Below are 130,528 nucleotides of genomic sequence, written 5' to 3' on the forward strand. Positions count from 1 at the left end.
TAAGATAAACATAAAACCGGAAACAAATTAGACACAGAAAGCAAACCCCAAGTCTACAGTTGCTCCCAAAGTACACCACCTCAATTTTGGGAACATTCATTGTCTATTCAGGTGTTCTTCAGATGCAGGGTTTATCAAGTTGACGGTGGGGATTTAATCTGCTGCTCCTGAGGCTGCTGGGAGAAATCTCCCTTTCTCTTCTTTGTTCACACAGCTCCTGGGTTCAGCTTTGGTTTGGGCCCTGCCTCTGCATGTAGGCCACCCTCAAGAGTCTGTTCCCTGCCCAGAGAGGAGGGGGTTAATTCAGCAACGATTAGGGCTCTCTTGCTCACTCAGGCCAGGGTGAGGGAGGGGATCGGTAGTCAGAATTGGAATATGGGGAGAGCCTGAGGCGGCAGAGGCCGGTGTGATGTTGCAACAGCCTGAGGCATGCCGTGTGTTTTCCCAGGGAACATGTCCCTGTATCACAGGACCCTGGCAGTGGCGTGTTGCACAGGCTCCCAGTGGGGTGTGGATAGTGACCTGCACTTGCACACAGAATTCTTGGTGGCAGCAGCAGCAGTGTTAGCAGTTCATGCCTGTCTCTGGGGTCTGAGCTGATAGCTACAGCTCGCACCCATCTCTGGAGCTCACTTAGGCAGTGCTCTGTCTTCTGTGGGCACACTGGGAAGGATTCCCCTCTCCTCACGCACCCTGAAACAAAGGTCTCTTGCCTCTCCAGCAGGTCCAGACTTTTTCCTGGACTCCTTCCCAGCCAGCTGTGGCACACTAGCCCCCTTCAGGCTGTCTTCATGCAGCCAACCCCTTTCCTCTCCCTGGGGACTGACCTCCGAAGCCTGAGCCTCAGCTCCCAGCCCCCACCTGCCCCAACCAGTGAGCAGACAAGCCTCTCAGGCTGGTGAGTGCTGGTTGGCACCCATCCTTTGTGTGGGAATCTCTCCACTTTGCCCTCTGCACTTCTGTTGCTGCGCTCTCCTTCACGTCTCCAAAGCTCCCCCCACCACCCAACCCCCATACCCCCCAGTGAGGGGGCTCCCTAGTGTGTGGAAACTTTTCCTCCTTCACAGCTCCCTCCCAGAGGTGCAGGTTCCATCCCTATTCTTTTGTCTCTGTTTTTTCTTTTTTCTTTTGCCCTACCCAGGTACGTGGGGATTTTCTTGCCTTTTGGGAAGGCTGAGGTCTTTTGCCAGTGTTCAGTATATGTGTAGGAGTTGTTCCACATGTAGATGTATTTTTGATGTATTTATCAGGAGGAAGGTGATCTCCACGTCTTACTCCTCCACCATCTTGAAGGTCTCTTCTTAGAAAAACGTTGTCTTCATTTCCTTTCATTCTTTTTTCTGTTCCGTGGCAGTGAATTCCACCATTCTGTCTTCCAGGTCACTTATGCATTCTTCTGCCTCAGTTATTCTGCTATTGATTCTTTCTAGTGTATTTTTCATTTCAGTTATTATATTGTTCATCTCTGTTTGTTTGTTCTTTAATTCTTCTAGGCCTTTTTTAAGCATTTCTTGCATCTTCTCGATCTTTGCCTCCATTCTTTTTCCGAGGTCCTGGATCATCTTCACTATCATTATTCTGAATTCTTTTTCTGGAAGGTTGCCTATCTCCACTTCATTTAGTTGTTTTTCTGGGGTTTTATCTTGTTCCTTCATCGGGTACATAGTCCTCTGCCTTTTCATTTTGTCTATCTTTCTGTGAATGTGGTTTTCATTCCACAGCCTGCAGGATTGGAGTTCTTCTTGCTTCTGCTGTCTGCCCTCTGGTGCATGAGGCTATAAGAGGCTTTTGCAAGTTTCCTGATGGGAGGGACTGGTGGTGGGTAGAGCTGGGTGTTGCTCTGGTGGGCAGAGCTCAGTAAAACTTTAATCAGCTTGTTTGGTGATGGGTGGGGCTGGGTTCCCTCCCTGTTGGTTGTTTGGCCTGAGGCAACCCAGCACTGGAGCCTACAGGCTCTTTGGTGGGGCTAATGGTGGACTCTAGGAGGGCTCATGCCAAGGAGTACTTCCCAGAACTTCTGCTGCCAGTGTCCTTGTCCCCACAGTGAGACAGAGCCACCCCCCGCCTCTGCAGGAGAGCCTCCAACACTAGCAGGTAGGTCTGGTTCAGTCTCACCCGGGGTCACTGCTCCTTCCCCTGGGTCCCAATGCGCACACTACTTTGTGTGTGCCCTCCAAGACTGGAGTCTCTGTTCCCCCCCATTCCTGTCGAAGTCCTGCAATCAAATCCTGCTAGCCTTCAAAGTCTGATTCTCTGGGAATTCCCCCTCCCATTGCCAGACCCCCAGATTGGGAAGCCTGACGTGGGACTCAGAACCTTCACTCACTTCAGTGGGTGGACTTCTGTGGTATAATTGTTCTCCAGTCTGTGAGTCACCCACCCAGCAGTTATGGGATTTGATTTTATTGTGATTGCGACCCTCCTACTGCCTCATTGTGGCTTCTCCTTTGTCTTTGGATGTGGGGTATCGTTTTTGGTGAACTCCAGTGTCTTCCTCTCGATGAATGTTCAGCAGTTAGTTGTGATTCTGGTGCTCTCGCAAGAGGGAGTAAACGTACATACTTCTACTCTGCCATCTTGAACCACTCTCTTGATATGCCTGTATTTTAAATTTAGACAACAGTTGGAAGTTCTCTTTACCTCTCCCTACGTTGAGCATAAGAACACCAAGAGTAGCATTTCAGACATATCACTGACATAAGAGAATTTGAATTCCAGAGGGATATTTAACATGCAATTTCTTTACACAAAGATCATTTTCAGCTCGTTGTTTTTGGCATTGACCAAATGATTTTTGCTTACTTTGAGTACTGCTTCACTTTCTGCCACTTAATTTTTGCAGGAACTGGGTTACTTTCTCTAAATAATGGCAAGCAAAAGACTGACTGACAACTTCTTTCCTCCTCCCACCATGATCCTCTCCTGCTGTCCTCATAAAGAAGGAAAAGAAGGGAGGATAGAAGATCCTCCAAAAATGTCAGGAGGATACACAGTGATCTCTGCTGAGATGAAAACAGATCTGAAAAATCCACAAGCACTGTCCAAATTGTGACTTCTGGAGAGACTATCCATGACTTTGCACTCTGACCAAGTAATACATCTTTTAAGATTTCTGAAATTTCAAAATAAATTCTCCCCTCTTTCCTACTAAATTTGGTAAAGAGTAATATCGTTTCAAACTGTTTGAATCACGGGTATGACTCATTCAAATCCAAATTATCTGACAGGTGAAAATGACAGGAAGAAACCAGTTCCATGTTAAAATAAAACCAGTGCAGTGCTCACTGGGTTTTCCTCTGGTTCTATAAAGTTACATCCTTAAGCTTTCTCTCTCTCAGCTTCTCAAGTGAGTTTCATAAAGTTTTTCCTTTGGTACATTCAAATAGTCCTCTCTTATTTTAATTATTTGGGCAGATGTTACTTGATTTTTGTGTGTGAGTTGACTTTTTTAGGTGCTTGAAAAACATGAGGAAGTGTCAGCAAGTATAGAACAAGAAGAACTTTGCTTTGTCTGTTATTTTACCTCATTTTTCCAAGGCAAGAATAAGAAATGAGGAGGTGACTGAGATGGTTTGAGGAGAGAAAAACTACTGCACATCTTATTCATCCATTCGCTAATTCAAAAATAATTATCAAGCACCTCTCCTATGGTAATCATGGCAATTCAGAGCTAAAGGAGATAGTAATGGTCTCTGTCCTCATGAAACTTAGAGTTTGGCTAAGAAGACATTTATTAAATATATATTCACAGCACACTGAGCCTTATAATGAAGTATAAAGTATACTGGGTGTGTGTGAAGAGCTAATCATGAAAACAAAAACCACTGAGTATTTAAAACAGCAGAAATTTATTGCAAAGGAATGGTGACCCAGGTGATGAAAAACTGAGAAGCCCGGGCTTCCCTCGTGGCTCAGTGGTTGAGAATCTGCCTGTCAATGCACAGGACACGGGTTCGAGCCCTGGTCTGGGAAGATCCCTCATGCCGCAGAGCAACTAGGCCCGTGAGCCACAACTACTGAGCCTGCGCATCTGGAGCCTGTGCTCCGCAACAAGAGAGGCCGTGACAGTGAGAGACCCACGCACCGCGATGAAGAGTGGCCCCCGCTTGCCACAACTAGAGAAAGCCCTCACACAGAAACGAAGACCCAACACAGCCCCAAATAAATAAATAAATAATAATTAAAAGGTGCTAATAAAAATTCTCAGGCTCCCCTGGTGGCACAGAAAAACAAAAAAACAAAAAAAAAAAACTGAGAAGCCCAACAGAGGACCCTGAGGACCCTGAGGCTATCTAGAGGCTGGTAACAATAGGAATCCATTATCTCCTCACTTCAGTCTGAAGGGACAAAAGGCAGAGGTGGCATTATGAGAGCACAGGGGCCAGGGTCACCTGGTGGGAACTGGAGCCATGTTAGGAAACACAACTGCCATCAGTTATGACACCACGGGCCAGGAGATGTGGAAACACCGTGGCTTTCCTCTTCTTCCCACCCTTCAGTTTCTCTACAGTAGTCATCATTGGCAGTAAACAAACTGGCATGGGAGTTTATCTTTTTGCTAAATAGAGCAGACCAAGAAGGAGATTTGAGGACAAATTGACCCAGGACCTGCACAGAGAATATAGAGAATTAGAAATATCTAACGTAGTACTGGGGATATCAGCTCTGAACCCTCTACTCACTTCCTACCTCTACATCAGCCTAGCTGTGTAGCCACACGGTCAGAAATGTTCACTGCCAGTCTTAAAATACTCTTCCTTCTTCTTACTCAGACACAGATCTGAGGAAAGGAGAAAAATGAGGCAGAGGAAGCTCTGAAAATGGTGTAAGAGACCAAATGGAGGGGGAGTTTTATATATATGCAGCTCAGTATAGATACAAAGGAGAAACGTAGTCATTATCGAAGCACTATAAAGAAAAACCCCCGCAAGATTTGGGTTCAAATTATATCTTTTGCAATTACAAGCCATGAGCTCTTTGGCAGTTTATTTAACCAATTTGACCTCAGTTTCTTCATCTATAAAACGAAGTTAATAATATCAATACTTACCTTGAGTGGTACTGCAAGGATTTCCATATATCAGACGTAGGGGTGGCAAGCTGGTTGGGGGTGGGAGAATGAGAGCTAAACTCATGTTTGCACAGAAAACAGCAATTGCCCACTTTGGTACTGCCACCAATTAGTTAATGCCATGTTAATCGCTTGGATACATAGTAGGTGCTCAATAAAAAGTTACTTTTATTATGTTTATAAATCATTAAGAAAAACTTTGTGTGTAGTTCATTCATTTGGAATTCAGGTAGGTGTTGAAAGGAAAAGTATTTGTTTTGTCATCTCAGTGTTCGTGTTCATCTTTTTACAGCCATTTGGAATAACCGATGTAGAAACTTATGTAGAAAGAAACCCCTATTTCTTCTTTCAATGTCATCTCCTCCTCCTCCTCCTATACACCTGCAACCATGTCTATCTTGTTCGCTATTTGATCTTCAGTGCCTAGAACAAGGCCTCTTAGGACGAGAAAGGTCCTGAAATCATGTTGCTATGCAGGCTTCACTTTAGTAATTGATTGCTTAACTGGTAATTCTGAAATAATTAGGTTGTTGAAAGTGACCATTGAAATTTAAAGATCACTGCCCGACATGCCTTCATAGTTTGAAGACTGAACCTACTGTTTCCATATCGGAGCAAATGCTTTATGGGAGCCAACTATAAAATTCAAAAAGTTATTATTCCAATTAGTAAATCTTAAAATAATCGTTGAAATTAAAGAATTTATTCTTGGTTGAATTTCTTCTGTGTGAATCAGAAAGACTAATGTTGTGGGTAATACTAAATAAGACAGATTATGTCTCTGCGTCAAATGTCAAAATAATTTTGATATGTGATGCATCATTTTCTGAATCTTTTTGCAACATCTCCTGGTTATGAAACATCCCAACATCCCACATCATCTCCTTTCACACCTTTAATACTAGGCTGAGAATTTTCTTTTTCCTTTCATCTCCTGCTGTTATATATGTATATAAATGACTCATCAGAAAGTCTAGCCTCATAATTTCTCAAGCTCCATATTTCCAAAACCTTTTATCTCCACTTCATTTCAGTCAGTCTTACAGCTCTGAATTGCTCCACTTCGAAGATCAAATCTCAAGACTCCACTTCTATCTAATCCTTTCCTCCTGCTCTGTTTCCTCTCCTATTTGTTGCATTTACTCTTCAGGAAGACCTCTGGTGTCCTTTCCCCTTCTGTATCTTTTCAGTACATTAGAGCCCCTTTTGGCTTCTCTTACTTTTCTATCTGGCCTAATTCCATGCTTGCACATTTCAACTCTGCCCTTTTTTCCCAGCACTTTTGAGTCCCTAGACCCTAACCTTCCACCGACTTACAAAATCAGGTCATAAACCTTGATAACTGCTACACTCATCCCCTTCTTTTCCTTAGAACGCCTAATGTTCCTGTATGTCAAAGATGATGCTGAATCATATGAATTCTTGCAATTTTTACCTCAATTCCAGGAATCTTTTGCTGTTCTTTTTTTTTTTTTTTGGCCGTGTGGTGTGGCATGCAGGATCTTAGTGTGTGGGATCTTAGTTGCCTGAATTCACTTTGCTGGAGATCACAGCAGGCCACAAGTGCCAGGAAAATGACTCGCTGGTGTAGGAATACATATACTCCAGCTCTCAACAGTCCCTGGATGGGACAATTTTGCACACATGTTTTACACTGTCTTCTAGAGCTTCCCTGGGGATTAGGCTCCGTTTCCCCCACTGTGGTATCATGCTTAATTACACCTCCTTCACTTCTCTGTATCACCTCACCTGTGTTCCTGGCTACTTTCAATAAACTGCTTGCATGTGAATCCTTGGGTTAAGGTATGCTTCTGGTGGAGGCAAATAAAGACACTAGGAAATTCTAAAGTGCATACACTTTTGGGAATCAGTGCCTTAGCGAGCAGATCAAAGCCAGCTCTCATTAATTTATTTTATCTTTCCTGTTTTTCATCTCAAGACACATTGCCACACCACTCCCCTCATCAGAAAATATTCAGTAACGTCCCCAATTAACTTTTCCACTCTTGTTGACTTGGGAGAAAAGCTGTCGTTTCTCCTTGTCAAGCCATGTTACTTCTTATCTACTTTCAACACTAAAATCCATAGACTATTAAGAGAGTGCCTTTATTTAAAAAAAACAACAACAAAAAGAAACCTGTCCACCCTTGTACTTCTTGTCTACGATTTTATAGCTACCCTACCTTGCATCAAAACATCTAAAAGAGTAGTCGCTAGCCAGCCTTTGCCTTCACTTCATTACCATCCTTTGAGTTTTTAATCATTTGCACTGCTTCTTCCCACCTTAATTAAAGCTGCTCTCTCAACGGTGACCAATTTCAGGAGTCCCACCTCTGGAATGGCAGCATGAGGAGTTCCACGGACCCAGTCCCCAACCAAATAAGCATAAATAGTAAAACTTATTTTAAAAAAAACATGATGTTTTAATGTATATGGAAATTGGCATAAGGACATACAACAAATAAACATTTATTCACGAAAATCTACGAAAACTCAGTAAGAACAGTGAGAATCTGGGCCGTTTGAGTCACAACCTGTTCCCTCTGTCCCTTGCTCCACATCAGCATGAAATAAAGTTCATTCCAGACAAGTGCAACCAAGAACATAGGGTTCCCTCTCCTCTTATGTGCTATGCAAGGGACAGGCTGTCAGTGTTTATCAAATACCCCAGGTACATTTTGCAGAGGCTAAATTCCAGGTGACTGCAATAGAGGTCAGAGGCTCTCTTCTTTCACCCAGCCTCAATTCATAGGCCAGAGGCTCTACCACAGTGTGGTAGGCTGAGAAGACTGGGGCCTTGACGTCTCTCATGCTAGCTGATTTCGAGGTGGAGGTTTCATTATTGGAGAGGCAAGCCAAGAGGACCAGAGGCTACTGCCTACACTTAGCGCCTTCCTCCTGAGGGAAAGATACCATACATAGAAGTCAGAGATTTTTTTTTCCTCAGGAGGACAGATAGGCCTTTAGAACAGAAATTTCTGAAGCTCTACCAGATGAACTAACTTTACATGAAACAGAGTGTGGGAAAGGTCAAACCTAAGGGTGCTCTTAGAAACAATGGAGCTGTTTGTTGGGAGTGAGAATGACAAGCTAAAAGGCTGGCCAGCAAGTTTGCTAGAGGGAAACAGGGAAAGAGATGCCTAAGAAAATCACTCCTGGCGTCAGAGCAATCTTCATACACTGGCTTCAGACACTACCCCTAAAATGAGGCCCAAATTTAATTGCATCAAACTGTGGAGCAATTTATGCCCAAGGGCACTATAAAACAATACAGCAGATGAGCCAGCAATTGAAGGAGTCTAACATCTGGGTGTGATCAGGGAAAGAGACAGTCAAAGAAAGCCCCGCTAAAACCCCTATCATCCCAGGAGCGTTTGCAGTACTCTCTCAGGAGCAACATCAGAGCCTTCAAACTAAGACAGCAGCACCAGTAGCTAAAGAAATAAACAAGTAAACAATGATAAGCACCAAATGGGTGGGGGAGAATCATATGCAGAGTTACTACAATATATTATCTAAAATGTAAAGTTAAAAAAAAGGAGACATGCAAGAAATTGGAAAGGGTGACACATACACAGTTTTATTTTTGTTTGTTTTTTTTTAAAGCAGGCAATAGAAACTTTATTTGAGGGGGCCCAGATGTTGACCATAGCAGACTTCAAAGCAGCTATCACAAATATCTTCAAAGAATCAAAGGAAATCATGCTTAAAGAATTAAAGGAAGGTACAATGATAATGCCTCACCAAAGAGAGAATATCAAAAAGGAGAAAGAAATTACAAAAAAGAAACAAATAGAAATTCTAAAATTGAAAATACAATAACCAAGTAAAGAAAAATCACTACAGGGCTCAACCGTAGAATTGAACTGGCAGAAGAAAAAATTAGCAAATATAAAGAAAGGTTGATAGAGAGTATACAATCCAAAAAAACAGAGAGGACAAAAAGAATGAAGGAAAAATGAACAGAGCCTAAGAGAAACACATAACATCACTAAGCTCACCAACATACATGTAATAGGATTACCAGAGCAGAGAAAGGAGAGAGAAAGAAGCAAGCAAACAAACAAAACTGCAAAAACTTATTCAAAGAAATCATGAAAATTTCTCATATTTGATAAAAAACATTAATCTACTCATCCAAGAGGCTCAGCAAATTACAAGTAGGAAAAACACAAAGAGAGCTACCCAGAAACATGATAGTTAAATGTTCAAAGACATTATTGTCTAAAGACATTGTTGTCTAAAGAGAAAAATTTGAAAGCAGCACAATGGAGCTGTAATAAAGACAATGTCAGATAAACAAAAACTGAAAAAAATTCATTGTAAGTGAACCCAACTAACAAGAAATACTATGAGAACCTCTTCAAGCTGAAAGCAAGTGACCTCAGACAGTAGTTGGAAACCATATGAAAAAAAGAAAAAAGATACTGATAAAATAATTATGTAATGATAAAACATTGAATGTGTATTGCTTCTCCTTCTCTTAGTTGATTTAAAAAGCAATTATGTAAAACAGCATGTATATAAGTAGGTCTATAACATATAGAAATGTAATATATTTGCCAATAATAGCACAGAGGAGATTGGTGGGAGCAAAGCTGTATTGGAATAAGGCTATGACACTAGATGGTAACTCAAATCTTAAAGAGAACCATAAATGATAAATAAGGTTAATATAATAAATGCTATGAATATACATTTGCTCTTTTCTTCTCTCAGTTTTTTTTAGAAGATATACAACTATATAAATGAACACTTATAACAATGTACTGTGTGGTTTGTAACATTTAGAAATGCAGTATGTATAATAATAATGGAACCGAAAGGCAGAAAAAAGAACTATATAGGAGTAACATTTCTATATGTTACTAGAATTAAGTTAGTATAAATCTGAAGTAGACTCTGATAAGGTAAGATGTATATGGCAAACCCCAGAACTACCACTAAGAATATAACCCCCAAATAATGAAAAAACTGTAAAAGGAAAAAAAATGTAACAAGAGAAAACAATCATTAATGCAAAACTAAGAAGTGAAGGAAAAATAAAGGAAAGAAAGAAATGAGACAGAAAACAAAAGGTAAAATGGCAGGTGTAAATCAACTATATTAATAACAACATTAAATGTGACTGAATTAAACAATCCAATAAAAAGGCAGAGATTGTGATGCTGGTTAAAAAAACAGACAAGAACCAAGTATATGTTGCGAGAGTAGACAAATTTAGATTTATAGATACAAATAGGTTGAAGGTAATAAGATGGAAAAATATATATCATGTAAATAGTAACAATAAGAAAGCTGGAATGTGTATGCTGATGTAAAGCAAATTGGACTTTTAAAAAATGTTACAAGAGACAAAGAGGGACTTTAAAAATGATAACAGTGTCAACCTTAGGAAGATAAAACATTCATAACCACATGTTTACCTAAAGTTAGAGCCACAAAATACAGGAAAAATTTACAAAATTGAAGGGAGAAACAGACAAACACAATTCAACAGTAATAGTTGAAGGTGTCATTATTCCACTTCCTTCCCCCCCCCCCCAGCTTCATGGAAGTATAATTGACAAATAAAATTGTATATACTTAATGTATACAATGTGATGCTTTAATATATGTATACATTGTGATATGATTACCACAATCAAGCTAATTAACATATCCATCACTTCACAGTTACCGTGTGTGTGTGTGTGTGTGAGTGTGTGTGTGGTGAGAACAGTTAAGATCTACTCTCTTAGCAAATTTCAAGTATACAATACAGCATTACCAGCCATACTCATCATGCTATACACTAGATCTCCAGGATTTATTCATCCTATGTAATTTAAATTTTGTACCTTTTGACCAGTATCTCCTCATTTTCCCCATCCCCCAGCCCCTTGTAACCACCTTTCTAGTCTCAGTTTCTATGACTTTGGCTTTTTTTCTATGACTTTGGCTTTTTTAGATTTCAAAAATAAGTGATATCATACAGTATCTTTCTCTAACTTATTTCACTTACTGTAATGCCCTCAAGATCCATTCATATTGTAGCAAATGGCAGGACTTCCCTTCTTTCTTATGGCTTAATAATATTCCTTTATATATACATATATATACATATGGCCATCAGATATAGATATTGCTATAGATGGAATATATCAATTTATATTTTTAGAATATGCTCAAATATTAGCAGTTATCTCTGTGGATGGGACTAGGGAAGGTTTTTGTTGTTTTTTAAAATTTTCATATGTGCACAGTAACATTATATTCCTAAACAGAAAAAACTTATTTTTTTCTAATGCCAACAGAGAATTACACTCTTTTAAAAATAGATGGGGGGCTTCCCTGGTGGTGCAGTGGTTGGGAGTCTGCCTGCTAATGCAGGGGACACGGGTTCGAGCCCTGGTCTGGGAGGATCCCATATGCCGCGGAGTGGCTGGGCCCGTGAGCCACAGCTGCTGAGCCTGCGCGTCTGGAGCCTGTGCTCCGCAACGGGAGAGGCCGCGGTGGTGAGAGGCCCACGCACCGCGATGAGGAGTGGCCCCCGCTTGCCACAACTGGAGAGGGCCCTAGCACAGAAACGAAGACCCAACATAGCAATCAATAAATCTTTAAAAAAAAATAATAAATCTTAAAAAAAAAAAATAGATGGGAGGGAATATCTCTTACTATCTAGGAAGTGAGGAAGTGTCGGAAAGAGAGAGAGGGAGAGGGGAAAGGCATAGAAGAGACAGAGGAGAGAAGAAACTCGCAAAGTAACAGAAGTTATAGTCACTTGATGCTTTTCATATTTGATAAAAATATCTACTTTTATCTCTCAATTGGGTTTTTCTTGGACATCCAAACTCTTTAGAAAGGGATGAATGGTGACCTATCCAGATATAAAGTTGGGTCATGATACTTTTTAAGGTCCCAAAAGTCTTTTAGAATTGTTATAAAAATGCAGAAAAAAAGTAATTAAGTGTGACATAGAAAATTTTATGTGCCTCAAGACTGAAAGCTATTTTGAGCCAATCTCGCAGAAGAGAAGTCTTGAAAAGTCTTGAAAAGTCTTGACTGTAGAATATGAGATGGAGTAAAAGGAAGAAACGCAGTTTAACAGTAAGTCAAGTGAAGGAGGGGAAGAATAACTGTATATATATTTTATGAAAACTCAAATGATTAAAGAAATGGCCATCCAATATTTGCAGATTGAGCCAGCAGTTAAAGGTAGACTACGCACTGACATGCTAATATTACAGCACATTAACTTTTTAGTTTGTGGTTCGGCACAACGGTTATTGTAGTAAACGGCATTTTTACACTAAGTTGTATGTAAATGTACACTGAAATGCTATTCATACAGATGGGCAACCAGAACACTACTGGGAAACAAAAAAAATGTGAAAGACTAGGTCTTGGAATAGAAAACTTTTTCTACAGGATATGCGAAGCAAGTATCAGATATCCTGGTCTCAGCCCTCCCAGCTCCCACCTTCCTGTCCTCCCAGGACACTTAAATAAATAAATACTTTTTGTGGTTTAGCCCCAAAGTAGATTCCAATTTATCAAAGCTAATCACAAATGTACACGTGTGTGTGTGTGTAGGGGGTGTGAGGGAATTTCAACATGAAATTCAAGTAAATATCAATAGAATTCGTTATTTAGGCCCACTGCCTACCACCACTGACACGTCATTGCAGATTCCCATTTACTCTAACTATATGCCCATAGCTGTGGGTGAAGAGGCACTTCTGTGGGTGAAGTGCGATTACAGAAAATAAATACTGGTCTATCAGCGTATTAGTCACAGTACTGAAATGCGTAACTGTCATCTTCTGTGCTACCTTCCATGAATCTTCACTAGTTGCCAAACTTGTTCCCCTTCCTCCAAACTCCTGAGCACCTTTTCAGCTACCTTCCAAAGCACTTCGGATTGGCAAATAATTTTAAGCTTGTTGAGCGTTACAATGACGCTATTACACGCGGTGCATATGCTTTTTGGCAAAAACAAAAAACACAAAAATGCCTCTCTCCACTCAATAACACAGCTGACATGTGTAAGAAGGCACAGCCTAGATAACTTCCTCTACCCTCCCCTTTCGAAATTCTCCTAAACTGGCTTCCTTCTTCTTCACTCTTTCCACGTCTACACAGGAGCCTAAAACAGCGCAGGATTTCGGGGCTTCCGGGCACCAGCCCCGGCCCTGCGTCGCGAAGCTCGGCGGATAGGAACCCGCTTTCAGGGCTCGCTCACGACACGAGGGCGGGAACCCGGGCAACAACGGGGTGCTACGCGGCGCCGGCGGCGGGGCTTCTGGGTCTGGGGTTTCCGCCCTGGCACAGGGGCGTCGGGAGAAAGAGCCGACGCGAAAGACAAGTAACGGGCCGCAGAGGAGCGGAGTGCAGCGGCAGCGGGGTCGAGGGCGGGGTCGAGGGCGGGGTCGGGGGCGGGGAAACGGAAGAGGATCCGGGCGGAGCGGAAGGGGGGCGCGGCGGGGCGGAAGGGGAAGTTGGCGTCCCTGGGAGCTGCAGGACTTTGTGGCCGTAGGGGCTTCACTTTAAGTACCGTCTAGGAGAGGACCCTAGCTGTCGCTGCGTAACGGACTTTAGTGCTTCTCCACAGGGATTCCAGACGGCGACCCGCGGGGGTTCGGCGGTGCGGTCCGTGTGAAGCCGCCCCGCAGACCCTCTGCCCTCTGCTGGGCGTGGGAACGCAGCGCACAGCGACGCAGAGCCCTTTGCCAGGTGAGGGGAGGGTGATGGGAAAAGATGAGTCGAACTTTCCTGGGAGAGTGGAGAAACAGCTGACATAAACGTTTTCAAAAGAATAGGGAGGCATGATTTCAGTGCACTAATTTAAATGCTGAATACTTTCCAGGCCCTCTTCTCAGCAGTGTTAAAAAAAAACGACTAAAGAAAATAATTTAGGTGATCCAGTTTAAGTTCACACTGACATGAAGTGGGCAGTCTCCTTTTGGAGACATGCAAAATAAGGTGGAAGGCATGAAGCTTTTAAGATAAAAAGAAAACAGCCAGTTATTTTACCAGCAAAGTGGGCTTATTTGGGAATAGCAGAGGAATTGCAATTCGAGACAAGCGAACTATAGGAAAAGCCATAGATAGGTTCAGCAAACAAAGGAGAGGCCCATTCTGTTACAGAGAAAAAGGAGGAAGTTGGGAGGGGTTGTTTTGAAGAAAGTCCCCTGGTAGAAAGTGAGAGTTTAGGTGGTGATGGTTCCTCCTAGGCTGAGTTGCTGGGTGAACAGGAAATCTTCCCTCCTAGTAGGTCTGTGAATGATGCTTTCCTGTTGGAGTATGTAATTAACTGGAGTAGTTGATGCTTCCTGTGGTAGTGTGTGAGGGTTCCCCCTTCTGGACTCCCAGCTATTTTAAATGAGGTTTCCTCTATTCAGTTTGACATTTTCTGCTTTTCTCTGAAAGCATCGCTGATCAAAAGTCAGGTTTTCCATCTTCAGTGGCCTTTGTCCCTTGGTGCCAGGAAGGACTTTTCCTGGGTGTTGTGTCCCACCTTGAAGGGGAAGCGCACAGATTGGAAACCGACTGAGGTCATGTTCAAGTAACAGGGAGGAGTAGGAGGGAGAAATCTCAGGCACTTACCATATAAAGTCTGTATCTTCTTAAGGTCATAAGCGTTGGAGACCATTCTGATCATCTTGAAATGTTGAGCCAGCATTACCTGTTGGACACATAAGTTTTACAAAGGTGTGACAGGCAACAAAATACAGAAATTAAAACAGTTACGCAGGGGCTTCCCCGGTGGCGCAGTGGTTGAGAATCTGCCTGCCAATGCAGGGGACATGGGTTCGAGCCCTGGTCTGGGAAGATCCCACATGCCGCGGAGCAACTGGGCCCGTGAGCCACAATTACTGAGCCTGCGCGTCTGGAGCCTGTGCTCCGCAACAAGAGAGGCCGCGATAGTGAGAGGCCCGCGCACCGCGATGAAGAGTGGCCCCCACTTGCCACAACTAGAGAAAGCCCTCACACAGAAACGAAGACCCAACACAGCCATAAATAAATAAATAAATAATTAAAAAAAAAAAAAAACAGTTACGCAAACCGGAATTAAAAGTAACATAACTCCGAATTTTATGATGGTCTAAACTAGGACCTTAGGCCTGAGGGTAGCCAACTGAACAAATCACGGAGGGTCAGGTGAGACTTGTTGCAGTCAGTGCTCTTCCTCCTCGATTCTTCCATGCAGTTGAGTTTCTGCTGCTCTAATCATGTTTTCTTGGGCACGTACTTGGACCTGAGGGAAAAAAGGCCCCTCCTCCAGAGGCAGACGTGGAGTCATGTATGTCTCCTGGAAGTTCCCACTCAAGGTGGCCATGAAGGTTTAGTAAAATGGATCAATGGGAGGCTTCTGTTTTGTACTGAAGAGAAAACAGCACAGTGAATACAGCAAGAGCACAAACGGAAAGAATTAACTGAGCATGTTGGGAAGACAGGGCAGGAATAAGTATGGCGCAGTAGCTGACGAGCTCTTTGCAAAAACAGCAGAACTTCAAAGACATATTAAAATAGTATTGTTATCCCCAAAAGAGCTGTTTAGAACCAAATGTGTTATCCAGTAAGACAGCCTGTAAGGTTGCAAATTCAAAGACCATGAATCTAGGTAAAAAAATCCCAAAACAGTTAATAGTCCGGATGAAAGAAAGACTTCAGTGAATTCTGAACCTTCTAACTCTTAAAAAAAAAAACAAAAAGCAGGTGAAAAGGCTAATTTGTTATGGGGTCATGATGAGGTAGTTTCTGAAAGGCCATAATCAAAAGAAGAGGATTTGGGAAATACAAACAAGGGCATTGTCTTTCTGTGAAAGAGAGAGAGAGTAAAAAAAAAAAAGCAACAGTGAGAAAAAGGGTATACAGGCCTGGTCAGGTCATCTTTGGAAAGCTGTATGCCTCAGTTGTCAGCTGCTTCTCTTCCTAGTCATTTCAATTTGGAGGTTTCCAGTGTTTGTATAGGACCACATGTCAGGTGCGATCTTCTCTACCTGTGAGATGTGTACTCAGGGTTCGAGTCCCTGAAGTTTGGCTGCCTTCTAGGTAGTGAGGAGGCCCTGGTATAGTCCCTTCCAAGAGGATTCAAGGCAGTCTTTGTTCTTACTGATTTCAAATCAGAAAAGTGGAAGAAAATTGAAAACATTAGTCTGGAGAGGAGTAGCCAGACGTTATTGGAGACTAGAAGAATTGAGGATCCACTCCAGTGTGCAGGTATATGACAAAACCTTGAAGATAATTGATAGGACTAGAACTTAATAGCTACGTAAGTGCAAACATGATTTTTCTCTCTATGATTGTCCTCACTTTTGTCAAAGATAATCATAGTAAAACTAATTTGTTGGTATTAAACTTGATTTGATTGTTCACCTAAATGCAGCAAGAATAATGATTGACCATATAAACTCTTTTTCAAAATTGTTTTGCTGGAATCTTGTAAGCAAGGTACCAGGCTGATTTATTTATTATTTTTGAGAAGTTCCTTAAAGCTGTCTGGTCATATCTGTCTATGTACATCTTTCTTGAATATGATAATCCAGCCAAAGCCTTGGTAATAGAGCCAATATTTCCAGTTGTGTCTTGTTATGAGGAGAACAGATTCTCATTGAATTTATGCAAGTACACATATTGTCATGAAAAACATACTTAAGTTTTTGAATTCTGGAGGGATCAGGACGGGAGAAAAAAAATAAATGTTTTAACTTTTGTTACAAAGATACATTTTCTTAAAGGAGAGGAAGAAAAGGGTCCTTTAAATCTAGTTCTGTGTAATATCTTACAGTTATCTAACACCTGCGTTCTAGAGTATTTGTCAGGATCTTTTCTACGATTAAAGGTACTAGAAGTGATATTTGCAAAAGCACCAGAGTAAAACAACTGTCTATAAATGACAAAAGACTTAAAAATAGTAATGATTAAAGATCTGATGAAGGTTCATTATAATGTAGTTGACAGGTCAATTTGGTTATTTCTGTGACTACATCTTTGAAATCATGGCTGATAACATTATGCCAGGACACATCAGAATCATAGGAATTTTCATAGGAATCTCTAGAACATTTAATAACATTCACGTATACAACATAACCTAAGAAAGTTTATCATCATTTATTTGACAAAGCTTCCCATATAATTTGACATATCAGATAAACCTGATTAACATCTCCCTTTTTATAAGAAGAGAGAACAAGTCCTTTGAGAAGTCCCAGGGGCCGTCTGGAGATTCCCAAAGTTATTTTCAGGTCAAAACGACTTAATTTAGAGTTTGATTTTTGGGAAGTGTTTCAAAAATATCAAAAGGTTTTGGACATTTGACTAAATAAGATTACCCCGAAGATTACAAAACACTAAGTATCTATTTAATCAAAGTGACAAAAAGATTTCAAAAGACAAATAGAGAAGGTTACATAGCTGCAAAACAGAAACAAAAAACCAAACCAAACCCTTAGCTCTTCTTTATAAAAAAGACAGCTTTTTTATAAAAGCACAGGAAATAATTTTGATAAAATACAAAAGAGTAAGGAAAAACCTTTCACATTCTCTTATCAGGAGCAGACCAATAGCCCAAGCAAACTTTGTCCTTTTAGCAGCTGAAAGAAAATTAAGTTCCAGTTTTACATAAGTACACTATTGATATTAAAGCTTACTTTAAAAACCCTTACAGCAAGTATATTTAATCTTATCCTACTTTATTGCATATAAAATTTCTTTCAAAAGATTCTTGTTTCACAAACCCTTCTACAGTTTTCTTTTTACATTCAGATTTTGTCTTATCCTTTCCTTTTTATTCTGGCAACTATTTTACTTTAGGACAAAACTACTTCCTTTGCATACAGCGATGTTTTCCTTATCATTTCTAGTAGCTTTAATCATATTTATTAATCAGAATACATAACCCTTAGAATCTTTGAGTTCTAGTGGAAACTAAGAAATAAGCAATTTTAGACTAGTAAATTTATAAATGTATTTTCTAGTTTCCAAAGGCATATGCCATTTTAACTAGTACAGTCTTTCAGTGTGACACAAGACATGGTTACTAAAAGACAAAAATTTATCTTTGGTTTCTCTAAAATAGAAAGCCAAAAGTCAATAGATCTGTGTTCAGTAATTAATGTTTTAGTGATTTATCATGTTTGGAGAATGATCCAGGCATTCAATAAAGATTTGAGTATGCTATTTTTTTCTTAAGGACACATATCATAAAACATAATTGTTGCACCTAAAAACTCTTACCCCATTTTCATCTATCTGAATTATTTGTTCCCAACATTTCTGTTTAAATTACTCACAAAAACTTCATGAGACATTAGACAAAGTCAGCCATCAACTCAAGCAAATTTTTATTCTAACACACTTGCAACAGAGATAACATGAACTTATTTGACTAGTAAACCCAAGTAGAATAAAAGTATTATATTTTATACTGATAACTCTAAAGACATGCCTGTTTCAATTAGAGTAACAAATTTAAACTAGCTTTAATGCCAGATATTTTCCCAGATCACATGAACCACAAAAGCATCTGTTTGAGTTTCTCTTATATTTCTGATAATTTAATTTATATAAGTACTTAATTTTTTTAGGCCAGTTAAATAGAACTGTTTTTATAAATTAATTTTGGCAATACCATCTGGAGGTATAAAAAGAACACATATCTATAACATACATACATGGATGCACATAACATACAGACAGACACAGAGATCTTATAGCCTGGTACAAAGCTCAAAGAGAATATTTGGATCCAAATTGTATTTTTGGCAGATGGACTAAGTTAACCTGTTTAGTTGCATACTGTAAGGATCCTCTTAGAGCTGTCTTTTCGGAGTCCTCTTGTCTTTTTAGAAATTTCTGCATACCTATTAAAGAATGCATTCCATTGTCCTTGAGATCAGATGTCCTAAATATTGAACCTGGGTTTGAGCAAACTGCAATTTTTCTTTGGAGACATTACATCCCCTTAAGGCCAAACATTTTAACAGGTGGATGCTGTCTTTCTGTGAAGAAATTTGAGAAGGAGGGGGGCAGAGAAACAGATTATCTACATAGTATAACAAAGTAGAGAATAGAAGAGTTTATTGAAAAATTTGATCGCAGTAGGAATGGATGTCAGTAGCTTGTAGGGGTTAGGAACAATAGGGTACTGAGAGATAACAGTGTTATTTATTGTTCAGAGGTTCTGGACAAAGCTCCATCCCTGGCCTCGGGTTTTCTCACAGGTAAAATAGGGGTATTACAAGGAATGAGTTTATTGCTTTGAATGCTTATTTATCTACTGTGAAACTCTAGAATTATTATTTCCTTTTTGGAGAGAAAGAAATCCCAGCATGACACTTTTCTAAAAAGTCTTGGCCTAATAAATGAATAGGGGGCAGAGGAAGTTAAGGAGGGAAGAGTGGGTATCTCTCAAAAAAGGCCTAAAAAAAGGCCTGTTGCAGAGACTCCCACTATCTGAACCGTGTTAGTACCCGTCTTGGAGAAGGGAAGGAGGAAGCTGGCACTGGAGGCAGGGCCTGAGACAAAGAAAATTGGAGGAGGGGAAAGAGAGACCTCAAAAGACACGTCTTTCTTTCTTCGTTTGAAATGTGCATGAGGTAGGACTGCAATTTTTAAATATAATACTGTCCAGAGTCCCTGAAAGGGGAGGGGGGGAACTCTAACATGTAAATTACTGGGATCCCATTTCTCAGGTTTTTTTCCTAGAGCAAAAGAAAAATTCCTAAACAGTCTGCAGGTCAAATACCAGCACAGTTCCAATAGGAACAGCCCGATTCCAAAGGAGTTGGGCCAAATGCTAAGTGAGTGCTCACAGGAAGGATAAAGCCTTTATACAGAAAGTTATCTAATGGAGGTTGTCTAAGTTTTGGTTTGCTGATGTGGCACCCTTGGCAAGAACAGCTCCATTTTGGGCCTAGAAATTGATTTCAACAGTAGGTAATGTTCCCTAGGAACTCTGTAATTGTCCTTCTCACTACCTGTATTAAATTATCTTGCTTAAGTAAAATTTGCATCCTTTGTTTCATGCAGCCAACTTTTCAACAACAACAAAAATGACTAACTCATTTTTGGTAAATGTTCTTTCATTCTAGAATTCTTTTGAGACTCATTAATCCTTTTAATGCTACACACACATATAATTGCAAAATCTGCTGGGGGAGGGAGGAGCATGGTAATAAAACAGAGGATCTTTTCTTGATATTTTATTGGTCTAATCTGAAAGATGAGCAGATCTCAGTTAGCTGGGGCCCAGGCAGTGATCAGCATTCCAAGAAGAGAGACCAGCTTGCAAGGAAGAATGGAACTGAATCAGGGTGAGTGGTGGGAATAATAAACAGGGTAGGTAGAGTTGGTTTGTGGACAGATTCTTAAGCCTTGTATGGCATTATGGATTCTCAAGCATTGTGTGCCAAATTATTACTGGTGAATATTATTTGTCAAGTACTGTACTAGGCACTGCAAATGCCCTCTTGCAGCTAAATCTAGTGGGAAGATTTGGTGAAAGAAGTAATTACAGGAAAGCGTGAGTGAGGGTTAATAAAGGATACAAATATTGTGAGAACAGATAGTAAGAGTATTTTGTATAGTTTAGAGTATTAAAGGAGATGACTTGGAGTTACTCTGAGGAAGAAAAAGTATAATGGGTGGGGGAAGCACATATTCAGAGGCTTGGAATGAAGAGAACACCTGAAGGATTTGAAAAACTGAAAGAGGTTCATTTCGGCTGAGAGGAAGAAAGGTATGTGTGGCACGTAATGACACTTGAAAGGTAGGTTAATAAATGACAGCTTAAAACCAAACTAAAATACGAAAAACAGGTCATATACTGACAGTCTAAAGTAGAATAGTTCTGATTTTTTGTTGTTTACTCCCTGCGTTAAGCTAATTGTTTTGTTTTTTTTTTTTAAACATCTTTATTGAAGTATAATTGCCTTACAATGGTGTGTTAGCTTCTGCTTTATAACAAAGTGAATCAGTTATACATATACATATGTCCCCATATCTCTTCCCTCTTGCATCTCCCTCCCTCCCACCCTCCCCATCCCACCCCTCTAGGTGGTCACAAAGCACCGAGCTGATGTGCTATGCGGCTGCTTCCCACTAGCTATCTAGTTTACATTTGGTAGTGTATATATGTCCATGACACTCTCTCACCCTGTCACATCTCACCCCTCCCCCTCCCCATATCCTCAAGTCCATTCTCTAGTAGGTCTGTGTCTTTATTCCCGTCTTGCCACTAGGTTCTTCATGGCCTTTTTTTTTTTTCCTTAGATTCCGTATATATGTGTTAGCATACTGTATTTGTTTTTCTCTTTCTGACTTACTTCACTCTGTATGACAGACTCTAACTCCATCCACCTCATTACAAATACCTCCATTTCATTTCTTTTTATGGCTGAGTAATATTCCATTGTATATATGTGCCACATCTTCTTTATCCATTCATCTGTCGATGGACATTTAGGTTGCTTCCATGTCCTGGCTATTGTAAATAGAGCTGCAATGAACATTTTGGTACATGACTCTTTTTGAACTATGGTTTTCTCAGGGTATATGCCCAGTAGTGGGATTGCTGGGTCATATGGTAGTTCTATTTGTAGTTTTTTAAGGAACCTCCATACTGTTCTCCATAGTGGCTGTATCAATTTACATTCCCACCAACAGTGCAAGAGTGTTCCCTTTCCTCCACACCCTCTCCAGCATTTATTGTTTCTAGATTTTTTGATGATGGCCATTCTGACCGGTGTGAGATGATATCTCATTGTAGTTCTGATTTGCATTTCTCTAATGATTAATGATGTTGAGCATTCTTTCATGTGTCTGTTGGCAATCTGTATATCTTCTTTGGAGAAATGTCTATTTAGGTCTTCTGCCCATTTTTGGATTGGGTTGTTTGTTTTTTTGTTATTGAGCTGCATGAGCTGCTTGTAAATCTTGGAGATTAATCCTTTGTCAGTTGCTTCATTTGCAAATATTTTCTCCCATTCTGAGGGCTGTCTTTTGGTCTTGTTTATGGTTTCCTTTGCTGTGCAAAAGCTTTTAAGTTTCATTAGGTCCCATTTGTTTATTTGTGTTCTTATTTCCATTTCTCTGGGAGCTGGGTCAAAAAGAATCTTGCTGTGATGTATGTCATAGAGTGTTCTGCCTATGCTTTCCTCTAAGAGTTTGGTAGTGTCTGGCCTTACACTTAGGTCTTTAATCCATTTTGAGTTTATTTTTGTGCATGGTGTCAGGGAGTGTTCTAATTTCATACTTTTACATGTATCTGTCCAATTTTCCCAGCACCACTTATTGAAGAGGCTGTCTTTTCTCCACTGTATATGCTTGCCTCCTTTATCAAAGATAAGGTGACCATATGTGCGTGGGTTTATCTCTGGGCTTTCCATCCTGTTCCATTGATCTATATTTCTGTTTTTGTGCCAGTACCAAACTGTCTTGATTACTGTAGCTTTGTAATATAGTCTGAAGTCAGGGAGCCTGATTCCCCCAGCTCCATTTTTTGTTCTCAAGATTGCTTTGGCTATTCGGGGTCTTTTGTGTTTCCATACAAATTGTGCAATTTTTTGTTCTAGTTCTGTGAAAAATGCCAGTGGTAGTTTGATAGGGATTGCATTGAATCTGTAGATTGCTTTGGGTAGTAGAGTCATTTTCACAATGTTGATTCTTCCAATCCAGGAACATGGTATATCTCTCCATCTATTTGTATCATCTTTAATTTCTTTCATCAGTGTCTTATAATTTTCTGCATACAGGTCTTTTGTCTCCTTAGGTAGGTTTATTCCTAGATATTTTATTCTTTTTGTTGCAATGGTAAACGGGAGTGTTTTCTTAATTTCACTTTCAGATTTTTTGTCATTAGTGTATAGAAATGCAAGAGATTTCTGTGCATTAATTTTGTATACTGCTACTTTACCAAATTCGTTGATTAGCTCTAGGAGTTTTCTGGTAGCATCTTTAGGATTCTCTATGTATAGTATCATGTCATCTGCAAATAGTGACAGCTTTACTTCTTCTTTTCCGATTTGGATTCCTTTTATTTCTTTTTCTTCTCTGATTGCTGCGGCTAACACTTCCAAAACTATGTTGAATAATAGTGGTGAGAGTGGGCAACCTTGTCTTGTTCCTGATCTTAGTGGAAATGGTATCAGTTTTTCACCATTGAGGACAATGTTGGCTGTGGGTTTGTCATATATGGCCTTTATTATGTTGAGGAAAGTTCCCTCTATGCCTACTTTCTGCAGGGCTTTTATCATAAATGGGTGTTGAATTTTGTCGAAAGCTTTCTCTGCATCTATTGAGATGATCATATGGTTTTTCTCCTTCAATTTGTTAATATGATGTATCACATTGATTGATTTATGTATATTGAAGAATTCTTGCATTCCTGGGATAAACCCCACTTGATCATGGTGTATGATCCTTTTAATGTGCTGTTGGATTCTGTTTGCTAGTATTTTGTTGAGGATTTTTGCATCTATGTTCATCAGTGATATTGGCCTGTAGTTTTCTTTCTGTGTGACATCTTTGTCTGGTTTTGGTATCAGGGTGATGGTGGCCTCGTAGAATGAGTTTGGGAGTGTTCCTCCCTCTGCAATATTTTGGAAGAGTTTGAGAAGGATAGGTGTTAGCTCTTTTCTAAATGTTTGATAGAATTCACCTGTGAAGCCATCTGGTCCTGGGCTTTTGTTTGTTGGAAGGTTTTTAATCACAGTTTCAATTTCAGTGCTTGTGATTGGTCTGTTCATATTTTCTGTTTCTTCCTGGTTCAGTCTCGGCAGTTTGTGCATTTCTAAGAATCTGTCCATTTCTTCCGGGTTGTCCATTTTATTGGCATAGAGTTGCTTGTAGTAATCTCTCATGATCTTTTGTATTTCTGCAGTGTCAGTGGTTACTTCTCTGTTTTTTATTAAGTATGCGTTTGTGTTTATTGTCTAGATTTAGCAGTTTCAGCACTTGGTAAAACGTTATGGCTTCTAAGAGAACAGCTAGCTTAGATCCTGTGCAGGGAGGGGAGCTATTTGATCACCTTTGAAGAACTTTAAAACAAAAATGGAGAAAGTGAAACCTTTGATCTCAGATGTACACAAGGATCTCCTCTTTCCCTTTTCCCATGGTATGGTTGTGAGCTTGTTCAGATGGGCTGAATCTGCTTGTGGTAGGACAGCAAAGCATCCTGCAGGATGAGTTTTAAACATACTTTTTGTCCTGAAGAAAATTTATAAAATCAAAAATGCCTCCGAACCTTTTCATTGCCTCTGATCCTGGAACAAATCCAAAATGCCGATTGCTTAATAACTACATGCTTACAAAAGACCAGAACCTCAGCCCTTGTTTGTTCACTTATACTTTCAGATAATGTGGTGTTTAATAGTGGTTTACACTTTGTCGTCTTCTAAGTACTGAACTATTGTCTAATTTAATCTCTGAGTTTAGAATTGGGATGAAAGTATCCATAATAGGCTATTTCAAATGTCAAGAATTGGATCCCTAAACTTGAGGTCAGCAAATCTAATAGGCTTAAGCAGTGCCCTTGAGTTTCTCTGGTACTAGTGTGTGGCACAGACAAGGGGATATGAGGGGAGGAGAGAAAAGAAGGGAGAGTTAGTGGAAGGGGGACAAGAGTGAGGGGGGAAAAGAAAAAAAAATGGAATCAATAGAGAAAAAGGATAATGAGGTTTTTATTATAAGGTTTCCATGGAAAAATCAGCATGTCAAAGTTGTCCAGTGAGGCAAAAATATTAGTAACATGAATATTTAAATTTGTAATGATTTAAGTATGAGGAGATACAGATCTGATGATGTCTATACTAATTGCCCTTGTTTTGGTTATTGGAGGTGGGGAAGTGTATGAAGACAGAACAGACAGACTCCTTACAATGAGAGAAGATAATGTTGTTTATTGATTCTATTATCCCTTCATAATAATTAAAAATGCTAATGATTTTATAAGCCTTACTCCTTCTTATTTTCTAGTTTAACTCCTTATTCTTTTCCCTAAACAGAATACTATGGAAAACATAGGCAAATTTATTTATTTTTTTAAATAGCCATTTAAGTTCTCATCAAGTTTCTTTGGCACAATTCTTTTATACTGAAGTCATGGTCAATGTGGAAAAGACCTCTGCCCCAACTGAATTTTCCATTGAGTGGTCTCTTCTATATATGACTTATCCCCAGGGGCAAAACATGCATAGAGCATATTCTAGGCAAAAGCAAGCTTGGTCATATTGTGTTTGGCTCTGACTCTCTATGTAGACCTCTCAGTTTTGTGAACTGATCTGGCAGGTGACCTTGAGAGCTTAGTTTTCTTAGACTAGAAGCAGGCCTAAGGAACCCTGAGCCCTACTGCCTTTAACCTTCTTCAAATGCCTTCCGAAGATAAAGGCAGCCCCTGCTTCCATGTACCACACAAGCTGAAAAAGAGAGGACAGAGAGAGAGAGAGAACCCAGTAGAGAGGAAAAGGAGGAAAGGAGGGAGATCAGAACAAAGAAATCCAAAGTGGCAGCAGTGCCAATGGAAACAGTTTCACTCTGTTGCCTTCTGCAGAAAGCTATAGTACTTTGAATGTCGTTGGCTCAAAACCGATAGTATCTTCCTTTGAAGGAGGAGTGGGGAAGGTAGGGCAAAATAGGTCAAGTCATGGGTACCCCATTTAAATTTGCCACGAACAGTTACTAGGTCTTTTTTTTTTTTTTTCACATTCAACAAAGTGGTTTAATCAAATCATGGAGAAAAATCTATGAATGCACTAATTTGTGCAAGACTCTGAAAATGGCAAAATGTAGAGTCATAGCCAACTAATTCTAATTTAATGTAGGGATAGAAAAATATTTCAAATAATGATTCATCTGACAATGTTCACTAAAGCAAGCTTAAAATCCAGAAGTTAAAGTACATTAGGAACTCTAGACATTTGAAAAAATATTGACAAACTCTTGTAAAAATTTTATTTATGATATTTATAATATCTACCTGCAGAATTATTATGCTAAGAATAACTTAATTACAGTACTATCAAATCTATAGGTGAAATCTAGAATCCAGGACAAATTTCCCTCATTTTTAACATGATGGAACAACAAGTTCAACATAACACAATTTCTAGAGTATCTGAAGTAGGCAGAATAATGGCCTCCAAAAGATGTCCCATAGCCTAATCCCTGGAATCTGTGAATATGTCACCTTATAAAAGAAACAGGAATGAATCTTGGAGACAGAACTAAGGTTGCAGATCAGCTGACCCTAAAATAAGGAGATTATCTACTAGGTCTTTTTTAAAATTAATTAATTAATTATTATTTATTTTGGTTGCTCCGGGTCTTAGTTGTGGCATGGTCTTAACCTCAGTACTCACTGGGTAAATTGCCTCTTGTTCCTAGAAAGTTAGAGAATGTAACAGGCTAGTCCTAACCCTGTGACGGAAATCTGGTTATATAGTTAAAGTATGAAGAATACTACCAACCAGACCCTTGTAAAATATGTATTACCAACTACAGACATTATAAATAGGTAGAGCGATGTCTTGTTATCTATTACTTACCATCATTTCTTAAAAAGTGTTAGTATTTTCATTAATGATCCAATAGAGATTGTATTGTATGCAAACCCAATTTGTAAACATGAAAAGAAAAAAAAAATCAGACCCAAAGCTCTTGTCTTTTTTGTGAAAAGGAGCAGGGGCTCCTAAGCTAGGACTGACGGCGGAGTGGTGGTCCTGGATCAGACTGACCAGGGGCCGGTGAAAAGGAGATCTCCTCCTCTGGCTGACTGTAATACCCTTGAGCACTTGGAGCTACATATCCTGGACTTGCATTTCCTAGAATCCCAACAATGAAATAAACGTTTTCTATCTGGCAAACAGAGATCTTTTATTTAGTTTGGGAAATGATGGTTAGGTACAGTAATCCCTGTATGGTAATAACCACATTAGGTATCATTTAGTACCGCTAATATTAAATGTAAAGCTCTGTATGCTAAAGCCATGAATAAGATGTGGTCCCTACCCATAAGAGTTTTTGAATTTACTGGAGGCAGGAGCTTCATCTCTAATTCTTTCTTACCTGGTTTCTGGTTGTACATCAATTTTTAAGAAATATCATTACCTTTAATAAGGACACTTGCTTAGTTGTCAGACCTGCCAGAACCTTCAGACACCTATGTGACCACCAATGGCAAAATTTGTGTTCTGTATTAAATATCTTCTATGCAAAAAACAGAATACTTAGAAAACTAGTTTTGAAATTGGCAGTTTAGAAGGTTGGGAGAGATTACTGACAAAGGTAGAGACCATCCCCCCCAAATTTGGAATGATATCCTTCAGTTAAAAAAATGTTTAGTGAGAAATGTAGCATACATGCATATAGTGAAAAGAGCATAAGAAGAGTTTAAAGAACAGCAACAACAAAAATAAATACCTGTGTATCCATTACTTAGGTTAAGAACTACAACACATTCATTCTGAAACCTAACTTTTTCAAAAGTATGTTAGGTTAGCTTTCTTCATTCCTCATGTCTACATTTATTTTCATTCTGGCTAACTGTAATACAACCTGATTTCAAAGTAAGTAAATGAAAGCAATCTTTTATAGAAGTAATACATGAATAGTAGTGTCGCACAGTTTCATAACCTCATAAATGTTTTGATTTCATCAGATAGCCTTTATGTAAAGTATGTTCTTGTCTATTCAAAAGACTTGTGATTCTAGGCAGCTATTTAGTTACCTAAAATAGTGTCTCAAGTTTTAAAGTTTAAAGGTTTTTATAAATTAATAATTTGTTTTTAAAAATTACATGTATTTATTTGGAGAAAAAGCAGAGTGAGAACTTCGAGAGCTTTCCTGTTGTTTCAGAATTTGACAGTAAGCAGGTCAGTCTCTAGAGGAAAGCTTCACATAAAGGTAAGCTTTCATTACTTGTAAAATGGAAATGTGGGCCCTATTTTCTGTTTGTTTGTTTGTTTTCTAGATTTGTTTTGGGAGGGTAGTGGGACTATATAATTTTCATTCTAATAGATTAGTGCTAACGTAATCAGGTGACGAAGTGATACTCTGGAAATACGTAAGATGAGAGTATTTTGAAAGTAGTGCCCTCTGCCAATATTTTGGCCACAAGACACTGCAAAAAAAGAGCTGATCTGAGTTTACTTCTTTCTTTGGTTACTCCCCAGCAGAACTAGGATGTTGCTTGATTTTTGTTCTACTTCTGCTTAGAATGTTAAAACTTGGAAAGAATGAAGGGAAATAAAGTATAATCCTATGCACTGATTTAATGTCTTTGGATCCATTTCTGCCTATAGAAAATTCTTAGACTTCATGATAAAAGTTTATGGTGAAGAGAAAAAAATCCTTTTATGAAGTTAAGGCTATATTTTAAATTTGATGCAGGTCTCTAATAGAGCTTAATAAAAGGAGGAATTTTGTTCTATTTTCAACTAGAGAGTTGAATATTATTGCTGAGTGTGTATGTATTTTGTTTCTTTGATAAAACTAAAAATACTTTTTTTTTCTCTCTGAAATAGCTAGTTAGCAAAGGGGAGATCACTAAATAGGAATTCAATAAATACCAATTGAATTGTTACCAATTATATCTTACCAAATGCTCTTATCATATGCATGTATGTTTATATACTGGGATCCCAGTCCTTTGAACTTCTTGGCTATAAAAACCTATATACACATGGTGTAATTTACTTAATGGCTTTTATGCAAAGAAACTATTCAACCATTTTTTTTTTTTTTTTTTTAAAGAAAGCTGCGTTTTATAGCTACTTTATTTATTTATTTATTTATTTTTGGCTGTGTTGGGTCTTCGGTTCGTGCGAGGGCTTTCTCCAGTTGCGGCAAGCGGGGGCCACTCTTCATCGCGGTGCGGGGACCGCTCTTCATCGCGGTGCGCGGGCCTTTCACTATCGCGGCCCCTCCCGTTGCGGGGCACAGGCTCCAGACGCGCAGGCTCAATAGTTGTGGCGCACGGGCCCAGCCACTCCGTGGCATGTGGGATCTTCCCAGACCAGGGCTCGAACCCGTGTCCCCTGCATTAGCAGGCAGATTCTCAACCACTGCGCCACCAGGGAAGCCCTATTCAACCATTTTTTATTCTTAGAATGAAGCTATTATCTACTTTAAATAATCCAAGAAAGAATACTGTCCTGTTTTAAAAGATTTATCTTAATTGCTAATCTAGTTATTATGTATGTTTCTTGCCATTTGTCTTTTAAAAAGCAAGGAAGGCCTCCAGACTCATTTTGAATGATATATTTTGACGTATTTCCTTATTTTTCCCACAGACTTTGATCACTGAACTTGAATCTAGGGATAGTGAAAGGGGAGATGACAAAGAAAGAACAGTGGTTGGGGATGAGAGGGCTTTTTTGCACATTGCTGGAGTTGTGAGCATACGTATAAATATACATATATATCTTGTCATGAGAATATAAGTTTTGCTAATTTAATTTATTTCTAGCCCCATTGCTTGTCATTTCTCAATAACTCCTGAAATTTTTAGTGTAGATTTCCTCTGCTAGCTAAGAGAATCTTGAGAGAACTTGATACTTATATTTAGTTGATAATTTAGGAAGCCTCCAAAATCCTTGTGTTTTTTCATAACTATTTCATACTTTTTAATTAGTAAAAGCATTGTATTTCCCCCCCCCATCCTTTTCATTTCCCATAGACCTAAATTTTCCCACCTTTATCACTTTATTTCCCCTTCAGGTTCATTTTTTAGGTTCATGCTCAAGTCCTGAGGAGGACTAATTTTAAACCTTTTCAGTTTCTTTGAAAATGTATATGAAGATTTGTACTTCTAGGGGCATACAGTAGAAAGATAGCTCTGATTTTAAGGTGTAGTATACAACTAATTGGTGACCACTGTATTCATCCAGGTACATAGGTTTGAACTATGTTAGTCATAGAAGAAGTAAAGGATGGGAAAAATAAAAAAGGTTGCATATGAGAAATGAAGGTGGGGAAGGAGATTGGGTTTTCTCCTGTGACTTTCTGGGTTGAGGATACTATGGATAGTTAAGGGAAGGAATAAAGTAGTTACAGGTTTTAAAAGTGTGAGTTCAGGTTTAAACAGTGATTTTGAGAAACCTGTGGTACATCTAGAGGTGAGGAGTAAGGAAGTAGATTTTTGTTTGATTTAGGAGTACTTGGGCATAAGGTCTCAACTAGAGATGGAAATGTAGAATTTGTTATCTTATGAGTTTTAATAAAAACTGTAGGCAAATGAATAAAAGAATTCCAACAAATTAGTACTAAAAAGGCAAAAAAATGAGCAAGAAAACTTGAAGAGGCACTTTACAAAAGATGATATGCAAATAAGCATATGAAAATGGAGCTTGACTTCACTAGACATCATAGAAATGCAAAGTGATACCACAACGATATACCACACTCTAGAATGCCTAAAATGGAAAGAAAGGGGAAAAAAAGACATTGACAAGTGATAACAAGGTTGTGGAACAACTGGAATGTTCACTAGCTGTGGATGTGAAAACTCTTAGGCAGTATCTTTTAAAGTGAAATAAATGAACAGATGTGATCATTATGACCAGTGGTGTACCCGGAAAATGGCTGTGTGTGTGGGTGGGGGGAGAGATTGATATGTAGAGTTTGCTAATACTCTCACCATGGTTAATTTCAAGCTACCCATGGTTTAAAAAGAAACTTGCAAAATTCTTCAGTGTTTAACAAGCAGTTTTAGCCAGCTGCTGCCTGACCCACTAATTCCATTTCTAGATATAGCCAGCAGAAATGCATACTTGTGGACCCAAAAGACAGATACTAAAATGTTCACAGCAGCTCTACTTGTAATGCCAAAAACCAGAACCAACCCAAATGACTATTTACATTAGAATAGATGAATTGTGGTATATTCATATAATAAAATACAACAATGAAAAAATGGACTATTTAGAATCTAATTACACATAATAATAGTAATGGGTGTCACAAACGTAGCTGAAACCAGACACAAAAGAATATTTTCTATATTTTTCAATTTATATAAAGTTCAGTAGCAGGCAAGCTAACCTTGGGTATTAGAAATCAAGATAGTTGTTGTTTTTATTTGGAGTCATGTTCTGTTTCTTGATCTGAGTGCTATTTACTTGAATGTATTTACCTTGTGAAAATTCATTGAACTGTAACTTATGATTTGTATAGTTTTCTGAATGTATTTTTTATGTGAACAAAAGTACTTACATAGGGCAAAAAAGCATTTGGGCAGATAGGAGATTACCCAGAGATGAGATATATAAAGTGAGAAGAGTGACAGAACTTTGGGGAACACAGAAACCACACACATACGTTCCTATTTCTTTGCCCACTTTCCTCAGGACCCCTTCCAGCTTTTTCTATAAAGCATTACATAAGGTAAGGATAATGCTAAGAATAAATTTTCTGTTAGAGACTGGAACTGCTCTGTAGCATTTCTGCATAGAGATTGTTTCCAAGGGGACTTCTGGACTGAATTTATTCTTAGATTTAGAGTTCGAGGAAGAAGAACTGCTGTCATGAGGAAGACTCCCTGACGGCAGGAGATGGTGCTAACTACAGAGCAGCAACATTTTTCTAAATCCTCCTAGTGTGTTGGATCTCAGAAAATGCCCTATAGCTAGTCATCATCTCCTGATGATATACTGAAATAATGTAACTTGTATCCTTTGGTTTGAGAAGCGGGGGGAAGGGAAGCAATCCTATACACTTCTCAGAGAGTGTTTTGAGAAGTAGGCAAGTCCTCCCGATAAAGAGAAAGGTCTCTCACTAAAGCCTATTAATGTATGATATTCTAAAAGTGTCTGTTTATCCGGACAACTGCATACTTATCTCTCTTTTCCAGAAATGGCAAGACGTGTTTTGACAACATCACCTATCCCTATGAAGACAAAATTGCTACATCAAATAGGATTGTCACTTTATAATACCTCTCATGGCTTCCATGAGGAAGAAGTGAAAAGAAAACTTGAGCAGTTTCCCGGTGGATCCGTTGACCTTCAGAAGGAAGACAGTGGCATTGGCATTCTTACTCTGAACAATCCAAGTAAAATGAATGCCTTCTCAGGTATAGAGAGCTTTCTTTTGTTAGTTAAAACACGACACTAAATCTAACCTGCTATCCCATGCTTTTATCCTTAAATCTGTTGAACTTTCAAGAATTCTTGAAAGTCATGGTACTCTTTGTAGAACATGAGAAAACAAAACTATCACCTGAACCAGGAACATATTTTACTAACTGTGAATATTTTAATGTTTTTTAAAAATCCGTGAATATGGATGTTGGTAAAAAGGAAACCATCAAATTAATCTTGATTATTTTTTCCATTGAAATTTTAACTGCTTAATAACTTCATTTGTTTGTGTTCCGCTAATGTCACTGGGAGACAAAGGGAGGGATGTTTCAAAGATTTTAAAACCTAAAGAGAAAAGCCTAAAATGAAAAAAAAATTATTTAGCTTAAATTTTTTTTTCTATGAACTAAAATAAGACTGTCATTTTAACCATGTAGTTCCAATAATCACTGAAAACACTGCACTTGCCTACTTGTTGCCCCTTTTCTAACTCTGAGATACAGGTAAATACCTTCTATTTACTAGGCAGCACTCTTGGCATATAAGAATTTTATATTTAAGAGACCTCAAGGTCCAGGACCTGTGATAATTTGTAAATTTTTGCCAAAGCTCAAATTCGAATTATTCTACCATGATGTTATACAAGAGCTCATGAGTTACCTTACTGACTACCCAGCACTCGTGTTTCCAGGTGATTTTGGCAGTCTCTATTTGTTAGTTATATACTTCTTATAGGGGGAGCGAATTATATTTTATAGTAGCATTTGAAATATTGGGTTCAAAACTATCCCAATAAAGTTTCTTGTGTGTATATATAATCATACTTATAGACATACTTCAGTAGTCTGTAAACTTTGTAAATTATCAGTGGTGGGTCTTTAAACACAAGATGACTTTTCTTTACATTCAGCAGAATTCAGAGATGTCTCTATTAATGTTAACCAATAGAAGTATAATGCAGGACACAAGTGTCAGCTACATATGTAATTTAAAATTTTCTAGTAGCCATATTTTTAAAAAGGAAAAAGAAAGGTAAAATTAATTTCAATAACATTTTATTTAACCCAGTGTACTCAAAATATTTCAACAAATGACTGATACAAAAATTATTAATGAGGCATTTTCCTCTTTTTTTTTTTTCATACCAATTCTCTGAAATCTGGTATGTATTTTACATAACTGTTACCAAATCAGGTCCGGTTGCTTGCCACTCAAAAGTCAATACTCAAGAGACAAATGTTGGTAGAAAAAGGAAAGTAACTTTTAATCAGAATGCTGGCAATCTGGGGAGATGTTGAACTCAGTGTCCCCCAAAAACCAGCTCTGAAGATTCTGCTCAGCCATGAAAGTTTTAAAGGGAAAAGGGGAAGTAATCTCAGTTCAGTTGTTGAGATAAGGGGTCAGAATTGTCGCCATCCCCGACTGTGTGCAGGCTTGTTGACTTTTTATGATTTTTCTTCAGATGCTATCTTGTTCACACAGATTTGTTCTCGAGATTTCTGAAGGGGAAGCTAGGGAAGAGATCTGGTCATCTCTTAATTACTTATTCTTCATTTCTACTTCTTTGATCTACGGAAAGAGCCAACAGGTTAGGCAATGTATTGTGTGATCAAAAGATCTGAAAGTTGTGCTAGGGCCAGAGATGAGTAGAGGATGGGGGTGCCTGGCTTAAGGTTAGTGACAAGACAAAAGGGGCCTCCTGTAGAGAGCTCTTTCCTGCAAAGAGGCCTTTCCTGCCGAAAGCTGTTTACACTACTGCACATCTCAGTTTAGACTAGCCATGTTTCAAGTGCTCAGTGACTACGTGTGGGTGGCTACTTTACTGGACAGTGCAGCTGCATACCTTCAACTGGTTCCGAGAATGAAAGCCAATTTTTATATTAGCCTAGGAAAAATAAAATTAGAAAGGTAAGACTGCTCTAGGGATTTAGACTAGATAAATACTTGTTTTAACTTACTACTGAATAGCTACAATTTATAATTTATATTAGTAAATTTTTATTCAAACGGAAACAAATATTAATTTGATGCCTAATATTTAAAACTAATACAAGCAGAACTGCTTTGATTTGGATGATGGTGGTTGGGTTGGGTTGGGTTGTGAGATGATGAATGAGCCCAACACCACACAACTCTCAAGGCCCTTGTTTGAAAATGAGCCAACCAGATACTCTTTAAGGTCTGTTTCAACTCTTATGTTTATTTTACAAAGTCAAAAAGATTATTTTAACTACTGGTACAGATTTCTCATACTTAGGGCCAGCATTATTTTTTCTACCTAACCACATATTTATGTGACTTCTTAATTAAGGGAGGGAAAGAGGTCACTATCGAATTGTAAACTTTTAAAGCAGAGACTGTCATGCTTGCCTCTTTTGTATATACTCCTTAGTACCAACATGATAGGCATTTGATAGACATTCAGTAAATATTTGTAAAATTTGTGACCTAGGAGTCTTGTTTGACACCTTACAGTTTCTAAATTATTTCTATTTGTCCAATATTGTATGTGTTTTTGATTCCCCCTCCCCTCTGGCAGGTGTTATGATGCTACAACTTCTGGAAAAAGTGATTGAGTTGGAAAATTGGACAGAGGGGAAAGGTCTCATTGTCCGCGGAGCAAAAAATACTTTCTCCTCAGGATCTGATCTGAATGCTGTGAAAGAACTCGGAACTCCAGAGGCAAGTATTGTATGAATTATGCAATAGGTTCTACATGTTTGTCAGACATCTGGGCTAAGATATTTATATTCTACTTATATGGTTATTATCATGACAGCTTTTCTTTAATAGCTTTCCAAGGATCAGAGTTTTTGTTTTGCTTCTTAAATTAAAGATTAGCTTGTAATAGTGTGAAGTAATGGGGAATAAAATGAAGGACAGGAAGACTAGCAATAAAAAGTTCATTATTAAAGCCAGCAAGGATTTTAATTTTTTAAGTGGAAGTCCCTTAGCATCTCATGGTAAGGAGTTTTCCATGAGGTACCTAGCATAGCTTTGGCACATGGTAGACTTCAACAAATGCTAACAGTTAAAAAACTTGCTTTTGAATTATGATTACAGAAAAGGAATCCGAATCATCTCTCATTATCTGTCCTCCAAGCAACCTGTTTTTCTTGAATTCAGCTGTCCACTAACATCCCCTAGGCAGAAAAAAAAAAAAAGAGAGTGAGAGAGAGAGAGAGAGAGAGAGGAGAGAAAAAAAGGTATCTGTTGCTATTTAATTAAAGATGTGAGCTGTATGTAGGTAATAATGTTTTAATGTTATTGCACAACTCTCATACCACTCTATGTAGTATAATGATCTCTATTTGCATAATATATGAGGAAGGATCTCTCTTTTGGAAACTTTGATAGATTTGTATTTGAATGCTGGTTTTTTCTGGCTAAGTGATTGGGTAAATCACTTATTCTAAGTCTTATTTTCCTAATCTATAAATAAGAATTGTATATTTCACAGAGCTATTGTGAGGATTCAAGATAATATATATAAAGTGCCTACTAGCATGGTGTCTGAAAAAGGTAGCTATTATTTTTATTTCAGAGATCATCATTCATGATGATGCATAATTTGTAGCAGCACTAGCCGTAAATCTGTAATGCCTCTGAACGGTTAGAGTGAAACTGCAGACATGCATCTCGGGGCGGGGGGCCTCCGAGGAGCTCTGGTTCTTTATGTCTCAGATCAGAAAGAATTCAGCAAGAGGCAAAGTGATAGATAAGAAATGATTTATTAGAATAGGATGCTTATAGGTTTACAAGGAGGCAGGCAGGAGGGTGCTGCCCTGAGAACTTAGTGGGCTACAGTTTTATAATCAAAGGAAAAGTGGGGAGGGGGAGAAGACCACCATCTTCCTCATTCTTGAGTAGACATCACACTTCCAACATTGGTTCCTCCTCCATGTCGGGTGGGGATTTTTCTTGTCCCTACGTGGTCAAACTGGGGCTGTCATGGTGTAATGGAAATGAGCAAAAAGGCGGTAACATATACTAAAATATGGTAAATCATCTCAGCTTTCAGTATAATGTCACCTTTTCCTTATATTTTTATTTTCAGTGTGTGCAGAGAAGCATGTCCTAGAAATCATTAACTTACTGACCTCACTGGGCAGGATGTGGGTCTCATTCCACCATTATTTTATTGTTTTGGGGCATGTCTCATGCTTCTGTTGCATGATTTTGCTGCTAAGCAAGCCTGCTTGGTTTTGTGGTGAAGCAAACCTGCTTTCTTGAGTGATCATTAACTTACAGGGTCTCCCATACTTTGTCTTTACTTACAATCCCCTAGTGGGATTAACTATTTAATCACCTACTTTGTCCCTTTAATCTGTCCCTGTCAAGAGCACTAAGCTGGGGATCTGAATATATGGGTTCTTGCCCCAGCTTTACTGATAATTAACTATGTGACCTGCAAGTCATTTGATTATAATTTTTCATTGCTAGAATAATTGTATTGCTAAGCACTTTACTTTGTTCACAAAAGATACTATAAAGATATTGTAGAATGAGATAATAGATTACTGTGGGTCTGGTGTGTTGTCAGCGTTGGGCTGCACCCTGCAGGCCTGCAAGGCCTGTTATTTGCCCAGCTTCAAGACCTAAGAAAGAGCCCGGAGTCAGTGACAGAGACATCAGTGGTTCAGTGGATAGGGGGAGCGTCTGAAGCAAGGTCCTGGAGCAACACCCCACCATCTGCAGCAGAGGGCGGGTGGGACAGGGCAGGACAGTCTTCACCCCAAGGGCAAGGGGAGATTGGAGATTGCCAGTTTTACGGGGAATTAACCTCAGGTTGGCTCATTGGTTACCAGGGAAACTAGCAGAAGGGCACGCCCCTCACCACCCCTTTGTTAAGAACAGTCACTAGCTGGGGCCTGGGGCAGGTATGTAGGAAGGTCAGTCATGTGAGTAGGGTGTAGGTAAAGCAGGCACTGGTGGAGCAGGGAATGTAGGGAGCCAGAGAACAGCCATCTTGAGTGGCCTGATCTTACCGTCAGATAGGAAAACACCCCTAAAAATGTGAAAGGTTATTTTGCTTTCTTCTAGTTAGAAGGTTGTTTCTGTCTAACTAGATCATGTGGCCAGGATTTTTTTCCCTATAAATGTAAAAACTAAAAGTGGAGACATGCTAATTGTTTCACATATATATAGTCAGTCTGATGTAAATCATGTGGGAAAATATGTATCATTTTTATTCAGACTTCAGGTAAGGGATCACTAAATAAAGTTTATTCTTTCCAGTAAGGACATTCTCCAAGTAATCTGTCCTGAATGCCTGCAGTAGAGTAAGATTGACTTTTGATCAACAGCTGAGAACTCGGGTGGTGTGACCCCAATGCTTAAATAACACTGCCGGTGTTCATCCCTTGTAGTTATGCACATCTGCCAGTCTCATTAGAAAAAAAAATCTGGAATTGTGTTTCTGCTTTACAGTGTGTATGCTTCAAGCCCAGACTGGTATTTAAAATACCTTATTTTATTTAAAGCATTTTTTTGTGTAGATGGATCCTTTATTGTATTTTTATGAAACCTTCTTAGTCATAGTTATAGGAAATATATAGCATAGAAATAAACAATTTGAGTAAATTCTCTTTATGGATAATATTAAGAAAGACAGTAATGTTTATAAAGTGTGGTGTATTTGTCACATGATTTTTAAAATTAATAAGAACTGGAAACAGTTTACATAAAGTTCCTGTTAACTATTTCCATTTCTCATATAGAACATATTCCTATATGCCTGAGAAGTAACTATAAATATGTGTAAAACTGAAATTTTTAATGGCCTTGGGACTTTTGAGGCTCATACATGTTTATGAATTGCAGCTGCACATATAAACGCATCTGTCCCTCACAGCTGAGAGATTCTGAGATGCTTAACATGACTTTAAGTATAAACAGCCTTCTCTCAACAAAGCTCTTCTTTATCTAATATACTTACTCTTTGTTGTTGCAAATGCGTCATTGCATCTGCTTATTTGGTGATTATTTGGTGAATTTGCTCTTCTGAGGATGATGAGATAAGTAGAATAGATGATTTTAGTAATTGGGTTACTTTCCCTTCTCATTATAAGATACGTGAAAGTGATTATTAAATAGCTTTTTTAAAAAAGATAATTATGCTGATGTTTTTGCCACTGTATGTTTTCAGTTTTGAAAAATATTTTATTAATAAAAATTACCAAATATAAACAAAAGTAGACGTGTCGACTGAAAAAAAGTGCACGACCTAAAAGTTGAGAGTTATGTTTTTTTCGGCGGACATTCTTAGGACTTCAAGCCTGGAGACAGCATCTCAGATAACCCTGAGAAACTGCTCCGAGGAGGTGAGGGGGAACCAGTATATATAGGAGTATTTGCAACAAAGGGCAGGTAGTCGGAATGTCAAAAGATTATTGTTAATTAAAGAAAACCAGATATCTCAAGTTAAGGAATTTACTGCTTTTCTATGTATAGGGAGGTGCAAGAGTCTGGGCTCACTGAAGTCATTCCTTTGATGTGCACTTCAGCTATCTGGGGCCAGTGTCCTGTGTTTTCTCATCCTGAGTTTCCTTAATCTGCACTGTTGGGGTGGCTGCAGTCTGATGACTGCTAGATGGGGGGCATTCCTTGTTTCCATCCCGAGTTCCCTCAGGGCTCACTATCGGCGGTGGCTGCTGTGACTGATGGCTGTGACATCCTTTGTTTACTGATATGACAGGCAATATTTTTTTTCTCAGACTAATACGTTGAAACCCTCATGTACTCATAATAGTATCAACAGTCATCAACATTATATTTGCTTATCTATCATTCCAGTTTTTTTTTTCTTTATGTACCTGGTCTCCTAAGAAGTTGGTTTCATATTTGTACCCTTTGTTTAATGAGCAGGAAAAGAGCTCTAATTGTTCCTGTTAGGCAGTTAATCCTTGGTTGAGAAGGTCCAGGCAGGGAGATGAATTAGCATAACACAAGCATTAGCCCTGAAAAGTTATGGGACAGAAAAAAAGAATAAAATAGGAAAAAATCTAGTGTAAGTATTAACCCATTTATAAGATTTGAATTGATGCTACCAATGTTCTGCAGACTAAAAGAAGTCTTTTTTCAGAGGGCAGAAGTAATCAAAATCCAATTAGAAGCTTCAAGATTTGGGGTAATAAAAACCTGCTTACTCTGCAGTGAATGGGTTTAATGCCTCAAGGAAAAGTCTGGCATTTTAGAAACCTTTATACTCTTATTAATCTAGCTCGAAGATAATATCCTCCTTTGTCCGCTGACCTCCCTTGTTACTTTTCTACCAGTCTGTTGCCCCCTGTTTCTCTGTTGCCTAAATTTCCACAGCGACCTCAAAGTTCTTGTCTAACTTCTTTGCTTTCGCTATGACTATTGTACAGTTCCATTGTAGTCTTATTAATTTGTAGACAAACTATTATAATTTTCTTGAAACTCTTCCATGTATTTTGAGGAAATTAATAAATTCATACAACAAGCACTTAGGGAAAAAAAAAGAGGCTCATTTATGGTTATGTTACTGTAAGGGGGACCCCTTCCAGGGCCCAAGAGTGGACTCTTGTCTAACACTCGGAATTGAATTGTCCAAGGAGACACCTGTACTGACAAAGCAAAAGATTTTACTAGGAAGGGGTGCCTGGGCGGAGAACAGCCGGGTATAAGGAACTCAGGAGAACTGCTCTGCCACGTGGCTTGCAGTCTCAGGTTTTATGGTAATGGAGTTAGCTTTCCAGGTTGTCTCTGGCTAATCATCTTGCTTGTGCCCATATTTGGTCCAATTCCTGGCAGCGCATACATCTCTCAGTCAAGATGGTTTCCAGCGTGAGGATTTCTGGGAGGTTGGCAGGACATATTATGGGCTGGCGTCTCCCTCATTTTGGCCCCTCTTCCGGCTGGTGGTAGCTCGTCAGTTCTGTGTTCCTTATCGGGACCTCCTGTTGTGAGATAATTCATTCAAGCAGTTATTATTCTGCCTGGCCAGGGCAGATGGTTTCTGTCAGTGGTTCCCTAACAGTTCTAGGATAAGATATGTTTACAGGCTGGGCATTTTTCCACTCAGGATACATGTGGCTTAGAGTAAATATGATGTTGATAGTTCCCTTTGGAACTTAGGCTGGGCGTCGTGCGTCTCATCTTTGTTATTCTAGGAGGAGTGGAGGAGGAGGGTTGGGTCTCAGGGTATCATCCAGATAGGATGGAAGTATCCCCTTCTGCAGCAGCTCTCAAAACCTTTATTAAGTTTAAGTTCCGAGCTCCCAACTTTCATTCATCAGAGTAGGTCTAGATTTTCATTGGTTCCTTTCTTTGAGTTTATTCTATCACAAGTCAGGGTTTCTCTGTCACTGGCTTATTTTCATCCTGTAGCCTAGGAAGAGGCCTGAACATTTAGTCATTGTTGGCTCACTAGCTTTGGGGAATAAATTTAATAAATTAAATATTTCTTCTCCCTAGGTCATGTTGGCTAGTGCAGTGTCATCTCTACTTTATGATACATTTAAAGCCAAAGCATACCTTATTATCTGATTGCTGTTACTGATATTAGTTATAACGATGATAGATAACATTCTTGTTCTAGTACTGTATGTCAGGCACTGTTCTAAGCTCTTCCGTGTTATAACTTATTTATTACTAATTCCCCTAATGAGATATAGGTACTATTACTAGCACCATTTTACAGGTGAGGAGACTGAGGCACAGAGACGTTAAGTATCTTGCCAAAATTCAAACTAGCTATTAAGTGGTAGAGCCCAGATTCAAACCTAGGCAGTTTAGCTCTTGAGTCTGTGTTGTTATCCATTATTCCATATTGCTTTTAAACATCTTTAGTGTGACTTTTATCTTTTGAATGAGAAGTATGATAGTACATAGGTTAATACCCACTTCACTTTCATTTCTACCAATTCTAAATAATTCCATCAGTATTTTAAGTACTCTAAAATCTAGTAATAGAAAATAAGCCTATTAAAATTACTCTGTTGAGATAATTTAACAGGCTTTATAGGACAAATTTTTAATAGAATATAAACTATTCTAGTTTTAAACCTTCTAGCTCTTTGTGCTTGTGTTAATTTTCTCATCACTTTATTGTATAGACTGACCTTCCTGATAAAGGCTTTCAGTTAGGAAATTTGTATCGTACTGGGTTTTACCATTCATTGACTGCCTTTGTTTTATGAATCAACATAGTTCTCCATCTCAAATTCGTCTGAGTCAGTTAACTTCAGCAAGCACATACTATATGCAGAACATTGTACTACGAGCTTCTGAGGATAAAGAAGGCATTTTGTTAGTCTCAAAGACTTTATTATCTAGGCCTAGCAAATGCCATCTCCCCTTCTCCTCTATAAAGCCTTCTCAACTACCCCAACGCAGTTGAAATGAATTGTTTCTTAATTGCCACTGTTCTCAGCTTGTTCAAGCATTTCTTGAAATACTTAATATACTATACCTTGATGCATGTTGCATTTCTTTATTTCTCACAAGATCTTTGAGGACTGGGAACTGGGACCACATTCTACTGATTATGTTCCCTATCCTTCCTTTGTATAGATGATGTGACTGATAATAAATGCAAACACAGTGTATACAATCTGTAAATTCTGTAGTGTAGTTAGAAAAATAAAAATACTGCAGAAACACAAAGGAGAAAACTATTACTGTGGGATTTAGAAACTCTTGATGGAAAAATATTTGATCTGGGCATTCCTTGAAATAGGTAGAGAAAAGGACAGGCTGTTCCAAATAATGGGAATGATGTGAGCAAAGACACAGGAACAACAGTAACTGTAAGGTGTTAAAAGAATGACAAATAGTTTGTTGTTGCAGAAGTTAAGATGCTTGGATGAGGGGTGCGGTAGTCAATAAAGTTGGTAAAATAGTTTGGGATCAATCCTTCCCAAGGAATTTAGACTTCATTTTATTGGTGATATGAAATTATCATCCTATAGGGAGGTTTTTCAGGCAGGATGCAAGATATATCACAGAGGAAAAAGAAATTAAATATAGAGAGACCAGTTAGGAAGCAAGGCTGTTGTCATAATCTAAGCATGAGTAACACAAGTCTGAACTAGTGTTGCGGCAGAGAAAATAGAAAAAGAAGGGATTTGCATTGGAAATATTTCAAAGGAAGGATTGAGGGGACGTGCTTGTTAACTCACCGAGCATGGGAGAACTATGAAATGGAAGAGTTAAAGATGATACCAAAATTCTGAGCCTTTTGGACCAGAAAGCCTTTCCTGTTAACTCAGAACTCACTCTTTGATCTTTTACAGAGTATCTAGGTACATTTTCATCTTTCCAACCATTCTTTAAGTCAAATAGAACAGGTTTTTAAAATTTTCATTCCTTCCTTATGGATGAGAAAACTGAAGTTCATAGTTATGACTTGCTCAAGTTAATGTTGTTATTATGTGGCAACACTAGGATTAAAACCCAGCTTTTTCACAGCCCATTGGTTTTGCCATGCTGAATTTGAAGTATTAGCAGAATGTGAAATTTCTAGCAGGTTTTGGGACTCTACATGAAAACAGTAGTTGAAACAATGGGAATGGTTGAGACTTCCAAGTGAGAAATTGTAGATAAAGGAGAGAAAGAGAATCATGGATTGGATTTTTGGTAATAGCATTTAGCTGAATAAAAAGAGATAAAGAAGAAAACTGGAAAATAACAATCAAAGAAATAGGAAGAGGATCAGGAGTGGAAGATGTTGCTAGAAACTGAGAATATCAAAGTGAAGAAACTGGTCAAAGCAAGATGCTATATATATTATGGAGACACAGAGGAAGATGAGGATAAGGAAAAGCCATTTAATTTAACAAATAGGAGATCGTTAGAAACCTTTGAGGAGAGTCTTTTGAGAGAAGGCTGAAGACCACATTATACTAGGTTGAAGAAAGTATATGAGGGAAAAAAGAAGAGGCAATGAGTTTACACTATTAGGAAACTTGTTTTTTATGTTTACGTTCTTAGGGGATCAGAGTTTGGGATAATAGGTGGGTTTGTCTTATGCCTCTTCCCTCCAAATTACCCTGAGCAGAACTCTCCTCTTTTCTGGGGTATATGACTTAGGTGTGAGAGTTACTCTGTCTCTCACACCTAAGTCTTTACTGATAGCTCATGCAAAGCTGAGCTCAAGGAACCCCAGAAGATCAACACAATTAAATACTGCATCATTTGCATTTCAGACAGCTTCGAAGAGTTTTAAATGAAAACCTCATTTTAAAAAGTTTGGTATATTTTTGGCTTTATTACTTTCTAAATCCTGAAAGTGTTTTTTAATAATTTCTTATATAATACATTTGCATTGTATCTTTGTGTTTATTCTTATTTAAAGGATGGAATGGCCGTATGCATGTTCATGCAAAACACCTTAACAAGATTTATGAGGTAATGTATCTTTGTTTTTAAAATATAATTTCTAAAAAACCAAAAATAGCTCTTCATTCTATGCTTTGCAGTAGTTAAAAAATAGTCACTGATTTTCTAATCATATTTATTCTAATGATGAACTATTTGTGCCATCAAGGATTGTCATATAATTAAATGTTACTGAAGGACATACAAGTATGTCTCTTAAAAAATATAAGAGACGAGAGATAAAGAGAACTAAAGACATAGCACTTTTCCCTAAAGAGCTAATATTTAGGTATAATCTGGCTATATTTAGGTATAGACACGGGAAAGTTAAATACTGATACTAGAGCAGAATAGACACTGGTCAAGAGATGACACATAAAGATTACCTAATATTCAAAATTAGTAGAATGTATAGTGAAGTGGTCTGTATCTGCAAGGAGATAGAAAAAGAGTTACCAATTGGAGAAGGCTTTTACAGATTTCTGAGGAAGATGGATTCACTTTGCACCTAGATGAGGAAGAAAAAGGAGAAAATTTTGGGCCTGTCATTTTGCTTTTGGGGTTACAAACTATGAAATGATTGGGCTGATTAGCTTTCTACTTCTATATTCTGAATGTAAACAATTTAAATATAATTAAAACTAAGGAAATTCATATTTATTTAGCATACTTGTTAATTGGACGTCACTGTATTTTTGGTACTCTTTGTATGTGAGCCTAGAAAGAAAAGTGGAATCAACATTACTATTTAAAATACCTTCTTCATTGTCTTAGCTCCTATTCACCTACTTCTCCCTATTACATTTGACTTTTTCTTAAATAAATCTTAAAACTTTTGTTTTTTTTAAAAAAAATAATCCTTTTTAGGGACTTCCCTGGTCCCTAAAATGCAGAGGACATGGGTTCGATCCCTGGTCAGGGAACTAAGATCCCATATGCTGCGGGGTAACTAAGCCCATGCGCCACAACTACTGAGCTCGCGCACCTCAACTAGAGAGCCTGCGTGCCACAAACTACAGAGCCCACGTGCTCTGGAGCCCGTGTGCCACAACTAGAGAGAGAAAAAAACCCACATGCCACAACTAGAGAGAAGCCCGTGCCCCGCCAGGAAGAGCCCGCACGCTGCAACGAAAGATCCTGCATGCCTCAGCGAAGATCCTGCGTGCCGCAACTAAGACCTGATGCAGCCAAAAAACAAAAATCCTTTTATTTGGAAGCAGTGTGTGTTAAGAAATTTGCAATTACTTTAGACCTGCACCTTTTCATTTTGGTTAGACCTACAAAAAATTCTATACTTTCAGAACATTTTAAATTCACCTTTCAAATACACACTTTGCAAAGTGGGTCTTTGCAAACACAAAAGGTTAAGACTTATTTTTACTTCAGAACCATTCTTTTATATAGGATCAGTCTCTGGATCATTTCAGTGAGTAATGAAAACATTTTTGATAGGAACCTTCAATAACAGTTCTGGAACTCAGTCTTCTGTACCACAATTCTTCCTTTTGGATACAGCCTTAATTTTCCCATCCGTAATTTGATATCAATAAAAATGAACTAAGACAATATCACATTGAATTATTACCGATTGCCAGCTGCTGAAAAGTTCCAGGAGCTGTATACAGGCCCACCTCAGAGATATTGCAGGTTAGGTTCCAGACCACTGCAATAAAGCGATATTGAAATAAAGCAAGTCACAAGAATTTTTTGGTTTCCCAGTGCATATAAAAGTTATGTTTACACTCTACCATAGTCTATTAAGTATGCGATAGCATTATGTCTAAAAAAAATGTACATACCTTAATTTAAAAATACTTTATTGCTAAAAAATGCTAACCATCATCTGAGCCTTCAGTGAATCGTAATCTTTTTGCTGGTGGACAGTCTTGTCTCAGTGTTGATGGCGGCTGACTGATCAGGGTGGTGGCTGCTGAGGGCTGGGATGGCTGCGGCGGTTTCTTAAAATAAGACACCAGTGAGGTTTCCTGCATCAGTTGACTCTTCCTTTCATGAATGATTTCTCTGTAACATACAGTGCTGTTTGATAGCATTTTACCCACAGAGGAACTTCTTTCAAAACTGGAGTCAGTCCTCTCAAACCCTGCCGCTGCTTTATCAAATAAGTTTATTTAATATTTTAAATCCTTTGTTGTCATTTCAACAGTCTTTACAACATCTTCACCAGGGTAGATTCCATCTCAAGAAACCACCTTCTTTGCTCATCCATGAGAAGTAACTCCTCATCTGTTAAAGTTTATCATGAGATTGCAGCAACTCAGTCACATTTTCGGGCTTCAGTTCTAGTTCTCTTGCTGTTTCCACCACATCTGCAGTTACTTCCTCCACAGATGTCTTAAATCCCTCAAAGTCTTCCAAGAGATTTGGTAACAACTTCTTCAAACTCACGTTAGTGTTGATATTTTGACCTCTTCCCATAAATCGCAAATGTTCTTAATGGCATCTAGAATGGTGAATCCTTTCCAGAAGGTTTTCAAGTGGCTTTGCCCAGATCCATCAGAGGAATCACTATCTATGGCAGCTATAGCCTTATGAAATGTATTTCTTAAATAATGAGACTTGAAAGTCAAAATTACTACTTGATCCACAGGCTGCAGAATGGATGTTGTGTTAGCAGGCATGAAAACAGCATTAATTTCATTGTACACTTTCATCAGAGCTCCTGGGTGACCAGGTGCATTGTCAGTGGGCAGTGATAGTTTGTTTTTTTGGTTTTTATAAATTTATTTATTTTATTTATTTATTTTTGGCTGCATTGGGACTTCGTTGTTGTGTGCGGGCTTTCTCTAGTTGCAGTGAGCAGGGGCTACTCTTTGTTGTGGTGCGCTGTCTTCTCATTGCAGTGGCTTCTCTTGTTGCGGAGCACGGGCTCTAGGTGCGCGGGCTTCAGTAGTTGTGGCACGCGGGCTCAGTAGTTGTGGCTTGCGGGCTCTAGAGCGCAGGCTCAGTAGTTGTGGCGCACGGGCTTAGTTGCTCTGCGGCATGTGGGATCTTCCCGAATCAGGGCTTGAACCCATGTCCCCTGCATTGGCAGGTGGGTTCTTAACCACTGCACCACCAGGGAAGCCCTGGGCAGTAATAGTTTGAAAGAAATCTTTTTTTTCTGAGCAGTAAATCAGCAGTGGGCTTAAAATATTCAGTAAAACATGTTGTAAACAGATGTGCTGTCACCCAGGCTTTGTTGTTCCATTTATAGAGCACAGAGTAGATTGAGCATAATTCTTAAAAGCCCTAAGATTTTCAGAATGGTAAATAAGCATTAGCTTCAACTAGTAGTAACCAGCTGCATTAGCCCCTGATGAGAGAGTCAGCCTGTCCTTTGAAACTTTGAAGCCAGGCATTGACTTCTCTCTAGCCATAAATGTCCTAGATGGCATCTTCTTCTAATATAAGGTTGTTTTGTCTACATTGAAAATCTGTTGTTTGGTGTAGCCACCTTCATGAATTATCTTAGTTAGATCTTCTGGATAACTTGCTGCAGCTTCTGTATCAGCACTTGCTGTTTTATCTGGCACATTTATGTTACGGAAATGGCTTCTTTCCTGAATTCTCATGAACCAACCTCTGCTAGCATCACACTTTTCTTCTGTATCTGCCTCACCTCTCTCAGTCTTCATAGAATTGAACAGAGTGAGGACCTTGCTCTGGATTAGGCTTTGGCTTAAGGAAATGTGGCTGATTTGGTCTTCTATCTAGACCAATAAAACTTTCTTCCTATCAGCAGTAAGGTTGTTTTGCTTTCTTATCATTTATATATTCACTGGAGTAGCCCTTTTAATCTCCTTTAAGAACTTTTCCTTTGTATTCACAACTTGGCTAACTGTTAGCCAAAGCCTAATCCAGCGCAATAAAGCAAAGCACAATGAAATGAGGTGTGCCTGCATTATACAAAAACATCCATTTATTTGGAAGAAAGTTGATATGTCTATAGTTTAAAAATATATAATGATTTGGGGAGGTATTTTGATAAGCTTACATAGCATTTAGTATGAATTATTATATCTTCATTATTATACTGTTTTGCTCATGATACATTGGCTAATACTTCTATACTCTGAGGTGTGATTATTTTTATAAACATAGTTCAGTAATTTTGTTTCTGTTGCATCTTAAGTTTTAAAAGTGTTTGTAAATTAATATCAAAATTAAAAATATTCACATCCATTTTTCCTTTTTCCTTCAATATACAGACTTCCTTTAATAAGTGTTGCACTAGTTCAAGGTCGGGCACTGGGTGGAGGAGCGGAAGTTACTACAGCCTGTGATTTCAGGTAGGGTAAAAACTGTGTTACTCCTTGCACAGGCATAATTAACATATGCTCAAATTCATTGTTTGCCTGAATATCAATATTTTATTTATTCTTAAACAGGATAATCAGTTAGTGAATATTTTCTTTTTGCCAATCATTAAAGTAGATAATTTTAGTCAGTCTAGTATAACTCCATAATTACTTCATTACTATGCATTTCAAAAAGTTAACAAAAGGATCTGAATAAATCAAATCCATATTAGCAAAGTCCCTGGGGAAGGAAACCAAGAAAATATATGAAACTTTAAGATTCCCAAGAATTAGAGAAAAGTAAAGAACTAAAAAAACCCAGAGAAATAAAGAAAAGAGAAGGGAGAAAGAGACTGCTTAAGTCTTCCTCTTACGAATAACAAGAGGTTTTCTGAGAACTATTTCCTGTCTTTACTGTGATTTGTAGTAACTTTGTGGAGCTTTGGGGCTGATTAGGGAATTTAATTAGAGAAAGTTACTTGGGACCAATTAACCATTCAGTCCCTAGAATTCGTTTTAGTAGTGGCTAGCTGTGCTTCATAGGAATGACACAATTTTGATAAGGCCTTCTATAGTTTGGTTTTGTGTGTATAAAACAAAAATGTTCAGTTTAATACTTGCTACAAAATAGGAACCTATGTAACCATATTATAGGTCAAGAATTGAAACATTACCGGCATTCCTGAACCCCCATACATGCACCTTCTAAGTCATAGACCCTTCATTTCCATCTATAGGAAACTATTACCCTGTATTTTATGATAAGTACTTTCTTACTTTCCTGTATAGTTTTTTAAGTTAACTATTCTATAACCAATATATTCTATTTTTTTTTCTGTTTGAACTTCATATAAATGGCATCATATACTAATGGAAATACTATGAGGAAAGATTCAGTAAGCTAATTCATACAAAGTAGTAACATTTTATTGATATATTAATTTTTCTTTTTTAAATTTATGACAGGTTTCAATTTATAAGTTGAAATATATCACTTTGTATTCACATAAATAGGGATTTTAAAATAGTTTTGGTGTATAAGACAATTTACAAAGATCCCAGTCTCTTTGAACACTAGTACTTACTAACTGGGGAGGATTCTTGTGTACACAACGAAAAATGGCCATTTCACATGACAGTGACCTCTGCTGTCATCAGTGCAGATTGCATTAGGAAGCTACATTTCATTCTTTGAGGAGGAAGCAGTTATTGGCTTCATGGACAATATGAGACTAAATACAAATGCTCTGTGTGTGAAAGGATTAAATGCTTTCTCACTTTACCCTGAAACACAGGTACTTGTGGAATATATAATTTAAATATATAATTATATAATATATATAAGATATAAAGTATATATTTAAGTATAATTTTATATATTTAAAGAATCCTAAGGTATATGTGAGTATACGTTATTACACTTAAAAATTCTCTACATAAAAAAAAAAAACATTCTCTGCATAAAAGTAAGTGCAAGTTAAAACTTTATAGATGTACTCTGGAGAAAGTGTGCCCTCTAACACAGAGTCCGGTGTTCATCTTTTAAGCATTTATTAGACTTTTGCATCATCCTTTATATTCATTCCTGACCTGTGTTTGGGTGCAGTTAGGGTTTAGGCCAAAAGGCAAAATCACAGAAAAAAATAGAAATTATTTAGTCCTTTAATACTGCTAATTTACCTTGCTATGTTATTCTCTAAATGAAGTGGCATGTGTTCCTAGAGCCTCATAAAATATTTAGTTGTTTTGATTATGAGTTGTCTGAGGGTACTGCCCTCATCAGATATATTCAGTAACATAACCAGATACAGTCACTTTTCCAATGAAGACATACTCATTTGTGGACCAACTACTTGGCATATACAGACCCTCATATTAAATTGCATTCAGTAGAGTCATTCATTAAACATAGTTTAGCACCATGGCTAGCTAGGCACTGCCATTTAAGAAACTTGTATGTCTTGGGGTTTTGTTTAGTTTTTCTAGTAATACAGTTTTATTACACTTTATAAAATTTCTGATTCACAACTGATAAGAAATTTAAAAAAAATAGAAACTGATCCTTCACAAGAGAAGTGTGAAAAGCACTGTCCTAGACTATTCAGCCCTTTTAAATCTTTATACTAAATGCAAGAGTTCTTAAAAGATAAAGGCTAATAGAGAGGGTTGTATACTGAAGTACATTACTAGCCACAGTTACAAGGTAGTGATAAATCAGTACAAATTACTCTAGGTGATTTTCCCCCCAACTTGATCAGTACCCTGTCAGTTATCTTCTATGACAAATTATGTTCTAAAAATACTTGCTTGTTATAAAAAAACCACCAAAAGCTCTCATAGCATTCTGCTAAAAAGATAAGTTCCTTCCTTAGGTTGGCTCTTTTTAGCTTAACTTTCTTACCTTGGAGAATTGCCTGGAATTCACTCAACTGACATTTTCATTCCTGCTGCTCTTCTATTACCAATGGAAACTATTTCAGAAGATGAGAAATAATCTTAATATGAATATTCCAAAGAATTGAGCTCATGCACCATTCTAGCATTACCCTGCTCCCTGCCCCAAAACCCTTTAAGCACCAGCTGATAATACATGTAATGAATTAATATGTCAGAAACAGGTCTACATGGCATATATAGACCCTCATACTAAATTGCCTTCAGTTGAGTCATAATTTTCATTTAAACTTTCTTAGAGAAAATGGCTTTTTAAAAACATTTTCTAAAGCAAAACATTAACTTATGAATTAAAAATTGGCATTCTACAGTGCTCACAATCTTGTCACTCTAACATTATCTTTCCCTTTAGTGACAAAATTGATGAGGAAATAAAAAGCTAGAACTGTATTAAAATCATTTGCTTCAAATTTTTAAATGTCTTGATTAATTAAAATATCTAGAATGAAATATAAATTAAGAAAATATTTATTTGAGTATTAGTTTTCTATTGCAGCCATAACAAATGACCACAAATTTAGTGGCTGATAACAACATCAGTTTATCTCACACATATATAGGTTGGAAGTCTGGCTGGGCTCAGCTGGGTTCTCTAAACCTGTTCACACAAGGCCCAAATCAATATGTTGGCTGGACTGGGCTCTGAGGGCTCTGAGGGAGCATCTACTTCCAGGTTCATCCTGGTTACAGCGGGCAGAATTCAGCCCCATGCACTTGTAAGACTGAGGTCCCTGTTTTTCTGTCAGCCTGTGAGCCAGGGGCCAGGCTTAGCTCTTAGAGGATGCCTGCATTCCTTCTCATGTTTTCCATGTGGCCCCGCTTCAGCAGTGGTGGGTTAAGTTCCTTTCATACTTTGAATCTTTCTCACTTTCCCCTCTGCTGCATCTCTCTGACTCCAGCTGGACAAAGTTTTCTGCTTTTAAGAGCTCATGTGGTTAGATTAGGCCCACTCAGGTAATCCAGGATAATGCCCCTATTTTGATGTATGTAACCTTAATTACATTTGCACAGTCCCTTTTACTATGTTTACTGTGCACAGCTTCCAGGGATTAGGGCCCAGACATCTTTGTGGGACCATTCTACCTACATCATATAGGCTTGGCATAGAGAATATAGTTGCCAGATTTTTTGCTTTTATATTCCTATTTGATCACCAATTAAAATTGGTAACTTTGTTACTCTAAGCTACCTTTGTAAACTCTTTTAAAACTCTTATTTAGGTACTTTTTAGAAAACATTAATAATAGTTCCTATATACACCAAATTTATAAATGTTCATTGATATAAACATTATTTTAAGTGTAATTATAGTATGGTTTCTTAGATTGGTTTCAAGCTCAAGTTTCCAGAATGCGTTTTAGGAGGTACTTAGAACACTCATTCCTTGATTCTGCTGTCTTATTCCATATCATTCAAAAAAAGGGGGTCGGGGTGGGACAAAGGGGAGAGAAAAGAAAATCTCTCAGAACTACCCTAGAAAATAGAAAATGGCAAACTCAGACTGCTTGGCTTTTCAGCATCAACTTTTGGCGGTCAAAAGCATGTAAACAGTTTAATTTCATGTCTAATATTTAGTTTTTGCTACTTAATTTGGTATAAGAGAGAAACTGGAATTGCATTTTTTGTTTGGAAATACAGTCAGCCCTCTGTATCTGCGGGTTCCAAATTCAAGGATTCAACCAAGGATTGAAAATATTCTGGAAAAAAAATTCCAGAAAGTTTCAAAAAGCAAAACTTGAATTTGCCACGTGCTTGCAGCTGTTGACATAGCATTTACATTGTATTAGGTATAAATAATCTAGAGATGATTTAAAGTATATGGGAGGATGTGCGTAGGTTACATAAAAGTACTACACTCTTTTATATGAAGAAATTGAGCATCTGAGGATTTGATATATGTGGGGGGTCCCGGAACCAATCGTGGAATGGACAGAGAATTTTCCTATACCATATTATCACTTAAATTCACCGATTTTTAACACTTTGCTGTTTTGTTTTTCACCTCGTGTGTGTGTGTGTATACGTATGTTTTATATATATATATAATAATTTTTTTTCGGAGAAATTTGAGTAGGTTGCAAACGTCTTGCCCTTTTGCTCCTTTAAACACTCACATAAATATATATTCTTTTTTAAGAACTAGAGTATTTCCTTATTTAACCACAGCACAGTTGTCAAATGCAGGAAATTTAACATCAATGCCATACTTTTATCTAACATGCTATCCATATTCCAGTTGTGTCGATTCAGCAGTAATATCCAGTATAGCACTCCTGGACTTTTCCTCCACTGCGAGGTCATGTACCGCACTTAGTTGTCAGAGTTCTTCACATTCAGAACTGAGATAATTGTTTCTTAAGCCAATAAGTTTGTGTTATAACATCAATAGTAAATAATACAGGTGATGATATTTTTAAAATGTTTATTGTGCTTTCTGATTGTAAAAGGATATGTGTGCATTCCGGTGAGTATGAATCACCTGTGGATTTTATTAATACGCAGTTCTGATTTCATCTCAGGGGTGAAGCCTGAGGTGATGCTGATGTTGCTGGTCCACAGACCACACACTGAATAACAAGGTTCTAGATTATTTTGAAAATACTTATTTCAAACATATTTTACATATTGTAAAATATACTTTACTGTACATTAAAAAAAATTTTTTAAATGTACAGTTAGAGACTAAAAGTTGTTGCCATTCAAAGATAATTAGCATTAGCACTGTGGTGTGCTTTCTTCACATCTTTTTAAAACAGACGTATAACTTTCTATTTTTTAAAAATTAGGATCATATGACATATAGTTTATATTTAATGTACTTGGAAAACATGAATTTAATAAATTTAAAATGTTCCATCAGTTTGGATTACTAAAATATCTTTGTTTCTAATTTTTCTCTATTATGATTAATGCTGTGATAACTGCCTTATAATATAAATAAGGCTTTGTCCTTTTGGATTATTTCCTTAGAATAAATCCTAGTACTTATTAAATAGTTCAAGTACTTAGTCAAGGGATGTGAAAATGTTTAAGGTGTTTGATATATGGTGCCAAGTTATCCTCCAGGAAAGTTTCTGCCAATTTATACAACCACCAGCAGTATACGAGTGTCTGAGAGCATCCTTTCTTACAATGAGTATCACTTTTTTAAAAGATCTTTTCTAATTTTGATAATCAAAAATTAAATTTTATTTTAATTTGCATTTTTAAAGGTTTCAGTGAGGCATAAATTTTCACATGTTCATTGATGTGTGTGTGTGTGTGTGTGTGAATTGTCTGCATTTTCTTTTTGCTCTTCTTTGAAGTATCCAAGATTTAGCCGTTTATATACACTGGATGAAAAACACATTTTTATTCCTCCATCTCCCTAGAGAAATAAAATTCTCAATTATGCAATTTAGAGCCTGCCTATCTAATTTGTTTTCAATCTCTAACATTGCTTTCATGAATATAAATAACCCTCAGCCAAAGGTATTAGCATTTCCAGCTGCTACCCATTAGTTCAAAGTATATTACAAAGGGAGCTATAAACAGCTTTGTCCCAAGGGAGCTACTGTAGGTAGGGTAGCTCTTTTCTTAAAATACTAACTTAATAAGTAAAACACAAAATACACATAATATACACACTTGCACAAATGTGCGCGTGCACACACACACCAACCAGCACATCCCAGAGTCATTAGAAAACAAATTCCATTTTTGCTGCGGCAGTGCCTGTTCTCTAAATATGAGATGTCCACCTTAGGAAGCAGTCACGCTACGCTGCCCACGCATGTTGCTTTGTTTTGTAGTTATCACCGTATTATGCGGAAAGACTTATTTTAGAGCCTGTGATATCAAGAAAATGCACCTCTGAGCATGCTAGGATTACTGACTATTAAAATCAGACTTTATATTCCCAAAACATTTTACTGTCTGTTTCTGTCTCACTGTAGTACCACCACACACACACACACACACAATATCCATCATTCAACCACATACTCTCTTACTCAAGCAGTCGCTTTGCATAAAATACTCGGAGCCTCATGAGAACAATCAGCTGAGAGCAGGAAATCAGAACAGTGAGCTATGGGGAGAATCTTTGGGGTCTTTCCTTCTATTTTCCTTAATTTGTCTTATGTTGTGACGGCAGGTAGAAGACAGGAGGAAGGAGGTGCCAGGAAAGTACATGCACAAACAAATAAGTGTCTGTGTTCAAGGCATGATTTTAAAGTATTGTTTGTGGTCAGATATGTTGTTGCTATTAATTTTATGTGCCATATTTCCCCGTATCACCAGTTTGCTTTGTTGTATTTGGTTTGTTCTTAATACCATGTAAAAGGACCAGCAATTTCTGGCCCTAAAGTTTATTTAAATCAATGATTTCAGACTTTAAATTTATGATATCATGTGATTTAATTTTGTAACAGGACTGCTTTCTTTAAAATTTTTAAATATTTCAGCTTTTACTTATATTGCACGGTATTCCTTAAGTTAGTCTTAGAGAGATATATGTCTATTTTTCTTTTTTTAAATCAACTTGGAATCTTCTGCTTCAGCCATATCTATAACAGAACACAGTTTTATTTCTACCTTTATTTGGAAATGAAAAATTGTATATATTTTGTATTCTCCATTAACAGATACTGAGGAAAGGTAGTATATCATTATTAGCTGGGCTTCCAGTGCGAGTATAGCTCTTTTACAGTCAATACTTTAGGGACTGAGTGAGTTTAGTCCAGGAAACAACTTTATAATGTCTTTCTAGCAGAAACACTGCTGTATTTGTAGTGACTTATTTATTAATGTAACCAACTTGATAATAATAAAAGCTAGTACAATTTTTATATTCCAAATAAAAGTATAAATAATACTGTGTTCTATAGATGTGGCTCAGAAAATTTCACACTGATTTTTTTTTAAACATATATAAACACAATTCCTCTAAGATTCTGTTTAAAAGAATTGTGGTGTATATATGTTCTAAGTAACTTTCATATATTAACCATTTAATACTCATGGTAATTCTATGGCATAAGTACTATTGTTATATCTATTTTATAAACAAGCATACTGAGGCCCAGGGATGTTAAGTAATCTCCTCTTCCTCATCCTCTTTATACCATGTGTCTTTTTTCTTTGCTGTATTTTTCAAGGTGTAAAATGCAGCCGGTCTAGTGGCCAAGCCAGGCAGTCTGGTTTACATCTATGCACTTCACATCAAGGCTGTGCTCTCTCCTAATGCAGTTATTTATGTGTTTCTCACTCTTTGCCACAGAGATCAGTAAAAGTACCTTTCTTTAATAATAAACATTTTTTAAAAACTTTTTTATAGCTTTTACTAAAAAGCTTCCTGTTTTAGTAAAATTTGGTAATTGTTTTAAAATTGTTTTTCTTGAATACATTTGTTCAAAGTCCTGCAACTTATAGCTAACTCATCAGAAAGTAGTAGCACAATGAACAGTCCTTTCAGGTATCAACATTGACTTTGCAACACCTGTCAAAGGTGATACTCTTCCTCAAGTTATGGGTAGTTTTTCCTATAACACTGATGCATCCATACTGTAACACCAGGTATATCCACATTTGATTAATTTCCTCATCTCCCCTCTCCCAAGGTGTCACAGGAAATTTTCAGCTTTGCCAATAATAATGACACTAATAAACAGATGATACGTACAATTCTTTTACTTTTCAAAATAAGAGAGTTTAATATGGTTTTATAAATGAGTCGGCTGTAAGGCTTCAGAATCTTAAGATTCAGGTCTTCCAGTTTTCTATGTAGATTAATAGATTATCCCTTGCAATAAATTACATTACAGGTGGTACCAGGTAACTGCATCTAAACTCTAGCAGTAATTGGTGTATAATCCTATAAGGCCTATCAGGAAGCAGTTTCTGTTTTTGGATGTATCTTGTTGATATGACGTTTTCTTCATAAATTCTGGTTATCACCATTGAAGATTTTATATTTAAACTAACTTTTAGGTTAATAAAGAGTATTGTGAAAGGTTGTCATCTGAATGTTCCATATTTCTCTCATTGTTAGACTAAACTACTTTGTGTTCTTTTGTCACTAATACATTTTTTGGTCATATTTTCTAATGTATTGATAATATGTACATCAGTACACAAGTACACCCTAGGCATGACATATAAAGAATGGATGTCAGAGTTTGATCACAATAGGTATTTTTATAAAGATCACCTCAGGATTTGTTAGAGTTATAAAATATGATTCAAAAAATCACACCTCACCTTGTAAAATAAGGCAAAAGGGAAAAGCCACACATGGTATAAAGATGGTAATAAACATTCTTCTTTAGAAGCAAATAATTCCAAATATAAATATGCTTACATATATAACTTTTGTTGTCATAAGTTCATCTACGTTATCCCAACATCTAGAACTTTAACCAACTTTTATGTTCAGCTGATTTTAAATGAATTTTTCCCTGACATAATCCTTTTCTGTATTGTAGGCATAGATCTGAGCCATCAGTGTCAATTCCAGTATATAATTAGGAACCGTGACACATTTATTCTGTGAAAAGCCTTATAGGATTTTCAATATTAACAATATTCCTATTTCCAAGTCTATTAGACATTATTGTAATTTCTATTCTACTTTGTTAATTTTTGACCTTGATTTCTGTTTACTGTAAGACAGTACTCCTCTCACAACTTGGGGCTAGATTCAGATTAAGACACTTGTTCTTTCTTCCCTCACATTTAAAAATTATTTATTGAAAACTACTATTTTCATGGCTATTTGCTTCTAATAGCAGTTGTCCATAATTGAGGCAGATTTTCTCTTATAGGAATTCACAGCTGTGAAGAGAAAGTTCTCTTTCCCAGTGGGTTAGTAAATAGGCTTTTGTGAGAATTCTCTACTGGAATATTTCTCTTGATTAAAGGGTCAGAGACTGAAAGTCTATTGTTCTTGGTGCTAAAAGAACCAAACCACCTGCAGCTAAGCATTGAACTCTTTGGAGAAAACCAGAACTATCTTAAAGTCTTCGTTTTTGTAATGAGTAGTTTGAAAGCAATAATTTTTCTTAAAAAATTAAAATTCAGACATGACCTCTGGTCCAAATTAGAGATTTTAACATAGTGAATGCATTGAAGCATGCAGTCCAAATAAAACTCATAGCTGCATTCTCTAAACAGTATAGCTTTATGCAGCCTATTAATACTATACACATATTTAACTGGCAAATGTGATTGCTGTGCCCACTAATCTCTTTGTGTTTATTCCCTTTTATTGTTCCACTTGATTATTAATCCCCCTATTCATAAAAGTCCCAAGATTTGGGGGAAATGAATCCCTGCTATAGGAAATCACTCAAGTCCAACCCAAGCCACTATAAACTTTAATGGTATCCCTGCTTCCACTCTCATCTAGTTAACTATTTTATGTACTGTGAGGTTAAGAGCACACATAATGAAGCTAACTTACTTGGATTTAAAATTCTGGTCCTGCTATAGCTGCATGGCCTTGGGTGCGCTATTTATTCAATCGCTGTTGCCTCTGTTTCCCTCTGTAAAATGAGCACATTACTGTACCTCACATGGTTGTTCTGAGGATTAGTTAACATAAAGTTCCTTAAATAGTTGGTGTGCTATTAAATGCTAAATAGGCTACTCTTACAAAACATCAGATACTACTCCTTTGGTCAGCCTCCTCCTAAAGAGCTTCACACTTTAAAAATAAAACCTGACCACCTGTCTGAGTGCCTATAAGCTTACCTGTCTGATTTCATCCCCCATTACTCTCTGTTGGCTCTATTCAAGCTACATTAGCCTGTTCCCCAGAGATACTAAGCAGTTCTACTTCAAGGCCTTTGCACTTGCAATTCCCTCTTCCTGGAACTCCCTCCCAGAATTTTGCATCGCTCACTCACTTGGGTAGCTGCTCAAATATTCAGAGGGCTTCTCCATCTCAAATAGCACACACCCAACACACATAGCCTCATTCTCTAGTTCCTTGCCTCATTTTCTTTATAGCATTTATCACCACTGACATTATATTGTTCAGTGTCTTTCCTAACAGGAATGTAAACTCAGCATAGGGATTTTATTTTGGTCATTCCTGTAGTCCCGCATCTAGCATTGGGAGTGCTTAGGAAATATTTGTTGGAAGAGCGGATCAATCAATTCTGAGTTAAAAAAAAAACATTTTTTTTTCCCCTGAGGACTATTGAGTTTAACTTACTATGCATTTTTTTTTCATGGTATGCACCTAACATTCCTTACTCCCATAATTTCACTTTAATCCAGGTTTTCTCAGTAGGCCACCACTCACTTGAGAAAGATACACTTCGGGCTCTTAGAAGTAAACATAAAGATTAGATTCTTATATGCAAAGTAAAAGATAAGCGAGCACAAGAATGTTGACCTTGTTTTCAAAGGGAAGTGCTAAATACTATGCAATAAATTGAATTCTATACTTAGCCAGATTTTTTGAACATTGTTTTTAATACAACACATCTACCTGTAAAGATCTATGGAGATTTCAGATCAGATTATGAATAGGTAGTACTTTGTGACTAAAGCATATATAGTTTCAATTAAGTTTTTTCTTTTCTCTTCTGCAGATTAATGACTACCGAGAGTGAGATCAGATTTGTCCACAAGGAGATGGGTATAATACCAAGCTGGGGAGGTACTGCCCGGCTAGTTGAAATAATTGGCAGTAGACAAGCCCTCAAAGTGTTAAGTGGGGCCCTTAAGCTGGATTCAAAAAAAGCTTTACAAATAGGAGTGGTTGAGGAGGTCTTGCAGTCTTCAGATGAAACCGAATGTCTCAGAGAGGCACAAGAGTGGCTACAGCAGTTTATCAAAGGGCCACCAGAAGTAATTAGAGCTTTGAAAAAATCTGTTTCTTCAGGCAAAGAGCTTTGTTTAGAGGAGGCATTACAGACTGAAAGAGATCTTTTAGGAACAGTTTGGGGTGGACCCGCAAATTTAGAGGCTATTGCTAGGAAAGGAAAGTTTAATAAATAGTTTTTAAAAATATGTACTGCAAGTAAAACTCCAATGATTAATATGTATAAAAGTCAAATGATATTACATATGAATGTCAAAACTACTTTGAAGGCTACTATTAGTATTTGGGTTTTTAACAACTGTTTGAATACCTGAGCTCATCGGCCTAGTTTTCAGTCTATTTGGGTACTTAGCAAGTAATTTTGAACATCTGACTAAAATATGCAACACTTTCAGCTTAAAAATTATTAGCAATTCCCAAATTCCCATATTAGTTCTTAGGCTATAACCAAAGACCAGTTTTTAAAAGAAAAAACTACACAAAATCTATTTCTGGTGTTATTTTTCATAAAGTCTTTGTCTTGCCTTACCTGGAAATAATTTACAAAAATAGCTTAATGAAACTTAGAGAGCAAAAGTGGAGAGGGGTCAGGGGACAGGAAAATATGCAAAGGTTATGATTAGTCCTTTTCTTCTGCTCCAAGCAGCTGGAGTAAAGAAGTCATGGGTAACAGCCCTTCTTTTAAATAAAGATGCTCCTCACCTCAACCCTCTACAAATTTGGACCTTATTTATTTGATCTTTTAAATAATTATTAGATTTCTATTTTAAATTATCTATGAAACAATGATAGTCACCATATAGAAAGTCTACTAACTACAAAATTGGCCAGTTCATTTGTGTGCTCCAGAATTTCCAAACCAGTAGTTAAGAAGTACTATAGTTTACATAGTAATCAAATTTAACTTTGATCAAAACTGCCAAGGACTGCAGAGACTCAGGAAGCATCCTGTAACATACATTTGCATTTTACATCAGATTTCTATTTTTTTCTGAAAAGTAGCTAGCGTTTCTTCTTTTATAACTAGCTATCTTTTAAAAGTAAAGTTAATAACAATGTGCAACTCAGACTTTTATGATCATCTCAGTAATACAGACTTTAAAAAACATAAGTCAAAGAATTAAGTCCTAATTCTAACCTATCAATCACAACAAGAGGTAAAAAGATGGACCTAGAGTCTGTCATACAGAGTGAAGTAAGTCAGAAAGAGAAAAACAAATACCGTATGCTAACGCATACATATGGAATCTCAAAAAATGGTACTGATGAACCTAGTGGCAGGGCAGGTATAAAGACGCAGATGTAGAGAATGGACTTGAGGATGCAGTGAGGGAAGGGGAAGCTGGGACAAAGTGAGAGAGTAGCACTGACATATATACACTACCAAATGTAAAATAGCTAGTGGGAAGCTGCTGCATAGCACAGGGAGATCAGCTCAATGCTTTGTGACCACCTAGAGGGGTGGGATAGGGAGGGTGGGAGGGAGGCTTAAGAGGGAGGGGATATGGGGATATATGTATACATATAGCTGATTCACTTTGTTGTACAGCAGAAACTAACACAACATTGAAAGCAATTATACTCCAATAAATATGTAAAAAAATAAAAAATAAATAAAAGTAGTGACAGTTTATATTTGCTATTGTAACATTCAATTCACCTTTGAAAAATCATATTAAAGACAACTTGCGTATGCTTCGTGATCCTACTGTTTTACTCAGGAAAATATAGAAGAGAAACTCAGCGTTACTTTTCTTCAGAATCAAATTCTGGATTACCAAGTTAACCCAATGCTTCCTACCTTGCTATATAGATTGTACCACATTTTGTGTTGAATCACTTTGTGTCTACTAATGCTGTTTAAAAATAAGCCTACCATTTAATTCAGATTAGGGTTAGCCATTAATGAATACTGGCAAAGAAAATCTAATATATATACACGGTCTCTACTATCAGTTATTTAAGGCCTTTAAGTCTCACAGGCTTTAGGTTTATTTCCATACATATTTATTCCATGAACATTCCCTGTAGACTCTGTTTAAATATTCTCTATGAAGAAATCAGACTTTTCTGAGCAGGTGGACTATGTAAGCTGAATACACCACCGATTCAAATCACCCCCTTTTTAGTGACCTTTTGGCCACAGATGTCAAAATGTTTCCATCCCCTTCCAGACTCAAGAGACAGATTATTTTTGATAAACTCTAGTATTTATTAAATTATAAAGTCTGTAATCAAAAAGAAAAATGTGGATCAAGACACCTCAAACTACAAGGACTAGACAGCAAAGCCTATGGGAACGCCATGAAGTGTGTTAGAAAAGATTCTGAAACATAAGTTATAAGCTGTTTTCTTTACATTTCCATTTCAGTAACTTTACTATTAAAGAGTTGTTATTCATCTATTTTAAAACCCCAAATTCACATCTATGCTCACATTAATTAAGCTTCTTGTTCATACTGATCCCAGACATCTCATAGGTGCCAAATTTTAGTAATGGTTTTTATGTCATTCCATGCAGAAAAATATGACAATGCAAGAATCAGATGAGGATCGTTAATGCACAAATAATACACGCTGGCCAAAAGAACTGAAGATATTTTAAAAAACTATAAACAGACCTCAAGAAAACTGGGTTATTACTAAACAGCTCTCAACTATTAACACCCAAGTTCCTTATATTAAATAAATTTCTCAACAGAGACATGATAGACATTTTAATTACAGGTCTATCCTTACCATACCCCTTCCCACCCCAACTCCCAAAATGCACTACTAGGGATGAGTATAATGTTATGTGGGCAGAAATGTACAGGTAACCATTTTTACCTTGAGCATGGATCTGAAAACTTTATTACTTAAACTTCAGTTACTGTGCACTGTCCATCAGGCCTTCTGGATCTGACACTGACACCCACTGTTGCACCCCCTGCCACGGATCGATCAGTTCCTGATAGATCAGATCGATCAGATACTGTCTGGTTGGGATTAGGAACCGAAAGTCTCTGTTGGGTCAAGGAGTGTTGCGCAACAAGCGCAGATCCATCCTCACTATCACTACTGGCATCTGATTCGGTTTCTTCAATGGAAGTGTCTGGTGCTGGTACCCTTCCTGAAGATGGTGACTCATGATCTTCTTCTCCTTCCCCCCTATGACTCCTTTCAGCTATGCTGTCTCCACCGAGTTGTAAATGTGCAAAAGAGTCTTCCAGAGAAGTGCTTGCATCAGGGGATGGTGTTGCAGGGCTTGTTAACTGCCCATCTACTGACGTCAGGGGCCTTACAGTAGACGACACCAGAGGCTGAACAGAAGCTCCACTCTGTGCTGGTACACTGTCCGCTCCATCAGCAGAGCTCTCTCTTGCTAGGTTTACGGTATTAGCATCACAGTCCAGCCTAAGTCCGGCTACTCCCTTCTTTGGTATATCTATTATATCCCGCTTAATCTTCCTGCGACGTCCATGTTCATTTCTCCTATATTGAACCATATTTTCAAGATCGGCAACATACAGAAACCCGGCAATTAACATTTCGGTGCTCTTTTTACCTTTGGAAAAAGCATCTTCCAGCTCTCTACTAGTACGCTCATCATACTGCCACCACCCATTTCTTCCTTCATAATACCATGCATATTCACCATTTCCTCTACTTGCTGCCTTGAGTTCTTCTGGTGACAATAAGGTTGGCTTATCAAGGAAATCCTCGGGAATTTCTTGTCGACAGAGGGCACATCGCTTTCCAAGCCATGACGCTCCCTTCACACACAGATAGCAGAAAACATGCTTGCAAGGCAGACTGACTGGGTGAACACATGTTTGCAGACAAATGGCACATTCAGGGACAGTTAGAGAAGGTGCAGTATTAGAACAGGACTCATTCGCTTTCCTGTTCGTAGGAAGCATGTTTATTGAGTGATCAATTTCACCACAGCCAGCCATCCTAAGAAAATGAGAGAAAATACATATAATATTAAAATCTTGTTTTAACTCTTCCAATATCTTAATTCAACAATTCAGAAAACATTAAGTACCTGTTACATGCAAGCCACATCCTAGACAATGGGGATACAAAAATGAAAGTAGAGAAAAAACTCTAACTTGTACAGGAAAATCTTTTTGATTTGTATTAATTTTTACTTGGCGGGGGGGGGCAATGAGGCACACAAATGTTAAGCCAAGAATAAAAACATACAACCAAAGTATAGATTTCAAATAAATACACCATTTCTATTCATTCACAGAACTTGCAAGATAGAACTAAATGCAAAGCTTTTAAAATGTATCAATACAACCCATCTAGACTTTTACAATCAGTCTGGAAAGTAGAGAAACAGAAAATCGCTAAAAGTAATTCAGGTTACAGTTGCAGAAAGTAACAAATTTTGTAGCCTTTTAGGATACTAGTAGGTGCAGTTTTGCAAATATTGCCATGTATTAATGTACTTTTGGTACTTGACAAGGAGACCATATGAAATCAATACCAGAGTTTAAATTCTAGAAATTCCCTTTCTCTGCTGTATAATCTAAAAACACTGGTTCAACCAGTCATTTCATTCCCCCTCTGTGAAACACTCTCTTCTTATGGCCTTTTCTGTTGTTGCTGCCTCTTTCTAAACCATATATATGCTCTTCTTGCTATACTCTTTCAAGATGATCTCATCTATATTCATGGCTTCAACTGTTACCAACTCATAAGTTGACAGTCACCAGCCCAGGTCTCTCCTTTTAGCCCTATACCTATACTTTTAATTGCCTATTTTAGATCTCTTCTTGGATGTCTTGAAGGCACAAAACTGAATTTATGATCTGCTTCCTCCTTATTTACTCACCCCCTAAATGCCCCTCTGGAGACACCTCTATTCATCTGCTTTTCAAGCCAGAAATCCATCATTGAAGCTGTCCTTCTCCTAACCCCTCCCCAACCAAAACATCAGCAAGTTTTATATTTTACCTCCTAAATATCCCCTAAATCCATCTACTATCCATCTCTACCCTTCCCTAGTCACCAAGCAAACACTACTTATTAAATTACTGCATATGCCTTTTAATGGGTCCAGCCTTACCCCTTTTTAAAAAGTTGATTTTAGGTTAAAGACCAGGATCTATATGCCCTGCATGGTCTGGATGCCAGCTCCCACGCCAGCCTCATCTCACATCAAACTTCCCCTTGATCAGGCTTCCAGCCACAGTGGCTACTCCCTCCAATAATAGGTTTTCTCTATATGGAACATTTCTTCACTTCTTGCCTCTCATGCCCCGCCATGGACAAACTACTACGCATCTTATATCTCTCTTGAGAAAGCCTCCATGAATTCATAAAAGTTAGACGGGAAGCAACCCCACCAAAAAAAAAAAAAAAAAAAAAAGCTCAACAAATGTTACAATCATGTAAGACCACGGGGGAAAATAACATGAATACCGAAGTTGCCCTGAAGAGGAAGGAGAGAGGAAAAAAACCCCAAAGATTTGTCAAACTATCTACAAACAATAAATGTTGGAAAGGGTGTGGAGAAAAGGGAACCCTCCTACACTGTTGGTGGGAATGTAAACTGGTGCAGCCACTATGGAGAACAGTATGGAGGTTCCTTAAAAAAACTAAAAATAGAACTACCACATGACCCAGCAATCCCACTCCTAGGCACATACCCAGAGAAAACCATAATTCAAAAAGATACATGCACCCTAATGTTCACTGCAGCACTATTTACAATAGCCAGGACATGGAAGCAACCTAAATGTCCATCAACAGAGGAATGGATAAAGAAGATGTGGTACATACACACAATAGAATATTACTCAGCCATAAAAAAGAACAAAATAATGCCATCTGTGGCAAAATGGATGGACCTAGAGATTGTCATACTAAGTGAAGTCAGACAGAGAAAGACAAATATCATATGATACCACTTATATGTGGAATCCAAAAAAAAAGGGGTACAAATGAACTTATTTACAAAACAGAAGTAGAGTCACAGATGTAGAAAACAAACTTATAACAAACCAGGGGATAAGGTACCATAAGTCTGAGGGATAAACTGGGAGATTGGGACTGACATATACATACTACTATATATAAAATAGGTAACTAATAAGAATCTGCTGTATAGCACAGGGAACTCTACTCAATGCTCTGTAATGGCCTATATGAGAAAAAAATCTAAAAAAAAAAATAGTGGATATATGTGTATGTATAACTGATTTACTTTGCTATGCACCTGAATCTAACACAACACTGTAAATCAACTATACTCCAATAAAAATTTTAAAAATTAAATTAAAAAATAAAGATTTGTCAAATGATGTATAGAGCTTAAACACTGGCATAAAATTTGGAACTTCCACCTTACTGATTCAGATAAACATTTATTATACTACTACTATGGTCCATATACAATTCTGAGTATTGATGGATCTAAAGATGACTAAGACACATACCTACTCTGTTAAATAAGGAAACGTACATGCAAACAAGCAGATATTCACAACGTGACCTGATTGCTACAATAACTGAAATGTGTTAGGATACTTATTAAAAGTAACAATGATAAGAGAGATGAGAGGATAAACATAGGTTAGAAAATTTGGGGTACAGGAGGCTGGGGAGTGGAGGAGATTCAAGGCAGAGACATGTGCAAAGCACTGAGTTATAAGCAATGGAGCAGCAGGAAATAAAGCTGAAAAGGTAACCAGATGCCCAACCTGAAAACCTTATTGTGCCCTGCTAAAGAAAATCCCATAGTAACAGGAAACCACAGATATTTTAAAGGGGGAGAAAATGGTAAGAGGGAGTATATGAGTGATAAGTGAAAGACTGAGAAATGGAGGTGAAGACCTCACAGAGACTAGCAGCCCTTAATTAACTGCTGCTTAAAGTCAGTGGCAATCTCTCTCTACTAGTTGGTTCTACCATTTTAAATACGGAATATTTAGTATTTAATCACCATAAGGATATCTGCTTTTTTCCCCAAGATCAAGCTCTCGAAAACGGGTTCAATGGTTACAAAAAGTATATAGTCAGTAAAAATGTTCACACTTATCTCTTAGGCTTTCATCACAGTACATCTAATCAAACAAAAATCCATTCTCTTACTGCTTTTTCTGTGTCCTTGGTTCCTCAACAGGCAAGGTTCAAAATGATAGTAAGTTTTTGAAAAGACTGCACTTATCTAGAAAAGGAAGCAACACACAGTCTCAAGGGAAAGAACTGATCTCCATGAAATGCTTAATTTCCAATCTTTTTTTTTTCAACCTTTAATTTCATTTCCAATCAACTCCTTTACCAGAAACTCTACGTTACAGAACCTAGTAAAATACAACTTTTTCCTAACCTATGGTAAATTCTAAGTCAACCAAATATGACCTTTTAATATGTGTTAGGCACTACAGGAGCTTCAGAGTATTTTGAGATACACTCGTGCCTTCAAAGATTTTGTAATTTAACAATCTGAGTTATAAGTGAAAGCACATGCTTCTCAACCGGTCAATTAATATCCCCCACCTATTTCCCCTAAAATGAACTGGCTGTACACAGAATATTTTGTTAGGCTCTCAAAAACACATATGTATTTCTTGAATACAAAATCTAAGTACTTTCCAAAATGGCAAGAGACAGAATACCATATATTTCATTTGTCATTTAGCAAAAGATTCAGAATACTTTTGTCTGCCCCAGGTAACCTTACACGGTGGTAACAGTTTATGTACACTACTTTCAATTTGGCCAAATACCATACTCAGTGCCCAAAGTACCTTTAAGAGATTTAAAAGAAAAAATATCTCACACACCATGCTTCTGGGACTTCAGTTTTCTCATCAGTAAAACAGGAAAAATTCATGTTTTGACTCAAAATTCCCTTTTCTAAGATATCTAATACATGCTCATCACACAGTACATAATAAATACTTGCTAACTGAACTTAGCTTCTCACTTTTCTGTTTATTGGCAAAAGCTATATATAGGCCGTGCTCAGGAAAAGAACAACTGAAAACAGTTGTAAGGCACTGGCTACCTAGTTTTAATTCATCAGGTCCTATCGCTACATTTAAATCTCAGGATAACTTAACATTTTCGTAACAAAAAGAACTAAAATCAGCTGTAGAAAGGGTGAACGATTAGTACATATATTCTTTCATCCCTTTCAATTTAAGTTAAAGAAATCAGTTGTCAATGAAATTCTTGAAAATCTTTTTTTAAATCTCCAAATTTATTTGAAGCCCAAGTAAGAAAAAGAAAATAAGGAAGCCCTCCATCCACAAGTAATAATTTAACTGAGTAGGCGAGATGTTTGATTCTATTTGGAAGACAAAATGTTGAAATGGGCTAATGCTCATCAGTACTCTGAAAAAACAATAGCAACATCTCATATACAATAAGTCCATATCCTAAACTATCTAGGTACCTTCTGGGCAAAGGACAGGCCAATAAGTTTAAAATTTTAAAAAGAAAATGTCTAGTAAAATGTAAATAAAATATCCAACAGTGCAACTTGGATGAACGCCATACTTTTAAAAGATACATAATCCCAAACCCTGCTGTATTTAAGTAAAACTAACCCCAAAAGTCAATCTTCCATTAGATGCAGTTATCTACAAAAAAGAAAGTTTTCAACCTAAAAACATTACTCTCCATCCTGTTTAATATCATCAATATTTTATATGACTCTTACTCTTGCATGCACAAATAAACGTAAACATATAATTAACAAACTAAAAAAAGCAATTACAACCATCTCAGGGGAAGACATGAACTGTGAAAGCAACAAGCTTAGAAAGGCAAAACAATTCTTTTGGGGCAGGTATTTTGGTTCCCTCATTAGAATGAAGTAAAATTGGATAAACTTCATCAGAAAACAGACACAAGATAGTTAAAGTTTCATTCACCTAAAGCACTTTCAACTATCAATTTGCCATAGCAAACATCAAATTCTGATTCTTTTTAGCCCACCAAATACACTCCTAGTCTATCACCAACTAAGAAACGGAGAGAACTTATAAATACTTTTTACATAACTCTGGATGAGGCACATACAGTGGACAAGATACCATTAAGATATTTAACAAGATAAAGACAAAGCAACCCAAACCACTAGCCTGCCTATCTATAGACACACTTCAAGGTAATTTTCATTACCATTTTAATCTACTCTACAAAACAGACTTTTTTTCTTTGCATAGTTTCAATGATCTTCAAATGGGTTGGAGACTGAATATGTTCAGAGGATCATACTGGTGTGTAAGAAATGCTTTTTTTTCCTTTCCTTTTTGTAGAGCAAGGATTTGATAAAGAGAATGCTAATCAAAGAGAGGTATTCCCTAATAAATGTCTCAGGAAACTTCAGAGATCATTTTGGAAAAGGGAATTTATTTCCTGGTTACTAAATTAAGAATAATATGTAGAAATTTGGAATGACGTTAGTCCAACTCTGCTGAAAAACACAGTAAATGTTTCACTTTTTCCAAGACTTTTTTACTAACTGAACTCTTAATGTGATATTATGACTTTTAAGCATAAATCCCATTCTTCTTCTGAACTATGTAAAATATTTCTGGAAGACAAATAAACGTCTATTAATGCTAGTAAGCCTTCTCTTCAACAAGACCAAATATAGAGGGATATGGGCAGATTTAGTGGAAATTTCCAAGTATTCAGATTTTGTTTAATCTTCCTAAAGACATTTCATTAGTCAAAAGAAAGGTAAAATTACTATAAATGAAAAAGACCTTTAGCTTACATAGTATTGAAGAAATTTCTGCCAGCAATAAAAACTACAAATATTAAAAATCAGATTTTTAAGTCTGGGCTCAGAATCCAATTAAAAACATAAAAAAGGGAATAAAGAATAAGGTACTGCAACATCTTTTGTGCATACCTACCAAAAAAGAATGGCATCTTCCTTCCCAAAACTTTGACTATTTTTTAAAAGAAAAAAATTCCTCAAATCTTTAGTTCTGCTGGAATATAAAGAGTTTGAGATTTAATACAAGTTAAAAATATAACATTAAAATTTTAATTTTAACAATGACCATTCCTAAGTCCTTAAGGCAAAATTCTTAACTTTTCCTATTGTACAGTGTGTTGTAATTGGTGGGTGTTTAATTTCTGTTGGATGTCTGTTGATGCATATCTTATTACATTAAAATATAACAACTATTTACTGATTGCATAATATGTGGCAGATACTTTGCGAAGCACTTTATATCTAATCCTCTTATCACCCTACGAAATGGGTCCACTATTTTCCTTATTTTACAGATGAGGAAACTGAGGTACAGAAAGTTCAGGTGAAGAAATACCCAAAGCCACAGTTCATTAAGTGACGGAGCCAGCCTCAAATCTAGGTTTCATAATCCAGGTGATCTGACTTCATAGTCTTTACCCTTAACTGTTACAGAATGCCTCTAAAATAATCATGACTATCCAAATGTAAGAACCGCCATCAATAATTTTAGGAAAGATAAGACTTCAGGAAGTTACTAAGAAATGTCATAGACTGATAAAGGAATGACATTTTTATCACCTGCTGCAAGAGCTGTCACGTATTTCTCCTTAAGCCTTTTCAGTTTTGAACAGAGAAAGTGTCTGAGCATCTACCATGCCCATGGTGCTAGCAGAGAAATGGATAATAAAACCTGCCATCAAAGTTAAGTTGAAGAACACTACATTACCTAATGGTTTCTGATAAGTGTAGGATACCATTTCTTCCTTTGTACTCCCCAGTAACTAGCAGGGAGGGGGACAGATACATTTTGAATGGATGAAATGTACTATGCAAGAAGTATTGCAAAGATCTTGTACATTACGCTATCTTAGTAAGCTTAAACACTTATTTTAAATACAAATGGTTCTTAAACATTGTTAGGTTCACAGTCTTATTAAGGAAATCTTACATATAACGTCAAGGAGTTCAAGGATCTCTATGAAGCTGGTCCATATATGAACCCCTAAGGAGGCAACAGGAATTCACTGAAAGGTTTTATGTTAGGAAGTGACAGTTTAGTAGTTTATCAAGACCATTTGGACAGGAGTTTGGAGGAAGACTTGGTAGCATGGGGCTAAAAGGAAACTAAAATTTATAGTAATCCAGGTATAAGATAATTGGCGGGGGGCGGGAGGGAACAGATGTAAGGCTCCAACAATAGAATATAAGAAATACTAAGCAAACAGAAATGAAAGCATTTAGTTACTGATGGATGATGGCATCATTCATCAAGATTCAGAACTTGAGGCGAGTTCTGACATAATGACTTTGAGATATTTATAAAGTCTTCAGATGAAGACAGGTAGGTGACAGTTGAGTTTACTAGATAGGTGCTCTGAAGAAATCTAAGCAGAAAGAAGTCTCATGAGTCACCAACACATACATGGTTCTTGGGACATAAAAACGTACGAATGCCCAAATTAAACCTGTAGAGAGAGCACACAAAAGGGCCAACCATAGAACCTTGGATTACTCCAACATTTATAAGTGAGGCAAAGGATGGGAGGAATGGTCAGAGAGGAATGGGGAATAAAGTAAGACTGCCACCTCAAAAGCCACAAGGGGAGACATTTGCAAAAAAGAAGGGTCAAGCAAGGAGAGAACTTATAAAAGTTACTCTTCAACTTATGAAAATTTCCATATTTGTAGTGAAATGTATGCTGCAAAAATTGTGAGCACCATATACTGATTAGCTATTTTGATTCCCAGAATCCATCAAGCCTGCTATCAATTACTTTTTACTCAGCTAAGACATCTTTCTTTCCCTATTCCCACAAAGACTATTACAAAACTTCTCCAACCTCTTAGTAACAAGATATTCTGGACTCCCTTATTAAGAAATAAGGTATGAATGACTCCTCAAAATTTATTTTTATCTTCACTCTACCTTATCATCATTCCTCTTGGCTCAGGATGGGGTACTGCTAGTTTTCAAAGCTAAACCATCCCAATTCCTCCAAGACTTCGATTAATATTCTCCATCCCTAAATTTCAAAATCAACTAACATGCTAAGTCTAATGACCTCTTTCAGTCTAATCTATTCGATCCCATTGCACTAAATGATATTATTAACCATCGACTCTTTTTCTAAAAATTTATATTATTCATTTCCATGATGGTGCTCTCTCCCAATTCTCCTTTCTGTATCATTTTTTTCTACCTTCTTTAGCTTCCCTTAAATATCAGTATTCCTCACAGGGGCTCTTGGGTGACCAAGTTTTCATACTACATTCTATGCCTAGACAATCTACTGAATATTCCAAACTTATATAGATGTATTAGTTTGGAATACTCAGTAGATATATAGTATATATATATAAACCCCCATGAGTCCCCAAATCTAATATCCAGAACTGTTCTGGATACCTAAAATCTGTATTTCCAATTCTGTATTCAAAAAGTCTACCTCAATATTCTCCAGCCACCTGAAATCAAACATTAATAAAACCAGAATTATCTGCTCCCCTAAACGTACACCCTCTTCCTTTGGTCTCTATCTTGGATAAAACTTGGGAGTCATCCTCAGTGCCCCCCTATTCCTTGGCCACTTTGCTTTTCTGCAACAGAAACTTCTTTAGAATGTGTTCCCTTCATTCCTAAAGCTGTGACCTTAATTCTGGCCTCTTGGACACACTCTTGTACAAAATACTGACCTCCCAAGTGGCCTTCCTGACCTCAGTCCTTTCTTCTTCATCTTTCCTCAGTTCAATTATGTCTAATTAGTCTCCCCTCCACTCAATCTTCAATAGTTTTCTATTGCCTACATAATCTCATAGAAATTCCTAAGCACTGGCTTTCAATTATACTGACATAGCCTTCAGAGTAAAACAGACTTAGTTAAAATCTATCATTTATTCTTACTGTTGACCTCGAACAGTGTTTCCCAAACTTCTCGGAAGATGAGAATTAGCTGGTGTGCTCTCTCCTGGAAATCTGGACACATCTGGGTTAGAGTCTAAAACTCAGTTTTCAAGAAGTGCCCTAGTAGATTATTCTCAGAGAAATTTGGTAAACACTGACCCAGGGAAAATGACTTCATCTCTGTTTCTTCATCAGTAAATAAGGCTACTACTATCTTCTGACTGAATTCAATAATCCAAGTAAAATACCCAGTAAGCACCTGGCAATAAGTAGGCACTAAATAAACACTCATTCCCTGTGAAGTCTCTATTTCCCACTCCATCTTCACACATAGGACTGCTCCCTGACTCCCCTAAGATACCTTGATATTTAGGCAGCTGTGCCCTTCCCCATTCCCTTGGCTTAAAAAATAATTCCTAGTTTTCTCAGATTGTTAAAATTCTATTCATTCTTTAAGACCAAACCAAAAGTTCCCTGTTCACTCTGAACCCTTCAGATGGAATAAATCCTCTCAGTTCTGAAAGCATTTTATTGTTGCCTCAATATAGTATTTCTTCTACTGTGTAATTATTAATTACATATGTGTCTTACTTACTAGACCACAGTCTAGTTCCTTGATGGCCATGATAGTCTGATGGTCAGACTATCTGACCTACAGGATTAAAAAATATACATATGTATATAGATAGATAATACATGAACAGGGTTAAAGAAAAAATATATTTGTCCCAATTTTCAAGAAAAATGCTTACTGGTTTCAATTGTCTTTTATCAAATTCTCAACACTGACTAAGAATGATATGGTCATACTTTTAATGGGAATATATAATCAAAGCACCATATTGAAAAGTTGATAACAATAGTTACATGTCAAACTGGGAGAACATGTGAAATAGTATCTACAAGGGTCACACTCTGGTCAAGTATATTAAACACTGTTATCACCAAAACTGTAAAAGTAAAGTGTTCACTGCATTTTTCATGAGTGACTCAAGTTGGATATTTTTCACATCAACTTGGAAGACGGAAATATGATGTTCATTGTGTGAAAAAGTTTCATCAATAACAGAACGAAGTTCAATATGGGCAAGATCAAGGTAGTATTAACATTTTAAAGCATATTTCACAAAGAGAAACTGATAGGAAAACAGAACTAGTAAAACTGGGGATTACAGTGACTCCAATAGGAATTAAAATGCATGTACTAACTTGTTAAAAAAACCAATTAATTAAAAAACCAATTTAATTTAGTGAAACATGTTTTTAATAACTAGTGTTCTATAACCCATAAGTCTTTCTTATTTATAAAGGCTGATATTATCTCCTTAGCTTAGTTATTTAAGTAAATTACTATGTAAAGGAAAAGTAGAACCTAGAAGACCTGGAGATCTTTCCAGTTTTTTTTTAGCCTTCTATGAGCAAATTTCTCTGTCTTCAGTTCCACTTTTTAATAGAGATTTTTCCCTATGAAGAGATTTTTTTTGGAAATCTACACTAATAATAATTTAATGTGAATAAAATTGTCAACTCAAAGATCTAAAAGTCTATATAAAATGCTCATTTTGTATAATTAAAACTAACTATGACAGATACTTGATTTGTTACATTTTATACCAGTCCACTTAATTTACTGCAGCTTTGGAACAAACATGATGCCATACTTACATTTCTATCACAGATCCCACAGATGCCTGTCACAAAAATAAAACATCATCTTCACGAGCAATCAGCCAGTTTGCAGTACTTTCTCCTCCACTGCTGGATCATCCTGTGCTGCAAAAGAAAAATTTCAACATCAACTTCTCTACAGACTAAGATCAACAAAATTAAAAATTAATTTCAGTCAATTATGTATGATTCTTCATTTAACAAAATTCACTGGCAAATTTTATCTCAAAAGTGGAAAAATTTCAAGACAAGGATGCCTGCTTTCACCACTGCTATTCAACACTTTACTGGAAGTTCTAGCCAGAGCAATTAGACCAGAAAAAGATATGAAAAGCATACAAATTGGTAAGGAATAAGTAAAACCATTAACTATTTGCAGAGACAGTAAAATTTCCTCTATTCTCTATATAGAAAATTCTGGAGAATCCCCAAGAAAGCTACTAAAGCTAATAAACAAATTCAGCAAAGTTGCAGTTTGTTATAAGTTCAATGCACAAAAAAGTCAGTTCTGTTTCTGTATCTAGCAGTCAACAATTCAAACAGGAAATCAAGAAAGCAATTCCATTTATAATAGCATCTAAAAGAATGAAATACCTAGAAATCAACTTAACCAAGGAGGTGAAAGACTCGTACATTGAAAACTACAAAGCACTGCTGAAAGAAATTAAAGAAGAGTTAAATAATGGAAAGACAGCTGGTGTTCATGGATTGGAAGACTATGAAGATGACAGAACTATCCAAAGTGATCTACAGATTAAACATAATTCTTATCAAAATTCCAAGAGCCTTTTTTCCAGAAATGAAGAAACAAATCCTCAAATTCATATGGAATTGTGAGGGGCCCCAAATAGCCAAAATAATTTTGAAAAAGAACAAAGTTGGTGAGTTCAAGCTTCTCAATTTCCAAACTTACTACAAAGCTATAGTAATCAAGACAGGGTGGTACTGGCATAAGGATAGACAAAGATACCAACAGAAGAGAGAGTCCAGAAATAAACCCATCTATGGCCAACTGATATATTTTACCACAAGAAAAAAAATTTAAGTGAAACAAGTTCTATATGGACAAAGTAGCCCACATGGAATGTATCCCATAGCCACTGCCTTCCTACAAGAAGGTAATGTATGGGAAGGCAAGGTCCTCATCACATTAACTAGGACCTCCTGGTATTTATATGTATGTCCAAGTTTAAGCCAGCCTTCGCTCAAGATGCCTGCTGTCCAGGAAGTCCAGAGTCACCAACTAAAGCATCATCTCAGCCATTAATCCTCTTTCTTCTCATTTAGTATTTCCTCCTTCCACTTCATCATGCCCACTGTAGGAGGCTCATTTTACCACACAGAAATTAGAATCAAGCATACATGATGACTAAAGAGATGACGGGCTTCACAGTAACCACAAGACAGGAGAGACAAATACTCTTTCAGTTCCATGTGCCGCTCACAGTGTGGGAATCCATCTCCCTAAAAAACTTGTAATTTTAGTATTTAAAGATTTTTAAGACGATATATGGCCTTTAAATACAAGCCAGCCTATCTCACCAAATGTTTAACAGACCAAACAGTGTGCAATCTGTTTCAAAACTGGAGAACTTTCAAAAGTAACTGACTAGAAAGGGTTTCTAAACAACTTGACTTTTTGTTTTACTCTGACTTTAGAACTTAGTCTTTACATGGTAAGACTCCACTGTCCTGACTTTCCCCCACAGCACTTTCACTTTACCCTCCAAGAGCCTACAACTTCAATGGCACCAAAGAATACTCCATCATTCACTTTCCTCCTGTAGCCTACTCAAAATAGAAACTGTCCAGTTTCACACACAAGACAGTAGGAAACACTCTACTATTCTAACATCATTGCTCTTAAAAACAAACAAAAAACCCCCACTTATTCTTTGAAGTCTCTAACCATTGGCTATAATCCCCTATAGCTATTCTCTCTTAACCCTTAAGGTACTGACTTAATCTGCTCACTACTGGTCATCCTATTCATCTTATCTCCTGACATCTCACCATGAACCTATTTAAATATCCTTGAGAATAAACCATTCAACACCTAACTCAGAGGTTCTTGAACTTGCCCCCCAGAGGTGGCTTGTTAGAAATACACATTCTCAGGCTCTAACCCGAGGTACTGCAGGCCAGTAGAGATGGGTTTCAGCCCAGGAATCTCACCTCAAGTGATGCTGATGCAGGTAGTCCATCGAATACAATTTGAGAAACACTGTCCTTGTTTTTCCAATTCCTAAAATCCTAAATTCAATGAACTTCATCACCCCCCTCCCCCCAACAAAATATGATGGCCACATTTGGAACTAGATGCCTCCTAAAACTACTGCCTCTCTAAAATCTTAATGTCACTCTCAGATCACAAGCTCCGGTCCTTTCAGCTCACTTATTCATTCCCACACCCACTCTTTAATTTCAAGGGGCCCTCCAGTCTCTTGACCACCTCCTTTCCTTTCTCCTATACCTGATCTCATTTCCTTTCCTGCCCAATCTGGAGCCCAACCATTTTAACTTCTTAAGAGAATGCTTGGTTCTCTCATATCTCTGTCTCTCATCTACACATACTCTACACACCCCCATCTCTGCATATATCTTACAATGTGACATCTCAGCTTCCATGCCTTAACCAATGAGTGCTGACAGAGAAAAACAAAATTCTTTTTCTCATTCCCCTCCCAACACATCACACCAAATTCTGTCAACTTTCATCCCTAACACCTTTGGAATCTATCTTCCATTCTCTTGCCATTGCTAGTCCCCTAGTTTAGACTTTTATCCTCTCTCTCCCGGACTACTGTTCCGCCTGATTATCTTGCTTCAGTATCACCCCTTAAATTTATTCACCAAGTCTCTGAGTGTGATACTCTTAAAAAGAAAAATGAAGCCTTCCATACGCGAAGCCCTATATGGGCTCTCCAGCCTATACAACAAGGGTAAAGCTCCTTAGGACAATATTCAAAAGCCTTAAAGACCTGAAACCTAAATAACTCTCTAGTCTTATTTATCTCTCACAAATTAATGCTCTACTTACACCTAATTACTCAGTTCTCCAAACTTCCCTCTGTAGTTCTGTATTTCCTCCTGCCTGGTATAGTCTCCCTCTTTTAAGGCTAAAAAGAATGCTACTACCTTTCTCTGACTACCTCCAAAAAACTGTTCCCTCCCCTCTATTTTGTAATTCTTCTGTTACTGAATTTATCATATGCACTGCAATCATCTGTTCGCTTCTGACTCTTCTAGTAAACCACGAGCCCCCTGAAGACAAGGACTATTATATCTCTAAGCAGCCAGTAAAATGCCAATCAGTTGTTGACGACTTGAACTGGTATTTCTTGGATGAATGAAAAACTAAATTTACTAACATAACACAACATTTGCATTCTAATTGTGAATAGGCACCCAGCCACAAAAGACATAAAGATATCTAAGCTCTAATCCTTTCTTTAAACAACTTAAAATCTAACAGAGGGAGTTACTACATTTACAAATATAAAATTCATGCCATCTTTATATCTTTTGACAAGTACATCATTTATCCAGCTTTATTCCCTGGCAATGAATTCTCCAGAATGCAGATAAAAATCTAGGAATAAAACCAATTTTAGTAAATCTTGTAAGCTACGGGGACTTTTCCAATTCCTGTATCCCATGGCTAAATTTCAAACCTGACTCTAAATGGATAATGGTTGAGGGAAGGAAAATAAACTAAAACCTATGTAGTAATCTAGATCCTAGCTATGACAACTGTGGTCCTCAACTAGCAACATCAGCATTACCTGGGAGTTCCTTACAAACAAAATATCTGAAGCCCCACTCCCTACCAAGAGAATCAGATCTCCAGGTATTTCATATGCATATTGAAGTTCAGGAAGCACTAGTAGACCCATTATATCATTGAATCCTCAAAATGACTCTGTGAGAAATTTTATAAATGAGGCATCCCAAGCCCACAAGGATTTAACCCCAAATCACAAAACTATCAATACTGGGAGATGAGATTCAAGCTCAAGTGTATCTTTAAAAAAATATTTTCCTCAATGTGCTGTATCTCAAAGAAAAGGTCTAGAATACCATTATCTAATAGAAAGATGATGCAAGCCACATATGTAATTTCACATTTTCTATTAGCCACATTAACAATAATAAGAAAACAGGTAGATTTAAAGAATATATTTTATTTAACCCAATATATTCTAAACATTACCATTTCCACAGGTATTTAATATAAATAAATAATTAATGTGATATTTTACACTCGTGTGTGTGTACACTCTTTGAAATCTAGTGTGTATTTTACCTATAGCACAACTCAATTCAGACTAGCCACATAGTTTGCTCGATAGCTCCATGTGGCTAGTGGCTACCAGACTGGCAATGCAGGTTTAGAATGTCTTGCATACCAACAGGTGTTTTCCAACACAAAACTGGCAATTTACTACAAGAGTTGCTGAATAAAGAAAATGAACTCCATGTTACTTTACTCACACCTTTGCTGGCACAGATAAAAAAGAAAATTGCATATTTTGCTGTGATCAAAACTGACTGGTTTAGCTAGTCCCAATTCTACCAAATAGATCCATCAACTCTAGCCTCTGAGAATTACAATGCCAACTGGGCACAACATAGGGTATGGCATGTATCAGTAATATTCAGAACAGTCATGTAAAGTAGCCCTCAGAAAACTTCTACGTTTGAAACCAAATATTTTTTCTTTAATGGAGGGAGGGGGAGGCTTTTACTTTCAACCAAAGATAAAAGAATAGTATAATTCTAACTACAGGCCAGAATTAATTTGGCAAACATACATAATTCCTTCTGCAACGAATGATTTATAAATTATGACCAAAGTCAACACAATTTATGAATTATTACAGTAAAATTTACCACAATATTTTGACATGCAAATACCAATTAGCTAATGGGTTAAGGTTCCTTCTTAAGGTGCAAACTTATACAGAAATGAACTATTAGGAAGGTAACATAGGAAGAGAAAACATATGAAACTAAATGAGATATTTCTGCCCCTTAACAATTCTAAAGAAAAAAAGTGGCAGACTGAATTTAAAAATATATAAAAGAGATTAGAGAGTATCAGTTAATTTAAATCATTTACCCATTCAACCAATTAAGTATAAATGAAAATGAATATTGTATTATTTATAATTTGTGACCACTCAACAAATTCATGCTCCTATTATTTGCACCTACTGTTTTTTTCTCTGAAAATAGTTAGGCTTAATTACAACTCCACTTTTCAAGTCAGTCATGGAGTCAAAAAAAAAGTTTTTTTTTAAATTATAGATTCAAATAAATGATTACCTTTTTTAAAAGAACTCATCAAAGAAAAAGATAAGCATGTAACAGTTAAAATATCAAATTACAAAGATCTGAAGATTTCCTGTATTTTTCCAATTATACTAACAGATGTTTAATAAAATAGTTCTCTTTATTTATTCAAAATACACAAAACAGGAAATGTCTATATAAAAGATACCAGTGACAGAAAAGAAAAATACTACAAATCTTACAACTTTTGGTATACAAAGTCAAAAAAGAAAAAAGAAAAAAAAGCAAGGACCAGTAAAAGAAGGAACACAGAGAGAGAGATCGGGTGTAATTTAGCAGATACATCTTAATATTTCTTAAGAAAGAGTCCCAAATTGAGAGATGTAACTAAATGCCCTAATGTTTCCATTTTTAGCTTTCCTTCTCATCTCCTGCTAAAACTCAGCTTACAGAAAGCACAGGTCATACTGGGAAACAAAAGTCTTTGGTCAAAACTCATTTCAACTAAATGGTGTTCAATATTTTACAGTACTCTGTGTTAAAGAATTATTTCCACCACTGCATTTAACACTTCCCATAAAAAACATTACTGTATGACAATCTCCGGGCTTCACAATCTTCATACCCAAGAATTAAATCTTTGTATTTTCCACCCAAAAATGTGGGCTTTGCATTTTATTTTAACAAAACATTAAATGTGAATGTGAACAAATACTGTCTTTTAATCACATAAAACAGAAGTTGCATAGCCTGCAACCATTCTGTAAATAAGAAAAGCTCTGCTGCTAATTATCTGTGTGACCTTGGTCAAGTCACAACTCCCATGTCTTAGTTATTTCACCCTAATCTACACTTCCATAATTCTAAATACTTTAATTAATACGATTTAACAACGGGTTTTGTTTTAACTAACTCAAAGGGTAATAAGCCATGAACACTCAACAGTCCATAAACAGCACAGGTGATTGTAGCAGAATGTAAATAAGATGGATTCCATACCCACAAAGACAGTTTCTAATCCAGCTGGTCGCACAAAATCAGGTTCCTTGGGCACAATCAAAAACCAGGCAAGAGGATGGAAAAGGTTCACCTTCTGTTACTAACACTGGGGGAAAAAAGCATTCAAATACCCAACTGACAGTGTGTCAGGTGTTTTATGCTAGTAAATTGCTAATACATGAGATAATATTCTCTATGCAGATCAATACTGTGAAAAGAAAAAATTTAATACTATCTTTTTCTTCTACTAAGTCAAGAAATCATTTTTAGATCCTTTCAAAAAAAAAAAAAAATCTGCCCCATCCTTGCACAACTCAAAAACAAAATACTTTACCAGTTGATACATGTCTCCTAAAAAAAAAAAAAAAAAAAAATTCTTTTTTTCTTCCTCTTGTCTAATGATCAGCTATTTGGAAAAACAGTTTTCCTGATGATTATAATTCTACCAAGTTTTTAACAACGAGTGAATAACAAAATCCTACAAATGTTTACCATTATTTTCATTTGCCCACAATTTACACTGGCCCACTTGAAACATAAATTCTAAATCAAAGATTCGGCTTAACAAAATGCTCCAATTTAAGATGTACAAGCTAAAACAAACACATCCAAAATCTATTTCTAGAGTGGTTTTTCACTTTTCCGGTTTGCTCTTTAAAATTGGATTACTTGATGTATTTTCCTGATTTTTAGAGCACTCCCAGATATTCAACACAAACAGTATTTGCTGGTCACAAAAACAGCAAAGCCAACATCATAAATCCTGTTATTTGTGCAGGTCATTTTCCTCCTGTGTCCTACATGCCACGTCTTTTAAAAGTCTAAATATAGATTCACTTATTAAAAAAACAAAAACAGTTTTAAGTCTTCCACTTTCCATAAGTATATACTGCTTTTAACGCCAATTTCATACTTTCAAATTCTATTTTAAAAGTACACACATTGGAGGGGTACCTGAAATGTCAATCATCCAAAGACAACGCGTTTTTCTATCATTTCTTGGCTTTCTTCTCTCAATTCCACAGTTTTAATATTACTTAATAAACAAAATATTACTTAAACAAAATGTACGTACTTTAGAAACATGCTCACTAAAATGGCACTTAGGGAAAAGAAAAACATATTAAAAGCGATATCAAGGGGAAAAGATCTAGTTGCCAGAAGTGTGTGTAAACTCAAAACAATTTTTCAGCCTTTCTCTAGATGCCCACGGAAAATAAAGCAGCGGCAACAATATAAGGCCCGTACTCTTTCAGTCGGGATGGGGGGTAGGGAGAGAATTCCGCACCCAGCAACCAAAAGAACAAAGCAACAGCCTCCGCTGTTAAGATGCACCGAGGTTTTTGGAGGCTCAGCGGGTACTGAGAGATCTCTTAATGATTCTGATGCTTTAATAACAGCGCTGGGCTTAACCAGGGCAAGGCGAGGGACTGCTCGTCATATTAGGCAATACCCAGAAACTGAACAGGAGGAGGAAGGAAAGAGGGAAGAGAAAGAAGCCAAGGACACTCCGGAAAAAGACAAAATGCAGGAACTCTACGCCCTGACCCAAGGCCCGGGTAGAGGCCTCCGCACGGGAAATTGGGAGTAGGATACCCCTCAAACCATTGCCGCCCCTAAATCTTGAAGCCAAAAGTCCCCGTGTAGAGGCCTGACACAACCGACGAGGGGAGAGGAGAGGAGAGAGACCTGGCTGCCACCAAAGGCAGCGACGAGGACCCCGGCGGAACAGGCTGCGCAGTAATGGCCGCTGCTCCGCCTCTCGCACCCGGACCGTGACCAGCTCCGGGCTGTCGCCCAGGGCAGGGGCTGCGGTGGCCCCAGGCAACGCAGAGCCCGTCACCGTCTTCTTGCCTGTGACAGCAGCCAAGCTGGGAGCGACGGAAAAGGCTGAGCTGTCCCACCCCGGCTCGGCGCAACAGCCGCGGTCGCCCCGGCCCAAGGGCGTCCACCTACGTACCGGCCCCTGACCCCGCCGCCGCCGCCCCTCTCAGGCCCGGAGCGCAGGGCCGACCCAGAGCGCGTCGCCGTTGGAGGTGACACTGCGGGCCATCACTCCTCTCCCCGAGTTAGGATCCCGGAACGGCTGACTTTCACCCTGCCCCTCGAGTGGGCTTCGCCCCGACTCCCACCTCTGTGACCACAGCCGCAGTCGCCTCGCAGTCTTTTCTCTTCGGCCTCGGAGCCCGCAGCAGCCGGGGACGCGCGCGCGGCCGTCACGTGACCGCCGGTAGCGTCGCGGGGGGCGGGGCCGCGCGATGCGGAAGCAGCGCCGCGCACCCGTGAGCTCGCGCAAGCCCAGCTCCGCCCTAGTTCCCCACGCCGCGTTCCTGACGCGCGCCGCAGGGTGCCTACCTTCGCCTATCTTTGGGGAGCTGCAGTTTCGCCGCTTCTAACTGCTTTATATTTTGCTTTACTTGTAATTAGGTGCCGAAGAATTCTGAAAGAATGCAAGTCCACCAGAGAGAGATTTGGGGCCGAGGAAGTAAGACACGTGTAGGACCAGCAGGTGGTGCTGCTCAGAAACCCAGCTTCGAGATCCAGGGGAAGCCCTTTGGGCGCCTAGCTGGATTTGGGGGTGAAGAGTCCTTGGCAAAACTACTTGTTCTCTTTCAAAAAAAAAAAAGAAGGAAGTTCCAATTTATTCATCTTTTGAACCACTGAGCAACTTAATAGGAAAAAAAATCTTACTTTCCTTTGGGCTCATTTTTCTTAGACTAGGACACAGGAAGCTGGAGGAAGAGATTAATCAGCATAAAAATCTAAAACTAAAGAAATGGGGCTTCCCTGGTGGCGCAGTAGTTGAGAATCTGCCTGCCAATGCAGGGGACACAGGTTCGAGCCCTGGTCTGGGAAGATCCCACATGCCGCGGAGCAACTGGGCCCGTGAGCCACAACTACTGAGCCTGCGCGTCTGGAGCCTGTGCTCCGCAGCAAGAGAGGCCGCGAATAGTGAGAGGCCTGCGCACCGCGATGAAGAGTGGCCCCCGCTTGTCACAACTAGAGAAAGCCCTCGCACAGAAACGAAGACCCACCCAACACAGCCATAAATAAATAAATAAAAACTAAAGAACTGGATTTATTTTATTGCACGTGTTTGGTTTCAAACATCAGAATCCTGGCAGTACCCTCCATTTCATTTTAGCATATACATCATCTTTTTTTGGAACTGATTGTATTTTCTTAATTTGTAGTAAAATGAAAAAGGTGGAAGAGCATGCTTTTTTATTTTTAAAAGAATATATGTTTCAACATTCCTTGCCAGCGTCTTCTTAACTTGCAATGCTGTTGCATTTTGAACTCTCATTAACTGTTTATGGTTAATTTTCAAGGTTGGAAATTGTTCAGTGTTTATATATATGTGCATTTTCTTTTATTCTGTCTGTCTACCTGTTTATCTGCTGATCTGTCTATCCATCTGCGTACAAGAAAGGAATTAATCAACAGGAATCCCACTAAAACGCCGTTACAGGCTTCAAACTCTCTCTCAGCCACAGCTATAGTCTTAGTCATTTCAGTGAATAGCTCTTGCTCACATCATCTTTCCTTGCTCACACCTATCTGTGATTTCTCCCTTTCTCTTATGCCCCATATCCACTTTGCAAATAATCTGCTGGCTCTTCGTTCGAAACACGTTTTGAATTGGACTACTGACCACCTCTACTACAACCTACATTATCTCTTAGCCCAGGGACTGGTTTTCTTGCTTCTGTCCTTGCTTTCCTTTGAGTCTGTTCTCCACCCAGAGGCCACAGTAAACTTAGTAAAAAGGAAGTCAGTCATACCACATCTTTGTTGGAAGTCTCCCCTAGCTTCCCAAAACAAAGTAAAAACCAAAGTCCTTAACAGTGGTGCTAAGACTCTCCCCTCATTACCTCCCTGACCTCACAAACTGCTTGCTTAGCTTTGTGTTCCAAGAAGACTCTACAAAGTCTCTCAACCTCGGTCTCTGCAGTTGCTCTTTCCTCTGCTTGGAAAACTCTTCACCACAGTGGCTTTCTCCCTCTGTCTGGGCTCAAATGCCATCTTTTCAGTCAGGCCTCTACTTGCCAAACTATTTTAAATCGTGACATTCCCCCATTCCCAATATTTCTTATTCCTCTCACCTTTTTCTCTCTAATACTTAGCACAATGTAAAGGATGACTTAGTTTACCTATTTATCTCTATTGTGTGTCTCTGCACACTAGAACATAAGTCTCTCGGGGTCAAGAATTTGTGTTCTATTTTGTATTCCAACTGCCAAGAATAGTACCTAACACATTTAGAGAGGCTCTCTGGAAATATATGTTGAATGATTGAATGAATATGTGCACACACATTTATATACTAAATAATATATAAATGAATAAAAACTTCTTATTTGTCAGCAATTGTATATAGAGAGGAAAATTGAGTGTATGGAATGTTATGCACCCCACCTTCACCACACCAGACAGATAGTATGAGTTTCTGTCTATGAGTAATACAGGAGGGCACCTCTCAACATGGACAGAATTGTTTGAAACGTAATTGGTTTCCAGTAATTGTCAAGATGCCCAAACTTTCAAATGTTTTACATAAAGAAATAAATCAGAGCCCAACAGATTCAAGGTATCTCTGTAATAATGTTATTATCATTTTCATTCTATTTTGCTTCATTGAATCAAGGAGTTGCAAAAGACTGCTAGGAATTGCTCATTATTCATAACTGACTGTCTATTTCCCACAAGCATATAAAATGTGTTCATGAATACCACACATCTCAGGTACCCCCTCCTCCCTATACTATCCCCCCAACATATAAAAATGTTTGATGTTGTTAGTTTAATGATCAAAATATTCTGTTTAGTTAACATCTGAAGACATCCATGAAAACATGCATGAGAAAATTGTATGTGTTACAGTGGAAAATGTTTTGAAAACAATTGATGTAGCTAGTCTAGGGCAGTGGTTTTCAGAGTGTTTTCTAGTGTTTCCTGGGGGTCCTTGAGATCCTTTCAGAGGATCCTAGAGGTAAAAATAATTTGGATAATAATATATACAAAGACTCTAGCTGCCTTGTTTCTCCCCCACCCCCTTTCACTTTAGTACAGTGGAGATTTCCGGAGGCCACATGATATGTGATGTAACAACAGATTGAATGTAGAAGCAGATTCTAGAATTTGGCTATATTAATTAGGCCAGGCATTAAATAAATTTGCAAAACATAAAATAATACTGCTCTTCTCACTAAGTTAACTTTGGTTTTAAAAATAGTTATTTATCAGGAAATATTTATGGGGTTATTAACATTAACATCAATGGGGTTATTTTTAATGAATTAATTTTAATTGATGAATTAATTTTAATGAATTTAATGAATTAATAAATATTTTAAACAGTTCTCAGTTTTAGTTTGGTAAATATTGATAAATTAACATATATAAACAATACTTCTTTTGAGCCTTCTATAGGTTTTAAGAGTATAAAGGGGTCCCAAGACCAAGAACTTTGAGAACACTAGTTCTAGGGTAATGTAAAATAGTCTGGGACTATTTTGTGCACCAACCCTAAGCTAGATTTCTTCCCACATGCCAGCAGTCATCTGATAACTGTGGACACAACTTTCTCATGTGTCTGGAAACAGAACAAACCAGATTCAGGAATGCACCAGTCATTACAGCTAGCAGATGAATAGAAATAAAGCCAAGAGGAAGTTTTAGAAAGCAAACTTTTCCATTTCAGTTGAAGATTTTGCTCCAAGAGCTGATATATAGCTTGGTCTCTGTCCTACCATTTGACATGTTCTTCAGTAATCAAAAATATGTACTTTTCTACTAGAATTCCTTTGTAAATAGTAGTAGACTAGACAGTTTTTCTGGTGCTCTTCCTTTACCTAATGTGATAATCAGTTCTCTCTCTTTGGCTCATTCTTAGTGCTTCTACAGCAGCCGTGGAAGTTACAACTGAGTTATGACAGTTGTATGCCTGGGAAAAAGCCCAGGACAAAACAGTCATTGAGTCAGATTTTATAGTTTGTAACGGCAAGCACGCCTTTCCTAACCCTGATTGTATCTGTACATGATGTATGTATTGATTTTTAGATGTCTTATATTGACAATATTAGCTATTATATTATTTCCAAAGTCCATGCTTATTTCGTTGGACATGACCTCATTGAGCATTGTATTGAATAAATGCTTTATTTTATTTATTGGCAGAATCATTTATTATTTTAAAGCTAGATTATTATTTTAATAAAACTGACACTTAAACAGCGCTCCCTATTACATTAAGGAAATAGCTTACAGTCATACAGGCAGCAAATATGTTTTGCAATACCACATTTGCCTCCAAATGGTTAGGTTAGGAAATCAATGTTAAATGGTTTTATAATCGTGCATATTTGAATTTTTATTTATTTATTTATGGAATTATATGCCTATCAATGATCAGTTTAATACAACTATAACCTAGAAACTTGAAATACTTTTCACAGTGGTGTGTCAGGGTCCTGTTTGGAAAACAGACACCACCCTAAGTATTTCAAACAAAGGGAATTTAATGCAGTGAACTGCATTAAAAGTATTATGAAACTGGAGGACCAAAAGAGGGAAGATGAGGATACCCTGAAATCAGTAACTGCAGAAACTCACTAACTCTCCTAAGGTTGGAGGAGCAAAGGCTTTATTGATGTTCCCAGGAGCCTAGTCTTATACCCCCATAGGCTGCCATAGAGCACTTCTGTATGAATTGCTGCAGTAGGAAGCCAGGACCCATATGCTCGCTGAGCCTACAGGAATGCAGGAACTCACGGCAACCAGCAGTCGCCAACCCCACCACTGCCAGAGCCAGGAACAAGAAAAGAATCACATTCTCCCTCCCCCTCCTATTTTCATATCAGTACCTTCCATCGAAAGAACCACGCAGGAAACCAGTGGTCAGTGGATTCTGGAAAATAACTTTCCCAGCTCCTTTAGATATAAAGCAGAATACACAAGTGCTAATGTGAGGTTGGGCATCAACAGGCAAGGAATTTGCTGCAACTCTGACTAGAACTGAGTTTCTCCTTTTGTTCTTCCCATTGTCCCTGATATCCATAGGGGTCCCTGAGATTCTAGGAAATATTACTTCATCCTTGTAAGTGGAGGATGTGAAATTCTGGGACTTTTACAGAGAGTTTTGGAATACAGACCCTCTCCTCCTTTGGATGGCATCAAGTGCAGGTGTCACACCTTTAACTGCCTCATCCATATTGTTACCCTGAGGAAAACTGGCTGAAGATGAAACTGATAGATGGAGGACAGCAAGACTTAGAGAATGGCAGAGGCCTCATTGAAGCACATTGAAAAGCTGTCTTTTCTCTGAACTTCTCAATTATGTGAGCTCACATATAGCCCCTATATTGTTTGTCAGTTTGAGTTAGCTTTTCGTGTAGTATTTGCAACAAGAAACAACCTGACACATGATTCAGTTCCTAGTGCTGGCAATGAACAATCCCATAGTCTAGCTACAAACTTTCATATTTCTGGCTCTCACACTTTCACAATCCTTCTAAACTGTTAGAAACATAAGGCAAGTGTGAAAAAAACTTTTTTGCACAACTGATACATCTTTCAACCTTCCACAGAGTACATAGAAAAAAAAAAGATAATGACAAGGAGAAACTGCATGATAGTTTAAGGCTGAATCAATGGATATACAATAAACTTTATATCTATAAGAGAAGATATACCTTATATTCAAATGTCCATGTAATAATTACCAAACAGAGAAAGAGAAAAAAAAAACTCATATACTTAGACTGCAAAGAATATTTCAATAAATTTCTCAAAAGTTTATTGGACCATATTTTTCTGATAAACAATGTAGTTAAATTCGGTATTAATAACAAAGTATTAAATGGGAAAAATTCATTTCAAAGTTCCAAGTAAAGTCTCTAAATCTTGGACCAACAATAAAATCAGTATTATAATTCGAGACAATCTTAAAACAAGGATAACAAGAACACAATGTATTAGCATTTTTTGAACATGGGCAAAACTAACCTCAGAGAAAATTTCATAAACTTAAAATGTTTTATTACTAAAAATAAAGAACAAATCCAAGAATTTTTAAAAGGACACAAGAATAGAGAAATAAAATCCTAGATATAAAAATCAAAGTAGAATCAATAGTCCAAAAGTTTTGTTTGATTTAAAAATAAATGCACAATATAATAGATAAATTTGGACAAATTTTATTAAGAAAAGATGTAAAATATAAATAAGCATTATTAAGAATAAGAAAGAAAAACAGTCATATATAATGGAAGAAGTTAACATCACTTGAAAACACTATACTAATAAATTTGAAAATTCCAGTGACATGAATAACTTGTAACATACTAATTTTTTGTACACACAGAAATTTTTCCTACACTTTGGACTAACTGTGCCTTCTACATAAAATCTTGCTATGGTCTGAATAACTGTGTCTCCCCAAAACTCATGTTGAAATCCTAAATTCATAAAGGTGATGATGTTAGTGGGTGGGGCCTTTGGGAGGAGATTAGGTCGTGAGGGTGGAGCCCTCATGAATGGGATTAGTGTTCTATAAAAGAGACCCTGCAGAGCTCCCTAGCCCTTCCACCTGTGAGGCTGCAAGGAGAGGTCTGCAACCTGGTAGAGAGCTCTCACCCAATCATGCTGGCACCCTGATCTTGGACTTAACAACCTCCAGAACTGTGAGTAGTAAGTTTCAGTTGTTTATAAGCTAACCGGTCAGTGGTATTTTGGTATAGCAGCCCAGATGGACTAAGACAAACTTCTTCCCCTGGATCTTTGGTGGTTCTTTCTTGTCAATGATGTCTTCACCTTAAATGTCACTTCCACAGAGAAGTTTTTTTCTGACTACTCATAATTCTCCAACCGTCCCTCAGCCTGTCATTCTCTATCATATCACATTCTTAATTTCACCAAAGCATTTTTTGTTACATGATATTTGAAAAATTTATTTCTTGGTTTATTATCTGTTTTTGCTTCTGAGAATGTAAGTTCCTTGAGAATAGAGGCCTTGTATGTATTTACTGACCAAAGCTCATAAAACAGAGGCACATAGCTGGTATCAATAAAAGGCTTAAATAAATAAAATAATTTTTTAGGAAAGTAAAAAGTGATAAGAATCACAAAACATATATCCAATAATCATGGAATTACTTCAAAAAATAGTTCCAAGCCATGACAGTTTTAATGTTGAGCTCTTTAAACTTTCAATAAATGGAAACTCTCCATGTTATATAAAATGTTTGATAGCCCAGAAAATGATGCCCACTTATTCAGTTATACATTTAGAAAACCTAAAAGAATAACTTGCAAAATTCTTAGAACTAGAAAAAACTTAAGTCAAATATTTAGATATAAAATAGATTATAAAAATTAATATTTTATTAAAATAGTAAAATAAGTATTATTTATTTTATTAATATTATTTAAAATTTCAAATTAGTAAGGATTTACTTTGAATTTAAAATTTCAAATCAAAATCTGAAAGGATATTGTTGGAGATGGACAAGTTAGTCTTAAATTTACCCAAATGTGCAGGAAATAATTGACAGCTGCTAGTAAACAAGTGTACAGTGTTTGATGAAGGAAGAATAAGATCTTAACAAGAAAGGCTGTGTGTTTTCAACAAACAGTTTTGGGGAAAAATTGCATACTGGGAGGAAAACATATCTACTCTCCATCTCTTATACTGTAAAGCAAAGATTGCAAGCTGGCCACCCTTGTACCATAATTGGGCCACAAATGTATACTGTCTGTTGCATTGTATTTTAAAAATCAGAAAATTTTACATCAAAATATAAAAGTTAAAAAAAAAACAGCTTGAGAAGAAAAAGTAAATTGGAAGATAGAGCAGTGCTGGACCCACATTCCCAGATGGCAGCAATTGGCAGGAGCAGAGGAGTGGTGGCCCTCCTGGTGCTCAGCAATTTGGCACAGTTCTTCCTGCCTCCCATTTTATGCCAGCTTGCCTCACGCATTTAGACGAGTGGCTCCAGTCCTGTAGCCATTTGAGATTAAAAACTCTGGATGGATCAAGAGTTAGATATAAAAGATAAAGCCATGAAATAAATTAGAAGAAAACACAGGTGGATATTTAACTGGTTCTTGTGAGTTGGCCTAACTCGGGTTATTTTTGTTAAAGAATGGTAGCCTCCAAGGGTTAGAGGTAAGTGAAGGTTAACTATTTCCTCACAACCTCTCTATCAGATTATAGAGAAAGCAATTCTCAGACCAAATTCTTCCCCACAAGCAGCCATGTATCCAATTTTTATTAGAAAGTAGGCAAAACATCTCAGGGATCAAGTCTTGGTGTCATCCCTAAGCAAACAGGATATAGGGCTCCCTAAATTCTTACATACATTTAAGAAAGGGTAGGAAGTGTCTCTGAAATTTTTTATCCAACATACATATCTCAAATGCCATTAGCTTCACCAATAAGAACTCATCTCCCCAACAAAAATCCTTTTCTACCATTTGTATATTGATTAGCAAAAGTTCTGTTGGTGATGAGAGACAAGCTAGCTGAAGCATTGGGGTTCTTTGGAGTGTGGCCTTTCTGACTGAGTGCTAGCTGATCACCATTTGGATGGGACATTCTAATTAGGGCAAATAGCTACACATAACAAGTAGCTTAAGCCAAGTAGCAAATACATTGTAGCACACTGTCTCTGCTCAAGTTCTTTAAAGTGAACTATAGATACTACAACACTGGCATTTTGCAGAAAAGCACTTTCCAAGCATAAAAGAAATGGAAGAAATTACAGTGGAAAAGGAAGGTATTTGATACCATAAAAATGACAAGTTTCTGTACATCAAAAATACCATAAATTAAGAGTGGAATGAAAGCTGTTGGAAATATTAGAGCAGTTATTTCCTAAGTGAAATATGTATTGTGTTTATTATACATACATAAATGTACACATTTATATGTATTACATATATATGTGTGTGTTTCTAGCTTCCTCTTTGTCTTTTTATATGAATCTCATTATGCAAGATATGGTTACATGGATTTTCACTAAATGCTTGCTTTGGACTAAGCTGTTTCTTTCACTCCAGCATTCTCATCTGGCTTCTATGCTATGTTGCCCCTGCTGATTCTCTTGAGTGTTACTCTGCTGGCCACAGACCATCTATTGGTCACCATTGAGGAAACCCCATCCTGATCTTAAGCAAAGAAGAAACTCCTGCAGTCCAAATAACTGGGTTTTATTGTTTTGTTGTTGGGGAGGGCAGGTTTTTTTGGGGGGGTTGTTTTGTTTTTTGGTTTTTTACCATGCACCAATTACGCACCACTCACTCAGAGGTACCTTCCATGAAACGGAAGGACTCCACAACCACTGTCACGGATACAGGAAGCTCCAGAAAGTAGCTTATCTTTCTTCATTGTTGCTATTGCACCTCGCACAGCACACAGAGATTCCCAGAAGCCCCCACAGGCAGGAGTAGTTCTAAGATAACATCTTGGCGTCAGCATGATGCCTGCAGCTCCAGAGAGTGAAGAAAGACCCTTCCTCTTCCAGACAGAGGCCTATCTCATTTCCTCCTCTAGCATTAACCACTTCCTAGAATGACTGATCTTGAGAAAATCCTTTCTCTTGCTAAAAAAATCATGGTCTTGCACCAAGATTCAACTTGTAATCACAGTGCTGTTCTACATTGGTACATTTCTCAAAACCTGTGTTATTCAGTCATGCACTGGACATCTGTTGTTTAAGGCTGCCAAAAATCCACTTCCCTTTCTTTTGAAATGGTACCCTGAACTTACATTGGGAAAACTATTCCTTCACTATTGGATGCAACCACGGAACTATCAATCAATATGTCCCTATTTCCCCTGGCCAAGGGATGGACATGCGATCCAAGCTATACCAATCAGATCCTTTCCTCTCCTTGGAATTTGAAGCTCATATGGAATGTGGGAAAAGGTAGAAAAAACAGTTGGAGTGCATCAACTCCATCTGGCTGTGACTGTCCATTCCTTTTCATTTTCCCCATAGAAACCTTGGCTTTTGACTTTTCCAAGACTGACTCTGAGGTTGTGTAAAGATGTCCCATGTTCTTCAATCCTCCAATATATTCCTCTGTGCTTGTTAGGCTGGGTTGATTTTTGTTTCTTGCACCTAAAAGTCTAAGTGATACAAGTTCTACTCATGATAACATTTTTATGTAAGTGTGCTTTTTCTCTAAATTTCCTGTTACTCAGTTGCATCTATCCACCAGGATAGAATCCTACACTGATCTTACCAACACCATTCACTGATCTGGTCTACTTTCTCTTGAGATGCTGGATCTATCCCAGGATGAGGCTAAGATCAGATCATGCCTAGAATGTGGTTATTGAGGTGAAATAGCTGTCATGTCTCATTTCCAAATGATAATAGTTTTTTTGCTTTTTCATTGCCTCAAATCAAATGCACTCTTTGAGTCCCTGAAGGAAAGAGAAGAAAATGAATGAAAGTAATGACCAGTGATGTAGAGGGTCTCCTTTCCCCTGTCTTTGCCACCTGGCAGGAAGGAATAGGCCAATGCAGGTATAATCAGGGCTGAGGTTTATGAGTTCTGGGTGAAAAATTGAGTTTATCTTTGGGAAAGACACTCCCTTATTTTGTGTCAGGCTTCTTAAAAATGTCTCTAAGTATTTCTTTAATCTCTTTAACCATAGGTCTAAAGCAGAAACCTGCCTGTGAGACAATAGAAAAAAATTATATATATATATATATATATGTGTGTGTGTGTGTGTGTATATATATATATATATATATATATATACACATGTATATATCTGCACCAGGTTCCTGGCACAAATCTAAAATTCTTACAACTTCCTAAGTGATAAAAGAACTAGGAGTGTCCTTTTGTCTAATATTTGGTGTTTGATCCTATTCCTGACACAGAGTTCCTAAATCCCTTGGAATTTCCTGGGTGATAGCAGTGTCTTTTATTCTAACGCAGTGACTCTTGGTGGGCTCCTCAATGTGGGCTGGTCACTGGAAAGACCAAGACATGATTAGAAGTTTAGAATTTTCAGCCCCACCTTCTATCTTCCAGGAAGGGGAGAGGGGCTGGAATTGAGTTGATGATAATCGTGTCTACATGATGAAACCTCCATAAAAATCCCAGAGGTACCAGGTTCAAGGAGCTTCTGGGATGCTAAACAAAGTGGAGGTGCTGGGAGAGTGGTGTGCCCGGAGAGGGCTTGGAAACCCCACAATCCTTCCCACATACCTTTCCTTATGCATCTCTTCCATCTGGCTGTTCATCTGTATTCTTTGTCATATTCTTTTATAATAAATTGGTAAACAGTAAGTAAACTGTTTTCCTGAATTCTGTGAACAGCTGTAGAAAATTAATTGAACCTGAGGATGGGGTTATGGGAACTCCAATTTACAGCTGATCAGTCAGAAGTACAGGTAACAACCTGTACCCTAGACTTGCTATTGGCCTCTGAGGATGGGGGCAGCCTTGTGAGACTGAGCCCTTAACCTGTGGCGTAAGATGCTATCTCCTAGCAGATAGTGTCAGAATTGAGTTAAATTGTAGGACACCCAGCTGGTGTCACAGAATTGCTTGGTGTGTGGAAACCCCCCCATAGCTGATGTCAGAAGTATTGTGAGTCTGATAGTAATGTGAGAGTAAAGGAGAAACACAGGGGTAATATAGGTTTTCTTTATATTACCCATTATTCTTGGAAAAGCCATTTTCATATTTATATATCGCATGTTTTACTCTTCCATATGATTTTTAGGATTATTTCTAAATTCCATAAAAAACCTGTTGGGGTTGTTTGTATTATACTGGATCAATAGCATAGGGTTACCCAATAAAATCCAAGATGCCAAGCTAAATTTGAACTTCAGATAATCAACAAATATATATATTTGTATAATTATTATATATATACAATAATTGTTTTGGTGCGAGTGCATCCCATACAATATTTGGGATAATATTATATACAATAATATAATAATAATACAATAATAATACAATAATATCCCATACTTATACAAAACAGTTTTTTAAATTATTTATTTGAAATTGAAGTTTAATTATTTTCTATTTTAATTTGATAACTCTGGCAACCTAATTTGGGAAGAAATGATATCTTTAAATACTGTCATCCTTTTCACAAACACTCTATCCTCTCCATCTATTTAGTGTTTATATCACTAAATCATTAGGGTTGTATATCTGGCTTATTGTGTTAGATTTATTCCTAAGTGACTTAAAATTTTTTAAGTTATTGTAAATGAGAAAATTTGTTATTGCAGAGGAATCCTATTGATTTTTGTATAGTGATCTCATATTTAGCACCCTTGTTGAACTTTATTAATTAATTTGTCTATAAAGTATCCTGAATTTTTGTATTTACAATAACATCACTTAAAAAGAATGAGCTTTATTTCTTGCTTTCTAATCCATATCCTTTTATTTCTTTTATTATTTTACTGCATAGATAGGATCTCCAATACAAAGCTGAGTAGAAGTGGTAATAGCAGGTATTTTTATCTTGTTCCTAATTTTTAAAAATCTATAATTTTATCAAAACTATTATGTTTATTGAAGACTTTTAATAGATAATTCTTATCAGGTTAAAATTTTTCTATTTCTACTTTGCTAAGAGTTAATTATTATTATCATGAATGGATATTTAAACTTATCAAAAATACATTCTGTACCTATAGAGATCATCATACAGTACTTTTCTCCTTTAATTCGTCAGTGTGGCAAACAGAGTAACAGATTTCCTCATATTCTCAACTTAGTCAAGGCACACACAGAAACAAACACACACAAACATTGGTGGATTCCATTTGTTAGTAGTTTGTTTAGAGCGTTTTTATCCCATGTGACATTAGCTTATAATTTTTCTTTCTTGTAGTGTTTATATCTGATTTTGGAGTGAAGGCTTTCTTGGCTTTATAAAATGAAATCACTAGAGAGGAATTTCTGTTTTTACTGTCCTCTAAAATAGTTTGTATAATTTTAGGTTGATCTTTTCCTTGAAACAAAATTCTCAAACTTCAGCCTGCATCGTGTACAGATCCATCGGCTCACACCCAGGGTGGCTAATTTAGTGGGTATGAAGTGGAACTTGAGAATGTGCAGTTCTAACAAGTTCTCAGGTGATGCTGATGCTTACGTTCTGAGGGCTCGACTTTAAAAACCACTGCTTTAAGTATTTGGTAAAATTTACTTATAAAATCTCATGGGCCAAGTTGTTTGTTTCATTCTATTTTCTTAAGTAATGGGTGAATTTGAAACTATCAATATTAATTCACTATCTTAATGACCTAATTCTAGTCTACTTTCCTTTTGGGTAGATTTGGTAAGTTATAGTTCTCTAAGAAATTGTCCACATTTTCACTTATGTTGACAGAATTATTCAGGATATTCTCTCACAATGTTTTAAATCTTTAGTACATTGTGCTCTGTTTTTCAATTCTAATATTATTTGTTTGTGACTTCTCTCCAGTGGTGTGCTGGAGCTGGATTGTACCAGCTTCCCAGAGCCAACTCTGTGTATCTCTTCCCAACATGTGCACAGTGACATCATGTCGGTAGATTAAAATCAGAAATAGTGGGAATATTTCAACTATGGAAATCAGAAATCTTACAAATTAGCGCCTACCTCCACCCCAGAGAAAGCTGATTTACCAGCATAACTCCTTCCCTCTCTCTTTCTTTCTTTCTCTCTCCACTCCCTTCTCTCCCTTTTTCCCTCCTGTTCTCTCTCTCTTCCATCAAACTTGTTATATATTTTTCTATTTTATTAGTTTTATCAAAAAATAATTTTTTGAATTATTTGATTCTCTGGTTTGTATCTTTGTTTCTTATATTAATAGATATTTGATCTTAGTTTTATTATTCTCCTTATCTATTTCTAGGACTTATCCTGTTATTACTTTTCTGTTCTTGGAAGGATGACGGGCTCATTAATTCTTAGTTTTTCTTGTTTTGTAATATATACATTTTAAGCCTATATATTTTCCTCTGAAAACTGTTTTGATTGCACAAGTTTTGCTCTATGGGAGTCTAGTTGTAATTCATGACTTAATACTTAATAATAAATACTGTCTGTTATTATTTCTTCTTTGACTCATGACTTATCTAGAATTGTGCTCGCTTAAATGTCCAGATATCTGTTACTATGATTTTGATTTGTTTGTTAATTTTTTAGGGTATACATTATTGGTTTTTCATTTTGTAGCAGAGTAGTTATGGAATGTGGTATATGTTATTCATTTTGGGGGCATTTGTTGAGAATACTTTGTTGTCTGAAGCCTAATCAACCTTTGAAAATGTCTTATTAGAGCTTAAAAAGAATGTGCATTCCCTAATTGTTGTCTAAATTATTAATGTTGTTGCTCACTTCTTTAAAAAATGTTTTAACATTAACTATCAGTAACTATGCATTAACTGTCAGTTTCTGGGAGAAGGGTGTTAAAATTTTCCACTGTGCAAAACTTTGTCACACTTCAATCTTCCTCTTTGCCTTTGAATCCCAGCCCCTATGATATATCTCGTTGAATACTCCATGGGCCAAGACCTAGCTTCAACTTCTCTCTCTACTATTGCTTTAGTTCTATGTTTATGGCTCCTGGAGTCTTCTTGTCTTCCTTTCAAGCTGAGAGTTGTGTTAAGCTATTTAAAAAATATTTCATTCGGAATTTTCTTTATGGTAAGAGGGAAGCCATTAATGCCAGCTCAGTTCGCTGTGTTTGTGCATGCTCTTCTTCTGCTTTCCAATTCTGCCTTGAATTTCTTTTAACTAAGATAAAAATTCCAACTTTTATCTTTATCAATTCCTTTCCTCTGTATCTTATTTTCATTTACTATATTCTTTTTTCTAATCTCTTGGATTGGACCCTTATTTTCCTGTCATTATTTTGTACTAATTTTGTGAAAGCACTCAAGAGTTTTGGTTTCTCTATGAGGAATTTTTTAAGGAGAGGTATATGTCTTGAATATAATTTTCTTAGTTTCCATTTGTAGCATTGCTCTTTGTCTGTTCTTCTGTATCTGTTTTTTAATCTAGAGATATATGATGACAAGAGAGCTGTAAGGCAGAATTGAGAAAAAGGAAACACTGCCAAGAAATATCACATACATCTTTTTTAAAAATTTTTTATAAGGGTATCGTTGATTTACAATGTTGTATTAGTTTCAGGTGTACAGCAAAGTGAATCTGTTATACATATACATATATCCACTCTTTTTTAGCTTCTTTCCCCATATAGGCCATTACAAAGTATTGAGTAGGGTTCCCTGTGCTATACAGTAGGTCCTTAATAGTTATCTATTTTATATGTAGTAGTGTGTATGTGTCAATCCCAATCTTCCAATTTATCCCTCCCCCGCCTTACCCCCTGGTAACCATAAGTTTATTTTCTACATCTGCAATTCTATTTCTGTTATGTAGATACGTTCATTTGTAACCTTTTTTTAGATTCCACATATAAGCGATATCATATGATATTTGTCTTTCTCTGTCTGACTTACTTCACTCAGTATGACAATCTCTAGGTCCATCCATGTTGCTGCAAATGGCATTATTTTGTGTTTTTTTTATGGCTGAGTAATATTCCATTGTATATGTGTACCACATCTTCTTCCATTCCTCTGTTGATGGATATTTAGGTTGCTTCCATGTCCTGGCTATTGTAAATAATGCTGTAGTGAACGTTGGGATATATGTGTCTTTTCGAATTATGGTTTTCTCCAGATATATGCCAAGGAGTGGGATTGCTGGATCATATGGTAATTCTATTTTTAGTTTTTTAAGGAACCTCATACTGTTATCCATAGTGGCTGTACCAGTTTACATTCCCACCAACACTGTAGGAGGGTTCCCTTTTGTTCATACATTTATTTATTCTTAGTAGATTTCTTGATGATGGCCATTCTGACCAGTGTGAGGTGATACCTCATTGCAGTTTTGACTTACATTTCTCTAATAATTAGTGATGTTGAGCATCTTTTCATGTGCTTTTTAACCATCTCTATGTCTTCTTTAGAAAAATGTCTATTTAGATCTTCCACCCATTTTTTGATTGGGTTGTTTGTTTCTTTTGATATTGAACTACATAAGCTGTTTGTACATTTGGAGATTGATCCCTTGTCAGTTGCTTTGTTTGCAAATGTAATATCACATACATCTTGGTGAAAATTAACAGTTTTCAGAGTTTCAAAGTAAATCTTTAAAAGCTAAGTCCTTCATGTGTCTATAAATTCTCAGAATTTTAAAAGGGGAAATCAGCTTTTATTTACGTTTTTAAAAGTTTATGAGCACATAATTATTTGTTTAAAAATACACTTTAAAATTTTTAACTAGAAGTTCCTCTTCTAGTCAAGATGAACTAATAGAGACCAGATTTTACCCACATCTATTGTCTTAAACAACTACAAAAAGAGACACACAGGAAATGCAAGTTTTTGGACATTGGATAGCAAATAGCACAGGACTATGACCCCTGAGAGAAGGGAAATAAGCAGTGCAAGACTTACGTTTTCACCAGCTTATTGCGCAGAGACAGTTTTCATGCTGCAATACAGTTATAGGAACCTGAACAGCCTAAGAGTCTTGCTAAGTTGAGGAGAAAAAAAGTAAGAGTTTGGGGGGCTGAGTTGGCTAGAATTTGCTCGTGAAATTTCTGAAGAGAAAAAACCTATGCAAAAAGAGTTCCAGAGGTTTTCAGAGGGATCTCTTGAGTCTTTAGCTGAGAAGCGACCTACACATAAATAAGAGAAAAACTATCTGAGGAACATAGAAAGAACCACCATGAAGGAGTAGGCAGAATAATTCCTAGAAATCACTCAGGGTTGGGAATTGTTTATGTTCATATCAACAAACATGTAAAGACCATACAACACAGAGTTCATCAGAAAGAATTCTCAGTAGAGTATCACCTTAGTGGGACTACATTAGCCCTAGACTGAAGGCTGCTTTGGATACTGTTCAACAGTATCCTTCACTCTAAATACTATGAGGTAGCCAAACACATGGCACTCAACAATGGACAGAGGAGATTGGCAGAGGTTTATTGGCCACGTATACTCACAGCTTGGGAGTGGACACCATATGCCATGCAGGGACACATGGGGGCTGAGCCTGGGGACAAAGTAACCCCAAAGGGCTGGGGGGAGCAATTTCCAGGCCATGAAGAAGGGAGGAAATTTTTAAATTGAAAGACATTAATCACCAAAGCTCACTCAAGCAGGAATAAATTTGAATACCTCTGTATCTGTTAAAGAGATAGATTGTAGTTATAACACTTCCCACAAAGATAATTCCAGCCTCATCTTGCTTACCTAGTGAGGGAAAAACAACATTAATTCTACACAAACTATCCCAAAAATTAATGAGTAAGGAATACTTTCCAACTTGTGCATTAAAGTGATACCAAAACCAGGCATTCCAAGAAGCTAAACAAAACAAACAAATAAGAAAAACCACTCATCAATATGCCTCCTAAGCATCTATACAAAAAATCCAAACAAAATTTTATCAAATTGAGCCACTAAATATATTAAATGGGTAATACATCATAATCAAGTGGGCTTTATCCCCGGAATATAAAGCTGGTTTAACAGAAAATAAATCAATGTATTCACTAAATTACAAGATAAAAAAGAAAAATCATATCAAAAACATCTCAACAAATGGAAAAAGCACTTGACAAAATTCGACATCTATTCCTGATAAAAATACTCAGCAAAGAAATAACACAAGCATACTCCCAGAGCCTGAAAAGGAAATCCATAAAAACCTACAGCTGACATAATACTTAATGGAAAAAGAACAAATGTTTTCCCTCTAAAGTCAGAAACAAGACATAAATATTGGCTCTTCCTAAATCCATCATTGGGAGGAAGGGCTACATCATGACGGAGTTGCATATCTGGAGTGAAATTTCCCTCATTTATAACTGTGAGAGCACATGCAAGTGCCTAATTGTTTATTGCTCAGTGATAGAATGAATAGAAAGGTCACATACTGCCAGATTCCATACCCTGAGAAAACCATAATTCAAAAAGAGACATGTATCATAATGTTCATTGCAACACTATTTACAATAGCCAGGACATGGAACCAACCTAAATGTCCATCAACAGATGAATGGATAAAGAAGATGTGGCACATATATACAATGGAATATTACTCAGTCATAAAAAGAAACAAAACTGTATTATTTGTAGTGAGGTGGATGGACCTAGAGACTGTCATACAGAGTGAAGTAAGTCAGAAAGAGAAAAACAAATACCGTATGCTAACACATATATAGGGAATCGAAAAAAAAACGGTACTGATGAAGCTAGTGGCAGGGCAGGAATAAAGATGCAGACATGGAGAATGGACTTGAGGACATGAGTGGGGGGGAAGGGGAAGCTGGGACGAAGTGAGAGAGTGGCATGGACATATATACACTACCAAATGTAAAATAGCTAGCTAGTGGGAAGCAACAGCATAGCACAGGGAGATCAGCTCGGTGCTTTGCGATGACCTAGAGGGGTGGGATAGGGAGGGTGGGAGGGAGATTCAAGAGGGAGGGATATGGGGATATATGTATGCATACGGCTGATTCACTTTGTTGTACAACAGAAACTAACACAGCATTGTGAAGCAATTATACTCCAATAAAGATGCATATATGTAAAAAAGGAATACAACCTTTCCATGCTTCCCTTTATTTAATAACTTTTGGTTAACTTGACAATTTGTAACAAATGATGAATATATTTTGTATCCCAAATTCTACCTAGCATTGATTCAAATTCCATGTAGTATTATCCCAAAGCCTATGTGTTTTGTTTTAAGAGAAAATGATTTTTTTAGGGAGGTTACAGTGAAAAAATTAATAAAACACTGGTCTGGAATCAAAAGTTCTGATTGTGGTCTTGGTTCCACCATTTAGGCAATTACCTTATCCCTTCTTGGCCTCAATTTCTCATCCAATAAATAAGTAAAGGGCTAGACTAAAAGGCCCTCTAATTCTCTTCCAGGTTAGAGGTGTGTTTTTGTTTGTTTGTTTGTTTTATTTTAATAAGTACTTAGAACAGTATCTCTCATACTTTAGCATGCCTCAAAATCACCCAGTGAATTTGTACACAGATTCCTGATTCCTGCATCCAGAGATTCTGATTAAGTAGATCTGTGGTGAAGTCAGATACTTTGTATTTCTGACAAGTTCTGAGGTCATGATGTTATTGCTGGTCTTCAGACTACACTTGGAGTAACTCTTGTCTAAACTCTAGAAATTATACTAGTTGCAATTCTGTTTCAAGACACTAGATGATATATTTTTGGATTAAAACTAGTCAGAAATACTTTAGTAAGGATATGTGTTTTAAATAGTCCATCATAAAAAAATATTTCTGTTGCTATAAAAAGTCAGTATTTATTGTTTTATATTATCATCTGGTTTTGGCTGGTTAATGAAGTACATGATTGGTTTATTTGTATGGGTTAGCAAATTTAATCTCTTTTATTGAATAACTTTTATATACAAAGTCTTTTGATTTGTATTTTGGTTTGTATTTTGAACATAGGTTAAGGGTCTTCTATCTTTCATGAATTCATTAGCAAGTGGGGAAGGCAGGCAAAAACACAAACAACTTTAAATAAAGCATCGAATTAAGATGTCAAAATAGTTCTTAAGAAAGCACAACATTACCCCCCTTACAAACAAGGGAGAATGAAGGAGAGATTAATTCTAACTGGAGGGTACAGAGAGGAGGAAACAAATAATATGTTATGACCTGATGACCAGATTCTGTTAATAAAGAAAATAGGAACTGCCAGATTAAGGGAACCTATATAATAGATATGGGGACCTATTTTAAATTCTCTTCTATATTAGAAGGCAACTAACATATTTGGAACTTTCTTTTGCAGTACTACATGCATTTTTCAAGTGTATTACTTTTAAATACATTAGGAAAAATTAAGAAATAACACCAAGCAGTCATCGCGGTCATAAAAAGTCACTTTTAAATCTATTACAAAGATTTAAAGATTTTAAATCATTAACAATAATGTCTTCTAAATTTTCGTGTTCATGAAGAGGATAAGCAAACATAATTAGTCAACTCAGACACTGGTCAAATCAAATTTACAGTAGAATGAACGATATTTCTAAAAATAAATTTTGGTAAAAACCACAATGTAACATATATTTTCTGATTTAATACAATACATAATCATATGAGTTATACATATAAACTATTCACATAATATCTGTGTAATTATGAGTTACACACATAAAATAAATAAAATACTTAGAAATTAAGGTTCTAGAGGCAAAGAGTTTCAACCAGATCCTAGGGCTGCACCTATGAGTTTTATTCTTTTATTCTAGTTCTCTACTTGCTTTATGATATTAAGAATTGTTGTGATATTCATAATGATTGCTATAATTTGTTGAATGACTATTATGTGCTATCCACATAATATACATTTTCTTGAATAATCCCAACAATCCCAGAAAATAAGTAGTACTAACTTCATATTAAATATGGAATAAACAAGTCACCTTTCAAATGGTATGGTAGATTTATACTTGACACCAGAGTGAGTACTTTGCCCACATCAATTACTTTATTTCGAACTATTCTGTTTTTGCCTTGGAAGAAGAAAATTCTGCTGATTTAATTACTTATCAGTCAGTCCTGTTACCAGGCACGTATCCACTGCTTCCTTTGTGTGTGTCTTCTCGTGATGGTGTTATGTACTAGTAATGAATCGCATGTGCCCAGACATATTTACAGAATGAAGATGTATCAGAAATACAAAGGACAATGAAACATACCAGAACTGACAATCTTAAAAACATGGCTGTAGAGTCTGAACTAGAAAGCTATGTAGGAAGTCAAGCCAATATGCACAATGTAAACATGTGATTTAGGACCTGAAGACAACCTTTTGGGCCAAGTAATGCAGCATGTTTAGTTAGTTCTAAATGAAGTATGGGACTGCAACCACGTAGTCTGTCATTTTCTTTCTTTCTTTTTTCATAATTATCCAACCTCAGGTTTACGAGTTGCCTCAGAGACATTTTCTGCTCTTAAACTCTAGCTTCCCATGGCACTTCCTTCTGCAAAATGTCCAAGGCTTGAGCTTTTGCTGGTTTCTCCGACACCTGTGCCTTACTAGCCTGTTTCTGCTTGGATGGTGTGACAGATGAATGACAGCCACAAAATTTTTGACACTCCTTCTATCACGAGATAGGGTCTACTTGCCCTCTTCTTGAATCTGGGCTGGCATGAGGTTATTTTGACTAATAGAGTGCAGTGAGAGAGACTATGGCCATTCTAGACCTTGTTTTTAGGAGGCTAGTAGCCTCTGCTTTGGTTTCCTGAAGCCACAGACCACAGAATAAGAAGTCAGACTACACTGCTGGAGAGACCACATGGCAAAGCCTGCGAATGCAAGGAGAGGGACAGAGGGTCTAGCTGAGCCCAGCCCTCCCATTGACTGTGGCAAGATGTTAAGTAAAAGTGACAGTGAAGCTACCTTAGATCTTCCAGCACAGCCCAGCACAGCCCAGCACAGCACCAGGTGAAAACCAGTGAGTCAGCACCCTGTGGAGCAAAACGACTGCTCAGCTGAGTGTATGCAAATTCCTGACTCACAAAATGATGACATATAACAACATGGTTATTGTTTAAGCCATTAAGTTTCAGAGTCATTTTTAACACAGCAGTAGATAATGGATATTCTGAATCTTGGACTTAATTTTCCTTTTTAGGATAGTTAATGTCAGTTCTTCTCCTCTCTCTATCCAGGAAGATGGATGATTCCCTTCAAATCACGCCAACAAGGCCATTCCTGCAATAGGTAAAGGTCTGTCTGCCTGAATTCCAGTTCCCAGTCTCCTTTAGCTGGTCCATCCCATTCTTCCTGAGTCCTGCTTATTTATATGCATGCCTTTTCCTGCCTTGGTTTGTATATTGGTCTGTCTTTATAAAGTTTGCATGCCTTTTTTGTGTGTATGGATCTCTCTCTGATTGTGTTATAGTATGAATATTTTTATATCAATTTCCCATTGCCTCTGCGGGATGTGTGTGTGTGTTTCTCTCTGTTGATACCTTTCTGCCCAATCCTTTATCTTTATGTATGGGTCAATATTTACATGTTTAATTAACTTTCCATTTTTCCTTTTCTGTCTCTGCCACTTTCTACTTACTTCTCTCACTCTCTCCCAGGACAGGTAGTACAGCATAGCAGATTAGAGTACAGACATTGGAGCCAGATTGCCTGGGACCAGACCTCAGCTCTGCCACATACTGAGCGATGACCTTGGACCAATAACTTCACATCTCAGAGTTACAGTTTTCCCATTTGAAGTATAAAGATGATAATAGTGCCCAATCACAGAATTATTGGGAGGATAAATCTGTACCTACACACATACATGTGTATAGGTATATGTATATGTGTGTCTGTGTACACATACAAATGTGTGTGCATATGCACATGATAATTGGTCCCCAAGAAGCACTCTCTAAGCATAGGCAGGATTATAAGTTTTGTTTCTCACTGTGTCTCCTTGTCTGCATTCCCTGTACTCTGCTCTTTTCCTCCTCTGTTTTTCACCTTTCTGTAGAAAGTAACTGAAGTGGCAATTTAATTATTTTCAGAATAAATCCATAGAATTCAACATTCCCATTAATCATTTTAAAAAATAAGTAGATTGTGATACATTTCTCTCTCTTCAAAATTTCAAAAATTCAGTTGATATAAGAATCTTTAAGCTCATAAGGACACTAACATTTTTTCTCTCTTCTGAGGCACAAAGACTGAATATATAAAAAGATTCCTCAACCAGGCTTAATTCGTGGAGGGATTTCAACCCTTTTTTTTTGGAGTGACACGTCTAACAGATGGCATTCCTGTGAAGGATGGTTCTGTGGGTGAACTTGGAGCCCTGTGCAGTTTCTGACAGACCATCTCCATGTTTATCATTTTCTCTTCTATTCAAGACAGCATATTGTCTTAGGCTAGGTTTCTCAGAAGTATAGCAGCCCCAGCCATGTGATTTGTACAGGAAGTGCTCAGGAGACACAGGGAAAAGAGTCAGGCTAGCAGGACAGGGAAGCAAAAGAAGCCAGGGAGGGGCCTTAGCCTGATCTGGGGGAACGTCAAATTCTCTGGAAGGTGAAATCCACCTCGACATATGTCCTGACTGGAAGGCGAAAGAGCTAGGCCTTCACAGTTCTGTGTCGGTAACTAAATGGCCAAGGGCTGGGGCTGTGGGAGGTACATAAGCTCTCAGGCACCTTCAGCTCCTTTGCTCCAAGTCTGTGGGCAAAGCAGCTTCAGTTGGCCTTAGGCAGTTTCCAAAAGAGTTTCAGGTACAGACAGGAAACTGGCAGAGGGCAGGTAATGGGGATCCAAGGCGCTTTGGGCAGAACACTGAGAGTGTCCCCAGCCCTGCACATATCAAAATGCAGGAAATGGGAGTGATAACATTTTAGGAATAAAATTTGAATTGGTTCAAATTTACATTTAAATTTTGGTCCCTCATAGGTGTTGGTGCTTTAACAGATAGCAGGTGGCATTTTCCACGTCTGTTTGCTCTACTTCTTCTGTCATGATGACACAGTTTATATGTAACTAGATTAGACACTAGTTTGTCCAATTTTTAAGAATAGTAACTATTGTCTGTCTGCAACTTAATTCAAACTCATTTTTCTTACATTCTAATTATACTTACAAGTTGGCACAAGTAATAATGATGTAATAAAGAGAAGAGGTTTTCCAAGGTTAACACATATCACAGGCTCATTGACATTTTCAGGCCAAGAAGACTTCTAAATGAGGGGGCAATAGCTAACTTGTTCTGACTATGTTAGGCTCTCTGACATGACCCAGGCCACCATGAAACAATGGAAGCTAAGGGAGATGCCATCTCTTACTGATTCCCTGATTTCAAAGGTGCCAAATGGACCATTAAATTCACTCCTAGGTCCTGCAAAGCCTTTCCCCGACTCATTGCTAAGGCCCTGAAAAGGCCAAGCAGTGAGGCAGTAAAGTTTGTACTCAGCGGCCTCAGTCTCTTTTTTCTGAGCCTCTTTTTGCCACTGCTGGGGCTCCTGTGAATCTATCACCTTTGTGTTTATCCTCAACCAATAGAGAAGGAAACAGTATTAACTATGTTTAACCTGTATGGTGTTGTATGTGAAATTGTTAAATAGACACATGCTCAAATGCTGTAGTCAGTGTTGACATAGGACATGTCATATACGATATTCATGTTTTAGTCAATATCAAAGTGGTTATCAACCCATCTGGAGATAACCCTTCTTACCAATGTTTTTGGAACATAATACCAGTGCTCTCCGAGAACTTTCTCTTTCTTTGTTACTGTCTTTGTTCCCTTCCTTCCTTCTTCCCTCCCTTCCTTCCTTCCTTCCTTTCTCTTCCTTCCTTCCTTCCTTTCTTTCTTTCTTTCTTTTTCTTTCTTTCTTTCTCTCTCTTTCTTCCTCCCTCCTTTCCTCCCTTTCTTCTTATCCATCCACTAGCCATCCATTCATCCATCCATCCACCCAAAAAAGAAACAGACAGAGAGAGAGAGGGGAGAGAGAGAGAGAGAGGGAGGGAGAGAGGGAGCATTTCAAGGTTAAGAAGTAAAACAGGCTGAAAGTATTTTATGGAACAAATTAGAGGAATCAACTCCCCATAGAAATCAACTGGTAGTAAAATTTGAGTATGTAGATATAAAAAAAAAAGATACTCTGAAAATAGTAATGAGGGCTTTTAAATAAGAAAAACACAAATCCCAATGTAGGTGGCCTGATAAAAACTATCACAGCCATAGAAGAGAATATAAGAGGATTCCAGATTGAAGCAGTACATATACTGTATATTCTCATCTACACTGGTTAAAGGGCTCTCATAAGCTCCTTAGTAAAAAGGAATTAAATGTCTAGTTTAGAACTTTACTATATTAGTATATCAGAATCCCATATGTATGCATACATATAGTTGTAAAAAGGTATATGAGTGTGTGAGTGTGCATATATACGTATGTGTGAACTGCAACTTTTATGGAAAGAGATAAGGTTAGCCATGGCAGAGCATCCCAAGTGCTTTGATTCTATTTTTAACAGGTACCCATACTCACAAAACAAAAACAAAAGCAAACAAACAAAAAACCAAGCACAGAAACAAACAAACAAAGGAACACTTTATTGCTATCTGGTGTTGGTTCCAAACTCCCATGGAGAGCTTCAGTGGCTGGGCTAGCCTAGACCATACTCTAATTCTTTTCACTTGGTTAATTGGTCCTAAGTGACAAAGTCCAGCAGAAGACCTACTTGTTTTCTTTGCTTCTACTCCAAAGTTTAAATCTGAATTCTGAATGTCAGCACTCTGAGTCAAGGAAAGCATACCATCAAGCAACAAACAGGAAGAAAGCACAAAAACCAAGAAAGTGTTTGGCCCAAGGCATAGGGCAGAGCTGTTTGGATTCCCTCCCTCTGCATTTTTTTGGGTTGGTTGGGAGAGGAACTCAAGGAAGATCCCTTCCTTGGTTTTTCTTATGCAGCTGGGTGGAAGAACTAACCAGTTATGCAGCATACACCAGATAAAAGCCTAATTTATCTAATTTATCTCAGTTATATGAGGCCAGAAATATAAAGTGTCTGAAAACTGTTTTCTTTCTATAAAACTAAGCAAAATGAACTTCTTCTCTTAATCAAGAACACCCTTTGTTCCCACAGAGAAATGAAAAGTCCCTTAAATAGGTCTTACTCTAGGAGCTGAATTCTCTCATTAATGACTAAGCTTGGAAGAGAACCCTGAGCTCCAAATGAGAACAGTATCATGACCAGCACCTTGAAGAAGAAATATTAAAATTCTAAAATATATACAGAAACATCTATTCTCTTTTTGCCTCTTTTTGCCTGAACTGATGTTCAGGACTTCCAAAACTTTAGTATATCAGCTCCAAGTCCAGCAGACCTTTGTTGAGTTTATTTGCTCAGTTGCTTTCCTCCTTCTTCATGTAAAGCACCCATTCATTCCTGTTTTCATCTACCTGGTTCACTTGGGGGCTGAGAGTGATTGGTCCATGGATGGGAATATTTCCCAAACTGCACAAATTAGAGTCTCTTTCCAGGAATTTAATCTCTTTCTATCTCCTCTCTAGTCAGAAACTGTAGGATGTGACTGAATAGTCAGGAGGCATTCTACATATTGACCATAATGAGAAACCCAGGAAAATAAAGCTAATTCCCACCCCCTAAAATAGAGGTGAGAAGTAGGGAGAATGTCTTGAGACTATTAGCATATACAGAAGAGTCCACCAGTATCTGGTTTATTCCTGAGGCAAGTTCAACCCTTGTTCTTCCAAAGTCTATGTTGTTTGGTATTTTTCTAAGTTCTGAACATTAGACAAATATCTTTCCAATAAAACTTCCCCTTTTGCTTAAGCTAGTTCAAGGTGGGTTTCTGTCACTTATATGTGATAGAATCCTGACTAATACATCAAGTCTTTCAATTGCTCTATTTTTTTTACATAAAAAGTTGCTCTACCAGTCCTAGTTGGGGCTTCAACTTGAAATTCTATATTGAGAGTGCTAGTTGATGGGGCTGGCCCAGGTAGAGCACTCCTTTTGTCTAGACTGAGTTAGCCTGAGTGGCCCAAAATAAAACTGGCCCAAAGCAGAGGACTTTGCCTATCCCACTCAAATTCATGTCTTGGCTTAGACCACATGGCAGAGACTGCTAGTTGCCTAATCCAGTTTTCATTTCCCTTTTCTTCCTTGTAATGGAAACCCTGGATTTTATTTGGAAATATGACTGCCTGGAAAAAAGGTTCCATTTTCTAATCTTCCCTGCAGCTAGGTATGGCATGCAATTGAGGTGAATGATATGTAAGCAGAAGGTTTTTTGGTTTGTTTGTTTTTGTTTTTACAGCTTCTCAAAAACCTTCTTTCACGATCAGCTGGCATGTGCTCTTTGCCCATTTCTTCTTCATGCCTCCTTCTTTTCAACTGGCTGTTCCCTTGTACCAATTCCCAGGGAATTTGACCCATTCCCTTGGACCATGAGGTGGAAGGCATGAGCTGAGGTTGATGAAACCTGGGTCTATGATATCATGGAGCTCCATATCAGCCCTGGAACACATATCTTCAGGCTTTTTTTTAAACAAGATAGAAATAAATGTATTTCTTGTTTAAGTCAATATTATTATGTTATATGCAACCAAACTAATCCTAAATGATGAGCCATTCCAGTTGGAGAAAATTCTAATTGAGATCACATTTTCTGGCAAAAATATACAGAGATTAAAGAGGGACTTGAGTGACTAGACTGGGGCAGACACGTCTTAATCCCCTTACTAGGAATGTGGCCCAAGCTCAGTGCTCTGAGGCTTGAATAAAATTAGACTAGAGTTATTCTTCATTGTGAGTAGAATTTAAGGTAGGCTTATGAAAGAGTCTTGAGTTCTCCCTAAGGCCAACATATTTATGTTTATTTGGGGTAAATAATCCCAAATTTTCATTTCATGAATGGGTCCAGTCAATCTCAATAAACATTAATCTCAATAATGTTCAGTGTCATTTTCTAAAAATGCCACCTGAATAACGTCACTTTTCTGCTAAAATCCCTTTAATGACTGAAAGCTCTTACCATAATTTGCAAAGATTATATCTATTTGTTTCCTTATTTGTTTTTTGTTTGTTTGTTTTGTTTATTTTTTTTTATTCTCTCAGGACTAACTATAAGCTCCGTGAAGGCTGAGACTATGCCTATCTTACTATGACACCAGTGCCTAGCACTGTGCATAGCATATAGTGGATAGTCAACAAATATTTGCTAAATGAATGACAGAGATGAATGAAGAAAGCAAAAAATTCAGGAATTGGAGAAATCCTTAAGGTAATATTGTTCTATAGTTGTACCCAGACTGAACCAGTCAAGATCTGGTGTGCCAAAAGATTAAACCAAGTTGCACTTTTTATAAAAACTTGTTTTAATTGTTTTATATGTGGGGAGTGGGTGTTATGGTATGTTACGTACAACAGGCAGAATTCTAGGCTAATCCCCAATGACCCATGACCTTGTATAGTCATGGGTCATGAGTGTGGGTGAAGCTGTGAATATGATGGGGTATCACTCTTATGATTAGGTTACTAACTAGTTGACTGATAAATCTCAAATGGAGATTATCCTTAGTGAGCTTGACCTAATTGAGTGAGCTCATAAAAGAGATAAGAAGCATCAGCAAATACACTCCTACTGACTTAGAAGAAAACAAACTTCTGTGCTGTGAACTGACTATGGGAGCCACATGGCAAGGAACTTTGAGTGGCTTTTGATCACCAGCCAATAGCTAGAAAGAAAATGGGTACCTCAGTCCTACAACTGCAAGGAGCTGAATTCTCTCAACAATGACTAAGCTTGGAAGAGAACCCTGAGCTCCAAATGAGAACAGCATCATGACTAGCACCTTGATTACAGTTTTATGAGACCCTAAGCAGTGGATTCAGTTAAGCTATGCCCAGACACTTCACCCTGGAGAATTTGAGATAATAAATTTGGGTTGTTTTAAGCCTCTAGGTTTGTGGCAGTATGATTATATAGTAATAGAGAACTATTACAAACACTTTCACATCTGTTATTTCATTCTTGTAGAAATGCCCAGATTTATGTTTTTATTTTAGTGTTTACAGATAATGAAACTGATTTCAGAGAGGTTAAACAACTTAATGTTTACCGACCTTGTAAGTGTATGGAAGGATAGGGAGAGTTTTAGAAAGACCATATTAGGAATGGAAATAAATACTTACATCATGTGTGCAAGTGATGGAGTAGACTGAGAACTGAGGCTGCAAACACCTCCATAAAGTGGTGTAGTTGCTTCTCTCCAGCTGACAGTGTTGATTGAATATCTTTATTCTAATCGAAGCATAGTAACCTAAGCTAAATCTTTTCAATTTTAATTGCTTAGAGATCAACTATTACAGCTCTGTTGGTGCTTTTTAGGTTACTTATTTGTACTCTTGGCTTCCTATTCCTATTTTCATTTTTCTGTTTTTTATTGGGCATGTTTTTATTGATATCTCTCTCAAATTCTATATAGCATGAAGTATAATGGGAAGAAAGGAAGCAGGAAAAGAAGAAAGAAAGAAGGTAAGAAGGAAGGTAGGAAGGAAGGGAGAGAGAAAGAGAAGAGGTGGAGAGAGGAAATGAAAGAAAGTAAAGATGAATGGAAGAAATAAATAAGATAAACAGGAAGGAGAAAAAGACAAAAACTATAGAATGATGCCTTGTAGCTGAGGAAGCTATGACTCAGAGAGGTTAAATGACTTGCCCAAAGTTAGTTTACAAGATATAATGTGCAGTTTCCAAGTCTTCTGACTTTAAAATTTATGCTTTTTTTTTTCCAGACTGATATAAATATTTGATTATCCTCATCCTGGGACTTTCTATTTTTAAAGCAGTGTGTGTATTTTGCTCGAGCAAGTAATAAAGCAAGTATCTATTCTGTTTACTCTCAATGAAAAGAATCATCAGTGCCCCTCTGTTACCAGTTAGGCTTTGTAGTAGATTTGGGTCTTTTTGTATCTCTAACAGAAAGAGGCTGATGAAAATAAAACATGATGATTTGGATGAACTCTAATCTACACATGCTTCAGAAATCACATTTTAACTTAAGTATAAAACCAATGCCTTGAAAATTTAATAGATCAAAGAGAAACCAAGAAAAAAAATGCAATTTTAGAAAGGAGAAAATAATAACAAAGTAGAAGGTAATAGAAGAGAGGATGAAGAGGAAAAAGAAGGTTATAAAACAAAACTAAAGAAAAATAGATTTTTCACAATAAATCTCAAAATCCACTCTGGTATTTATATTGTATTTTTTCCAAGTCTTAAACAGTTCCTGTTTGTGACTCATTATTATGGATGCAATTTGGATTGTACTGTGCTTTAGACCATATGGAATATCAGAGTATCTAGAACACACTGATCCACCCAACTTGTAATTATTTCACTGTAAAATTTGAGATGGGATTGCTTGGTTTGGATTATTTTTTTCTCCAGGGATCAAGGTATGTTTTCAAAGCTTTGGTACACAATAACAATTACTGTTCATTGAGGAGAAAGGTTAAGCTTGAAGAGAAAGAATAAATGCTAAGACCTTACCTAAAGTCTTCCCTATCACAGTTAATGGCCACTCCATCTTTCTAGATGCTGAGGCCAAAACATATTGGAGTCATTCTTAACTCCTTTGTTTCTTTCACACCCTACTTATAACCTATGAGCAAATCTGGTAGCTCTGTTTTCAAAATACTCTAGGATCTGTCCTTCTATCACCAGCTCCATTGGTATCGCCCTATTCTAGGACACCATCTTTTCTCAGCTGCTTCCCTTGTTCTTTATCCTCTAAATCTATTCTCAACCTAGAAGCTAGAGATATTCTGTTAAAATTTTGGTCACATCATGGCACGTCTCTGCTCACTCCCTCCAGTGGCTCCCCATTCATCCCAGAGTAGAATCCCAAACTCACTCACGTGTCTCCTCCTTGAAATCTCTGAAATCTATTTAAAATTGCCAACTCACCCTATCCCCCCTCTGGAATGAAGCTTCACAGGTATCGGTGTGTGTGTGTCCATTTTATTCACTGATCTACCTTGAGTACCTAGAAGAATGCCAAGCACAGAGTATGTACGTGCTAAATATTTGTTGAAGGAATAAATGAATGATTGTTGACTTGAGCCTCTGAAGAATATAGCATAAACAGTTAACTAACCTTTTATTAACCTTGGTTGATTTACATTTTTCTACTGATATTTGGGTATTATTTTATTATCCCAATAAAGAATTTATCATAGAACCAACATGAGACAGAATATAGCCATTTGAGGAAATGCAATTAATAAGGTACTGTTGGATTGTAGCAGGTACAAAGAAAAGTATCTGCAAGAAGTGAGGCTGGAGAAATAGACCAGATGATGAGTTCTCTGATATGCTCTGCTAAAAATATTGGGTTTTATCCTGAAAGAAGTATAATATGGCCATTGCCCAGGTTAAATGAATTTGGGGCTCATCAAGGAAAAAAATATGTTCACAAGAGACCGTAACACAGGGCAAGTTTTATTAGGCAGTGCTTGGACAGAGTTGCATGAGAAGGGAAGTCTCTCACACTATGAGACTCTCCAGAGGCTTTTGGGCAAAGGGGCCCATAAGTACTTACTTATAAAAGTAAGAAAGGATAAATAGCAATATTTATTTGAATATGGCTCCAGTGACTTTCAGCAGAAATGATGAGGAACGTCTTGTAGAAAACCACATGGAAGGCCAGTGTTTGACAGTAATCATGGAGTAATAATAATAACAAAGTTATGGCTTTAAGGAACATTTAAGGAACATTAAGAAAAAAATTGAGAGGACTTAATCATTGGATAAATGTGAACATTGAATGCCATTTCTGACTTTAAAAAATGGATGGGAAGTGGCAGTTTACCAAGATAGGAAAAAAAAGTGATAAGCAAATTTGAAGGTAGGCGGAAGATAGTGAGTTCAATTTGGTACATAACAAGTTTGAGATGCTATAGGACATCCAAGTCAAGACCTTTGGTTTGTTTGCTTGTTTGGTTGTTTTTCTTGAATTATCCATTAGCTACATGGATCTGGAGTGGACCAGGGTTGGAAATTTAGATGTTGGAGTATTAATGTTAAATGGTAGTTAAAATCCTGTCAATGAATGAGATTTTTCTCTATGTGAGATAAAGGAGGAAAATCAAGAGTAGGTGATGTCATAACAATCATATGAGGAAAGTTTCAAGAAGAAAAATGATAAATAACATCAGGAGTAGTAGAGAGGTCCTGTAAGGTAAGGACTGAAATGTCTACTGTTTTTAGTACCTAGAGAGACATTTGTAAGATTGGATTTAGTGGAGGTAAAGAAGCATAGATACAGTGGTTTGGACAGTCCTAGGAAATGGGGAAGTGGAGGTAAGTACTAATTGCTCTTTGGAGAAACATGGTTCTAAGAGGAAACAGGAAAGTAAGGTGATCACTAGAAGGAGATAAAGAGACAAGATGGGGGATACTGGAAGAAAAAGAGAAGTTAAAGGTACAGAAGAGGGGAAAAACACTTGATTTAAGTAAGGTTCCCAAAGAAATGGAAAGATGTACTTCAAAGAACAGATGGGAGGATTAACATTTGAAATGCAGAAGGACAACCACTTAGCTAAAATATAAAGAAAAGGAGTAAGTGTGGCTCTAACTATATTTACATTTGATTGTCTTTTGGGGAGACACATGGAGTGGAGAATGGTCTTGTATTATGGTCTCTATTTTTCTCTCTAAAGGAGAGTTCATTTACTCAGAGTGATGGAAAAAATCAGAGTGGTGAAGGTTTGAAAACATTGTTGTGGAGAATGAGAGAGGAAGTGGACTAGGGGTAGAGGTTTTACTGATGTGGGAGACCATGAATTTGTAGTGACATTAATCCATGCGGTTGTGGCATTTGTTTTTAGCAGTGCTTGGCAGCCAGATATGAGACTAGAAAAGGAGTGACTGGTTGATCCCGGGCTAGAGTTTTGCTAATTTGGTGCAGAAGAAGGATAAAAGGGCAAGGACACTGATGGTTTTGGCAAGAGAGTTTTTTAAGTAATAAATAATGAAGTTTAGATGGATCGAAGTTGATAATGATCATTGAATGCCTACACTTAGCAAGGAGCAATGTTATGTGTTTTACACAATTTATATCTAATCTTCATGTCAAATATGCGATATAGGTATTACTACTCTCATTTACAAATGAGGAAAATGAAGCTCAGCTGAATAATTTAATGAAGCTATGAGGAGGATGAAAGATTAAGATAAATTGAAGGACAAAGGATTAGAGTCCTTAATGAGATTCAAGAATATTTTTTGTAGACCAACAGGTTGAAGGAGCAGAAAAGATGAGATCACCATAGATTGTGGAGATCCAGAAATTATAAATTCAGAGTTGGAAGAATTCTGGATGTTGTATGGACCAGGGTGTCCATATAGAGATATATAGACAGTGAGGTTGGAGTGTTGGGTATGCTGTCTGCACAGAAGTGGCAGTCATCCAGGATGCAGTAGAAATAGGGGTAAAAACCTGACCTTATGATTGATATGCTCAAGCCTTTGATAAGCATGTGGGAAGTGAGTAGGACATAAGAAAATGGCAATTGCTTGTAAGTGTGAAGCTTGATTATGCTAGAGGTCCTGAGTTTTAAGGAGAAGTTAAGGCTTAAAAACAGTGACAGGAAATGTCATTCTTCTGGCTCTTCCTCCTTCATGCACATCCCTCTTATCCTTGGTCACCTCCCCCAAACTGGATCCTTTCTCTGTATAATCTATGTTGCTTCAAGTCTGAATTATCCACTCCTCCCTTTCATCTTTCCCAACCCCATACTTAGAATCCAACATGTTACCAAATTCTTCATAAATTGAGCTCTCCATTTCTTTGCTTTAGCTGAAATTTGACTAGTTTTCTCAAAGACAGAGGTGGCCTGGAGAGAGAGAGAGTGGGTATTTAATCAGGCAAACCTGAATCCTCTCCCCTCCTGAGAAAATCCCACCTTTGTTCTGGGATTCACTGACCTCCCATTTCCCCATAGAGCTCAGGGGTGAACTTGAACAGGCAGTGGCTTGAGAACATGAGTGAAATGTGACTTTTCAAGATTCTAAGCTAACTGATAAGGGGATTTTATTGTGGGTGTCTGAAGACATTCTAGTCCAGGTGTGCAGACACTCAGATTAGCTAATTCCCAGGACCTGCCCTTGAGGTGGAAATAGCAGCAGCCCTGAGGGATGGCTGGTCCACAGTACCATCCTTCATTAGCTCCTTTACATACTATATCAAACTCTTAGCCCTATGAAGCTTGTGGTCAACTAGAACCTCTGTGAGTTGATTTTTTCCATGCCAATGGCTATTAATTCCCTTGCTCCTTTTTAGTTTGTTGTACTTTAATGTAGGTCTATGCTTTCTTTTCTTCTTGATTTTATCATTTTGGTGCCAGACTGACATAGCAGTTTATTTGGCTGTTTTACAATTCTTATTTTCTCATCCAAAGCATCAGTTATTTCTCTCAGCATTCTCTTATTTTTTTTTTCAAATTTCTTTAGCTTCATCCAATCTATTGAGATGAAATAACAGTAAAGGATGAAGGACAAAGACTTTGGTGCACCATCATAGAAACTGCAGGTTGACACAGAGAATTTTATCAATATTCCTTCTATAAGGTTGCTCAGCTAGATATGGATCCATCTAATTGTAGCCACTTCTGTAAATTTATTCATGAAAATATCCAGAGAAACTCTGTTGAAATTCAAGATAGTGTTTGAAATTTCCCTAATTTATTACTTTATAAACTCTAAAAACAAAACAAAACAAAAACCCCCAAAATCTCCTACACCATAAAACAGGAAAGGAAAAGTGTGATTTGTAAGGCAGAGCCTGATGTCTGAGAGCTGTGGTAATTCCACAGTGGCCTGTACAGTCTCCCCTGAAAGTAATGTCTGGTCTTCTTGCTTCTGCGTCAATAGCTTAATATTAGTTTTATAATTTTGTTAGATATAAACGCATGACTTTGGTGTAGTCTTCAGAATCTACGTTTTGTTCCTCAGGGCAGGCCCTGTTACTTAGGCAAAAGAAAATATGTTTTGAAAATAAAGTAATTTTTAAAAATGAGCTGTTTTGAGGAGGTGATAAAACATAATTGATGTTGTTTTTCAAAAGAATGTACAACAGATTTAAGAAAATTCTTAAAATCTGACTTGAAAGCAAGTTTTTCTTTTTTTATTTATGAGGAACTGTGAAGATACGTGATTTTTACTGGCTATCTGAGTTTCTATCGGGCAGGAAACTAGAATTCTATACTTACCATTGGATCTATACAATAAGCATTACATTAGGTTTCTGTTTCTAGACATCAAATAAGTTAATGGAGACAATTTAGCCCGAGTTTTTGCTGAATATGCTGAGCACAAGATGCTTCGTATCAGCAACTAAACACATGAGTAAAACATCTAATTTTTAATTGAATAGATGAAACTGTGCCAATATGTGAAAGACAGAGTTACAAACTGCAACAAAATATAACTGGTTTCATTAAACAGGATTGCATACATTGGACTGCTGCTGCATGTATTTGAAAAAAGGAAAGCAAATATGGAGCCAAAAATTTATGCTTCATAGACTATATATTATACCTAGTAGGTTTAAACTTTTCTTTCTAAACATTTTCTACTAGGGGCTTCCCTGGTGGCGCAGTGGTTGAGAATCTGCCTGCCAGTGCAGGGGACATGGGTTCGAGCCCTGGTCTGGGAAGATCCCACATGCCGCGGAGCAACTAGGCCCGTGAGCCACAACTACTGAGCCTGCGCGTCTGGAGCCCGTGCTCCGCAACAAGAGAGGCCGCGATAGTGAGAGGCCCGCGCACCGCGATGAAGAGTGGCCCCCACTTGCCGCAACTAGAGAGAGCCCTCGCACAAAGACGAAGACCCAACACAGCCAAAAATAAATAAATAAATAAACAATTAAAAAAAAAATTTTCTACTAGGTAGTGATAAGTTGACTTGAACAGCTTTCCTTCTTGTCAATGACGTGTACTCATGATTCAAACACTGACTTACAATTTGATGGAGGAGGAGATATGGCATCCTTAAAGTGATACTAATAATATATTATACTTTATATTCTTATACTTTATTATTATACTTTAAGTTTTGCAGCCTTTTATATTTTTAAAAGGGCTCATCCTTTTTTGATTTTACTTGTAATTCATTTATAAAGTAACATACGAAAAATAGAAATTAATATATTATATACAAGTTTGGGGCAAAAAGTTGAGTAGGTAATATTGTCTAAAAGTTGAGAAACTTGACCTGGGTATTAAGGGCAGTGATATAGATTGATTTTGGATAGAAAAATCAGTTAGGGTGAAATAGCATTACCGAATGCATTTTTGTGGAAAAAAAGACAAATAAAGGAGAAGACAAAAAAAAAAAAGATCTTGCTGAGAATTATAAAGTGATATGGCGATTTGAGAGAGAGTTGGAAGATGTGTTGGGAGAAGGATGTTAAAATGGAAATACTGTTTAAATTGGTATTTGTCCTCCATGCTTATTACAATATCTTTGGTTGCACTTTTACTTTTATTACAGGTTAGCATAATTGTACTCCTTGTCTGTTAAGCCAGGAAAATCCTTTGTCTCCTTTGCTTTAGCAGGTGAACATGCTCTAGTCCAATTTCTTTCTTTGAAAGCAGACCCAGGTAAAAGATAACTTGACTCTGTGTGGGCCCCGCTCTGAGTTCCCTTTCTCATCCACCAAGAGGAGAGCTTCCCCACTACTTTGCTTCCACGTCTGCAGTTCCCTACTTCCTATTCTCTTCTCAGCACATTGGAATCTGAATTCTGTCCGCGCAACTTTGAGGAAACAAGTTGAAAGATTACCAGATTTGCAAACCCTGGCAACATGGGGCCTTTAGATTAACTGATTTTGTTGTAGCGTTTGATATTATCACAGCTTCTTTTGATTCCCACCCCTAACGTTTCTACGTTGTCACTTTCTTTGTTCTTTATTTACCTCACAGACTGACTTTCACAGTTCCCTTCAAATCTTCCCATTTCTCTACTCACTCTTTAAATATTACTGAGTGTGTTCAATCTTTTTTCTTTTCTTTTAATGTATTCTGCTCGGATCCACTCACTCATGCCCTCTGGTTTATTTATTCGATGATTACTCCTAATTCGATATTTCTACATTTGATACATTTTAATAGAGACAGACCTGTATTTCAGACTCCCTTGAGTTCATCCCCATTGAATGCCTCACACATCTCAAAATCAACAAAGCAAAGAAGCAATCCACTTTTACCTGTGGTCGATCCTCTGGGTAGTGACACCTCTATCCTCAGACACACCAAGAGAAACATGGGATTCACTTCACTCACCAGCTTCCTCCTACTGGTCACCGCATTTTGTAGCTCCTACTTTCAAATGATGTTTGATATCTATTCCCTACTCTCCTTCACCTTTCTCTCTGCATTAATTCAGGCTCTATTTATTTTTGAGTTCAGTAATATAATTTTATACCCCATACTTAAAACTGCTGCTCATCTGAGTCTTCTTTTGTTCATTCTTTTAAAAAGTTCATCCTTTCTTTGTCACCAAAGGCATCTTTGCAAGCCAAATAGAATCATTCCATTGCCCTTTTTACAACCCTTCCCAGACTCATCACTCTTTTCAGGATAAAGTCCTAAGTCTTTCACATAGCTTATAAGGCCGTTTGTCACCTGTTCCCTGCCCACACACCCACCAAATCTCTTGCCAGAGAACACAAAATCTACTTGGACTTCCGCAAACAGTATATGCATGCTCTTTTATGCCAGACTCTTCTCATGGCCTGACTCCATCACTTCTCTCCTACCTTGTCTCACTGGCAAAGAACTACAGTAGTCTCCCCTTATTCTCAGGGGATGCCTGAAACTGCAGATAGTACCAAACCCTATATATACTATGTTTTTTTTCCTATACATACATACCTATGATAAAGTTTAATCTATAAATTAGGCACAGTAAGAGATTAAAAACAATAACTTATAATAAAATCAAATAATTATAACAATATACTGTAATAAAAGTTAAATGAATGTGATTGTTTCCTCTTCCTCTCTGAATGTCTTATTGTGCAAACTTAATGCCTTTTTTTATCTTAACTAAGCACTTATTCCCCAGTGTGCCTGTAACTTTTGTAGTTTGAGGTGCAACAGCAAAACTAGCACGAATTTCTTTTTCCTTCTTCACAATGTCACAGATAGAAGACTTGTTCTTACCATAGAATTTAGCAACCTCAGCATACAATTTTTTTCTTTCCTTACTGAGAACTGTCACCTTTTCACTTAAAGGAAACACTTCACAGCTTCTCTTTGGCGTATCTGAATTGCCAGCATCACTACTCTTGCGCTGCGGGGCTGTTATTAAATACAATAAGGGTGACTTGAACACAAGCACTGTGATACCAAGACAGAGGCATCATAGGATATCGCTTATATGTGGAATCTAAAAAAAAAAAAAAATACAAATGAACTTATATACAAAACAGAAATAGACCCACAGACATAGAAAACAAACTTATGGTTACCAATTACCAAAGAGGAAAGGGGGGAGGGATAAATTAGGAGTTTGGGATTAACATATACACACTACTATACATAAAATAGATAGCCAGTAAGGACCTACTGTATAGCACAGGGAACTCTACTCAATATTTTGTAATAACCTATAAAGGAAAAGAATCTGAAAAATAATAGATATATATATATGTATAACTGAATCACTTTGCTGTACCCTTGAAACTAACACAACATTGTAAATCAACTATACTTCAATAAAAAAATAAAATAAAATAAAGAATATTTAGAAATACATTGCTGATATCTACAAAACAAAAATATCTTATTACTAAACAATGCTAACCATCATCTGACAAAGTAGGGTTGTCACAAACCTTGTTTGTCAAAAACGCAATATCTGTGAAGTGCAGTGAAGCAAAGTGCAATAGAACATGCCTGTATATATAAGAACTTCCGTTTCGAGTGATTTGGAAATTCTAAATATTTTAAACAAAGCACATATAAGATCTTACGATAACAGCAACAGCTTACTGAGTACCCACTATGTGCCTGGCAAGTCATATACTTTTTTAAAACTTTATTTTAATTAATTTATTTATTTTGCAAGCCATATACTTTGTTTCCTTTAATCCTCACAACAACTCTTTATAGTCTGGAATAATATAGTCATTTTATACAAGAGGATAATGAGAATGAAAGAACTTAAATTATTATTTTTCCAGGATTGCACAGTTAGTCTGTGATGGAGGGATTTAAAGGCAACTCTTCCACTCTCCAAAGACTGTGCCCTTTCCACTAACTTTCACTCAACAAGGTAACCCCAGACTTATTTCCTAGTGTTCGCCAATGATTCCATCCAACCCTTCGTCTTGGTTTTTTCTTCTGAAGCACATTTGGATTGTTTCTTGATGCCGACAAATGGGCGTCTATTGATCGGGAGAGAAACAGGAGCCAGGAGTCACTGAAGAGGGCAGTCAAGGGGCAGTGGAGGTAGAGCGATGGAAAAATGGCCAGCACTGTGCCCCCCATGTTTGCACTTCCTCTTCCCTTCTGTGGAGCTATGGGATATTTGTTTTTGCTTAAATATGTTTTACTTTGTGACATTTAAAAACTTGTAGAATGAAAAGCAAATGCTCTTTTTGAAACTTGCAATATGAATACCTTTTTATTTTTGTTTGCTGAAGTTTTGTTTGTTGAAAGAGAGGAAATGGTTAATCATCAAAGCCGAGGAAGAGTCTTTTAAATTTATTACAACTTGTAGCCTGGGTAAATTTGACTTACTGCCAACATTTACAGTTCCTGATAGAAGAGACTGGAATTTAAAACATCCTTTATGCAGCCTGCCTAAAAGTGGCATTTTGGTTAATCAGAAAAAGAAAGAAAAAAAAAAGTAATGAAATGTCTGATGACTTATCGCCCAGTGCTCTCCAGCGAGTCCATCTCACTATCCATCTTGGCTGTTTCTTCTGAAGTGCATTTGGAGTGTTTCGTGATGCAGTCAAATGGGGTCTTTTTTTTTTTTAGATAGGAAAACTGAGTTCCCCACTTTGCTGGTATAGTTTAGGCCATATGTGAAAAATAGAATATGTGACATCAGGAGCAGACTGTTAGCAGATGAGATGATACCTCAGGCCATATCTCAGCAATATCCTCTGCCAAACTCTAGTCCCTATGGAAAGAGAAACGAGTGCACTTTTAAAAAACACTTATGTGAGATTAAACATCCTTACATATTTGTTTGACTAATGAGAAATATTTATTATCCCACTAGTAATGAACAGGTTTGTTTCATTATTTTAAAAAAAACAAGATTTATGAACTAGGAAGAAGAAATAACTGAGGGTATATAAGTTTGGAATAATTAAGCTGATTATTATTATTCACTATAAATTAGGCATGAAGATTTCTTTTTTGGAGGTCTTAACAATTTACTTACAAAATTACAGAAGTTTCTAATGTTTTTTTTCTTTGGCATTGGACATACAATGCCTATGTCACCTACAAAAATTTTATGAGAGCTTTACACAAAATAAGCAAAGTGACTCTGGGGCAAGTATCCACACAACAATTCTTAAGTTCAGTAGGAGAGACTCAAGCATTCCTTGCAATTATCTTGCATATGAAGAGTGTCTGACCAGTTGCTGTCTTTATAAATATTAACTGAATGGGATCACTACCCACAAGTTGGATGCGTATGAGAAGCAAACGGAACATGGTCTTTTTGCTTGTCATTGCAAGGAGAAATAATTTAATGTAATAATAACTATTGTATTCTTTTAGGATGGAAATGTTGCATCTTCCTAGTACATTACATTGGAGATTTTAGTTTCACAAGCCAAAAGGGGGTATTTTTCTTGTCTACCAGCACCAATAATAATTAGAGCTAAATACAAACCATTTTCATATCTAAATGAAGTGGCTTCGTAACTGAACACTTAGTTTCAAATAGTAGAAAACAAGAGAGCTAAAATATTGCTAAGATTAGCTCAAAGACATAATTACAGACAGTATTACATTATTTGGGATTTTAAAGTAAAATTAGTACATCTTTGGTTTGTGTTTGGTTAATAATGGAAAGCATGTCCTAAATTAAAAAAAATGAAGCCCAGGGCTTCCCTGCTGGCGCAGTGGTTGAGAATCTGCCTGCTAATGCAGGGGACACAGGTTCGAGCCCTGGTCTGGGAAGATCCCACATGCCGCGAAGCAACTAGGCCCGTGAGCCACAACTACTGAGCCTGTGCGTCTGGAGCCTGTGCTCCGCAACAAAAGAGGCCGCGACAGTGAGAGGCCCGCGCACCGCGATGAGGAGTGGCCCCCGCTTGTCACAACTAGAGAAAGCCCTCGCACAGAAACGAAGACCCAACACAGCCAAAAATAAATAAATAAACAAAACAAAACAAAAAAATGAAGCCCATACTTTAGTAATAGAACTAATAAAAGTTAGCACTCTCTCTCACCCCATCCCCTCCAAAGCTTTGCCTCCAGATGTTATTTGGTATTTATTTTGCAAAGTTTATTTTTACAGTCCAAGCCGTTTGTGTTTTAAAGATACACTGGTCAGTTTATTTATAGAGACAGCTTCTTGAAGTAAAGACAATTGACGTGGGTGTGGTTTAAAGCTACCCAGCACTAGAAAGAATGGGGGCATCTGGTAACCTCCAGTATGTTCTCTCTCATTCCTCTCATGTTCTTTCATTATGGGGACTCTGGAATTTTCTTTTCCTTTTTTTCTTTCTTTTCCTTATTTTTTTCCTGTCCTGTAAGGTTTTACATGATTCATCCTGGGAGGTAAAGCTGAGCTTCTGGACCAGTTATCCCACACAGGAAATGAAAGAAACACAAGGCAGAAGGGGTGACTGGAACTTCGAGCATTTGCTTACAAATCTGGCTCCTGTCCAGGTTGAAACTGGAATAGCTGGAGATTTTCCCAAGGCACCCAGGATGCAGAGCAGTTCCTCGTGTTTGGATAGCATCACTGGTGCTTCTCAAACCAGGCTTAGGACCAGGGAGGTGTGGAGGAGGGTGGGCAGTAGGTGGTTATGACTGCAGTCGGGCTGGATCAAGGTTGTGGAGGCTTCCTGTGCTGAACGATGCTGTCATTCCTTTCCTTCATGTGTTACAAAGTAAAACAATATTAAACTGTAAAACAGGGGTGAGAAAGTTCAGCAAAGTTCTCATTTTTCTCATTGTGACTACTTCACTGCCACTTCGGTCATATTGAATAACATTTTTCCTTCAAAAATTGTTTTGTAATATAAAACAGCAATTTTTTTTCAAAGATTGCTTTTCTTTACCTCTGCTTTGCGAATCCCTTAGACTTTCTATTGGGAAATCTAGCACTGAGTTTGTGGGAGTACAGGTTGGAGGCCGTGCACAGAAGAAGCTGGGAATATGGTATCCAATGAAGGCTGGGGAAGCACTGAGGACAGTTATGGATTAGGGCTGGTGGGGTGTCTTTAGAACCATAATGCAGCACTTTGTAGTAAAACTGAAGTTTCATCTTGCAAATTAGAATGTACAGGGGATTCCACTTTTAATTATTTTCTTCTACTTTAGCATTATTTTTCTTTCCAAGCTTTAAGAAGTGATTTGGGAATGAATTTGTCTTCTCAATTCACTTTTAACTTAATATTTGAGTTTTGTATAGTGTTTTAAGTGACACTAGGAAAAGCAAGGCAATATGCTACTTTTCTCTGAGGGTCCAAAATAATCTTACACCTACCTACTTCTCCATTTGAAATGCTACTCAAAGCTGTATTTTATTTTTTTCAATCTTTTGAAGCACTGCTTGGATAGTGCGTAGTTTTGCTAGCTAGTTCAGTAGTTCAGTCTTATTTTCATAGATAAAGACTTTTCCTTCAAACTGGTAATTAAATCACTTTCTTTGCAAAGTTAGACTTCTGTATTTTCAAATTTTCTTTTTTTTTTTGTATCAAAACATAAAGTTATATAACTACAAAAGCAATAATATGTTTTCTTATTGCTTTTACAGGCTGGAAAACATTAATATTTACTATAGATGCCAGGGATTGTAGAGCAATTATTACAAAATAATACAAGGCTTTAACCTCTACCTGGAGACCTGACAGAAAAGTTTAAGAGAATATGTAACCTATACACATGGAAATACTAAATCGAATTGGGTAGCTCTAATGGCCCCTCAAAGCACTGTTGCTAATTAGCAATACAATAAGGATGGTGGAATCTATCATTTGATTATTTATTCATTTAAATGATACCTAATTAGTGGATGGTGCTATGGTCTGAATGTGTCCCCCTCCAAATTCACATCTTGAAATCCTAATGCCTGTTGTAATGGTATTAGGAGATAGGGTTATTAGGTCATGTGGGTGGAGCCCTCATGATTGGGATCAGTGCCCTTGTAAAAGAGGCTCCAGAGAGATCTCTAACTTGTTCCACCATGTGAGGACCCAACAAGAAGTTTCCATCTATTAACCAGAAAGCGGGCCCTCACTAAACACGAAATCTACCAGTGCCTTCATCTTGAACTTCTAGCCTCCAGAACTGTTATCTGTAAGCTACTAGGCTCTGCTATTTTGTTATAGCAGTCCAAATGGACTAAGATAGACAGGAAATATGTCTACTGACTAGTTTTATATTACTCTCCCATAGTGACTATATTAAACCTGAAACAATTGATGCTTTTCTACAGTAATTTTTCTTTAAACTTATTAATTTTTAATTATTCTTTGTTAATTTAGTCTTAATTTATTTATTATCTAATTGACTGGTTGTTAAGGGGGGGGCAGGGTGGAAAGGGTAGAGGCAAGGAAATTGATACTGGCCCTGAATTTCAAGTTGCTTTGGCCTGCAGGAATGGCTGTGACCAAACAATCTATTTTGATGATTGTGGAAAGAATAATTTTCATAATAAATTTGAAAAATCTGGAGACCTGGAGCAGCACATTCTAATGATCTCTTCCTTTCTATAAATTGTAGCATTTTGCATTTGATTGGATCATATGGATACAAATTAAGCTCTATTCTCTTGACCCTTCCTTTCACATGTTGCATATTAAGCTATGCTTTAAATATTCCACAGTCAACAAGCAGAAATATTGGTTTACAACCATAATTCATTTTCCCCCCTCCCACCCTAAAAACTTCAACATTTCAAAGGAGACTAAGATGGCAATCAAGAAAGCTAGGACTCATTTGCATGAAAATGACCGACTTTCCTAAACTGACTCTGCTTGTCTATGACTTTTTGGATTCATAAATTATTCTCACTGCTGGTTTGGATAAACTACAATCTATTTTCCTGTAGTATTTGGTGTGTTCCTAAAATGAGTCATAACCGTTTCTTAATGGTTATGGGAAAAAGATCAGTAGGGGCAAGCTTAGTGATAAATAGGATCTGCTTCTAAATAGTTACCACATGAGGAAAATCCCTTGGATGTTAAATACCAAGTGTTCTTATTTTTGTTTTTCTGTGTTCTTTGTTTTGATTTTATTAAACTACTTCTTTAAGAAGTGTAAAATAATGTCTTTCCTTAGTTTTATATTGAGTAGAGGAACTTACTAAATTATTTCTCCTCCAACTTATTCTGAGATTAATTTTTTAAATCAAGTCATTAAATCATCACTGCTTAATGATTTAAAAATCATTTTTTCCTTCTCAAGGTAGCCAACCAAAAAAACATAACCAAGCAAAGTACAGGACCAAAGCAAGGAAAGAGGCTACTGGCTAGGGTGATTGGTATTGCCATCATGGAGACCCCAGTACCCATGCCCCAAGGCTAGGAATGTGGCTTTTTTTGTTTGTTTGTTTAACATTCTGGGAGAGAGGGGTGAGGCAGTACATGGTTGTCACTGAGTAGCTACGGGTCCCCATTCTTTTGGGATCATAAGTTTTCTTTTATTTTCTTTCTTTCAAACCTTGAGACTGTCATGGCCAGACGGTCGACTGATCTGTTAAAGAACTTTCTACCTCTTGGGAGGTTGGGACTCGCCAAGAGTGTGCGTGGTTGGTCCGGGGACAGAGAGCACACATGGTAGCATCAACTGACTCAAAAATGTCTCTGGTATAAAATCAAGATTTAGTGGTAGCTTATGTTATTGTATTTGGCTACCACAAAATTTACAAAGTGAATTGGTGTCTCCTGCCCCACTAGCTCCACTGACAGCAGCTACAGAAAAATAAGCCAGAAGGAAAAACTGCATACTGAATTCTCAAATATGGGGTCAACTCAGGAATTTGTGCTTTTATTAATCCCTTCTTGGGAGTGATATGGATAATTTCCTCTAAGAATAAACTCTCCAGTGGGATCAACAGTGTGAGGAATGGAGAAAGAAAAGGCAATGTGTTGCTTTAGTTAGTGACTAGCTAGCAACAATAGTGGTGTATATATTTATTGTGCTTTATAATTTCAAAGCATCTATAAATGTACTGTATTATTTCAGATTTTATTATAAAAGTAGGTGCCTCTGTAACATTTTTAATGGGTTGTTGAGTTGGTTGAAAAAAACTCTCTCTTGCTTAAAATCTATTCGTGATGGAAATTTGATAGGGATAACTAAAATAGTAACTGGTATTAATAGTATAAAAGCTAGCATACCAGTTAAACCTCAATTAGCCAGAAATCTTTTGTAATTAAAGTTATTATTCACCTTTCCTTAAAAACTTTTCTAATATGTATTTACTAATTTTCTATTTTTATAAGTAAAACTTAAACTTTAGTAGATGATTCAATATCTTGGATTGTCTCAACATCATTTTGAACAGTACTTTTCATTGCATCAATGCAGATATAAAAGTGTAAGATATTTTCTCAAACTGTTTATATATCAGATTATTTTATGGTCATGCAATTCTGTCTTCTGAAATTATCATGTTGCCAATTTTCCAGCCAATGGAATATTCTTATTAGTTGAGGTTCTCTTACAACTGTATTTTAAGGACTATGAATAAAGTTGTGTTTACTGTTTTTTTGCCTCCCCCTTTCCTTTCCTCCATCCATTTCTTCTTTCTTTCCTTCATTTTTAAAAACCTGTTTATATGATGGACATGCTACATTTGAGAGACAGGATGGGCAAGAAAAGGTGTGTGACAATTAAAATATTGATACTGAATGTCTGATGTAGCTGGGAGAAAGTGAGGCATTATCTGAATAAGTTGTTTTGGCAATTCCAATAGTGAAAAAGACCTGTTTATGTTTCTTCCTGTATTATTTTAACTCTGCACAAGGACTCAGGGAAAAGATGATAGAGCTGGCCAATATTCTGCTTACAATGAAAGAGAACTGAATTGTGAGTCATTCCACAGTCATGAAGAGCTATAGCAATCCAGGACTTTCCCAAGGAGCCACACTTGCTGTTCCCTTTTTGTCTGAATGTTGGTCTTTTACTGATGGAATATAATTATCACTTCTCCTTTTCCCATCAACTCTCCTACTAGCTAGCCTACAGGCCCTCTGACAGACACACACACTCTCACACTCACACTCACACATGTAGTCACATTTGAGTTCAGATTCAGAGTTGAGTCTTACCCTGGGTTAAGGCCTCTGTGATTTGACTTCTCAGCTTCTTCTTTATGAGGTACTAGTTCAGGTCACAAGAAAATACTCCCATAATGTGTTCATGGACATTTTTGGAGCTAAGAATAAATAGGATTTTAAGAGCTATGAGGTAGGGGAAGGAGCAGGGGCAGAGCTGGAGTGACTTCCAGGCTTACTGGTTGCTGGTTCTGTGACTTTGGGTGCTTCACTGGGCCTCAGTTTCCTCACTTTAAAAACAAAGATATCAGTAACCTGTTCAGAGGGCTTTAGGGATAATTACATGATGTAACTTAGTCAAAGGGTAAGTGGCTAGCACAAAGGAGGTACAATTTTTAGGTTTTGTTTCTTTTTCTAATAACTCTAGAAGTAGGAATATAATAAAAAATGTTAATACTACTAAGTTAGTGAGATGAAATGTCACTATTTGCAACAGGAAAAGTCTCAGTTGATCCAGCCACCAGCTTTATGTAATCTTACTCTTTCAGTGGAGGGTGAATTTATACTGGCTTCCAGACCAACTCTGTGTTACAAGAAGTAACAAATCAGCCTTAGAAAGAGGCCTTGTCCCCGACTAATTTGCCCAGAAATAGTTTCAGTCTGACTGAGATAGAGTCTACTCAGTTCTTCTATTAAAATATATTTATGAGAAAGACATAGTATCTTTATGTCCATTTATAAAAAAATGCATACTTTAAAGAATAGGTGATTTCTTAATTTTAAGAAGATCCAAGACAAAACTGGTATTTACCTTTTGGTTCCTATTATTCATTTCATTTCCATGATTCTCACATATATACTTATTCCTTGAAATTATTACATGTGTGAACCTATATGGATAATATCATATATTAATCAAGATAAAATTGATTTATGTGTGTGGCTTGTGGAATTATTTTTATTGATATTTATTTATATATAGAATAATTATTATATTGAGTAGTGAACCTTTTAATTCTCATCTAAGCGTCTATACATTCCCACTTTTTGGAAAAGCAGGGTTGGGGAACCCAAAGGACACTGTCACTAATGAAGAGTTATTAGGGATATCACCCTGAACTAACAGAAAGGTCACATGCTTCCCTGCCAATGATGATCTCTAGTCTACCTCTTTCATGCTGCACATAAGTAATGGGGACCCAGAGCAGTTAAGTAACTTGGCAGTGGTTAACACCTTTGACTGGATAGAAGAGAGACCTCCTCTCTATTATAATCTGGAGACTAGAACAGGAGTGTAGATCAGACATAGATTTCCGTTGCTGCACTCCCTTGATTTTCTTTGTATCAAGAATTTACCAGCCATCTGTTACCATTAACAGTTTACCAGATCTTAGAGACAGAATCAGAGCAGAAAGTTAATGCCTTCTGTGACTAGTGCAGGAATTTTACCAGAAGTTAAACAGGAGATTTTGCTCAAAGTTTAGTAGGCTGCTAGTTTGAAGACGATAATGATTCCATGTGCCTAAAGATCTATTACGTGTGGATTGAGAATTGCAGTTAAAATTGATGTTATCTTTGTCCTCACTTATATTTCCCCAACGTGTGACCATTAATGCTAGTTTTCATTTCTTTTTCCTTTGTAATATTTCTACTTGTAATTACATGCTGCATCAAGGATTTAGATTATCTGCCATTGTCTGGGGGACCACAGGGTAAAAGTCTTGAGTCAAAACACCTGTGAAGACATGATAGTCATTTGCCACGATTGTTGTGTCCTGGTTTATTTAAGTTTTTTCCCAGGACTGCATATGCAGGCGTAGACCTTCCCAGTAATTGCTTGTTGAAAGAATGAAGACAATGATAAACATAGAAAATACACAAAAATAATTTGGCCACATATGCTTGACTATAAAAGATTGAGGACAAAGATGGTGATAGAGACCACCCCTAAGTTCTAGAAGATGGGAATATACTTCCACCTAATATAGCTCAGTAGGAAAAGATTTGTTTCTCCTTAGTGACATAAATTATACGTGAAGATAGAATTATTTTTATACATTGGGAATATATCTAGTTAGTTGAAACACATCTCATGTGGACAAGAAAAGAAAACACCAGAGTAAGAAACAGGAACACATCATTCAAAAATTTTATCTCTTGGAAGAGGAAAAGAGAATTAAGCCAAATAGTCCATATGAACAGTACAGTTGGTGGAGAAAGAATGACCAGAAATAAGCAGCCAGAAGCCAGATTCATTGCCAACTCTTCAGAAAGCAGTGATCTTTAGAGGGTTAGGAAACCTGGTGGACAGGCTAGTTGTGTGCCCTTCCACGACAACAGGAAGGTTATGGTGGGTCATGAGATTCTGTGGCACATGCCTCCTTTTGCCCTGGGCTGGCTGTGTCCTCTTTGAAATACTGGTGAGGCCTCCAGCTAGGGTGACTTCAATCCCCAGAAGAGATCCACAGACTTAGAAAATATGGAGAAGAAAAGGCCAAATGTTCAAGATGCAGGAGGAGCCGACACACAAGAAAAGATGCTAATTTTGAAGCAATGAGGGGGAGTAGTGAAATCATTTAGGGAGGCCCCTGC

General features: G+C 37.2%; 2 protein-coding genes and 2 long non-coding RNA genes across 15 annotated transcripts; 1 reads left to right on the plus strand and 3 right to left on the minus strand.

Moving 5' to 3' along the window:
* The first annotated feature begins 13,519 nt into the window (after window positions 1-13,519).
* ECHDC1 (ethylmalonyl-CoA decarboxylase 1) lies at window positions 13,520-59,576 on the plus strand. Of its 7 annotated transcripts, none has more exons than XM_036872096.1 (7): window positions 13,537-13,786; window positions 27,868-27,958; window positions 31,905-32,126; window positions 34,673-34,815; window positions 43,454-43,506; window positions 47,685-47,765; window positions 58,808-59,576. In XM_036872096.1, the coding sequence occupies exons 3-7, from the start codon at window positions 31,907-31,909 to the stop codon at window positions 59,214-59,216; spliced, it is 906 nt and encodes a 301-aa protein (XP_036727991.1). In that variant the 5' UTR covers window positions 13,537-13,786; window positions 27,868-27,958; window positions 31,905-31,906; the 3' UTR covers window positions 59,217-59,576. The 7 variants fall into 7 exon arrangements, with proteins under 7 accessions (XP_036727990.1, XP_036727991.1, XP_036727992.1 ...); XM_036872097.1 differs by having other exon boundaries at window positions 27,874-27,958; XM_036872098.1 differs by having other exon boundaries at window positions 27,877-27,958.
* On the minus strand, window positions 13,795-16,735 carry LOC118905427. The gene is made up of 3 exons (XR_005022220.1): window positions 15,171-16,735; window positions 14,660-14,738; window positions 13,795-14,570 (listed from the first exon to the last, which is right to left on the minus strand). It is a non-coding gene; the product is annotated as an uncharacterized LOC118905427 (long non-coding RNA).
* On the minus strand, window positions 38,641-45,111 carry LOC118905428. Its single transcript, XR_005022221.1, has 3 exons — window positions 45,062-45,111; window positions 43,933-43,984; window positions 38,641-40,055 (listed from the first exon to the last, which is right to left on the minus strand). It is a non-coding gene; the product is annotated as an uncharacterized LOC118905428 (long non-coding RNA).
* A 1,469-nt stretch (window positions 59,577-61,045) lies between the features above and the next one.
* Window positions 61,046-82,310, minus strand: RNF146 (ring finger protein 146). Of its 6 annotated transcripts, none has more exons than XM_036872089.1 (4): window positions 81,974-82,310; window positions 73,545-73,652; window positions 66,130-66,205; window positions 61,046-62,979 (listed from the first exon to the last, which is right to left on the minus strand). In XM_036872089.1, exon 4 carries the CDS (start codon window positions 62,976-62,978, stop codon window positions 61,899-61,901), a length of 1,080 nt encoding a protein of 359 aa, XP_036727984.1. In that variant the 5' UTR covers window position 62,979; window positions 66,130-66,205; window positions 73,545-73,652; window positions 81,974-82,310; the 3' UTR covers window positions 61,046-61,898. The 6 variants fall into 6 exon arrangements, with proteins under 6 accessions (XP_036727984.1, XP_036727986.1, XP_036727987.1 ...); XM_036872091.1 differs by having other exon boundaries at window positions 81,802-81,979; XM_036872092.1 differs by lacking the exon at window positions 66,130-66,205 and having other exon boundaries at window positions 81,802-82,310.
* Window positions 82,311-130,528: the final 48,218 nt, after the last annotated feature.

Source organism: Balaenoptera musculus, chromosome 12 (genome assembly GCF_009873245.2).
Source record: "Balaenoptera musculus isolate JJ_BM4_2016_0621 chromosome 12, mBalMus1.pri.v3, whole genome shotgun sequence".
NCBI classification, from domain to species: domain Eukaryota; kingdom Metazoa; phylum Chordata; class Mammalia; order Artiodactyla; family Balaenopteridae; genus Balaenoptera; species Balaenoptera musculus.

What these genes read in the sequence shown, in the direction of transcription:
- ECHDC1 (XM_036872094.1), top strand. Translation starts at nt 20,283, where the DNA reads ATGAGCAGATCTCAGTTAGCTGGGGCCCAGGCAGTGATCAGCATTCCA. An exon ending in AAGAATGGAACTGAATCAGG is followed by an intron (nt 20,374 to 31,904) that starts GTGAGTGGTGGG and finishes TCTCTTTTCCAG; the next exon opens with AAATGGCAAGACGTGTTTTG. An exon ending in AAGAACTCGGAACTCCAGAG is followed by an intron (nt 34,816 to 43,453) that starts GCAAGTATTGTA and finishes TCTTATTTAAAG; the next exon opens with GATGGAATGGCCGTATGCAT.